This window comes from Astatotilapia calliptera, chromosome 3 (assembly GCF_900246225.1).
Source record: "Astatotilapia calliptera chromosome 3, fAstCal1.2, whole genome shotgun sequence".
NCBI lineage: Eukaryota > Metazoa > Chordata > Actinopteri > Cichliformes > Cichlidae > Astatotilapia > Astatotilapia calliptera.
Window position 1 is genome coordinate 36,835,256 of NC_039304.1, and position 143,055 is coordinate 36,978,310.

The 143,055-nt window shown below is 40.7% G+C and overlaps 7 protein-coding genes, 1 long non-coding RNA gene, 6 other non-coding genes and 1 pseudogene across 15 annotated transcripts; 11 read left to right on the plus strand and 4 right to left on the minus strand.

The window, feature by feature from the left end:
* The first annotated feature begins 7,685 nt into the window (after positions 1-7,685).
* LOC113019431 (uncharacterized) lies at positions 7,686-12,897 on the plus strand. Its single transcript, XM_026163155.1, has 6 exons — positions 7,686-7,756; positions 8,446-8,614; positions 9,549-10,043; positions 10,616-10,683; positions 11,501-11,544; positions 12,462-12,897. Exons 2-6 carry the CDS (start codon positions 8,581-8,583, stop codon positions 12,565-12,567), a joined length of 747 nt encoding a protein of 248 aa, XP_026018940.1. The 5' UTR covers positions 7,686-7,756; positions 8,446-8,580; the 3' UTR covers positions 12,568-12,897.
* Positions 12,898-16,556: 3,659 nt separating this feature from the next.
* LOC113014423 (uncharacterized) lies at positions 16,557-18,824 on the minus strand. Its single transcript, XM_026155949.1, has 9 exons — positions 18,695-18,824; positions 18,478-18,571; positions 18,027-18,371; positions 17,755-17,872; positions 17,579-17,670; positions 17,341-17,455; positions 16,992-17,258; positions 16,688-16,849; positions 16,557-16,570 (listed from the first exon to the last, which is right to left on the minus strand). Exons 1-9 carry the CDS (start codon positions 18,751-18,753, stop codon positions 16,557-16,559), a joined length of 1,266 nt encoding a protein of 421 aa, XP_026011734.1. The 5' UTR covers positions 18,754-18,824.
* Positions 18,825-23,649: 4,825 nt separating this feature from the next.
* Positions 23,650-47,030, minus strand: LOC113019422 (tripartite motif-containing protein 2-like). The gene is made up of 14 exons (XM_026163142.1): positions 46,856-47,030; positions 36,376-37,053; positions 34,158-34,306; positions 32,868-33,048; positions 32,465-32,724; positions 31,155-31,293; positions 30,874-31,059; positions 30,090-30,285; positions 29,162-29,265; positions 28,914-29,081; positions 28,622-28,790; positions 27,660-27,730; positions 27,382-27,522; positions 23,650-27,269 (listed from the first exon to the last, which is right to left on the minus strand). The coding sequence occupies exons 2-14, from the start codon at positions 36,472-36,474 to the stop codon at positions 27,117-27,119; spliced, it is 2,016 nt and encodes a 671-aa protein (XP_026018927.1). The 5' UTR covers positions 36,475-37,053; positions 46,856-47,030; the 3' UTR covers positions 23,650-27,116.
* Positions 47,031-48,134: 1,104 nt separating this feature from the next.
* On the plus strand, positions 48,135-52,092 carry LOC113019432 (uncharacterized). The gene is made up of 8 exons (XR_003272012.1): positions 48,135-48,196; positions 49,333-49,408; positions 49,618-49,728; positions 50,326-50,449; positions 50,703-50,764; positions 50,972-51,049; positions 51,538-51,596; positions 51,809-52,092. It is a non-coding gene; the product is annotated as an uncharacterized LOC113019432 (long non-coding RNA).
* Positions 49,456-49,548, plus strand: LOC113019800 (small nucleolar RNA SNORD14). Its single transcript, XR_003272108.1, has one exon. It is a non-coding gene; the product is annotated as a small nucleolar RNA SNORD14 (small nucleolar RNA).
* LOC113019798 (small nucleolar RNA SNORD14) lies at positions 50,040-50,132 on the plus strand. The gene has a single exon (XR_003272105.1). It is a non-coding gene; the product is annotated as a small nucleolar RNA SNORD14 (small nucleolar RNA).
* LOC113019802 (small nucleolar RNA SNORD14) lies at positions 50,505-50,596 on the plus strand. The gene has a single exon (XR_003272109.1). It is a non-coding gene; the product is annotated as a small nucleolar RNA SNORD14 (small nucleolar RNA).
* On the plus strand, positions 50,809-50,901 carry LOC113019796 (small nucleolar RNA SNORD14). Its single transcript, XR_003272103.1, has one exon. It is a non-coding gene; the product is annotated as a small nucleolar RNA SNORD14 (small nucleolar RNA).
* On the plus strand, positions 51,376-51,467 carry LOC113019799 (small nucleolar RNA SNORD14). The gene has a single exon (XR_003272106.1). It is a non-coding gene; the product is annotated as a small nucleolar RNA SNORD14 (small nucleolar RNA).
* On the plus strand, positions 51,642-51,734 carry LOC113019797 (small nucleolar RNA SNORD14). The gene has a single exon (XR_003272104.1). It is a non-coding gene; the product is annotated as a small nucleolar RNA SNORD14 (small nucleolar RNA).
* An 888-nt stretch (positions 52,093-52,980) lies between the features above and the next one.
* On the plus strand, positions 52,981-71,380 carry LOC113019429 (RING finger protein 175-like). 2 transcript variants are annotated; one of them, XM_026163150.1, is made up of 9 exons: positions 52,981-53,147; positions 53,483-53,520; positions 53,705-53,846; positions 66,930-67,084; positions 67,589-67,696; positions 69,228-69,348; positions 69,653-69,786; positions 70,455-70,556; positions 70,894-71,380. In XM_026163150.1, exons 1-9 carry the CDS (start codon positions 53,127-53,129, stop codon positions 71,012-71,014), a joined length of 942 nt encoding a protein of 313 aa, XP_026018935.1. In that variant the 5' UTR covers positions 52,981-53,126; the 3' UTR covers positions 71,015-71,380. The 2 variants fall into 2 exon arrangements, with proteins under 2 accessions (XP_026018935.1, XP_026018936.1); XM_026163151.1 differs by lacking the exon at positions 70,455-70,556.
* Positions 62,825-65,139, minus strand: LOC113019427 (zinc finger BED domain-containing protein 1-like). The gene is made up of 2 exons (XM_026163149.1): positions 63,776-65,139; positions 62,825-63,542 (listed from the first exon to the last, which is right to left on the minus strand). Exons 1-2 carry the CDS (start codon positions 64,846-64,848, stop codon positions 62,993-62,995), a joined length of 1,623 nt encoding a protein of 540 aa, XP_026018934.1. The 5' UTR covers positions 64,849-65,139; the 3' UTR covers positions 62,825-62,992.
* A 12,213-nt stretch (positions 71,381-83,593) lies between the features above and the next one.
* Positions 83,594-92,711, plus strand: LOC113019424 (protein FAM111A-like). Its single transcript, XM_026163144.1, has 6 exons — positions 83,594-83,650; positions 84,178-84,234; positions 90,008-90,073; positions 90,187-90,249; positions 90,442-90,495; positions 90,589-92,711. Exons 3-6 carry the CDS (start codon positions 90,014-90,016, stop codon positions 92,335-92,337), a joined length of 1,926 nt encoding a protein of 641 aa, XP_026018929.1. The 5' UTR covers positions 83,594-83,650; positions 84,178-84,234; positions 90,008-90,013; the 3' UTR covers positions 92,338-92,711.
* A 9,332-nt stretch (positions 92,712-102,043) lies between these two features.
* LOC113014428 (uncharacterized) lies at positions 102,044-103,223 on the minus strand. Its single transcript, XM_026155963.1, has 3 exons — positions 102,822-103,223; positions 102,598-102,698; positions 102,044-102,197 (listed from the first exon to the last, which is right to left on the minus strand). Exons 1-3 carry the CDS (start codon positions 103,197-103,199, stop codon positions 102,044-102,046), a joined length of 633 nt encoding a protein of 210 aa, XP_026011748.1. The 5' UTR covers positions 103,200-103,223.
* A 31,397-nt stretch (positions 103,224-134,620) lies between these two features.
* LOC113014435 (protein FAM111A-like) lies at positions 134,621-140,374 on the plus strand (annotated as a pseudogene).
* The last annotated feature ends 2,681 nt before the right edge of the window (positions 140,375-143,055 follow it).

Sequence of the window (143,055 nt, forward strand, 5' to 3'; positions counted from 1 at the left end):
CACATCACATCACAAAATAAAATGTATAAAATAACAAATAAAATAACATATGATAAAATAACGTGTTAAATGGGTGGAAATCCCTCGATCAATGTTTAAATTAACACTCACGCATTGACTCTGTCGGCTATGTTTTGCCATGCATGCTTTTGCAGCTGTGGCTGTGTTACTTTTTTCCGCGGAATTTGCATGTTATCTGCATATGCTGCCATCAGAATTTCGGCCTCAAGTGCTGTGAAATACATTGACCGCGCCTTCTTTCCCTCCGTCTCCATGGTGACTCGCTTAATCTGTGCTCCGCTTATCAGGGCTTTATGTATCCTCGTCCGCGCGCTTCACTTGGGGTTAAAGCAACTCCGCGTTGACTGAACTAATTGTTATCAGCCTTTCTGAAACCGAATATTCCGAGTTGGACAGTTCGGGGTTACTCAACCGTGAGTGTCGTTTTTCACTCTGAGTTTTCCAAACCGGCTTCCTGAAACAGGGCCCAGGACAGCAGACACAACCATAATAACAATAACCACAATAATGATAATAATAATAATAATAATAATAATAATAATAATAATAATAATAATAATAATAATAATAATAATAACTACAATAGTAGTCCACACTGCTCACGGACCCCGAATCCCTGGAACTGGGTCCGTGACAGGAAGTGTGCAGCGTGGCTGTTGTAGTTAGTGTGGATTTGGGTATAAGGTGTGTTTGGTTGGTGGTTTGGTGTGTGAGTGAGGTAAGTAGGAGAGTCAGCCGAAGGCCTGTACAGGTCCGGTAATGGTCTCCTGCAGACTTCTTCTCATAGACCAGGGTTGGCACCGATGGGGGGCGGAAGGAGTGAGTGGAATAGTATGGATGGTAGTGAAGAGGAAGAGATTGGTGGTCAGGGTGACGAGAATGAGTGGGAAAAGGTTGAAAAGGGGGGAAAGAGGCACAGAGCTATTGAAAGGAAGAGGAAAAAGAGAAGTGAGGGTAGTACGGAAGGGACTGATTGTGAAGGTAATGAAGAGGGAACGAGTCCAAGTATGAATGTAATTGTCAGGTTTGAGGAAGAGGGTGTAAAGAAAATAGATCCACTTAAGCTAACAAGAGCACTTGATGCAAAAGTTGGGGAAATCAAGCACGCTAAGATACTCAGTGATGGAAATTTACTGGTGGGTTGTAACACAGAAGTGCAGGTGGAAAAAGCAAGGAAACTTGTGGGGGTGTGCAGAGTCAAAGTGAAGAATACTGCAAGAGTAGGGGAAAGGAGCACTAGTGGAAATAAAGAAGTTACTGTGGGTGTACCATTGAATGTAAATATGAAAGAAATGGTGGAGAATTTAAAACTAAGAACTGGAGAAGTTAAAGGAGTAAGGAGAATGATGAGAGGTCCAGGGAAAGTAGAAACAGAAACTGTGGTGGTGGAATTTGACACGAAAGAGGTACCAAAAGAGGTCTTATTTGGATTAATAAGATTCAGTGTTGCGTGGTTGCAGAGCTACCGGGATTTAAAAATAGTTACGCAAAACAGAGCGTGCCCGCTCCGACCGGCTCTAAAGGGTTAATGGTTTTCCTTCATTTCTGATCTACTGCAGAATATTTGTATAAAATCCCAGGCCAGGAAAATCACCTTCATGTTTTTCTGTGTTTTTTCCTCAGTTACTTTGACACAGAGGAATCTGTTGTGATGCTTATGTTACATTGCTGAAATAATGGGCCAACTCATCTCCCGTGCAACATATTTATTTTTTACAAAAAACTGTAAAGACAGAAAAGTGTCTGATTGATAAGTTCTTTCAGCGCTCGGGCCGTACGCTGCCTCTTCACCACTGACACTACTTCTTCTAGTGTAGCCAACATTACTTTATACAAGTAACTTATACAGTTTCATTATCATATGCACCAATTTGATAAACTGCTTAAATCACAAAAATACATTTTACTATACACATGAATAACATAGTGAACTCTCATTAGTTTTATCTTGTTTTTACTACTGTTTTAATCTATTTATGAACCTGTCTTAACTGTATTTAATAAAGGACATGATATCCCTCTGCGCCATAGTGCATCCTAGACAGGTAAGTGTGGGCCAGCTAACAAGGCCAATGCAGTTATGGTTTTAAGATCTAGGCCCAAACGTCTTCTGCCACAAGCCTGGCCATGTGGTTGCTAATTGTGTGAAACTGGCACTTAAGCAGAAAGCACATCCAAAGAGAAGAAGGCCTGATTTGAAAACAGTCAGTCGTGGTTCTCAAACTGACAAGGTTGTCAGGCCCAGCAAAAGACCACACTTGGGCATAGTTGCTTAAGGGGCTCCTGTGGTCAGTGTAAGGGGTCAACTAGCTCTGAACTCTGGTTGTTTGACAATTTCCCAGGTCCTCAAAATGGCCTGCAGGGGGACTGGTCATGTATAACACGACCACTCAGACCTGCACCCCTGGCTAACAACCATGCCTGTACTCGTGACCTGAGGAATCGTCTGCAAAGTGTTTCAGTAAAGCCCACTAGCTGCCTGCTGGGTTCTCCACATGTGATGGTTCAAAGCCCTGGCTATCACATGTGACACTGTTTCGAAGGTCTGGGGCCACTCTCTGTCAATGCTGTTGTAGTGGCGGCACTCGGTCTCTATTTCACTCTTCTGTACCACCTTTAGGAGTCAGTCCGGCAACATGCATTTGAAACGCGAGCAAGTCCAGGTACTTTTCTTGCAAAAAAGATGTTTATTGAAACTTTTAATTTACATGGCAAGACTTGGTCAAAAAACTGTGTTGCTTCCAGCTTATCCGACTCCCCAACTACGCAATTTCAGTGTGCCGGAAGCCCAAAATACTAAAAAGCGCATTAGAATGTCACACTTCTATATTCTATACCTTTAACAAAACAGTATTTTGAAATTAACTAGAAATTATATTCTTAACATCAAACATGTATATTTCTCCTCTAATCGTTTTACCAGTACCAATACAATTAACCTTTAATTGGCTCTTACAGTTGTGAACCCACTGAGATGGGGTTGGCAGCTTCCGCAGGAAATGCCCAACCGTTGCTATGGGGTTTTGTAGGTGGAGAGCCTACAATTTGGTGATGCAACGGTTACGGATTTGATTGTTTTGGTTATCATAATCATTTGACAAACCACAGGTTTGTATTTATGGGAGGGGGTGTTACGGCCCTAGCAGGGCCTCCTCCTGAAGGTGCCTGTGTGGGCGTGTCCTACAATCTCTTCTGCCTGAGGTGCCACCTTTCTCTTTTACACAGCTGATTTACATCAGTAATCAAAGGGATTTAAGCCCAGAGAAAGGTGAGCTCTGGGCTAGAGTGCCATGTGAATGGTTGCAGCTAGTGAGCTGTGTGTGTTCTGCTCCTACTTGGTGGAGAGGAGTGTGTTTGGCAATTTATCCTTCTCTGGCTTACTTCTCAGTTTAATTGACCAATGTTTGAGTTTTGTTCTGTTTCTTTAAATGGTGATAGTGGCTTGTCCGTCTCTTTTAGTTAATATTAATAGAAACTTTAATAACAATCTTTAATTTAATCATTTTGCCTCTTTCTCCTTTTTCTGACCCGGACCCATTTTGTTGCTTCCCCCTCATCGCCGAGACCCCTTTTAGGGGAACATAACATACTTCAAAAAATGCTCCAACACACCGAGGCTCTGAGGAAGGATACAAAAACAATTTCTCTGAGATGTTAAATCTGTCTTTTCATAATGCTTTTTTTCTCTAATGCCTCCAGGGGATTTTCAACCAATTGTTTTCTTCACTGTTATCAATTTTACTTTTTGGTTTTTTCCTCTAACTCCATTAGCAGTCTCAGATGGAAATTTCCACCCTGTGGGAACACAAATTTGTTACTCAAACATCTTGTAATTTGATCAACCTATCACGCCTCTTAAAAGAGTGTGTCCATAGGTTACTATTTCAGCCCAGAGCTCTGCGAGCTATGGGAATTAGTCACAGCCACTCTTATTTTCTTATTTTATGTTCAGATACACAGTGTACTAAGAAACTTGGTTATGTACAGTCAAAATTCCAATTCAAACTACTTTAATGGAAAATGGACTGTTTTTTATATGGCACGTTTTTATTATACCTTTGAGTACTCTCCTGAAGCACTCGAGGCACTTTATACAACTTGTTCCAGTCACACCTGCTTATGTAAGCACTTTTTTCTATGTGCTTACATAAGGGTACATAATGGGGGGTTTTTTTTGTTTGTTCTTTTACACATACTCCCTGGTTTTGTCTGTTTAATTAGTGTCAGCTGTGTTTTGCTTCTGGTTCTCATGTGATTCACAGTGGACATAGATGGAAAGAGGAGTAAAAAAAAGCCATCTGTCACAGTCTGACTGAAGCAGACTGTATGTGTTTGCAAAAGAGGACTCAAACGCAGACCAAATACTGAACATGACGTGGATTTAACAAAAAACAAGCCGTTTATTAAGGCTAGGAAACAAGGTACAAACAAAGGGCATGGGTGAAACTAAACAATAACCTAAACTGGGTGAACTGACATGGATACCTGAAGTTGTGACATGGATGAGCAGGCCACCTGACGAGGAATGACTGAAAACACATGGACTAAATACACACAGGAGGATAATGAGGAAAATGGAAACACATGGGGAAACAGCTGACACACATGAACATAACGACGTCACAAGGGGAGAGTAAAACTAAAAACATTGAACATAGGAACACAGGACCCCATTAAAATAAAACAGGAACAAAACCACAAAAACAAAATGTCCATCAAATGCACAGGAGTGCAGGGAACAGTTCATAACTTCTCAGGGGGCCGACCCGGAGGGTGACGGTCCAGAAATCCACAGTTCATGAGATCAGGGGGCTGGCCCGGAGGCCAACGGCACAGGAGTTCAGGATCAAACAGTTCAGGGGGCCGGCCACGTGGAAAGTGGTGGCAGTGACTGAGCGGGTCTGGGGGCCGACCATGCGGACGGCAGCGACGGCATGGCAACAGGTCCAGGGGCCACCCACAACGGCCATGACGCCTAGTCAGTGGCCTGGAAAGCGGCCGGTGATGTTGAGGAGATGACGTGGAAAAGACAGCCGTGCTAGGCGTGGACGAGGTGGTGCCGTGGCAACCGCAGGACCAGGCGAGGCAGGACCAGGCGACGGCGTGGGAGCTGCAGGTGGTGAAGCAGGTGGTGGAGCTGCAGGTGGTGGCTGAACGAACTCACCAGAGCCGTTAGCGGAGATGGAGAGATGCTGGGTGGGTGCTCCAGAACCCCCAGCTGACGTGGCATGAGGCTGGACGGGCTCCTCGGGCCCTCCAGCTGACGTAGTATGAGGCTGGATGGGCTCTCCAGGCCCCCCAGCTGACATGGCATGAGGCTGGATGAGCTCCTCGGGCCCCCCAGCTGACGTGGCATGAGGCTGGATGGACAGTTGTAAAAAAGGAACTCTTCTTGGAAGAGACCTGACGAAAGAGCTGAACGTCAGCATTGCAGCCAACACTGTTTTACCTCCATGTAATGCTCCTTACTGCTTCTGTGATGTCTACAAACCAATAACCTGCTTCTTGCTTCCCCACTGCTCCAGATACTGGCTTTGTGCATGCCTTTGTCATAAAGTGAAAACTGACCCTAGAGTCAAACCTGCCCGTCAGAAGTTGTGACGTCTCCCATTTGCTATGAGGGCTTCAGTTTTGACAGAACTGAATCATTTACTCAAAGCTGGTGTCACTGAACAAATTGATGCATCACAATGGGCATCCCCAATCGTTGTGACTGGACAGAAAGCTGGTGTAATAAAGATATGTACAGACCTCCGTGACCAACACGTTCTCACTCCCAACTCGTCAAACGTGTGACGCATGGTCAGGCCCCCTCTGCTGCACATATGGACGCGCAGGGTACCCCTCTGGCGTCGGGAATTGACGTGAAGGGTCCTCCGATTGAAGAGATTTTGTCGGTATATTTAGACATTTTCCAAATCACATTGTAACGACCTATACTGAACACAATAAATTATATAATGCAGGCAACTATCTGAGAGAAAAGTACTGCAGATAAAACTAATTACAGGCTGTTATTTGTGTATCGGTTCTTGCATTGACGGAGTGAGCGATGTATGCTGGGTAATGGCACAGCTAGCGATTGGGTGAATTTATTGCACCGGTTTTATAAACTGTTCTACAATCCTTTTGATATTTGGAAATCTGTCGATCATTCTGCTACAGCTGTAAGATATCTTCTCCAACTCCTCTGAATACATGCAGTCATTTTACCGTCTGCTTTGGCTAATCACGCTCTTACGTATTAAATTAAATTAAATGCCTAATAAAAAAGCTGTTCTTTTTTATTAGGCAAAAACATTTTCGGCAAAAAAGCATTATGCAAAAACATTTTCGGCAAAAAAACATTATGCAAAAACATTTTCGGTGCTGTTAAGGAATTCACAGCGACTCACTTGTTTATTTTTGAGAAAGTTTATTTTTTTATCATATCAGATGAGCGGCAGTGACGTCAACGTACTCGATCGTTGTTCTTTTTTATTAGGCAAAAACATTTTCGGCAAAAAAGCAGTATGCAAAAACATTTTCGGTGCTGTTAAGGAATTCACAGCGACTCACTTGTTTATTTTTGAGAAAGTTTATTTTTTTTATCATATCAGATGAGCGGCAGTGACGTCAACGTACTCGATCGTACCACAGGTAAGTGCGAATCTGAATCTGTAGATTTTTTAAAATTATTTTTCTTATTTAAAACCAAAAAGAAAACCCCGAAACAGTGAGCTCACAAAGCTGCTTTTAGCAGTTCCATGGGTTAAGATTAGCAATTTCGTGGAACAGCGAATGACTTAACATTTAATAGCATATATGTTACCACACCACATGTGCTGTAAGTTAGCTAAATTCATTTCTGTTAGCCAATCAAGTTAAGCTTATCATATATCATCATCCAGGGTACAGTGATAGAGAAGTGTGTGCTGACGTTTGCTGTTGTTGCCACTTTGTAAAGTTTGAGGGTTCTAATAAGGGTCAGTGTTGCCAGATTGGGTTGATGCTGAAATTGAAGATAGACGTTATCTATCAATCTAGCTCTCTCTTTATGGCTCTCTCTCTCTCTCTCTCTCTCTCTCTCTCTCTCTCTCTCTCTCTCTCGATTTTAAACTTAATAACAGCATTACATAATCATTAAATAGCAGACCGATCATCTATGCTGCAAATGAAATACAAATGGACACTAAACAGGGTTTATCTAAATCGTTACAATAGGGTTTAATGTATATATTTATTTATAAGGTGCTTCTGAATTCTGAATACTTTTTTTTTTCTAAACAGGTTCTTCATCAATCAGCCTATTATTGATTGATTCCTTCCTACATCTGCTTTTTGAAAAACTGCTAAAGGCACTTTTAAGAGCCACGTCAGTCTGTTTGTATCTGTTCTTACTGCTGTCCTTATTGGTCTGTCTCTCTGTTTCTATCCGCATTTCTGTCTCTTTAACTCTTCAGCTTTTTTCTTGTTGTCAGTGTGCTGGTTAACCTATAATTTGCCTTTTGTCTGTCTGCTGCCTTTTCTGTCTGTAATTATTCTTTGTTTCAACATGACACGCCCCAAATTCAGGCCCTGTACATTTTGCCAGACTCCCAATCAGGCAAGCAGAAGAACCTGTTATGTCTGCTTCGGAAGTCTGTCCAGCAAAAAGAAGCTAAAAGAAAAAGTAGAATCATTGGATAGCCAGTGGGCAGAAGTTGTCTTGAAAAACAGAAATGTTTGCCGGATAATTGATTCTGCCCGTATTGCAGTAAGTAAAAAATTTTTTGTTTCATATATTATCATTAAGTTGTTATAAGATGTTGCTGGCACATTAACACAGTTCATCATATGTGCTTTTGAGAACATGCAACAATATTTTATCTACATTTTGCTAAAGACAAACAATTACTTTAACTGTAATACATCAGTGGTGGCTGTATGTATTCATATCAGTATGAATGTGTAAATGGCCTGTATTTGTATAGCGCTTTACTTAGTCCCTAAGGAACCCAAAGCACTTTACACTACATTCAGTCATCCACTCATTCACACACTGGTGATGGCAGCTACATTGTAGCCACAGCCACCCTGGGGCGCACTGACAGAGGCGAGGCTGCCAGACACTGGCGCCACCGGGCCCTCTGACCACCACCAGTAGGCAACGGGTGAAGTGTCTTGCCCAAGGACACAACGACCGAGACTGTCCAAGCCGGGGCTCGAACCGGCAACCTTCCGATTACAAAACGAACTGCCAACTCTTGAGCCACAATCGCTGTGTGTGAATGCTTAAATGGAAACTTCTAAGAAGCTGGTGTGAATATGGGTTAATATTGCATGTTGTATAAAGCACTTTTAGTGCTCCACGAGAAAACGCTATATAAGAGTCATTTCGTTTACCATTTAACAACAGGCTGTGTTTGACTAATTTGTGCCAACTATTTTTTTTATTAATTTCAGGTGCAGAAACTTGAGTCTATAGGCTACAAGCCCATTTTATTCATTGGTAAAAAAGACAAGAATTCACATAAGTGGGTAGCAGATGTTATTACCCATTTGGACCCCACTTCTACTACAAGAAATTTCCTGGAGAAGATGCAGAGGGCTTATGAATTTATACTGTCTAAGGGTAAGAGTGAAGTGTGTTGCATACTTTCAGTCCAGTTAATTAATGCTAATTTATATAGCAACTTTTCACAACAAGTTGTCTCAACTTGCTTTCACAATCAGAATACTTCATTAATCTTTAAGCAAATTGTGTAAGTATATTTTAAGGTCATTAAATAACCATTGAAGGATATGTTATCAAAGGCTTCGTTCACACTGCAGGTCTTAATGCTCAATTCAGATTTTTTTGTCTGCTCGTTCACACTACAAATAAAATGTGACAGCAAACGCGCTCTAGTGTGAACGCCCAAAGCGGCCGCATGCGCAAAAGAAGACGTCACACACATTGCGCTCTGTTTAGACCCAGACCAAACAGTATTTTTTGACTGATGGCCCTTATTATAAAGACTTGTTTGAGACTTTATGTTTCCCAATTTTGCTTTAAGTTATTTTGTTATTTACATATGGCCTAATAATGATCCTTATTGCTGTTTTAGAGAGGAGCGGTGCTTCAAAGGGTAGTTTCAGACTTCTGTCAGAATCTGCAAATAAAATGTTCATGTTTCTCCAACGTTGTCTTCCCAACAGTTTAGCTGGATGGCCAGGAAGCGTTCATGATGTCTTCTGTGGTGCTTCTCTGGCGCTGATAATTGGCGTCTGTCTTGTGTCAGTGACGTGGAAGATCGATTTAATGTGACAGGACCGTTCAAACAGCAGTCGCTTTCTAAAATATCAGCTATGTATCGGATTCAGTAACACATACGAACGTGACCCAAATTGGATTTGAAAATATCGGATTTGTGCCGTTCACACTGTCAGACCATGATCGGATATGGGTCGCAGAGGGTCAAAAAAATCGGATTTGCTGCGCTTTCGCCTGCAGTGTGAATGTAGCCAAAGTGTAGTTCCTGGCCTTTTTTGAAAAATATTTTTATGAAAGTAAATATGTTTTATAGGAACCTCCACACCAGTGCACCCCAATACCCCCACAGAACAGCAGCTTGTGCAGTCCAAGAATGCCACCAAGGAGCATTGTGCCGACAAACAGACCCACATCAAAGAACACACAGAGATCCCCAGTGAAGAACAGGCAGAGACCCTGATCAACAAGCAAGCAGAGAGCCTCGCCAAGGAGCAGCCTGAGATGACCACCCAGGAACATCAATCTTCTAGGCTCCTCGAGGAGCACCCAAAGAGCCTGTCAGACGAGCAGACAGAGACTGTTTTTGTTCTCAATCTTGTTCCTTTATCTCCTTCTTCTGTTCCATGCTCCCAGTCTTTCCAAAAAAAGAAGAGAGACAGAAGCACCTCACAAACAACCTCTCCCACCTCTCCACCACCTTTTAAACCCGCAGACCAGCCATCTCTGCAGTCTCTTCATCCACCTGCTAGCCACGCGATCTCCCAGTCCTTAAGTGAGGGTGGCCAACATGAAAATAAGAAGAGAAAGAGTAAGTATTGCTTTGCATGTTATGTCTTGAGATTTTTAAGTTTCTTACCCAAAAATGATACATATGTTGTCCTAGAGAACTAACAAACCATTGCAAAGTATTATTCACTAGTTATTTAGCTGCATTTTGGTGTACACTATAAAAAGACTATAATTAAATATGGTCAATCCCTTACTTTAGTTAAGAGGACTTTGTAATTCAACTTGATTGGATTGAGAAAACTAAAACGCACTTTGAGAGAACATTTTAGTTTCTCTCAACAAATAGTGTATGCATTTATATAAACAAGGTCTGGTGGCACTCAATTGCAAAATGAAGGGTGAATTTTTTTGTTAATTTGTTGGTCCTAAGTGAAACTAAGTTTTTACACAGAATTGATTCACAATTTATGGTATGTACTTTAAAAAAAAAACTCAACTGAGGTGGGTTCACTTTTTGACCCCAGAGGACAAATGGAGTATGGCAATCAGGAGGATATTACAGATTTTCACTTGTTGAGTGAAAACTCATATTTGATTTCTTGTGTATACAGAGTCTTATGTTTTTTTTAAATGTAATTTTTCATTTCTTAGGCTGTCGAAGATGTAGTAGGCAGAAGGTGTTCCAGTTTGAAGAAGTCACTGAGAGCAGGATAAATGAGGTAATACTTAAAATGTTTTAATTTGCTTTTCAGTAGACTTTTTACAGTAAGCCTATCTCAAGTTGTTTTCATCCATGCACTACAGCCATGAACTGTGCTACATGGGTAAATTCAAATGTACTTTTGAGATTAGTGAAGGGAAATGATTAATGGAATTACATTAAAAGATTGTATTGTATTTCATGTGTTTGTTCTTAAACAATTCTGCAAAATTAATCACAGACATTGAATACTGCTACATCTTGCTACAAAAACCTACATGGCTAACATAGAAATGACTGTATATGAGGAAGGATCATATTTTTTTCTGTGTAAGCCTATATCTTCAGTTGGTCTTGTTGAATCAGGATCATAGAATGCACAATTTATAGATCCTGATATATGCTGACCAGCCCTGTCTCACTATAAATAGTAGATAATCATGTGTAGTTTGAAGTGTTTAAATGGACACAATTCAAACAATTCATAATGGGATGATATTGATTATGTCAGTGTATGATGTATCAAGTATGTCAAACTTTCCGAAGAAAAGAACATAGCCAGAGTCAAAAACAGATAGACGCAGTTAACTAAACCTGTGATCAAAATAATTTTTTGTGAATGCCACAATTGGATACATGCTTTTCAAAATCCTATTATTATTTTTTTTATAAACAGAAATGCCTTACATACACATACCTACACATCTATCAAAGTGTGTTTACATGGGTCTGTGTGTGTCTCAGGTGTGCACACTGGATTACACACAAGCTTTATGAAGACACCTATCCATTAACCATGTTATTTAACGATTGCCTCTCTGATTCCTTCTGTCTAGGGGAACACAGAAGTAAAAGTGCGTTGGTTGCCTTGCTCTGTTTGGTAAGAAGCTCTTGATATTTCATTCTCTGAGAATGTTCTGTTTCCATCTATTACCTTTTTGGAGCACAAATGAAAATGGAAAACCAGGTGTTTTGTCACGTCTTACTTCTCGCTTTTTTTCTTATCCTATCTCAATTATTTAATCAATTAAGGATTATTGCAAAGTTTTTTGCCATCTTTGTCGAATCATAAAATAACAAATTTAATAAGAAATATATTTGAAACTGTTCAGAAAACACACGTAGTGTCTCACTTAGATGCAAAAGTACTGGGAATAATTCCAGCTGGACTGTGCTGGGGCCATAAGAGCACCCACATTAATTGTAAGAAATATATAAAAGCTATCAGGATTTTGACAAAGTGGAGAGAATTTGTCCATGTCTTACACAGATTTATGTGTGCCAAAGGATAAATCGCCTAAGCAGTGGAGGGAGTATTCAGATTCTGAACTTTCCAAAGAAGTACAAATATCACACTGTGAAAGCTTTCAGTTGTTTTGCATACTGTATTTCTAGCATTACAATTGTGTGACAGCAATGAATCTCTACAAATTAAAGAGTAAACAACAGCCTTTATAATAATCCAAAAGAAACTAATTATCACATTTGAACAATTTTTATTTTCACTTCACAGAAAGGATATTATGAACTGTTCAACTGAAAAACAATAACTAAGTCTTTCATATGTGTCGAGTGTAACTGTACAGTAGTGTTTTGTTTGTAATCCATCTAAATTACAAATAGTGTAGCAGAAGTTGAAAATATCCATAAAAATGACAATTTGCATTTTGGTACAGTACTTAAGGAAATGTCTTTATCATGTTCCACCTCTGGTGTTAAACATAAAAAGCACGAAGTAATCCCCAACATGATATTAATGTTTTTGGTGTTGTTTCTTTCAATACTTATATTTTCCAGTGGGAAAATCTGGGATGACACGTGGGAGCCAGCCAGTGAATTTCAACACCACTTTGCCATGCCAGATGTGCCACCTCCTTCAGCCACTGAGGAAGTCTTTTTATGATGTTGTGATGTTTGTTTTTCCATGTTACAAACAAGTAAGATATAATGTCTGAAAACTGAAGTTGTGTACTGTCTACAAGGAACACTTTCAGAAATATGTGGAACCAAAGGTCCATACATCCAGATGTCACATTGATCTTCTCTGTTCACAGACTGGATATGTTCATTTTCAGCAGTTTGATTGTTTAGAAATGTTAGACAAATATTTATACTTGTTAAAATGCATTGTGTTACGTAAAAAAAGACTTTATATTATGTTGTTAACTACAATAGTAGTTCTGTGTTCTTAACTTGAATGTTTTTGTACAGCATTTATATTTGCTACATTCTTTTAAAAGTGAGTGTAGGCTGTTATAATTGTTACGGTGAATATGACCCACAGCTAGCAACTCAATCCATAAAACCCATCAGTCTCTTTCCCTTTGTTTCTCATATGAAGTTGTTATTGTAAACAGGTGTTATGTTTAGTTTAAAGTATGAAGGCTGGTGAAATTGTACTGAGTACTGTCAATGAAAAGTAAAATAAAAAATCAAAGGTCTATTGAGATATGAGAACTTGTAGTACTGTTTGATGTTGAGACTGAAAGTTTCCATTACTAGTAGTATCAACTTTCATAATTTTCTTAGATGCTCAACATTGACTTGGCCTTGATCCACCTACACTGTTATATAACTTCATTCTCTATGCAAATATTATTTTTTCTGCTTTGCACATATAATGTATACATAGAACACAGAAAATGTCAAATTGCACTACCAGTAATCATTTCAAGTGTGATGTCCCCACAAATAATAAGCATGTTAGATTATGTACACATATTTTCAAATTAAAATCAACATTGAATGTGGCTTTGTCCCATTACCACTGACAACATTCTTTTGAGTATTTTAACTACATTGATTATTAGAGGTTTAAGTCAACCCTCTGAGCTCTAACAGCACTTAACCCTGTATATTGGGACTATGTCGTTTTTGTCTTTAGAATATTACTAACAAATATTGGCCGTCATAGGAGAAAGAGAATTAAGCTGTTTCTGTAGAGAGATACGACCTGAACTACTATTTAGGGTTAGGGGCCAGTACAATAGCAAAACTGCTTAAAGAGATTGGAGCCAGAGGACAGGTGCTGCTGCAGGTTATAAGAAAATTAGCTAACACTGCTGAGTGGGCCAATCACTGGCTGTGGTTAAAGAGGGCTGAGATCACTTGGGCAGTCAGCTATCCGCAACACACATGCCCAGAATTGATCAAACTGTGGTGGAGCTACCTAAGCAGGGGGCATCAAAAGGGTAGAAAACATAACACTATAATTTGTACTGTGATAGACCTGAAGCCTTGTTGACTGATACAGCTGTTTCAGGGCTCCTGGGGCTGTGCAGTTAACCTCATGGTAGTGAAACATAAGGCAGGAATGAAAAAACGTTTTGCTTCTACCCTCAGCTCTTTTTCCTGTTTGTGGGAGGCAGTGGAGATGTAGAGGGTACAGCCCGATCTGGGCGTGGAGGTATGGGATGCCAGATCACATGCCCCAGTTCCGGCTCTCCTCTCTCCTATGTTATCTCTTTTCTCTTTCACCTTTTCTATCTCTTTAAGAAGTGAGGCTCTTTAAGCACTAAAGACCTAAATAGTACTTATCGTTTTGCAGTAAAGTGATAGAAGAAAATAAATTGTAGAAAACTAAATAGGAAAAAGTAGAAGAGAAATAGCAATTTCACATCAACCAGTGACACACCCCGGGGCCTGATCAACCCTGGCAGGGCCTCCATTTATGAGGGTGTCTACTGGTAAGGGCCAAAACACCCAATGAATCCAAGGCCCACTACTGATGATGTGTCACAATATTTTTATATTATAATCTGGATTTGGTCTTTAATCCCTAAACCTAACCAAGAACTTTAAAAGAAACTAAAAAATGGCAAATATCTTTTGATAAAAGACCAAAAGACACTGTGAAGTTGATGCACACAACGATTTGTCCTCCTGATGAAGTTTCAGGACTGCCTTTCTCCATAGTGGCCATCCATCTATTCCTTTTGTGGAATAAATGTATGTGCTGTATGTGGGCTATAGTATTGAAAGGGTTGCAAATAATAAATTGTTTTTGTTTGTGAAATAGATTTCTACGTTCTTTTTCACAAATTACTTACATGATTGGCAGTCATTGATAGGTTTGTAGCTTGAACCCATCCGCTGGAACGTTGAAGACAATATAATTACACTGCAAAGCAAGACACAAGTAGGCAAAGTTCTTCATGTTACTCGTGCACGGGAGAGACCGGACAGAGTGCCGTTCCTTCACTTGACCCCAGTTGCTCTCGTCCGTTCTCCCGTACCACTGCCCTTTTATTGAGGTTACATGAATATGCATAGGTTCATTAACATATGACGTCTACATACACACAAAGAGTACCTTGCCTGTGTGTGTGTGTGTGTGTGTGTGTGTGGACTGCTGATCAAAATGTGTGTGGACTGCTGATCAAAGGGTCAAACATCCTTGGTCAGGAAGAGGGTAGCCTCCCCCTCACCCTAGATGGTTCATCCTAGATAACACAGTAAGGAAGTCCAGCAGTTCATTTATACACAAAAGCACTTGGACTAGAACAGACGTAGCTACGTTAATCCTACCATAAAACAATTAAGCAAGGTACGAACTTTCCCATGCTCCCAGGATGTAGGTGTGCATTCTAGTGTGGAATGCACACCAAGCCTCTGTAGCCTGTTAAAGATCACACAACCTATCACTACACAATTGATTATACACCTCTAAGCATCTATGGTTAAATATTTCTAAGCATAAATGACAATCAACAATACAAACTCTAACAGTCATTTTCAGTTTTTACATATCAAGTCTACAGTCATAACTATATTAAACAGAAATGTGTTTTATGTCTTTGTCATGGAAATATAAATGTTGCTAAATTTTAACTGTGGTAACAAAATGATCCATTGAAACTGCATGAAAACATCAAACTGACAGTTATTTTTCAACTTTATTTGATTGTGGTCATTGGTAATATAAAAACAAATAAACTACAGTGATACAGACAACTTAATGAAATTTGGTGGGGGTAAAATGACAATGATGTTGGTCCACCCTAAGACACTGTAGGCTTAGTAACCACTGGATCAATTAATACTCTAAATTTAAAAAAAATATATGGTTGAGCACATCGCTGTACAACTGGAACTAAACAAAAAAAGTTATATATCCAAAAGTTAATTTGTGGATCAGGGTTGTTGTGACAGAATCAGCTGAACTGCCTACTGTACTGTAGTATGATTATTTTAAAAATAAGCACAAGTACTAGTAATGCACTCAAACATTATTGATACTGTTGATATGAATGATACATACCATGAAAATATCCTTAACATGTACATCAAAATACTCAAGAATGAAAACTCTCACCTGTGACAAGCATACTTGAAATTTGCTTACAAAGTTCTATCAATCACATTTCAATATGTCTTGTAAATTCTGTGAGCCAAAAATATATTACAGTAACTTAACATGACAAAAATGTAAAAAGTACAAAATCTCCCTCTGATACATAACAGTGTACTATTATGTATTACCAAAATGCATGTTTAAAAACAGTGTAACAGAATAGTTTTTAGCTCTACGAATGACATTAAATAAAAATGTGCCAGCTGTCTTTGTAAAAAACTATATGCATTGATGTGATGAAGTCTTGGGAATGCACTGTCAATGACTGGTCTATGGCCAACTTGAAAAAATTGGGGCCCCCAGCATTAAACCTGCAAGGTAGCAAGTTGATATAACTTTGAGGACAAACTGATATATTACAGATATTTATTACCGACTTTAATCAGAATATTCAGAGTCACTGTAAAAGTCATCGTCGGAAGTATGATCAAGGTTAATGTTCTTTGCTCCTGACAAAACTTGCATGTAACACTGTCTTGCGTGCAGCTTGTTTTGTTTCACATTCTGTCGTTTTCTGAGGATGATGCTCTGTAGACCTCTCAAACCCTCCTCACTTAGGCCACAATGCGAAACTTAAAAATAGAACATATAATTTAGTCTGCTTTAATGCCTTAAGAAACAGTCAGTGTTTTGTATGCATTACTTAAATACATACTTTTAAATATCTCACTGGAAAACAGGCCGGACAGCTCTTTCAGGATATCATCATATTTTGAAAGAGATTTCCAGTTATGGTCCATCTCTGTAACAAGAATCTTCTTTTCCTCCTCAAGTCTTCTTATTGCCATGATGATATCGAATGCCCTTCTCTTTGTTGTAAGGCTGACAGAGTCTGAAATGCATTTATAACAAAGTTATAAATCAATTCACAAAGAACGTCTGAAGTCATAAATGATTTTAGGTCAACACCTGAAGCTTAGGGTTTCAATATATGTCAGATATGCTGAAAGTAGGCAACATATATGTACAACTACCGCTGTGTGCCCGCTGCCACGGCCAGCTTGTGTCACCAGACAGAATTTCTTCCAAGCACAGAGTTTCTTTGTCTGGAAACATTCTGTTGTATTTTTCCACAGCAGAAGTCAAGATTCCTTTCTCTTCTCTGATCTTGCGACGAATCTTGGCACAGGCTTTATTTCCATCGGTGTCTTTGTACAGACGCTGGGATCGTCTCTTTATGCTCGCTACGAGCACTTCGATTCTGCTCACCAAGGGATCAATATCACTTGTGCTTGTTGTTGCTGCTTAGAAGAAATAACACAGCTACACTTACATAAAGTCATTGTACAATTGCATCACATTTTTGAATCAGTTTTTGCTCACCTTCTGCCCAATCCTTTACATCACTGACCCATTCATCCAGTTGACTGTCAGTCACTGCTAATTGGACTTTTAAGGACTCCAGGTTCTGAAGCTGGGTTAGAAGAGCTTTTGTGGCCTACATTGTCAATTTGAGATTAAAAAACAAACAAACAAACAAAAAACTCTAAACACATGTTTACTCCAAATAATAAGAACACAGAGGAGTAATCATCTAAAAATAAAGTAACAATATCATTACCTTCTGATATCGATGGGTCAGAGAGGTGGCCAACCGGTCTAGCTTTTGTTGATTCCAGCGCATGGCCATAAGAGTTAGCATGTCACTCCGTCCTGCAAACACAGAAAATGTAGTGTTACCACTTTCATCATAATTACACACTTAAAATCTAACTAGTGCAGGATTTGCCTTCTCACCTGCTTTGGACATATGTTTTGTGGTAACTGCAATCCTTGACAAAAAGGCATTACATTGCTCTACCTCCTCCCCTAGAGTCAAACCAGCCCCATCTTGATATGCTCCACTCCATTTCACCTGAAAAAACACACACACACACACACACACACACACACACACACACACACACACACACACAGATGCACATACACACACACAGATAAAATACAAATTACACAAAATGTTGATGTGCAATTGTTCAGATAAAGTCATTAAAGTCAGAATTTCATACCTCACATTTGAAATCGTGGGCTTTAGCATGAAAGACTGAAAGAAATGGCTTCATGCTAAGAAGGTGCTGGAGCTCTGGACAGCTTTTTGTTACTCTTTCAAGATATGGCCAATACTTGCAGGTAACATCCATACAAAAAAAAGTGATATGTCTATTGGCCAGCTTTTGTTGCAGGTACAAGGGATAAGCAAAAATTTCACCCCTGTACATATTTAGAGCACGGAGCAGCACTCCATGCCTACACACTGCAAGCTCCAGTCCCTCCTCATCCACCTTGCTGCTGGATCTTTGGGAGGTCTCTCTGGCTGCTGACCACTCCCCTCCACAAACACCTCGTCCGGAGACCTAAAATGCATTAAATAGCTGGTGACAATGTCTTTTCACAATCTCTTCAACAGAGTGTTAAAGGTTAACATAATTATGTCTATGTAATTAGAGCGTTCAATCTTACATGTCTGGATGTGCTGTGTATGTAGTCCACAAATCTTCCCACATCTTCATCCTTTGCTATGAAGGCGTCTTCAAAGATGCCCAGTTCCTCAGATCTGAACAAAATAGCAATACAGTATACTTTATGGTGTCATACAAAGTAAGTCCAAAGTTAATTGGTGCACCTTATAGTCACATTGTCTGAAACAAACGTTGATATTACACATATTTTGCTGTACCTGGCTGCATTCTTGAAACGGTAATGCTTGCGGTTTCCATCCACTGAAATTGCAAGCATGTCTGGGGCACATGCATGACATGTGAAGGGATCCTCCTTTAAAATCTTGTCTAATTCATATCTCACGGCTTCCCACTCAAAGAAACTTTTCTTAAAGCCATCTGCAGAGATCTTTCCCGTCTGGTTTAAAATGAAAGACATAAACAGAAAACAACTACGCTACAAGTGACTTTTAAATCCTGAATAACACAGAAGAACCATACTGTAAAGGATGCATAAACTAAAATGCTCACACGGCCAAAGTGGAGAGTTCGTTGATCAAGCATTTTTAAAAATGCTTTGCAGGAGAGTCCGGGTGATGCCATCTTCATTTCTTCAAATGTGAAGAAGACATCTGTTGTGTACAAAGTAGAATAGTGAAGGGTAGCGGGCCAGTAATCACTTAGATTTAGGTCATCTACTCCAGCAGTCCAAGAAGCGTCACATGTCTCACACCTCAGCTCTGGCATGCTGAGATTGTAACGTCCTAGAAAAGTGAAAAACTCATGACTCCAGAGTAAAAGTTTATTATCTTTGGGTTAGGTCTTCTTTTTTGTCTCAGAATATACTGCAACAATGCTTGTGAGGGTTTAGTTTTAGGTGAATTATTTACAGATGGTTGTCAGTCAGGACAAAATGAAGTTCTTCTTACCATTCATTGTGACCACAGCAACAACCTTTCCTGGTCTGACCCTCAAACACTCTGGTGGACAGCCGCAGATTGTGACTGGGCTCTCCACAGGTACAAGTCGTGCTAAAGAAGTCAACATGTATGCGTAACATATGATTTAAATAAGTTTATTAACTATGAAGTAAAACGTTGAAATGTGACTAAGATATGGTAGGACCAACTGAGCCTTACTTGAAACAATAAAAAAAACCAACTTAACAGCTCAAAGCTAACAGTGTAGTTGAGAGCTGAGGAAGCATCAACTTTTTTAAAAAATGAGATAGAGAGAGAGAGCGTAAGGGAAATGTATAAACAGTAAACATAATAAGTTTAGTCACAGAACTTACCATCATGGCAAAGGGTCTTATTTACAATGTAAGTTGTTGGAGGCAATGGCTGGAAGAATCCGGCAGTCATGGCACGTCTATTGTGAAGGACATATCTGGTGTGCGTGATGACATCACATTTATCACAAAAAAGGGGGCGTGGTAGACAGTCACGACAACGAAGCACAGCTGGATTGCTCCCACATTGTTGGCATATATGTTCCGACACACTTTCTTGAGCTGCCATGGTATTCACCAGATGGGGTCTTTTGGCCCTCCAACTCTCTGAAAAAAAGAGTTTTTCTTGTGCTCCAGTTCAAGGAAGCCAAAAGAGGAGCTTTTGGTGGTGGTGCTTCATGGTGATCGTCTGAAGAATCATTCAGTGAGCTCTGGAGTTCTTGTAGAAAGTGCTCTGTTAAAAAAAACAAATACATTTTCTATTAAAATTGATTAAATTATAAAAGTGTAATGGACAGAGTAGCTATGAGAGTAAAGCTTGATGGCTATAAATATGCTAGCAATTGCTGCAAACACATGAACATACTGCTTTGATCTAGTGAAGACACAGTGGAGTACATACCAACAGTCTCTGGGGCAAATGCCACCTCACAGTGACTGTTATTAGTGGTAGAATTGGTCTTCTGACTGTGGGCAGCTGTATAAAACATCAACAGTATATCAAAAACACAAATCAAATCCACATTTATAACACAGAAACAATTTAGAATCACCAATTAGCCAAACTCCACATCTCAGGACTGTGGGAGTAAACCAGGTAACCTGCGAGCACAGAAACAAGGGAAGAACACGCAAACTCTACACCCAAAGACCCTGGTCTGATAGTGGAATTGAAATCAGGACATTTTTTGATGTGCCACTGTGCTGCCAAGTACCAATATCTTTTACCAAAATCCTTGTGAGGAGGTAACTGTCAGCCACATTTTGTTACTGGACTAACATAACGTAATGAATGCCATACTTGCTAGGGGGGGATCATTCAGTTTTAAGAGATAATTCTGTGGTTTATTTAATGTCCTTTTGTGTCAAAACAAACAAATTACTTTCCTGTTTGTCTTTACAAATATTTAAATTAATTAATACGTTAAATTTATGGTTTTGTGTCCATACAATCTATATCTTCTAATTATCTTGTATGAAAGAGTACTGACCCTTATGTAATTGACTCCGGATTGATCTTGGCCTCGCATAGAGTTGGTTTCCATCTTTGTCTCTTTTTTTCCATTTTACTGTTAGTTCAGGTGGCTTCACAGGTACAGGAGCTACCTCTTGCTTCAGCTCACCAAGCATGTCATCGAGGTGTTGGAGCTCATCAATTTGTTCCTGCTGATCAGTCAGATTATCTAGGATCCTTAAAGGATCTTGAATTTCGGAGTCACTCATGGCAGAAAGAAGAACAAACAAACAAACAAACACACAAACAAACAAACAAATAAACAAACAAACAAACAAACACGCACGCACGCACGCACGCACGCACGCACACACACAAACAGAATAATCAAACAAGACAGAGACCAACAGAGCGAGGCAGAAACAGAGAGACAGACCAATAAGGACAGCAGTAAGAACAGATACAAACAGACTGACGTGGCTCTTAAAAGTGCCTTTAGCAGTTTTTCAAAAAGCAGATGTAGGAAGGAATCAATCAATAATAGGCTGATTGATGAAGAACCTGTTTAGAAAAAAAAAAGTATTCAGAATTCAGAAGCACCTTATAAATAAATATATACATTAAACCCTATTGTAACGATTTAGATAAACCCTGTTTAGTGTCCATTTGTATTTCATTTGCAGCATAGATGATCGGTCTGCTATTTAATGATTATGTAATGCTGTTATTAAGTTTAAAATCGAGAGAGAGAGAGAGAGAGAGAGAGAGAGAGAGAGAGAGCCATAAAGAGAGAGCTAGATTGATAGATAACGTCTATCTTCAATTTCAGCATCAACCCAATCTGGCAACACTGACCCTTATTAGAACCCTCAAACTTTACAAAGTGGCAACAACAGCAAACGTCAGCACACACTTCTCTATCACTGTACCCTGGATGATGATATATGATAAGCTTAACTTGATAGGCTAACAGAAATGAATTTAGCTAACTTACAGCACATGTGGTGTGGTAACATATATGCTATTAAATGTTAAGTCATTCGCTGTTCCACGAAATTGCTAATCTTAACCCATGGAACTGCTAAAAGCAGCTTTGTGAGCTCACTGTTTCGGGGTTTTCTTTTTGGTTTTAAATAAGAAAAATAATTTTAAAAAATCTACAGATTCAGATTCGCACTTACCTGTGGTACGATCGAGTACGTTGACGTCACTGCCGCTCATCTGATATGATAAAAAAAATAAACTTTCTCAAAAATAAACAAGTGAGTCGCTGTGAATTCCTTAACAGCACCGAAAATGTTTTTGCATACTGCTTTTTTGCCGAAAATGTTTTTGCCTAATAAAAAAGAACAACGATCGAGTACGTTGACGTCACTGCCGCTCATCTGATATGATAAAAAAATAAACTTTCTCAAAAATAAACAAGTGAGTCGCTGTGAATTCCTTAACAGCACCGAAAATGTTTTTGCATAATGTTTTTTTGCCGAAAATGTTTTTGCATAATGCTTTTTTGCCGAAAATGTTTTTGCCTAATAAAAAAGAACAGCTTTTTTATTAGGCATTTAATTTAATTTAATACGTAAGAGCGTGATTAGCCAAAGCAGACGGTAAAATGACTGCATGTATTCAGAGGAGTTGGAGAAGATATCTTACAGCTGTAGCAGAATGATCGACAGATTTCCAAATATCAAAAGGATTGTAGAACAGTTTATAAAACCGGTGCAATAAATTCACCCAATCGCTAGCTGTGCCATTACCCAGCATACATCGCTCACTCCGTCAATGCAAGAACCGATACACAAATAACAGCCTGTAATTAGTTTTATCTGCAGTACTTTTCTCTCAGATAGTTGCCTGCATTATATAATTTATTGTGTTCAGTATAGGTCGTTACAATGTGATTTGGAAAATGTCTAAATATACCGACAAAATCTCTTCAATCGGAGGACCCTTCACGTCAATTCCCGACGCCAGAGGGGTACCCTGCGCGTCCATATGTGCAGCAGAGGGGGCCTGACCATGCGTCACACGTTTGACGAGTTGGGAGTGAGGACGTGTTGGCCCCTCCCAAATGGCCAAACTTCTCACCCTATCTCTAAGGGAGAGGCCAGCCACCCTTCGGAGGAAGCTCATTTCTGTCGCTTGTATCCGCGATCTCATTCTTTCGGTCACTACCCACAGCTCGTGGCCATATGTGAGGGTAGGGACGTAGATCGACCGGTAAATTGAGAGCTTCGCTTTTACACTCAGCTCCCTCTTCACCACGACGGACCGGTACAGCGTCCGCATCACTGCGGCCGCTGCACTAATCCGTCTGTCAATCTCCCGCTCCCTTCTCCCATCACTCATGAACAAGACCCCGAGATAGTTAAACTCCTCCACTTGTCGCAGGAACTCGTCCCTGACCCGGAGTGGGCACTCCACCCTTTTCCAGCTGAGGACCATGGCCTCAGATTTGGAGGTGCTGATCCTCATTCCCACCGCTTCACACTTGGCTGTGAACCGTTCCAAGCACAAAGTAGTCATATCTTTAAAAAATGACTAAGTGATGTTTGAAGAATGTTATATAAACATTTTGCAGTTGTTCAAAGAAATGAGAATACAAGACTGTCATTAGTGTAGAGATATTTAACACTGCTTTCTTAATATGACAGGCATTATACTTTCCCATGCCATCGTGTAAACCTTTGATATTTTCTAACATTTGTGACTAAGGCTCTCCAAGTATATAGATGGTAAATTAGTTGACATTGCTCACATTTTGGACAAAACCAAGCCATAGTAACAGCTGCTATTCAGGAATCAATGCTTTATTTTCAGTGTTGAGTGTATGTGAATATTAAGTCATAGCCCATAACAGTGATCAGACATGACAGCAGTTACAGAGCAAGAAAGACCTTGAAAGTGACACTGTATGAAAGCGATCAGTATTTTAAAAGCTGTCTTCTAAAACACCATAATAGGATTGCAGGGGGGGGGAAATCAAACCAGTGCAATACACAATGCTGTTGCATTTTCTGCTAAAAATCTTACACGTAAAACACACACATTTGTACATATGTGCAATGGCATTTTTTATTTTTTATTTTTCAGGTTTCCAAAAGAAAATTTGCAATGGCTGTGTTGGCTACAAATGAGCTGTTTGTGTCTGAAATTGTAATTAAATCTTCTTTACTGTATTTTTCCAAAACAATCATTACTTCAAAATTACTGAGAAGGCAATTCTACCAGATCAAACAACATTCATATGTAATACCAACAATAAGGCTCAATATTCAGTAAACAAAGCCCAGGTTACATTAGGAAACACAGTCGAATTTCTTTAAAACAATCAATAGTACCAACAAATCAAAAGATCTTATTTCAAGTTGATGAGCAAAATCTGACACTTAGCAGCATTACAGGATGCTTATGTTAGAAAATATAGTCTTAGCAAATCCATGAACAGACTAACAAATTACACAAACGAGGAGGCGCCAACCTTTTTTTTACTGGACTGAATAATGATTACTGTCATTGTATTGAAGATGAAGTTGTTTCATTGTTATTAAAAGTGATTTTGTTGTTTCTATGTGAAAAAATGATCAACATTCAACATCAAAACTGACGGCTACAAACAAGTCAAAATTAATAGGTTAGCTTGTAATCAGTTATGTAAGAAAAAAGCAGTATTAGCCATTTAAAGCTAATGTTTTCATAAGGTTGGTCATTGTACTGCACTGTTTTTACAGCTAACTTATTAGTTTTGAGTTAAACGTGTTGTTGATCCCAAAATAAGGTGCTAATGAGCTATTTTTGCTAACTGATGAGCTTGATTTTTTTTTAATTTAACAAAAGATTTTAAAAAAAAGGAAACTTGACAAAATATTAACAGCAGTTCTAATTCCAGTCCCATTTCAATACAGCCTAAAGACTGAAATGTCTAGTAAGATGAAATGTAACGGGCACTTATGAATTTAAATGCACATGGTGTAACACAATCAAATGGCAAGATGAAAATAAATAATTAGATAAATAAATAATAAGCAATAAATAGAAGTAGTAAAATATGTAACTTAGAGAATCTCTGACCAACTGTGAACATAATGATGAGTTTCTCAATTCCTGTTTCAGGAAAGACTAAATGTGTAAGTAATTGATGTGATGCCACTTAAACTACCACAATCAACAAAGAAGTTTGCAGTATATTAATAGTGCATGTTAAATCTCCCCAACTCGTCGCGGATGGAAATAACATAAATTCTTCTCTTACCTATTCAACAGTTTATGTAAATGCTTTGTAGTGTTGTTGTTACTGGCATATAGCACTTTTCCAAATGTAAATGGCTAATGCTTGAGACTTTAACATTACTTGAACTATACTTTACTGATGTTACTGTAAATTAACTATACTTTACTGATGTTACTGTAAATTGTCTTTTAGGTTAGACTTGTAAAATGGGAGCTCGCAGTAGATGTCTGATATGTTTGGTGTCAACAGTTACATAACAACAGAGGCATGCTTCTAGAACACTGAGGTATTCTCTTTTTTGACAGAATATGTGGAATTTTACAAGCGGGCAAGAGCAGTTTTTCAGAATTCTTAAAGCATTCTTGTATCCTTGTCAATAAGGAAGAATGAATAGAGACATTCTAGAATTCCTTCCCCCAAAATATCCTTCTGATATTTTGTTGCCATGGTGACAAGCATAGAGAAATATGTAAAAATAGGGCATTTCAACTGCAGGACATAGCAAGGAGTTCTGGGGAGCACATCAAATGTAAATGCAACAGCCATCCTGGTCCCCACCATTGTTGTCACTGTTGTTGTTGTTTTGATTTCATGGGACATCAGTTCTGTTAACTTATGCGTTGTGAATTGGTATCACAGACCTTGACATTGTAAAACTGGTTTGTTGACATCATAAAATCAACTGATCCTAAAATGCAATGGAAACGAAATGGCTCAAAGGGCTCATGAGGGCACTAGACCTGTAAATGTTCCTGCAAAAGACGGCTGCTGTTACTGAGTCCAAATATGTTGATTACAGCTTATGCAATATTATTAAACGTATCTTCACAAATATATACGATACATTTTTCACTTTTTCCTCATTGCAACAGGTTTATCAGGAAAAAAATATCTGAACACTCAAACCAAGCATAGACACACAATGCTTTTTGTCAAATCAAGTCAATCAGTCATTAATTCAGACAGTCAGAATTAGAGTCAAGCAATCATTTCTAATAATGAATCTATTACCTAAGATTTGTAAAGAATACTGTTATATGGGATCAAAATAACATTCCATGTTCAAACAATCCTAATGTACAAACAATGCACTTTGGACTAAAAGTGGTCTATGTCTTATAAATTTGGAATTTTTTTGTCATATTTAGAAATAAAATCTTGTATGCTTCAGCACAATTGCTGTCCTCTCCAGCTGCGCTACCTTTAAGTTAAGTGCTTTGCTCAAGGGATGTTAAAGTGTGGCACCAAATCCACAGTGGAAGTCTCTAATTATGTAATGAAATTGGAAGACATAGGTCTCTTTTAGCTCATAATCAATTATTTTGTGTATTACATACAGCACAAGAAGGCAGAACATTAGAAAACTTTTCAGTCTTTCATTTCATTCTCTCCACATTATTTCCATTATGTCCCTTTATGTCCATGTTAATGCCTTTGCTCCTTTTTATGTCTCATTGACCACATCATAAATTTAGTAAGCAGTTGTTTCTGAAGAAATCATTGTCATCTCTCTTGCAGCCTTTGTTTGGTTTTGGTTTTTTTCATTTTATTATCCAAAGCTTTCCTTGTTAGTCCATTTATAGACACTGAACCTCTCAAATTTGACATCTCTGAACCAGTATTGCATAACTTTTATCTACATCCCATTCTGCAATGTCTGTATGACAGCTGGAAATTATTGAGATTTTCACGTGAGCCAATCTTAAGCCCTCTTGAGACAAAACATCTGCTATCAATGTTTTGTTTTCATTTTATTTTTTTATGATCTTACCTAATAATAATCACCAAAAATATTCAAATTAGGTACTTCCGTCATGAGTTCTGGTTGGAACCCAGAATGGGAACTGAACACTTTTTCACTGACTTTTTCATCCCTTCTATCCCATTTTCAACATTCAGAGGGAGCAGTTAGAGGCTCATGCAGTAATTCATATTATTTGACAGTGCTCACTCTATCGCTTCATTTAAACCTCAACTTGTCTATCGCATCCACGTCACCATCCCCCATCGTCATCCAAGCCTCCATCATTGTAGGTAGCGGTAGACTTTAAAGCAATGATTGCCAGAGTCAGCCACTACAACGTGTCCGTCTGAAGTCAGAGCCAGACCTTGGGGTCCATAAAGAGGGTCTGCTGATGTGTTGATATAGGACAGGAAGGAGCCACTGCCATCAAACACCTGGAAATGTCGAAGATATGTATTATTTATATATAAAAACCTTACACAGCAGGGCTTTCATATATAAAAGGTTGACCGTATATAAAAGTTTTTTCATATGTTAACGTTTTACCTGTATTCTGCTATTGCCCCAGTCAGCTACAATGATGTTCCCATTAATATCCACTGCTACACCAGTGGGAGCATTGAACTGGCCGTTTCCTTCCCCATTTGAACCAAATTTCAGTACAAGCTCTCCTTCAAGCGTGAAAACCTAATCCGAGAAATAATGATAAAGATTTATTATTTTGAATCCTCTGAAACCATACTTGGACTTGATATGAAATATTAGCTTTTTTTTACCATAACATTACACTAAAACTATCCTTTAAGCTCAGTAAAATGCTGTACCTTAACAGAGTGATTATGGAAGTCTGTCACAATGATTTCATTGTTTTTGTTCACTGCTGCAAAGTGTGGACCTTTAGGAAAGAAAAACAGGAACAAAGAAATAGGTTGTACATTGTACAACGAACAATGTATTTTCAATTAGCTTTAGCCTCTTTTAACACTTTCAATTCGCAAGTATTTTAGAGAAAGGTAACACTGGTATTTGTATATCTGAATAGTTTTTGAAGTCTCTTAGAATGAAAAGAAAAAGGGGAAAAAAGAAAAGAAAAAACAAAATGTACAATATTTTACTGTTAAAGGTTGGGGTCATCAAGTGATTTAAAGGTCATAGGGTTAAACTTTAAACAGAATTTCAAGTGCACTCAGTTCTTAAATCAATTTTCAGACTTAGCAACTGCCAACCATCACCTAAATACTTTTATTAGCGCACGTAAACCTTCTGAGGTCATCAGTGATAACTACAACCCTAGCCTCAAAACCTGGGACAAAAGAGAAATGCAAGTTAAAATGTTGTTTGTTCCCTTATTGCCAAAAGTTGGGGGGTAAATGCTTTAACCCTCTCAGATCTAAGCCATCAGTGGTGATTGTCCCAATCCTTAACTTTTAGGACGTATCATTTTCATTGTTTTGGCAGTCAGGGGACAAAAGGGTACGTAATCTAATTGCTCTAACTGACTATTTATATTTCTTATACTTTGTGCTGGTCACCAAAAAATGGGGTCAGGGCAGCTAGCACTGCTTTCATTACCAGTGATGACTCAGACCTCATGGGGTTAAAAACATCAATGGTTTCTATATAGTACTAACTTTTTAAAGAGCCGTTAATCTCAAGACAATCCAGAATCAAACATTTTCTCTTCATATATTTGCCTTTTCTTCTTTATGTATATTTATTCTTTACAGCCCATAGTACATTTTTGGGAATTAAATTACGTGAAATAATATAATTTAGTCCACATTACCTGCAAACTGCTTGTCACCATTGCCCCTGCTTCCAAACTTGGTAATAAGCTTTCCAGTCAGCTGAAAGATGAAGACAGTACAAGCTTTGTTGTCAACCACAATAACATGTCCGTTTTGGTCCACAGACACACCCTTTGGTCCCATGAGTCTGCCAGAGCCAAGTTTTGCCTGGTGAACAACAAATACAAACAATAAGATTGCTGCATAAATCAACACTGAAAACATTAGAATGAGGGTTTGCTTGCAATAAAGTACAATACCCCTTCAACCCTGACATATCAGCACACATACCTTGAATTTGCCCTCACAGGAGAAAATGCTGACCCACTTATTGTCGTAGTCAGCAATAATGATGTCACCACTGGGGTGCACGGCTACACCAGTCGGACGCTGTAGCTGACCTGGCGATCGTCCCCGCACTCCAAAACGACTCTTAAATTCTCCCTCATTGCTGAAAATCTGGACATATATACATTGTTTAACTTTCGATATAAATTTGGGGTTTTTATATGAACCCTGCAGCTTTTCGAAGGCCATACCTGGACACACTGATTGTTGCTGTCAGCGATCAGTATCCTACCATTGGAAGAGGCAGCTACTCCTTGAAGATTGGTGAACTCTCCTTTATTCCTTCCCTTTGTTCCTGAATAGTTCAAAATATGATTTTAAATTCCATTATACATAGAAATGTTTTCATAAACAACCTTTTGCATGAAGCTTCAATTTGAGTTCAAGTTTCCTTGAACATACATTTGGACTAGACCTACCCCCTCAAGCACAAAATACCCATGGATTGTGTTTTCTATTTTAAAAAGAAGGAAAGTAAAAGGTGAAAATTCATGTTTTCTTTTTGTGTTACTGACTTTAAAGAAAGGCTTTCTATGGGAAGACCATTTCACATTTACCTAAGTTTTGAATGAATTGAAGCGAGGTCTAAAAGACATTTGAGTGGAATATTATTATCAAGACTAAAACTGGGCATTTCACCATTCCACACAAAATGTTCGTATGTGTGGTGCACCACACATACGAACATTTTTGTTCCAGGACAAATTTATGAAGTGTTTAAGGTAGGAGAAGATTAGCTATGATGTCAATACTAGAATTATTCTGACAGTCCCATCATACTTGTGTGCTAAAATAAAAAAAAATTAAAAACAACAACAACAATACTACAATACTGACAATTTGGTGAATCTGAGCTTTTAAAATTCACAATGTCATTACTTTAGTCCCTTCATAAACTGTAACATGAAACAGGTAACAGACACTGAAATCAGCCAGATGAAAATTCCACCATGTTGGAAAAAGTGATGCATATGATGGGGAGAAATAAGCCCAAATTAATTGAACCATTAAAAGGGCCTTTCAGTGTCACAAAAATGAGGATATATTAGCCTTAAAAAAGCAAGTGTACAATATCCTAGTCTGTCTATACGATTCGTTTCTTCCAGCTAAATGTCTCACCGATCCTAAAAATGAGGTCGTCCTCAATGGGGTTCTGAGTTTTGCGCCGTGGGGTACCAAGGGCACTGCTGGCCCTCTTTGAGCCTTTCTTCTTCTGACCAGGTGACTTTCCTCGTCTCTTTGCTCCTTCAGATGAGCCAGTCGATGGCGTAGCATTGGCTGCTGAGTTGGTTGCCGTTGTTGTAGAGGGAGAAACCTGGAGAGAGAGCAAAAAGGGAAACACAATACACAGTAACTATGAAGGTTATATGGTTTTTGTTTGGAAAGCTTCCTACATCCTTTGCCAACGTCAATGTATCGATGAATTTAGGGTAAGCTCAATCAAATAAATTTAGGTTTTATAATTGCTTAAGTCATGTTGCTTGAATCATTGTTGCTCAAGAACTCTGAACTTCAAGAGACAAGCATGACGTGGTCAACAATACGAGCTTTTCTGTGTTGTGTGAGGACATTAGCACAAAGTTTTGCAGTGAGATTGGACATACTTGGATGCAAGTTTCGTTTGATGGGAAGAGGATTAACAACCTCTTAGGTTTAGGCAAAACTACTTGACTAGGCCTTCATAACAATAATTATAAAGTGAGTGTCAGACAGTAATGTCATAAGCTGATGTTTCAGGTCCTGATGTCCAGTGTCCTTCAGCACAGATGCTAAAGGACACTGGACATGAATGAGCCGTACATAGGCTGTTGGTGTATATCACAGTTGCTATTAAAGGAATTTAGACATTATTTGCCAAATGGATAGTAGAAATGTACTAATATTGAAAGAAAGATCCACCTACGTCTAGTTCAGCCTCTAGAGTCTTGGTGACAGTCAGTTTGAAGGGACTTCCTTTGATGTGCTGGTCATACAAACGGAGAGCCAGTGAGAAGTCACCCTCCTTTGGCACCGTGTACACAAATTCATATGTCCCGTTCTTGTGGTCCACTATCTCACCATCTACTATGCTGCCGTCTGGTGTGAATACCTACATCAACACATCATAATATTTTGTCACTGTTTGCATTGAAGTGTGAACACAGAGTAGAACTTAATTTCATGGAGTTTAGGTGTAGAATGAACCTCAGCAGAGAGGATCGCATTTCCACTCTTGCAGGCTCCCCCTGACTTGTCTCTTGTTACAATGGTAACAGAGGCAGGATGCCCAACAATGCATTGCTCAAGACCTGCACCCATGGCTTCGCTCTGGCTTGCCACCGCACTGAGGATGAGAAGAAAGACGAGTGTTAATGAAATGGCATTAAATCCAAAACCACAGGGTTCAATATGTTTCATCATCATTGAAATGCCCCAAAACCCCACCCCCTTAGAGACGGTGTCAGCCATGGATATAATTCCTCAGCTGCATCTTCTTCAGTGCCTTATACCAACACAGTGCAGAGCAGTTACCTGAACGCTGCTTTTACAGAGTTTGTTATCTTGTTAATAGTTTTATATCGTCACTGCGTACGACTCTGGATACTGTAGCTCCTCTGACAAAGAAAGACTTAAATCAGAATTTATTGCCTTCCTGGTATAACTTTCAAAGATGCACCTTAAAGCAGATAGCTGATAAGCTGGGGTGCTTAATAATCTTTAATAATTTAGAAGCTGACAATGTAGCCTGGAAAAACAGTTTGTTGTTCTCTAAAAAAAATACAGCTAAAACATCTCGCTATTTATCGCTGATTGGAATACTTTGGTATACAGCGGATTTTATAGATTGCTCTTATTTTCTTCAGAGTCAGAGTCATGTTCCCAAGCACAGCAGCAAATGTACAACAGAATGGCTGTAAATGAAAAGGATCAAGGTGATGCAATGGCCCATTCCAGTCTTCAGCCTGACTGAAATGCTGTGGTGGGACCTTATAGGGAGCTGCGCATAAATGATACAAACAAGTCTCAATGAGCTTCTCTGATTTTAGGATTAGGCTTAAAACTTTTTAATCTTTACACTGCAGTAGGTCTAGGCCGCTGGGGTGTTCCCATGATGCACTGAGTGTTTCTGTTTTGTTTTTTTGTTTTTTCACCTTTTTTATTCACTATGTGTTTACACACCACTCTGCATGTAATTATTAGTTAGTATTAATCTCTGGCTCTCTTCCACAGTCTTTTGTCTTTCCCCTTTCACTTTAAACCAGTTGTGGCAGATGGCTGACCCTCCTTAAGCCTGCTTCTGCCAGAGGTTTCTTCCTGTTGAAAGGGAGTTTTTCTTTTCCATTTCCTTCCCCTATGCTTGCTCATACAGGGTTGTCTGACTTTTGGGTTTATTCTGTTTTTCTGTACTATTGTAGGATCTTTACTTTACAATATAAATTGCTTTGAGGCAGTTGTTGTTGTGAATTGGCATTAAATAAATAAAACTGAGTTGAACTTGATTTGAATTGTCTCACCTGGTTGTAACAATAGTCCCCAGGTTGTGTATGGACTTCCTCAGCCCATCTGTCTCCATCACCAGATCCAGCTGGTCGTTCTCTTCCGGCTGGCATGGCAAACCAAGACCAGCAAGCTCACCCAGCCTCTCCCACAGCTCTCGTTCCACCTGCAGGCTCGCCACACAGGGATCTCCAGCCAGAGCCTCCTCTGCCTGGGTACAGGTGGTTGTGATGTCCCCCTCTCCCCGTAGAAGGCTGTCTATCTGGGCTTGGAGAACCTGGAGACAGAAAAAGAAAAGTTTCATTAGACTGTTTCAGACTTTTTCATTTGATTTGTTTTATTTAAAGAAGTATACCAGTGACTGAGGAGGTTGTACTTTTACCAAAGAATCAAAGGAAAAATTGAACAAACTCTGTTCACCTTCTGTTTGAGTCCGTATGTAACTTCCAGCTCCATCAGCAGTACACTCTTTCGAACATCCAGCTGCTTGTGTAAGTCCTCGAAGCTCGACTGAATGTCCTCTTCAATGGAAGCCCTCTGATTGGTCAGCTGCTGGAGGATCTCTTTAACAAAGGACAGTACATCTGAAATCTGAGGGAGTCTAGAGAGGACACGCACAAAAGAGAAAGGCAGTTACATATCTAATTTGCAAAACAACAATAGCAAGCTTTCTTTATGCTACATTTATGTTGTTAAATGTTTACATATGCAACCTGTAACTTTAATTGAGAAAAATTAATAACATGTTATTGTTAATGTCAAGATTTTATAGCCTGGTAAATCATTTGTACTGTATTTTGCTCACTGTCCACTAGATGTCAGCATCTCTTCTTTCCTCCATCCACTGTCTGTCAATAGTTACTTGTGACTGAGTTATATTAAGTATGCCTACATTATACTTTAACTGAATATGTCAGTTGTTATGCAACTTGTTCTCCACAGCAAATACATCTGTACCTGTTTGATCTACAAGAATGAAATGCTATCAGCTGATTTGTATTTTATTTTTTTCCAATTTTGCAAACGAAAAGATGCGACTTTTAGTATTTTAAGTGCAATTTGAATGTGGGACCTACATTTACTGCTCCCTGTTTACTAATAATTCCCTACATGAATGGATGGGTATTTTCAATATAAATACTTAGTAACTTCTTTAACTTTCTACCCAAGCCCGTATGTCTTTTAAGAAATCTTTTGACTATCTCATTCCCAGAGTAGCATTTAAATTAAATTCCAGAGATTATTTGTCTTTCTTGAGAAAAGTCCTTGGCCCAGAACACTGTCACTCTTCTATTTTATTCTTCCATCTTTTTTTTCTTAACAAATGTGAGGCATTTAGGGAACATCTGTGTTTTGCTGCAAAAAACAATCAATGAGCATTGCCCAAGTGACTCTTAAATGAATCTTGCTTAATGAGAGAGCCCTCTCCTGGTCTCTGGGAATTACTAAAAAATATACAATATATAAAAATAATAAAATCCTAATAAACTCCAGCTGATATTTATCATTGGCTTACTTCTGCAGTTTATAATACATATTTTAAAAAAAGTAATTCAGCATTAAAATTTTTGGGGGGGTTTGTGTGTGTTTTTGTTGATAAATGGAAACTAGCACCACTGCACAACAGTTTAACATAAGGGTTTGTTGGGGGCACAGATTAATGGACTGAATAAAGTTTCTTAATGTTGTATCAAGTATTTCAACCTGTACCTGTCCTGAACAGTGCCCAGTCTTTCCTGCAGGTTGTTGCGGTGCTGCTCGAGGGCCTGGCTGAGGGCCACCTTAGGGTGTTCTGCATGGTTGGGAAGACAGTCCTCACACAGAGCGCACTTGCAGGCAGAGCAGTACAAGTCAGCAACCTGCAAATTGAACGGTTTACATGAAGGGAGGAAAGAGGAGAGAGAAGCTACACTATTAAGAATTGAATGCCCCATGATAGCCTAGATATTGTTTGTCTTTAGTTTAGTCTCATTGTTGTACAGTTGCTAATCAGTAACTGGATTAAACAGGAACAACATATAGATAACATGGATTAGGCTTTGGGCTTACACTTTGCAGTACATGATTCAGTCATTTCTATATGTATGAGTGAATCTGAATCTGAAAATACATGTTACAGAAATTCCCGGAGGAACCCACCCGAGGGATTAATAAAGTTTTATCTAATCTCTAATGTGAATTCAAAATTTACTGTTGAGAACCATAACTTGCTCATATCTGTCCTATAAACTTTGTTTTTGCATCATATTTCATCACAGGGCACAGTTTTATTTTCTGTTATAGTCACTTAAACTGTCCAAGAAATAGCAGCACACATACCTCCTATAAAACTGCAACTTTTTAAACCTTCTAGTTTGTAGACAACCTGCTCTACTTAATGAGCTACAGCCACCCAGTCTTTTAGAGTCCAGTCTTTACTTTAATTACAAGTATGTAATTGGTTCCATTTGTCTGTTTATCTGGCTGTGTTTTAGCAGGCTAGTTGCCACAGTTTTCAAGATATCATGTTCAAATTTAGTCTGATGGTAGATACCAATTAAGGTTCAAGCTGATTTTATTTTTGCTGAAAATCAGTTCAAGGTCACACCAAAAGTGAAAATCAGTAAAAACTTTATATTATCCCAATTTCTTTATGGCTCATCTTTAAACTTTACAAGAATATAATAGGCCTTGGGTGACATGAGTACCTAGGATGAATAAGCATTTGACTTTGACCTTCACTGTTAGTGTCAAACGTCAAAGTTGACATAGAAGAAAATATTTAAAGAAACCATATTGAGTGTGATATATACACTATGAAAGGGCATAGAGTGTGCTGTACCATGCATTTTTTTGGCAATACTATTCCATACGATATTACAATGAAACCGTAGAGTTTTGTAGAATCACGAACTGCGTGAAAATATATGTTAAAATCTCAAGTTTTTACATGATAAGAACCAATGATTTTTGCAGATTCTGCTCCCACCATGTGGGCAAAGGTAGTAAAATACACTGTTTTAGTATGCAATGCTTCAAGGCCAATAATATGTGAAATGTGAATTCAGAATTTACTGTTGAGAACCATAACCGTATTTTGCAATACTATTCCATACGATATGACAATGAAACCATAGAGTTTTGTAGAATCACGAACTGCGTAAAAATATATGTTAAATACACCGTTTTAGTATGAAATGCTTGAAGGCCATAGGTCAAAGGTCTGGGTCACACAAATCAAGAAAAACCTTGGGGGAGCTAGAAACTTTCTTTGTTTGAGCTCTTTAAAAAAAATACAGTATTGCTTGAATTCACAATGACACAAAAGATTAATACGCTTTACTAAATTTCCATATGAATAATGCTAACATCAGCATAAATGATCTATAAAAACTCCTGATGTCATCAGCACACATAATCTGTGAAAACATCCGATATTCAAGTTAAATGGCGTTTGAATTATTCTCATTTTGTTCATATAGGCATATACTACCAAACCCAAGTCCGAAAAAATCAAAGAGTTATCGTTTGTTTGTGTAAAACTCGAGACGCTTGTCATGTGTTGTAGGTAGATGTCCTATCTTTGGCTTCAGTTTCAGTTTAGCTGGCAGGGACAGTCTATATTGGAGGTAATATAAAATAAATAAATAAATAAATATGGATTGAATATAAAAATAAATAAAGATGATAATATGGAGGTTAAGCATAAACATAAATGGATATGAACAGAATTACAGGCGAGGCATAACTTTGTATGGTATTGGAAGAATTCTGGTTTCCTTTTGTACCACTGATGTTTAACAGAAAGGTTTATTCTTAGCCAACTGAAATTTACCTCCAAGGTTTAAGCTGATTTTGGCTTTGTGCGATATGTGGACAAGTTTTTGCTGGCTTTCATGTCACTTTTCATATGTAGTTCAGGACATTTGCACACCTATTGAATACCTACCTTCCCTGCATGTTGTGGGCAGGCGTTTTTGCCAGGTGGAGCCTCCAGGACGGTGCACTCCTCACTGCTGCTATCTGGGGAGTGTTGGTGGGCCTCCATCTGCAAGTGGCAGCCTGGTGAGGGTAAACCTCCAAACACACCCCTTTTTCCACTCTGCAGCCAGGGGAAGGGGCTTTATGTTTGGATACAAGGTTCCAGATGTATTTTTGTACTGTTTGTTTTTGTAAGCTCCTTGTCTCACCCTTTTATTCCATTGTGTATTCAACATAAAAAGGATCAAATGTTCATATGAACTCCTTGTGATAACTCTTGGCGGATGCTAGATCTCTGGAAAAGCACATCAACATTTCACACACAAAGAAGAATGCCAGAAATCCAGATGCAGGTTTGGTTTTTCTGTAATTTCAGGGCACAGTAATCCAGGCTTGTGAGCTTGTAGTCAATGAAACTTGGCATAGGTTATTCCACTATGGGGGGAAAGAGTGTCCAGGTGTCCACATTTAGGTACATATCCCATTTAAAACATCTTTCTGCTTCCATGTGTTGTTTCTTCAAGCACATAAACCGAGTGAATGAAAGTAGTCAATCCTCTTTAGGTCTTATTGGGTGAAAAGCAATGAACTATGGTGTTAATTTGATTCACATAGGGTTCAAGCTGTGGGCAGATCACACTGTGTCCTGCAGAAACGAGACAGAGAGAGGGATGAGGATTAGTTGGAAAAGCAGATAAACACAGAGAGACAAGAGAGATTATTTACTTAAGCTTCGAACTCTTGACTGTGTTCCTTTATACTTTTTCATTTTGCTTTTGTCTCAGTCTTAAGATTGAATCAGGTAGATTAAATTTGATTAATAAATGTGGGTTATAATGGCAGCACAGTAGCACAGCGGTTAGCACTGTTGCCTCACAGCAAGAAGGTCCTGAGTTCAATGAGTTCTGTGTGGAGTTTGCATGTTCTCCCCGTGCTTGCGTGGGTTCTCCCTGGGTACTCTGACGCCCTCCCACAGTCCAAAGATATGCAGTTAATGTGGATAGGTTAATTGATCGATCTAAATTGCCCATAAGTGTGAATGTGAGTGCGAATGGTTGTCTGTCTCTGTGTGTTAGCCCTGCGACAAACTGGCAACCTGTCCAAGGTGTACCCTGCCTCTCGCCCTATGACTGCTGGGATAGGCTCCAGTGTCACCCTGAAAAGGATAAATGGAAGCGAATGGATGGATGGGTTAAAGTACCTCAAACTGTTGTTCTTCTCGCTGCCACTAAATGAAAAACCTTTATGGCATTGGGAAAACTGTATTTCCATGGGTAATGAGTGTGCAATGCCTTTTATCTTTTCAGGCATTCACGGAATCACAAAATCCTGCAGTTACTTGACCAAGTGTCATGTATGAGTTTCCCTCTGAATGAACCAGCCAGTGATCTGCTTTTACTGGCCATAAAGTGGAGCTGAGTTGTCTTGGTTACAGTCTGCAAACATGCTATAGGACAAAGCAAATTCGGTCAGAATGAAAGTAATTTAAAAAAAAAAAAGTTATTTCTCATGCTCCCAAAGTTTCTTTTCTATATTTTCATTTCAGATATTTTATCTAATCACAAGCAATAGTATAGAGTGCTTTTCTTTTAAAGAGCACCAAGCAGCAATGTCACCAGTTAAAAAATGAAACATAAGAAGTTCCAAAAACTGCAGTTCCTCCAGTGGCCACTGGAGCCTGTCTCAATGATGTGAGCTAAATTACCATTTTATTCCATTAAAACGTCTGGTAGAAATACATCATTGGTCTCTGTAGCTAATTCCCCCTTTATGACAACTAAAAGATAAAATGTATATGTAACTCAGCAGTTTAGCCTGTTGATGGTATAAAGTAAGGGCCAACTTACTTATAAAGTAAGTATCAGCCAGAGCAGATAGTTCTCTGCTCAGTTTCACCTGCTCTGAGCTGAGTCACTGAATTTGATTTCTCAACCATGTTTGAGCCATTGGTCCCTTTCAGAGCATTTTTAATGCTATTATCTGACAAATAATACTTGTTGTGAGGAACCACGTTTCCAATCAGTTTTGGCTAGCTGACTGACAATTATCCAGGCTAGTGAGTTTGTAGTCAATGAAACTTGGCATATGTTATTCCATTATATTCACTGAACTAGACTTTGTAACTGTGTTTGTAACTTATAAAATTCATTATTCGTTGGATCTGATAACATTTCTTTTTTCTTTGTTTTACTTAATTTCTTAGATTTGTGTTACAGATAGATTGTATAATGTTTTTTAGGAAAAAAAAATATTGGCAAACTGTAAAATTATTTCTACATGTAAATCCAATTTGACATACAGTGGGGCAAAAAAGTATTTAGTCAGCCACCGATTGTGCAAGTTCCCCCACTTAAAATGATGACAGAGGTCAGTAATTTGCACCAGAGGTACACTTCAACTGTGAGAGACAGAATGTGAAAAAAAATCCATGAATCCACATGGTAGGATTTGTAAAGAATTTATTCGTAAATTAGGGTGGAAAATAAGTATTTGGTCACCTCAAACAAGGAAAATCTCTGGCTCTCACAGACCTGTAACGTCTTCTGTAAGAAGCTTTTCTGTCCCCCACTCGTTACCTGTATGAATGGCACCTGTTTGAACTCATCATCTGTATAAAAGACACCTGTCCACAGCCTCAAACAGTCAGACTCCAAACTCCGCCATGGCCAAGACCAAAGAGCTTTCGAAGGACACCAGGAAAAGTATTGTAGACCTGCACCAGACTGGGAAGAGTGAATCTACAATAGGCAAGCAGCTTGGTGTGAAAAAATCAACTGTGGGAGCAATCATCAGAAAATGGAAGACGTACAAGACCACTGATAATCTCCCTCGATCTGGGGCTCCACGCAAGATCTCATCCCGTGGGGTCAAAATGATCATGAGAACGGTGAGCAAAGATCCCAGAACCACACGGGGGGACCTGGTGAATGACCTGCAGAGAGCTGGGACCAAAGTAACAAAGGTCCCCATCAGTAACACACTACAACGGCAGGGAATCAAATCCCGCAGTGCCAGACGTGTTCCGCTGCTGAAGCCAGTGCATGTCCAGGCCCGTCTGAAGTTTGCCAGAGAGCACATGGATGATACAGCAGAGGATTGGGAGAATGTCATGTGGTCAGATGAAACCAAAGTAGAACTTTTTGGTATAAACTCAACTCGTCGTGTTTGGTGGAGGAAGAATACTGAGTTGCATCCCAAGAACACCATACCTACTGTGAAGCATGGGGGTGGAAACATCATGCTATGGGGCTGTTGTTCTGCCAAGGGGACAGGACGACTGATCCGTGTTAAGGACAGAATGAATGGGGCCATGTATCGTGAGATTTTGAGCCAAAACCTCCTTCCATCAGTGAGAACTTTGAAGATGAAACGCGGCTGGGTCTTCCAACATGACAATGATCCAAAACACACCGCCCGGGCAACAAAGGAGTGGCTCCGTAAGAAGCATTTGAAAGTCCTGGAGTGGCCTAGCCAGTCTCCAGACCTCAACCCCATAGAAAAGCTGTGGCGGGAGTTGAAAGTGCGTGTTGCTCGGCGACAGCCCCAAAACATCACTGCTCTCGAGAAGATCTGCATGGAGGAATGGGCCAAAATACCAGCTACTGTGTGTGCACACCTGGTAAAGACCTATAGTAAACGTCTGACCTCTGTTATTGCCAACAAAGGTTATGTTACAAAGTATTGAGTTGTATTTTTGTTATTGACCAAATACTTATTTTCCACCCTGATTTACGAATGAATTCTTTACAAATCCTACCATGTGGATTCATGGATTTTTTTTCACATTCTGTCTCTCACAGTTGAAGTGTACCTCTGGTGCAAATTACTGACCTCTGTCATCATTTTAGGTGGGGGAACTTGCACAATCGGTGGCTGACTAAATACTTTTTTGCCCCACTGTATTTGATTTAAATGTAGATAAAAGTGGTTTAAATTGTCTTGTCTAGCCAGCCTGGTCCTCTTTCTGGCCTTTCTTAATGTTAGCTAATGAGTCAAGCTTTAGTACTGTCGGCTTTGTTTGGCATAGTCTCACTTTAATATTTTGATATGACGCTGTTTGATTTATGTTAATATTTCCTGGCTTTAAGTTGCTATTAAATTGGATTGGATTCCATATTTCAAATGCATTTAATTAATGCTGCGTTTGAGAGGTTTTATGAGAGGTAACATACATGTCCACTGGTTTATTGTTAAAAGGCTACTATTTGCCTCTAAAAACTCTTCCAACTTTCCCGGGAACTGCTAATTAATATCGACAAAGTTTTTCCAGTTGCCAATATAAACGTGTGTTTATAGTACTATGTGTACTAGCTGGAAAAAATACACAAATGCTGATATATTCACATGAAAAAGAGAGGGTTTTTTTCACAGGACTCTATGTTGTCTGGTGAAAAACTCTTAAAACGACACTGCATGATTCAGCACATTAAAGAACCATGACTTTATCAGTCTCTCACATTGTTGTGGAGGGATTATGGCCACTCTTCGTTACACGTTTTATGTCTTTACAACATTGCCTCAGCTGTTTGAGGTTTGCTAGAGTTCATCTATGCACAGCTCCCTTAATGTCCCACCACTGCATTTCAGTCAGGGTGACATCTGGACGTGAGTGGGCCGTTGCAGCATCTTGGTTCTTTTCTTTTTCAGCCATTCTGTTAAACATTCACTTGTGTGCTTGGGATAATTTTCCTTTTGCATGACCCAATTTGGACCAAGTTTATGCTGTTGCACAGATGGCTTCACATTTGACGACTATCAAAATTTCAGTTTTATAGAGGTGTTGATAAGCAGTTAACCACATGCATTTAATTGGCTGTACCTGGTTGGTACTCACCCTCTATCATGTAAACATAATGCATTAAAGGTGGGTTTAATATTTCACCTGACTGGATAGCCTCCCAAGTGGTACGATACATCAAGCTTAACCTGTATAGGAAGCCCATGGACAGATGCCACAAACAGGGGGATGACTGCATGTTGTTGCTTGTTGGACCACCAGGAACAGCAAATGTGGAGTAAAATACTATGAAGAGCTTCTGGAAGCAGTAATGTAGGTCAACAAAATGTCTTCAAAGTGATGGAGAACAGAGAGGGAGCCGGGTGGGGAGGGAGGTTCTGGTTTCCATAGTAACAGACTGCATAGGACTGGGGTGAGGGGGTTCACCAGCTAGAAGGAAATACACCAAAAAGTGAAGCAATCATGTCCTCTATAATCCCAGAAATTTAGTCTAAATTTAGCTGGCAGGGTGCTGAGAGCTGCAATGATTATGGCTCGGTTCACAAAGTGTTCCAGGTCTGTTTTTTTTGGTTAATTTTTTTTTTTGCTTTTTCTTTTTACTATCATGTTAAAGTCACAGAGATGGTGGTAATAATGCTGAATCAGTGTGAACGCCTAAACTAAAAATAGACTTTTAGCTATGGTCCCACAGCACATGATAGAAAAAAGCTCAATTTGTTCCACTGAAAATGGAGAAAAAAACATTAATCTGTCAGTTCTTTAAAAACAACAACACTTTAACTAAATGCACACTACCAGTGTACAGTGCACTGTACACATAAAGCAGGAAACCCCATAACAGATGCAGGATCACTGCCTGTGGGTTAAGGGGGGACATGCATCTAATGAAACATGTTACGTGTTTCATATGCAAGGATTAAAATAACCTTACATTTACGAACATTTAATACTAACTACTATGTGTACACTCTACACCACTGCAAATAAATCAAAATACAATAAAAAATAAAATGAATGTCATATTTTATTACACATGTGACGAATGACTAACTGTGTGCTTTTGTGAACAGTAAATGTTGTTTTTGCATGAATAATTGTGTTCTTAATTATGGTTTGCAAATGTTTTTGATTTTTCTTTTTTTCTCTTTCTTGTAAATTTAACATTTTTATTTAATTGCTAGAAGAATTAAAGAAAATAAACTCACTTGACTTTTTAATAAAAGTAAGTTAAATTACCATATTACTATGAATTAACATGTATGTAAATAAAAACTGGCAAGTGTAAAAGCCATAAATAATATCATTTTTATAAGAGAAAATGTTGTTTTCATGTTTTCAGTTTTAAGTAATTGGCTGCTTTTCTTTTGCTGTAAATCCATGTAAATTTTAACTAGTTGACAAAACAAGGTTATGAGCAGTGCTGCTTTTGGAAGCCTGACTGTTTTCCTTCTCTCTTTGTGTCTGGTGTCTAGGTTTATTTTTCATTGTCACTTTGCTCAGCCAAAGCATATACACTCCCATATCTGTGGGTAAAATATAAAAAGGAATATTTTCATGAATAATTCATAAAGAGGAGGGATTATGGTTACGAGTTCTCTGTGATCTTGTATATAATCCTGTTTTAACACCTCCTCCCCCAGAAAACACGACCTCGACTGACGTGAAAGCAACCTTACACAGACAAGCTCACACTTTATGTCTGTCTGAAACACACACACACAAACGTGGCACATTGAAGGAAATTATTTTTCTGACATTTCCCTTCTTTCCACTCTTCTTTCTTCTCAGTCCTTCTTTGCTCTACAATGCTTTTGCTGTGTTTGTGTGCACTTGTGTGTGGTGGCTGCCTGTAACTGCCACAGTGCAAAGAGACAATCGAACCCTTTCTCTCTGTTTTGTTTTCTTTCCTCACAGATTCATAAAGAAGAGTCAGTGATTCATCAATGCTTTGAATGTATCTGTATGTTCTCCCATACACGGGTTCACACTGATGTCTGTGTTTAATCTTCTCACACTATTTTGAGGAATAGCTACACTATATTGCTCAGATCTATATCAGCTACAAGTCAAACCCATCCACAATTCCAGCTGGTAAATTTCACACAGGACGCTATATAAGTTGCTTTAACCTGCCCACAGTTGCTGTTGGTGCACATCTGCAAGCTGCTTTCAACCCACCTCCATTTCAGCTCCTAGTGTTCATGTTTTGTCATGCTGCTCATCTCCCTGCTTCTGCTTTTCCCTGTATCTTAATGAATGGGCCGGGAACTCCCAGCAAATGTAAATTACTGCAGAAGAAAATGATCGTCATCTTTTGATCACAGTGGTCTTGAACTGAGATATTTTCTCGTCGTTCCCCACTTTAGTAGAGGTACAGCACTGACTAAAAACCCAAAATATATCTATCATGGACAGTTTCATTGTAAAAGTAATTCTGTAGGAGTCACTTTGCTCTCTTCAAAAAGATTATAAACAGTAACATCAACAATGTAGTAGTTCATCGATCTCACAGTTCATCACTATTCACAGGTTATTACCTTAACTTTGACCTTGGCTTTGGGTGAAGACCTATTAGGTGATCATTGTGTGCAAGTTTCACCAAAATCTGACAAATACTGTAGGAGGAAGAATGATTCTTGTGAACTGTGGAAGGACGGATGCCTCACCTCAATGGTTCTTTGGCCAGATGAGCTCAAACTGCTGTTAACTCATCTGCATTCACAGTCTTACCATTTAAAGATAAATTGTGATCAACTTGGGCCGCTCACTGTCTATAAACTAAATATGCTCATAAAGCATCTACAGTGTCTGGGGTTAAAAGGTCATGCTCAAGTCCAAAAAACTGCAGTTCCTCTATGGACCACTAGAGGCTCCAAACATGAGTAGATCTCCATACACAGCTCTGTTAAAATCCCATGTGTACATCAGAAATATTTACAGCCTGCTACAAAGAATGCTTTTGGTATGTGTGTTTCTCTAGTTTCTCTCTTTATGGAAGCTGTACAAAATTTGTACAGCTTCCATAAACCTTTGTTTGCAAGTTTGTTTGTTTTTAATAGCTTATTTGTTTGGATTTTGTTGAGGCTTAAAGTTAGAAGTAAGGCAACTCTAAGTTACTGCTTGGCATTCAAGAAATATGGAGGACATAGAAGGATGGAAGTGAATGATTCAGTGCAGTAACTCCAAAGGAAGAAACTGAAACTCTTAACTAATTACATATATATGAACATTTTATAAGCTAACAGCACGCGCTGAATGGAAAGTCATCATTTAAATCAGAAATAGTAAGTAATCAAAGTTGTTGTATTCATTAAAAGATAGACATCACGGGCACCTGACATAGTAATATATTAATTTCACTTGATTTTGAATGCCGGTTAAACAAAAGGCTGGTTATTACAAACGAAATACTTTGATTTAATTAGAGAGAGACTTACATCATGTTGGCTCAGCAGAGCAGCGTCCATTAGAGGATTGTGAGATTTCTTTAGAAGTCAAAAGAAAAAAAAACAAAACATCCTGCCTGCAGCCTGAGAAACGTACCAGTGGAACCAGTTTCTGAAGAGCTTGCCAGTAAATATACAGTGTGGCATCACACACATACACACAGAGTCAGGTAATCTGATCTGTCTCCCTTTGTATTCCCGTGGGAATGTTTCTGTTTTTCTCTTTGTTTTAATCACTCCTCTGTCTCTCTTCTATAGCTTGTAATTACCTTTTTCTTTCTCCATGGTTTCTATTGAAAATGTTTCATCACTTCATCTATTTATTTGTCTTTGTAGGCTTTTTAATTTTATGCCCAGTTTACAGATTTCATCAAAGCACCTCTTTTTCACTATCTTTATGCTTGTTTGCAATTTGCACTTCTTCGTGCATATTTTTTTTCTTTTTATAGTCAAATTTCTGTTTTTGTTTCTTAGTTTTCTGGCTCCTTCTCTCATCTTGTTTTTCTTTAAAGTCTTTTCTGTGACCCAGCTTGTCACTCTGCACTCACCTAGGATAGACTATATTGGATGAGCTGTTAAGTAAATGGATGATTAGTAATCTTTTTGATGTGTTTTCTAGTAGCTTTGCTCCTTCTTGAGTAATTTGTAGTTCATCCAGTTCATCCTGCAGACATATATTTTCATGCTTGTCACTACTGACCATGTGGTCATAACATACTTGAACTCAAACACTTAAGCTCAGTTATCAGGGTTAGATTGTCCTGGATACGACCATTTACAAAACCTCTAACTATTTAGTTACAAACTTAAATGTAACACAATAACTGTGATGATAATGAAGTCCTGGTCCATCCTTAATGTTTTGTGACTCTTATTTATTTTGTTCGCCTTCGCAGTGATTTTGCATCTTTTAATACTCGTCTTTGTAGCATTTTGCCTCTGTTCTGGTTGCTGGTGTGTCTGTGTAGTGATTTACAGTTTTTGTTTCCTATTCAGGGTTTTTTTCTGTGTGGAGATGATTTTTGTGTGTGTGAAATCTGTTGTGGTCGTTTTGTGTGTCATTGTAGCTGTTTTGCATCTTTTCATGCTAATTTTGTGTCTCTTTATTGTAATTTTACAATGTTTCTTTTATTTTCATTTTATAAATCTTTGTGTTTTTTATGATGTTGGATTTTTATCTTGGTGTTGGATAAGCAGAAGAGAATAGTCAGATGTGTCTTGTCTTTTTAATTTAGTATCTCTTTACATTTGTTATTTGTTTGTTGAATGTTTGCATCTGTTAAAAGTTATTTATCATCTCTTTAGTGATTTTTTTCAGTTGTTTTTCTTCTTTCGGAGTACTTTTTTTTATGGCTTTGCATATGTTTTTTTTGCATTTTTGATTGCTTTGCTTCGCTTTGTGGTGACTCGATGCGTCTTTGGGGAGATTTTGCACATTTTTAACTGTTGCATTTCTTTTGCAGTCGGTTTGATTTTCTTTGTAGTTTTGTGTCTTTGTGTTTTTTTCTCTGTTATTTTTTTATGCTTTTAACTTTCAGTTTTGGGTCTCTTTGCAGCGATTTTGTGCCTTTTTCATATCTTCTTTAGTCATTTTTGCTTGTTCTTGTAGATGTTTTTCATGTCTTATGGCTTTTTTTCTGTATCATTATTGCTTATTTGGCATCTTTTCAGTAATTTCAACATCTTCTCTTCATCTCTGTGGTCAGTTTATTTTTTGTAGTCACTCGACTGACTTTAAATGAAGAAGCATTAACTTCAAACATCAAACAAGCTCTGACCTGCTGCTCCCTGCCCCTACTGTCTGTTTGCTAATCCATCCATATCTGTATGTGTTTGTCTGTTTATATGTGGCTGTAGAAATTAAAGCAGATCAGCCCAGTTTTGGTTCACAGGAGTGACGTACCTACTGTTACTGTTAGCACTCAGGATGCTAACCTGCATTTACAGGCCTGGCAGCACACACACACACACACACACACACACAAACACATACACACTCACACACACAGGCTTGTATGTGCTTTAAAGCTGATCAGTTTCTTCCTGCATTCATTCATTCATTCAGTCCTCCACCTTCATCCATCTGCAGTCTGTCCATCCTCCCCTCTTCCCTCTCTCTCTCCCTATCAAGAAAACACAGCATGCTACAGCTGCTGCTGCTGTCATCCTCACACATTCCTCCACCCATCAATCATCCAGCCATCCATCTGTCCACGCAGTCGTCCGTCTGTCCTTTCATCTTGGAAATTAAAGAGAGCACTCACCATGTTTTCCTCAGACGCAGCCGATCACTGCTGTCTGTTCTCCAGCCTGAAGCCATCGCGTCACGAGAGCGTCTTGTTTGCTGCCTGTCCTCTTAGTGTGTGTGTGTGTGTGTGGGAGGGGGAGGATATCATCGTCACGGCAACACCAGCAGCTTGCAGCAGCAGCACCACCACACAGAGGAGGGAGGGGATGAAGAGGAGGGGAAGAGGAGGAACGCACCAAACAGTCATCTTTGCAGCATCCACCAATCAGGAGCGAGATGGAGAGTACAGGGCAGAGGTGATTGGCTGTTCTGTTAGTCAGTTATTCAGTGACAGTGAGGGAGGCTCTCTCTCTCTTTATCTCTGTGTCTCTCTCCCTCTGATCAACCTTTAATCCACTCAAAATTGTTTTAGAAAAATACGTTTAACAGAATTGTGTTTTTAATCAAATATTAAATTAAAGAGAAGTCAAGTTTTGCTGGTTTTATTTATTCATCATATATTCTAATTATTATGTTTCTTATGTGTTTATTTCTGTCTGGTTCATGATATAAGTTTCTGCCTTAATGCAAATATCTAATGAGTCAATCACACAGCAGCAACGCAATGATTTAGCTACGAAGACATAGTCAAGATGTCCTGCTGAAGTTCAATCCAAACATCAAAATGAGGAAAAAATGTGATTAAAGTGACTTTGAGCATGGTTGTTGTTGCCAGACAGACTGGTCTGAGTATTTCAGAAATGGCTGATCTGGGATTTTCCTCAACACTCATCGATAGGGTTTGAAAAAGAGAAAAATATCCAGGTCAGAGGAGAGTGGTCAGACTGCTTCAATCTGATAGGAAGGCTACAGCAGCAGAAGGCCACACTCGGTGGAAACTGAGGCTAAATTCACATGAGAAAAGTGAGAGTTTTCTCTCTCACTTTTCTCAAGTATGGTGTTAATACAACCTGAACATCATTTAAACACCACAGGCCTGTGCTGACCCTGTCCATCCCTTTATGACTACAGTGTACCCATTTTCTGATGGCTGTTTCCAGCAGGATAACGCACCATGTCACCATTTAACCAGAGTTAAATATTTTTGAAACCATGTGCCATGCATTATATCAATAAATAGAAATATAATATGAAATTATTATTTATATGAAATGCCTTAGTTATTTATTTACGTCAAATGAATACATAACATTTTAAAAAGAAGGCACTAACTGTGTCAGTTCAGCCTCCGGTCCAGCAGGCGGCGGTAAAACTGAATTACACCATTTAGTCGCCGCCTGTAGATAAAAGGGTGAGGAACTCTGTGTTCCGTCATTTGAGCCTGCAGTCGAGGTGGAGAGTGTTGGTCTCCGTCTGGGTAAATATGCGTTTAATCTTTATATTAGTTAATAAATGTAACGTTGTATTTATTAATTACTTTGTGTTGAGATGCAACGTGCCGATATTTACCAGCGATGAGGCGTTTATTTCACGGATGGCGGCAGATTGTGTGTGAGTCGTTGTAAACTTGTCACGTGGTTTTCTCGTAACATCACGTCTGTAGAGTTTATTCAGAGTTTATTACACTTCAGTTAGAGTTACACCGCTGCGTCAGTCATACATACAAGTGATATATAAATTAAAACCATATGGTGGCATGAAGAGGGTCTAAAATGTGACTGAAGATGTAATAATTTTAAGTTTTATCAATAGGCATGTCAATAGTAGCTCAATTGTTTTATAATTTTTTACAATTTTATTACTATTTTTTTTTAAACGCGCCCTTTATTTAAAACGATAAGCAAGGAGTATCCAGAAATTTCCATCAGCTGAACACGTGGTGGGGGTGTTGCACAAATTATAATCAGGGAAATAGACCTTTGGTATCAGATATGGTGAAACAGCATTAAGCTCAGTTATTTTAGGTATACGATTAATGAATGGGTTACTTACTAAAAATGCATGAAAAATAAAATGATTTTTAAAAATCCTCCTAACTACAAAAAGTGCAAAAGTACGAATTTAGAGCCAACCTGTATTAAAGGAATAATTTACATGATATAATTTTAAAAAAAAATATCTGCCGCAATCAGATTTGAAATCAGTTGCTTATTTAAGACTAATAAGAATGAAATGTAGTTTTCATAGCAAAGTTACAAATTGCCAGTGTCAGTAAAATACCCACTTGAATAAAATCAAATAAGAACTCTTTACTTTAAAAGAAAATACATGGTATGCACACACCTACTAAATTGTCATAGGAACTACTAAATCATAGAAAACATTTTATGCCTAATCTGTATTTATAAATTAAGTAAAACAAGATTGCAAAGGCTAAAGATGTCAAGATCTTGGCCCTTTTGTAGATGCACAGATCTGTAGACTTTGGATGAAACGGCAGACTAGTGTAAAAGCTAATGTGTAGTAATTGTGCTGATTTAACTCTCTTGAGATCCAGTTACTCTGGTCACTGTGGCCTTGAACTATTAACTGAATGGTGTTTTCTTCTTTCAGCTTGATGTTGACGCTTCAACAGCGTTCTTTTTGATGAGGATGACACACACAACAGTTTGTCTCCAGCACAGTCAAGGTAAGTTTTCCTTTGTGCTTTTTGTTATGCATATGAAGCGTCTTCCTGCGCTGTGATGATGTTTTTTCCTGCCATTCGTAGTTTCCACCAGAGGTTTAAACACCAAAGACGGTTCAAATCTTCCTTGGATGTCTGAGCGTTACTAGCTGTTCCTAATTAGCAGCTACTGCTAACATGCTGGCTTTCTAATGCAGCAAGTGTCTCCACAGGTTCCCATCAGTCACAGAGAATGAGCTTAACAGGGACAGCACTGTGCGGAAGGTGCTCTGCTGCATCAGGATGCAAGATGGGGTGAATTCCTCAAGAACTAAAATCTGCAGGTGAGTTTATCAGTTAAGTTACCCACTGATGCATTAACTAAAACTTGTATAGTGTAAGAAAATACTTGCTGACCAGTTAAATCTGTGCCTGGTCTCTAGCCCACTCATCATGGGCATAGTGATTTTCAGTTTTTAAGGATTTCTTTGAACTGCTTTTTCCAGGGTAGACTGTACAGTGTACGTCTTTAATTTCTAGACATACAAATTGAGAACGCAAATTTTAATTACTTTATATTTTCTCTGAAATACCGAGAGAATCTAAATCTTTTTTTCCCTGGAAAAGTGTCTTAAATCTGTAAACCCCCAGTCAGTCGCTATGATGATGATTTTTCCTGCCATTCGTAGTTTCCACCAGAGGTTTAAACACCAAAGATGGTTCAAGTCTTCCTTGGATGTCTGAGCGACTGAAGGGATTTTTTTTTTTTTTTATATATATATATATATATATATATATATATATATATATATATATATATATATATATATATATATATATATATATATATATATATATATATATATATATATATATATATATTGTTTTAAATCAGATTGTCACTTCTTGCTCCTAACATTCATATTTTCTGTTTCTGCCAGTCGTTGCAGAGAATGGCCTTCAGTAAAAGTCATGAAGCTGTTCAGCTGTGTTAGCATGCTGGGTTCAGGGAGTTCTGGACAGAGAGGAGCAGATGTGGATCAGCATCACTGCACCTGATTCTGGGTAAGCTATTAAAGGTCATTTGATCGCGGTACAGCTGCTCTGAGGAGTTTACAGTTCGCTGTGATGATGCTTTTCCTGCCATTCGTAGTTTCCACCAGAGGTTTAAACACCAAAGATGGTTCAAGTCTTCCTTGGATGTCTGAGCGAACACTTTGAAGTTTAACTCTTGTTGATGACTGAGAACCTTCACAGACAACTCTTGTTATTGACACGTCTTCTTTCAGAGCTGACTCTGCCTCGATCTCTGTTTCAGGATGAACGTCTTCAGTTATGCCCACCAGCTGTAAACCTGTTGTGTCACCAGAGCTGCTCCCGGTATGTATTTGTTAATATTTTGGACTTTACCTTTTGAAATTGTTTCGCTGTGATGATGATTTTTCCTGCCATTCGTAGTTTCCACCAGAGGTCTACAGACTAAAGATGGTTCAAATCTTCCTTGGATGTCTGAGCGAACATTTAATTCCTGTTGTATCTTGTGTCTTTCTGCCTTGTGTACTGACCTAAACCCGATCTCACTTTCAGGCTGACTGGATGTTTCTGTAAAGGATCAACCTGCAGACTCTCCAGCACAAGTGTTGGTGGTCAGAGTTCCTGAAGCTGGTACGTATTCCAAGCTGTTCGTGGCTATGATGGAGATGTATGACACTGTAGTTACAAAAACGGATATTGGATCCTCTTTTCTAATTATCACCATTTGAACATTTGGGTCACATTACTTGTATATGTGTAAGTTTGTACTCTGCTTTAAAGTCCTGGGGTGTTGTAGATGTGTCCCCTTTAACTTTGACTGTAGCCATTTAACTCTTGAGTTTCTCCCCCTAAAAAAGTACATGTGATAGCAATCACGTATAGATTTTTTTTTTTTTTTTTTTCCCCTTAAATGCCCGTGAAGCCACAGTCTTTATTAAAACGTGGAAGGGGAATGTTCGCTGTGATGATGTTTTTCCTGCCATTCGTAGTTTCCACCAGAGGTTTAAACACCGAAGATGGTTCAAATCTTCCTTGGATGTCTGAGCGAACATTAGAGGATCGTAGTTCTACTTTTGAATGTCTTTGTTCTAAGAACTAAATTGTATTCTCCCTTTCAGGGAGATAATTGCCACGGATACCAAGGCTAATCTGTGGATTCTCCAGGCTGTTAAAGCTGGTATGTACGGTTACTTGTTGAAGTCTTACGTCTTTGAAGAGTTTATCGCTGTGATGATGATTTTTCCTGCCATTCGTAGTTTCCACCAGAGGTTTAAACACCAAAGATGGTTCAAATCTTCCTTGGATGTCTGAGCGAACATTAGATTGCAGCTTTGCTTGTGAACTCTTCTCTTCCAGATCTAACTTTATCTCAATTTATCTCACTTTCAGGCTGGACGTCAACATTGATGGACCTGCAATCAAACATGAGTCAGCTGTGTAGGGTTTTTTTTTTTTTTTTGTTTTTTTGTAGGTTGAAGTTTGAAAGATGGCTGTCATCTAATCTTAAAAATAAAATGAATCTTAAACAGAAAACAAGCTAGCAGTTTTGTGACTATAAATGAGATGTTCTTAGTTTTGAAGTAACTGTTTTTTATTTTCCATGCATGCTGGCAAAGTTAGTTAGTTTTTTGTATTTTTACTTGTACATAATTTTTAAAGTAATAAAGATCCAATAGGTGTCGAAAGATTTTGTTTTTAATCTGTCTTCTCTTGCTGAAATTCATTCATTCAAATAAGGGGTTTTAGACTGTACACTGTTGCTTCTCGTTGGGCTGCATTGCTTGGGCAAATGCTTAAATATTTGATAGATTGTAACTGATGAAAACTATTCAACATCTAACTCAGTGACGTGAAGAAGAATCCCAGAGAACATAAATTGCATCATGTAAATTTTAACACTACAGAATAACATTTGTGAAATGTTTTCAGACATTGAACAACTATATTAGTTCACTATACTGTGAAAACCCAGTGTGTCGAGGACTATTTTGGGAATAAATCAGGCTATACATGAAGTGTTGAGTTGGTGTTGGCTGAGAAGTTAGTCAGATTAAGTAGGTAAATGGGTGTACCTGATTTTCTACTTGGTAAAACAGTTACATATTTCTAAGCAACTGACTTTTACACTGTTATGCAGTACCACGTTTTCATATAATACTAATGGGTTACTATTAATTAATACTATTAAAAGCTTTTATTTATTTTTTTTAATGACAGTTTTGCTTTACTGTATTTTTCGTGGGTTTCGTATTTGTGGGTCCTCCTTATGCCACCCCAATTAAGGACTTGTTATGGATACAAAATTGAACACAACTCTGGGTACTTCAAGCATAAACCAACCGTGTTGAGCCTTGTCTCACTCAGAGAGATGTTACCTTGGGAAAAACAAACAATTTTAACAAAATGTCCTGATACATACAGGCAAATAATTGAAATTAGGATTGACAGAAAAATAATTCTCACAATTTAGTAACTTCACCCTCTCTGGAAACTAACTCACGCTAAACTGAATTGGAAGAGTGTCAAATAATATCTGATTTAAAAATGAAACTATGATATCTTTGTTCATAGCTGACAAGGAGGGGTCGCTCTGATACGCGTTTAATTTTGGCACCCTTGGCCTTCCTTACTCGGTCAGTAGGGACCGGGCTAAGCTAGCTGCTGGTTGCCGGATAGCTTGCACCAGAAGCGCACAGAAAGCAAGACGATGGCGGGTGTACATCCCCAGGTGAGTGAACTAAACTCTTCAGTCTAGCTGTTTATAAACTTTAAAGACCGTTACTGTCCGTGGCAAGTGAAGAAAACAGCGGCTAACTGAGGCTAATTAGCTCCGTAGTTCAGGTGAGCTGTGAATACTGTGGCTTCGACGTGGCACATCAGAGGCATGTTTAAGGAAACGCCTTTCTTATTACAGAAACATTAGGTCTTATGTTGTTATGGTAGAGGCGGGAAACACAGTTCATCAAATAGCTTGTCTCTCAGTTTAGGAAGTTGTGTTAACCTACATTAGTGTCCAGTGAGACCCACAAAGCTCCCAGCTGCTATTTCTGTCCCTCATTCCAGGACGACCTGCTGAAAATGACACACAGAGAAAACTGGAAGTGAGTACACCCTCTTCTGTATTTTCTTTACACGTTACATCCAAAAACATCTGCTTTTTAGTTTTTTTTTTTAACAAATATGAAAATAAATGCAGCTTTTGCCCCCCACAAATTCATGTTTAGTCCTGACTCTCCGGCACATGCTTCACTCCTTTCTTAATCCTCCTCTTCCTCATCTTTACAGGGTGCAACATGAGCGCCTGCACATGAAGCACAGAGGACACGAGGCCATGCACGCAGAGATGGTGCTGATCCTCATCGCCACGCTGGTGGTGGCTCAGATAGTCCTGGTGCAGTGGAAGCAGAGGCACCACCGCTCCTACAATGTGAGTGCTGCCAGCAGGGAGGCTAAAGGCACTGATTTGTCCCTTTTTTTTATGGTAAAAACCACAAACATGTTTAACAAATTATGTTTAATATAAAAAGTAAATTTTAAAAACCTATGTAGAATTTTTCAAACAACTCTTCACCACAAGACACAGGGGCACACCACAGGCTTGACACTTTCAGGGTGTGTCACTCCACCTGTTGTCCTCCTGGAGACGGCGCTTACATTTGAGTCTGCCTTTAGTGGCTTTTTGGTCAGCGTCTGTGTCAGTGACAGTTTGAACAGGAATGTGTTCAGCTCTCCTGCTGTGGGGAACACCTGTCTTGTCCATCCCACAAAGCTGACAAACACTATGGAATCTTTGTGCGCTATGGGCTGAACCTGGTTGGCACTGCATATCTCATGATGCGAGGTGAATGCATTTGTTGTCGCAATGTCCACAAAATGCACCTTCATGGTCCTGTACGAGCAGGCAGTTTTTCTGTGAGTGAAATAATACTGAATGAGCTGGTCAGACAGGTCAACCCCACCCCTATTTTTATTATATGCCATGATTGGTGTGGGGCAGGGGATTTCTCCGATAGCTAAGTGTCCATCCTTCACCTTTCTCTTCACCGTCTCCTCTGAAAATGCAGGGATGGATGGTGGAGCACATGGACACCTCCCGTGTGTCCATCCACTTCACAAAAACAAGTGGGCCCTCTGATCCATCTCAGATCCTCTGACATTTTCTGTTCAGAGCATTTGTCCTGTCTTTGGGACATCCTTTTCTGTTTTCCTTGTAGGTACCACATGCACCAAACCTCATGCTGGTCAGGTCCAGAAACAGTCTGGGACTGGTATAAAAATTGTCTATGTAAACATTAGGGGTGCAACGATATTCGTATCGATATTGAACCGTTCGATACAGTGCTTTCGGTTCGGTACGCATATGTATCGAACAATACAAAATTTGTAATTTATTTTATCAACTTTTCTTCTGACGATGGTGTCTGTGTGGAGCGCTCAGTGAATCTGCGTTCGACTACTCCGCCTAGGCTGCACTGTCGAGCGCAGATCCACTGAGCGCTCAACACAGACAGCATCGTCAGAAGGAAGAGCGCAGGGCAAGCTAGCGAGACAGAAGTTAAGCTCTCCTTGCAACATGGCAAATTGAACCTCCCCCACCCTCATTCAGATCTGGCGTTTGGAATTATTTTGGTTTTCATGTGACGTATGGCCCTGAAGTAGAGCTGGGCGATATAACGATATGTATCGCGATATAACTTTTACTCGATAGAGTAAAGCTATCGCGATAGACCTGCCGCTCTTGTCCTCTTTAAATAAAAAAATAAAAAAAGGTCAACCAATCCAAATTAAGTAGCGCAGAGCCGAACCAATCACAGCCGCAGCGTCACGTCGCGTGACTTGTTACATACAGCACAAGTGCCAAGCCGCACGTGTGTTTGTTTGGGAAGCAGCCAGCGGGTAATGGTGCCAGCGCGTAATGGAGGAAATGAGTGTGCCAACTAGAAAAATCAACCGAGCGTGACCGAAGAGAAAACAGATGATGGTTCCAATGCCGGAGAGATTGTCGAACGGAAGAGCCATAGAAGTTCCGTAGTGTGAAGGTATTTCGGCTATTTCAAGTCTGACAAAAAACAGAGTAGCGTGCACTGTAAGTTGTGCCGAAAGCAAGTCTGGAAATACAATAAACGGGTGCATGCGTCACACTGTGCGCCACGTTATTGTTTCGGTGAAACGAATTTCTACAATACTGTTACTGTTAATTCTACTCTCTGCAGTGTTTAAATGCTTACATATACACACAGTTACTGTCCGTCCACACATACGACAGCTTTGTTTACTTTTTCCCACCGAGGCTTCTAGACTTCTGATTGGCCAACATTTCTGCACGGTTAGGAATCTAGCTCCACCTGCTGCTTTGGCATGTTCATAGCAGCGTTTTCCTTCATTTCTGCCTTTATGTGTGGACGGGATTATTTTTTAAAACGAAAAATCTCCGTTTTCAAAAACACCCGTGTACGTGTGGACGTAGCCTCAGTCTCTGACTGGAAGCGCTAATTCGTCATTCGGTTTTTGTCAGACTAAAGTAACTGTTAAAACTGTTTGAAAAGCTCAGCTATACAACAAGGAGAGATTGAGAATTTCCTTTTAGTTCTCAGTTTACTTGATATTGACAAAAGTTAGTCAGTTTTGTCTGTTCTTCTGTAAAACAAACTAAGATTTATTTTTAGAATTAATATTTTGTTTCTAAGTGGAATTGACAATTTAGTCTGTTTCGTTTGTTCTATTTTGAAACTTAAACGCTTTAGCGGCTGCCTTTTGTGTAGTTTGCAATATTTGCCTTTATTTATCTGAAAAAGTCTCATGTTCCTTAAGTACATCTACCCTGTTGAACTTATTATGGGAAATAAATATTTAAATAAAAACAAGCTGCTGATTATTTCACATTTTACTTGTGAGCAACGGCACATTTAAATCTTACAAATATAGTTATTTGGCTTATATCGTGATAGATATCGTTATCGCCTGAAATGAAAAAAAACATATCGTGATATGAAAAAATCTCATATCGCCCAGCTCTACCCTGAAGGTAAGCGCGTCATGAACCAAAGTAACACAGTATGTTGGATGTGCCATGCAATGCTCAATTACATGGGTGGGAGCTAGTGTGTTAGCGCAGTTAGCTCGTTAACGTGTTGGCTGTCTAGCCCCATGCACGGGGCTATCAGGGGTAGCTCGTTAACGGAGATTTGCTGTGTTGTGGTGTTAAGGTCATTTTAACGAGGTTAACCTGAAAGCACTAGTGGGAACACAACGAATATGACTGCACATTTACGCCGACATCATCCTAGTGCAAAGACAAAAACAACAAGCAAGCATGCTACAAACTTTACCCGAGTCATTTAGACAGCCGTTAGCACATGATTCTCCTTATGGGGACCTGATATGTTTAATATGCTGCTGAGAATATAGCCCAGAAGAAGCGTATAGTATAGCTTTTATTTTGGAAAGAGACATTTCTCTGTAATAAACTCTCTTTTCCAAAGATGAGTGATTCCTCAATCAGATACAGGGCTTGCAAAATCGCTAGCCCGACGTCCTGGGGCTAGAGATTTTTCCAGTCGGGCTACCAAAATCTATCTCTGCCCTGCCCGTCGGGCTATTGTAGGAAGGAAAAATATATGTCAATGCTTTTGCATTCTTTCGGAAATGTAGCTGGGTAATTATGTCATTGGCATCGGTGAGCCACTGTCAATATGTGACATATTGAAATCGCGTTTGAATTTGCGCTTGTTTTTTGCTTTCACTTTGCAATCGCGCGAACTGTGTATAGAGAGCGACAGTACTGATTGGTGAGTGATGATAATTTGTGCAGTGACAGCCAAAGAAAAGCTTACCGCAAAACGGAAAAGTTATGACAAATCAGACTATAAGGCAAAAAGAAAGTGCAGCTTTATGGTTTCATGGACAAAATAATTTCTGTGGCTGCAACATGATGAGCTAAATAACCAGGGGTGCACATAAGTGGTCCGCAGGTGCGCATTCGCTGTCAAAATAAAAAACACGCACAAGGGTTAGGGTTAAATTTAAAAACTGTACTTTTGAGTTAAAATATATATTTATAATTTTAATAAATGACAAATTAAAAATGCTTGAACATTTTATTTTGTATCGAAAAAATATCGAACCGTGACACCAAAGTATCGAACCGAACCGAACCGTGAATTTTGTGTATCGTTGCACCCCTAGTAAACATGGTATCCAGTGCCAAGACAAAAAAGCTGAATGAGGTTCATCACCACATCATAGGCCAGCCCATGCTCACTTGAAGTTTGATTCTTGCCAGTGTATATGGTAAAGCTGATGGTGTAGCCACTTCTTGATTCAGCCAATATAAACATTTTCACCTCCCATTTAGTGGATTTGTCTTTCATATATTGTGTCATCCCAGTTTTTGCTTTGGTTGCCACCATCCACCATCTACTGACAACTCCCTCCTTTTTGGTAATGAGCCTGGCAGGCACTGAGGATCTCATCATTTAGAGGCCTGACTCTAAAATGCTTGTCATGGCCTGGTCAATGGTCAATGGTCAATGGTAACTTTATTGTCCCGAACGGGAAATTGATTTGCAGTATGTCCGTACAAACAAACAAACAGACAACCAACACATCACATACACTCACCAAGATAATATAATATAAGCCTGATAAAACAACCTAGATTTTTCATCAAAAAAGTGCAATGTGCAATGGCAACAACACTCATGGTTTAGTGTTGTTAACTATGATAATAGCACTGGGTACAAAAGACAGTCTATGTCTCTTTGTCTTCACTGCAGTCACTTTGTAACGACGACCTGATGGAAGCAGTTGAAAATCATTAAAGAGAGGATGATCTGAACACAACAGGACAGAGGTGGCCTTCCTCAGCACCTGCCTGTTATAAAAGTCCACAAGCTGGACCTGAGACCTCCCTGAAATCTTGCCAGCCACTTTAACCAGGTTGTTAAGTCTGGTCTTATTATTCAGGGACATATTGCCGTACCAAGCAATGATACAGAAGGTTAAAACAGATTCAATAAAACTTTTGTAAAAAAGAGTCATCATTTCAGATGAAACATTAAAACCTCTCAACCTCCTTAAAAAGTACAGTCTTTGTTGAGCCTTTTTCACTGTAGCAGCAAGATGTGACTCAAAGGACAGAGTCTTATCAAGAACAACCCCCAAATACTTATAACTGGTGTTCCCTTCTTTGCGTCAATTTTTTAAAATCCACCTCAGGATCACTGAGGTGGATGTTCCAAAATATGGTGAAGAATCTGTCTCTCATCATCACTATGGATGGAAGGGGCACAGACAAGATATGATTCTGTCTCCAGTAATCTGAGACTTGGAAGTGACACAAGTGACATGTAAATCAGGAGACCAAAAAACTGATAGAGATGTTCTGTCTCAGTGCATTTGTATTTTTTGCCTAAATTATGATTTTTGTTTTTTTATTTTTTTATTTGCAGCATTTTTGTTCGTGTTTGCACAAATTTGTATTGACTGTGTGAGTAGAAAAAAACGATAAGAAAAAATCTGTTGGACTATGAGGGCAAAATGTCTCTATCTGGACTCCTGGTGTTCTCCTGCTAAATTCTGGGGCAATGTCAGCCTCCTTCTCTGACTTCCAGGACTCAGAGCTGAGGTGTGGCTCTGCTGCCTGGGCCAGTGGAGATCTGGACCTGGTGGGTGTGTCACGCCTTCCCTCTCTCTGCAGACCTCCTAGTGCACTCTGTGTGGATGTGAGAGGCTCTTCTTCCTCCCCTCCTCTTCCCCTCTTTACCTCTTGTAGTCTTCCACTTCATCGTCATACTCGTCACTCTCCAGCTCAGAGTCCGGCTCCGAAACTACTTCCAGCCTAAAAAAGGTTTCAATGCCTGATCCACATTAAGTAGCCGTCTCATTGTTGTGACACTTAAAACAACAACAAATTTTCAAAACTCACTATCAATATTGCTGTCCATCACTTGCCACCATAGCGCTCAAAATTTTCCCCTCAGCCTCAGCAACCAAATGTTGTAGGTTGCCTTTTCTTTTTTTTCTTTTTTTTTTGAGTGATTGATTGATTGATGTGGTTAATTTTTCACCAGTAAGAACGGGGATGCCATGTTGTGGAGTGGGGTTTCGCTTGCAATGCGAGCGCTGTCTTTAGAAAGTTTGGTGTTTATCGTCTCTTCTTGCAGTAAGCGGGGAGTATGTGAATATTATTAATCATAACTTTTTCTTGGCCTATCAACACAATTTAAAAACTGGTACGTAGTTTGAAGTTTGCACTTTCAACACAAATTCAAACGGAATTTCAGGCTCTCTTGCTGTCATCTTAAATCGTGCCGCTGCGTCTGTCAACCCCAGAGGGTTAAATAATACATTTAAATTTTGGGGATGGGGTTAAAATTTTTTGAGAGAGCAGTCTGTGCACTACATTACTTTCAGACAGTGAGGTACAAGCTCATGTGAATCCCACCTGAACAAACAGCACTGATCTCTATCTGGGAAGGAACCATCTACAATGTACAACAGCCAAAAAATTTAATAAAAAACGCCCCTCCCTGAGTCTGGTTCTGTCTGAGGTTACTTCCTGTTTAAAGGAAGAATTTCCTTCCCGCTGACGCCAAAGTGCTTGCTTATAGGAGGTTCTCTGATTGTTGGGGATTTCCCTGTGTTATTGTGGGGTCTTTACAATACAGTAGGGATGCACGATACCGATACTGGTATCGGGGCCGATACTGTAAAATGTGTGTGTACTCATACTTGTAAAAGTTAACCGATACCATGAACCGATACTAACTTATTTCATTAATCAGAGGGTGGCTTGTCATTTTTGTTGTAGTTTTTTAGATTGGCCACTAGGGGGACATCCCGTGCTAAACAGGCACAGGGTTAGAGGAGTCAGACTGGCAGCTCCAGATAAAAAAAAGAGAAACTGGAGGCTGCTGTAGCTAGGCTAAACAAAATGTCAGCAGTGTGGACCGGAACAGCCAACTTTAACTCAGGTTTTGGAAAAGCAATGAAAAATGTCAAGAGAAAATCCACAGGCAGTTAAAATAACAGAGGCTCCGACTCATTTTATCGCTCTGGATGACCAGCCAATGCCAGTCGTGGAAAACATAGGATTCTTCTCAGCATACCGTATTTTCGCAACTATAAGGCGCACATAAAAGCCTTAGATTTTCTTTAAAAAGTGTGGCGCGCCCTATAGTGCAGTGCGTCCTGTGTGTTGTAAGGAGGACGTAGTAGAGAACACCATGAGAACGCTAAAGGGTGAAGTGTGGGCGTTGATCGTATATACCGGGACAATCGCACATACCTGTATAAAAGGACAGGTATGTGCATTATGCAGAACATCATTGTTTTAACAACCCTGAAAATGGCAAAGAGACACGCTTATGAAGCACAGTTTAAACTGAAGGCCATCAGCTACGCGGAGGAACACGGAAATCGAGCAGCCGCAAGAGAATTTAAGATTAATGAATCGATGGTTCGCAAGTGGAGGAAGCTAGAAAACAAGCTCCGACAGGTCAAGAAGACGCAGCTGAGTTTCCGCGGACATAAGGCGAGGTGGCCCGAGTTGGAGGAAAGACTCGAGCGGTGGATCATCGAGCAAAGAACGAGTGGGAGAAGCGTTTCGACGGTCACCATTCGGCTAAAAGCGGTTTCGCTAGCAGAAGAAATGAAAATTGAACATTTCGGAGGAGGTCCGTCTTGGTGCTTTCGTTTCATGAAACGGTGCCATTTTTCCATCCGGACCAGGACTACGGTAGCGCAGCAACTTCCAGCGGATTATAAGGAAAAGCTGGCCATCTTCCGCTCCTACTGCAGCAAACACATCGCCGACAAACACATCCAGCCCAGCCACATCACAAACATGGACGAGGTGCCGCTCACTTTCGACATCCTGGTGAGTCACACTGTGGAGAAGAAGGGGACCAGCACGGTAGCGATACGCACAACAGGGCACGAAAAGTCTTCTTTTACTGTTGTGCTTGGCTGCCATGCTAATGGACAGAAACTGCCGCCTATGGTGATTTTTAAGAGAAAGACTTTGCCTAAAGAGAAGTTTCCAGCAGGAATCATCATTAAGGCAAATGAAAAAGGCTGGATGGATGAGGAAATGATGAAAGACTGGCTGAGGGAGGTGTATGTAAGGAGACCAGGTGGTTTTTTCGACGCATCACCATCGCTCTTAATCTGTGACTCTATGCGTGCCCATCTCACAGCCGATGTGAAAAAACTAGTGAAACAAATGAACTGTGAGCTTGCTGTCATTCCGGGAGGCCTGACAAAGGAACTCCAACCGCTGGACATCGGTGTGAACCGCCCGTTCAAAGTAAGGCTGCGAGCGGCCTGGGAGCGATTGATGACCGATGGAGACCACAGTTTCACTAAGACTGGAAGGCAGCGCCGGGCGAGTTACGCCACAATTTGCGAATGCATTGTAGATGCTTGGGCTAACATGTCTGCTGGCACTGTTGTTCGAGCTTTCGCAAAAGCCGGCATCATTTCCGAGGAGCCGCACGGCACGGAAAGTGACTCTGACGGTGAAGAAAGTGAACCTGGCATGTTTGATGGAGATTTAGCGCAGCTGTTCAATTCAGACACAGAGAATGAGGACTTCCATGGGTTTGATTGATGACAATTACCGGTAATAAAAATGTGAGTACCAAACTCAGTTTTGCTCCCGCTTTATTTTTAAACACGCATACTTGTATGCGCCCTATAATCAGGTGCGCCTTATGTGTGTTAAATACAGTAATGGCACACATAACTGAGACTGCGCCTTTTAGTACGGTGTGTCTTATGGTCGTGAAAATACGGTACTCGAGCTGCGATATGAAATTCCCAGCCGCCCACACATCAGGGAGATAATGGTGCCAAAACTTTCTAAAGAGGTAAAGACAAGCAGTGTGTGCACGATGTCAGTCCTTGGTTTAATGGCACAGTGGACTGATGATCCACGGGCAGATGGGGAGTTCGTTCGTCAATGCCAAATACTTTCGTTATTTTGTTTGTTTGTTTACAATATGGACTGCAAATCTGCAACAATTTAAAATTTATTTTATTCTCAAACCTAATTTGTATTTATTTTATTCCAAACAGAAGTGTTTATTTTAGGGCTGTCAAATGATTAAAATTTTTAATCAGATTAATCACAGCCTAAAAATTAATTAATCATGATTAATCACAACTCGAAATATGACCAAAATGTGTGCAAACATACGGACAGATAGCGGATTTTTACACACTTGTTAGTGTTATTTAATGCTAAGACCACGCTGAGTGGCCTGCGTTCACTCAGCGTGGTCTGACGTAGGCTGGGTGTTGTGCTGGAAGCGAATTAATCACAGCCTAAAAATTTATTAATCGCAACTCGAAATATATGTGTATATGTGTGTATATATGTGTAAAAATCAGGACAGATAGTGGTTTTTAACACACTTGTTTGTTTTATTTATTATTAATTGTGAGTACAAGCAGTACAAGCAGAACAGGGCTTCAAATAATTGTGAGGGATTTTTACTGAATGTTTTCCACCCGTTTAAATCTAGCACATTGTTTTATCCATATACATCTTCAAGTTCACAGAACATAGGCCTAATTCAACAGGCAAAATGTGGAGGCAGGAGTGGCCAGGTATCTGCGAGCAAGGCGGGCCAGCTGGCTGTGGGCTCCTGCATGAGCTGCCCACCACTGTAAGGGACAGTCCTCTAAGGCAGTGCAGGGCTCTGCTCTGTAGCGCTGTATGGCTCTGTCCTGCTGTACCTCCTCCTCTGACTCAGAGTCAGAGTCCATCTGCAGCAGGCTCAGCCTCTTCTTGGCTGGACCTTCTTCTGCAGTGTGTGATCTTCTAGGAGAGTCTTCATGCAGCATGCCTGCCAGTGTGGTCCACACTGCTTCTCTGTCAGTCTTGGGCACACTGCGTAGGTCTTTAAAACGTGGGTCCAGTGCAGTTGCGATCTGGAGCCATGCATAGTTGGTATGTTCCTGGCGGGAAGCAAGGTCTTCCTTAAACTTCTCTTTAAACCTCACCACATATGCAGGGTCCTCATCAGTTACTTCCATGACACGGCGCAGGTGGCAGAAGGCTGGTAGAACTACAGAGCAGGAGACGTAGGCCTCTCCTCCCAGCAGTTCAGTCACATATCTGCAGTGGAATACACACACACACACACACACACACACACACACACACACACACACACACAGAGATAAGACAGCAAATTAAAAAAAGCTTTTTAATACTAGGTAATATTAATAAAATATTTGATTTCATTTATTTTTTAAATAAGACATTTTCATAATAACAAAACTGATTTAAGATGTATGTTTGATACATTTAATCTAAACCTACAATTATGGTCACAATGACAGGCTCACCTGCAGGGCTCTAGAAGTGTCTCCAGTCTCTGAAGTTTGTCCCACTCTGGAGGCGTCAGGAGGACAAGTTTATGCTTTTGTTTATCCAGAGTCGCGGTTACTGCAGTTTGGTTGCGGATCAAGCGCTTCACCATCTCCAGCGTGGAGTTCCAGCGCGTAGGCACGTCCTGGGCCAACGGCTCCTGCTTGCGCCCCAGTGACACCTGCTCTGCGTTCAGCTCTGCTGTGTTTGCTGGGCTGTGCTTAAAATGGCCAACAATTTTGCGGCATTTGGCCAGCGCAGTGACAAAGCCACTGTCTGCGAGACTCACTGTGATGCATCTCTGTAGAATGTGCGCGGTACACGGCATGTGATTGAATGGCATGATGCGAGCCGCGGCGATCATATTGCGCGCACTGTCCGTGCCTACTGTTGTCACCTTCTCCTCAATTCTCCACCTGCGAGCAACAGTCTGGAACTGCTCTGCACAAGCCTCCGCAAAGTGCCGCTCTTCCGTTTTCATTATAGTCAGCGCAAAGGATGTCAGACCCCAGGCTTCAGTGATTAAATGCGCAGTAACTCCCAGGTAATTGTCATTACTCAATGATGTCCAGTGGTCTCCTGTCAGAGCCACGCATTCTGTGTGAACTAAAGCCTCTTCTTTTTTCTTTTTCTCCGTTTCATACAGTTCGTGGATTCGAATTGTTATTGTGCTTCTCGCTGGGGGCTTGTAGGACGCGTCCTGAGATGCAACCTTTAAAACATCCGCAAAGCCCTTGTCCTCCACAATGCTTAGCGGTCTGCAGTCCTTTGCTATCCATTTGGCTATATTGTCGGTCAGTTTGTCCAAAGAAGACTTACCGAGTGGCCTGCGTTCACTAAGAGTGGTCTGACGCAGGCCGGGTGAAGCTGCTGCCCCGACAAACGCGTGTTTGGCATTAAGGTGGTATTTTAAGGTCGAATTTGAACGGTGAAATTGAAACTCTTTACTACAGTGAGTGCAAATTACAACGCGTTTGTTTATTGTCCCATCTATGTTCTTCTTGTATTTAAATTCCCCATCCAGAAGGCCATCCGCTTCCTGCTTCTCCATTTTCAGTGGCGCGGTAAACAAATCAAGTGGAATTATGGGAGCGACTTATCTGCGTGTTGCGCTAAATAGTTAAATATTCTAACGTAATTAATTCCAAAATTTAATTATCGCAATTAACGCGTTAATTTCGACAGCTATAGTTTATTTATTATTCCGAAAGCTCGAGACAGTGCCAATAGTTCAGTGATATTTTGTTAAATTACAATGTGGAGACTCTGCAATAATTTAACAGAAGTGCTTATTTTTCACTTGAAATTTTTTTGTGGTCATTTTTATTAAGATATTATTTATTATCGGCAGAGAATAAAATAAAACCTGTCTTCCAATTCATTGTGTGTGTGTGTGTGTGTGTGTGTGTGTGTGTGTGTGTGTGTGTGTGTGTGTGTGTGTGTGTGTGTGTGTGTGTGTTTGTGTGTGTGTGTGGTAGAAGTATCGGTTTTTGTACTCTGTATCGGCAAGTACTCAGATCCAAGTATCGGTATCGTATCGGTTTGAAAAAATTGGTATCGTTGCATCCCTACAATACAGTATAAGGTGCTCTGAGCCGACTGTTGTTGCGATGGTGCTGTATAAATAAAATAAAATTGAAAATAATTGAGTGTTTATGAACAAAACATGTTAAATAGTCAAGGCCACAATTTTTAGACTGTATGGCCACTTCAGAGGTAGTGAATTGCTGCTGTTTTTGTTTTTTTTTGTTTTTTAATTTGAATTGGTCTCATATTGATTTCTGCGTAATCATTTGAGCAGTTAAAGTGTGGAGTGTTAACAGCTTTAACCATGTGCATCATGACCATACTAACAAAAGTTTAAGCATGCAGTGGAAGTTGTAAGGTTGAGTATGGCCCAATAATTCTGGTAAGCACAAGCCACATGGTGAGGTTTCTGTAAAGCCAAATGTCAGATTTTTAGTTGTAGAAACGATCAAAAGTTTCTTGTCCTCTGATGATGGAAAGAAGCTAGAGGAGGCGGTTTGAGAATAAATTTGGCCACGTCCTGAACGTTTCTGCTGTACCTTTTCCTGTGTGAAACCTTTTATAAAGTTGGCATCAGCTGTGGTTAGAAGCTGCAAAGTTTTATGCACAGGATGTTTGTCTTTATTTGCCTGGTGCCATTGTTATTCATGTAGATACAAAGTAATGCTGAATAGGTTTAAAATAAAACTATTTTTTTATATTTTAATATTGAGAATTACGTTTTCTCAGGCTCCTTTTTGCCTGTTTTATAGCCTTAACTACATTACTGATGTTATTTTCTCACAAAGGAAATCCTTTAGAGGAAACAAGTCACCTTACACTTGTTTACAAGCATTTATTGTGTCATTGTCAGTGTCGTTCTGCACATGTAAGCTTAACTGCAGCTGTTAGCATATACTCACTCCTGCTAGCAGTGATGTACAACAATGGTGTTTCCCAATCTGCAGGTGAAAATCCTGAAGGATAATGTCCAGTTAAGCTTAGCTCAATTATGCAGCAGAACAAATCCACGAGTGAGTGATTCAAAAACACCAAATTGAAGGTTTTGGGGTTTTGGGCTCAGTGAAAGTCTGGACATGATCCAGTCATGATGCTTTGGCCTCACCTTAAACAGGTCATGCTCAAAACTCCACCATTATGGCTGATTTAAAACAATTCTGCAAAGAAGAGTGGGCCAAAATTCCTCCACAGTGCTCATTGTTAGTTAGTTGTTTGCATTTTTTTTTTTTTTTTTTTTTTTTTTTCCCCCCCACAAGGGTCACACAACCAGTTATGTGGATTAGGGGCAATTAGTTTTTCCACATATGGCCAGGTAGGTTTGGATAACTTTTGGAAATAATTTAAATAATTCATGTTGTATTTACTCTGCTTCAGGCAATTATCCTTGGGAAAGATGGTGACTCCAAATTGCTGTTAATGTGTGTGAATGTTAGTGAAAAAGTAGCTAAAGTTTAGTTTGTGTGACTGGGTAAATGGAGGATGTTGTATAAAGGACTTGGTCCTCTGGGAGAGAAGAAACGTGCTATTTTCGTTTACCATTCACGCCACTGTATGCAGCTGGCTTAGTCTGATACTGAATACGGACTTTGTCTCTGTCCTCAACAGCTGGTGACTCTGGTCCAGATGTGGGTGGTTCCTCTTTACTTCACCATCAAACTGTACTGGTGGCGTTTTCTGTCCATGTGGGGGATGTTCTCCATCATCACTAGCTACGTCATCTTCAGAGCCACCCGCAAACCGCTGTCCTGCAGGACGCCGAGGTAAGGGGAACAGTGGAGACAAACTAAAGAGTTTATTTTACTGAAATAAAGGAAAGACCAAAGATTTCAGAACGGATTATCTGAGTTATGGCAACCTACATACAATTACACCCTGTTTTATCCTTTGGCTAATTAATATATAGTTTAGAAATAGAGACCCATTACAGTTGTAGACATCTGGGTCATTATGTTTATAAATAATGTAGAATTTAAGCTTTAAAATTAAGTATTTTCTGTTTATACACTTGGGAGCCCTTTTTGGCTTTTTGGCCTAATACTTTATAATAAGATGAAAAACATAAAACCAGCAGAAAACTGCAAAACAAAGGCAAATAAAAAGATATACATACATAAAATTTAACAAAGCAAAACCAATTAGAACTTTAGCTCCTAATTTCAAAACCCTTTAATTCAAAGCAGATGTGTCCAGTGACACATGACAGTGTGTCATGGTGAATGATAACTAACAAGACAACTATTGTCTTTGTCTCTTTGAATTTCCAGGATGGTCTACAAGTGGTTTCTGCTCATCTACAAGCTGAGTTATGCAGTCGGGGTTCTGGGCTACATGGCCATCATGTTCACCATGTTCGGCTTCAACGTCTTCTTCAGGTGAGTCAGTGCTGACAGCTCAGCTCTTAATGAGCTTGTTTAATCACACAGAGGTGATTCAAAGCTAATTTGGGCTGTTCCCTTATTCACAAGCAGTTACCACAGCAGGTAGATCTGCATATTTCTATTGGCAGATTTTTTTCACCTTATATTATGGAGTTTTTCCTTCCGACTGTCGCCAACGCTTGCTAATAGGGGGCCATATAATTGCAGGGCTTTTTTCCCGGTTTTTGTATTCTTGTAGGATCTTTACTTTACTATATTAAGTGCCTTGAGGCAACTGTTGTGTGTAACTTGGGACTATATAAATAAAATAGAATTGAGAGCCTTTCCTGACAAAACCATGTTACACAATGGAGCCACTGTTCATACAATAGTGGCTGTTAAACACTGAAAGTATTCAAACGAAAAGTATTCAGAAATCAAAATGTAGAGCAGTTAGAGCAACGACACACAGTCTGCTTTAGTCACTGTCAGAAACCCAGGTTATTGGAGTTGTGTACTTTGTAATGAATACATTTTATTTTTCTGCTTTCTGTTTTCACTGAGTTTCACTTCATTAAGTTTCACTTCATTAAGTTTCACTTCATTAAGTTTCACTTGCGCTGAGTTTCATTTCCAGAACGGACTAAACATGCAGAAAGTTACCAGTGCCACTCAAGTGTAGCAGTGAACTGTAGATGGTGCTAACGTGTTGACTTCTGGTTGAGTTTACGGCCATCACTGAGTTCTGTTTTATTTGAGGTTTCAATTGCCTGGAAGAGTTTAAGATAGTGAGACAAAACACAAATAAACCTCTTTCAGTGGAAGTATTGAAAAGTTTTCGTTAAGAGTCACTCCATGAAAAATCAGTTCTGAGCCAGTATATGAGGACGATACAGTGGACATGAATGTCCCTTCATGTCCCCATACATTTATCACAAGTTGAACAGGCAGGTAAACTACAAGACATGAAGAGAGCATCCACTGATCCTGATACAAACTAGATTTTGCAGTTGGAGAGGTTATAAAATTGATGTGCTTGTGGTTTTTAACAGACCTTAAACATATTTTCAGTCCAGATGTGGTTTTCTCCTTGCTTAGGATATACACCAGGCTTAAGGATACAGGAAACATAATTAAGAGCAACAAAATGCTAATCCACCTCATCTAGGTTAACTGGCTTAGAAAATATTCATGCTGTGAAGGTAAATGTTTGCATGTTTTAAACAGATTAAAGTTTAATAAATCAGGTGACTCTGAGGGGTCAAGAGTTGAAGATATGGTTAATTTGATTAAACTGTGGTCTTAACATCTTAAATATGATTTTGGCTGAGTGAGCTGTCAAACAGTAGTCCTTTCACCTTTTACATGTCCAGGACAGACTACCTTCAGATACAGTGTAACGGCTCTTTAGTGGCTTTTTGGATACTAAGTGGTAGTTACATAACTCCATTTAAACACCTCTCAGTTCCATTGAGCACAGTTAAATTAGCTGTACTGACATGAGTACAGCTACATAACAGAGTTATTCCTTTTTCTCTTTGTACAGGATCAAAGCAGAGGACTCGATGGATGTTGGTGTGATTATGCTGTTTTATGGACTTTACTACGGCGTCATGGGCAGAGACTTTGCTGAAATCTGTTCGGACTGCATGGCTTCTACAATCGGGGTAAAACACGTTTTTTGCCCTCCCAGGTCAACATAACAGCCTTCAGCTAGTTTGTGAATAAATAAAGCTAACAGTGTTTTGAACTACAATTACATTTAAGCTTAAGTGCTTGCAAACAGTACAAATAGTCTTAGAGTCTGTCATCATTTTTGAAGTTTAACACAAACACGATCAAAAACAGTTTTGAAAGAAAATGGCTACAGAAACTTGACTGTTGTTTGTGTATATAAATCAATAAAAGTAAAACACAAAACAATAACAACATTTGTGTATGCCTGCTGATGTAGCACTTTTGTGTTTCCAGTACTACAACAAGGGTGGCATGCCCAGCAGGAACCTAACCAATGATATCTGTGCGGTCTGTGGTCAGAGGATCCTGGTGAACTTGGAGGAGGAAGGATTTATAGAAGACACCTACCAGCTCTCCTGTGGACACTTGTATCCTAAAGTCCTGTTGTTTCCTACAGGTCCAAAGGCTTTTTATAATTTCAAAAGATCTTGACGTATATCTGCATAGATCCCCAGGTCCAGGAATCTTAAGTGCTTAAATCGAGGGCAGCTCAACTTCTTTTAAGGTTCTTGAAGACATTTAACCTCTCGTCTGAAAGCCTTCTTCAGTTCCAACAGCTGACTGGGAGTCCCAGTTATTTAATCATCTGTGGAGGTGTTCCTGAGAGACCCTAACTTGCCCCATTCACATGTGAATTGTTAGGTCACATGGGGCAAAGGTAGGACTGAGTCCTCCATCATCGTCTCCATCATCTTTTTGAACTGAAGAATATTAGAGGTGGAGTGTTACGCTAACTTTCATGCTTGCTAGCTTCAAGGACAAATTTATTGGATGGCCTCTTAACCGCACAGCAAGTGATATTATTTGATATACGATTACATTAAAATGCTCCAAAAGTGAAAAAACATGCTCGAGGTCTGGTTCAGTGACTTTAGTTAGCCAAGCTTAGCAGGAAAGTAACAGCTACAGCCACCTATGTCAGGGAGCCACCTGTAAATCAAAATGGCTTTAGTTACACAGATGGAGTTTATATGATGATGATTTATTTCAGTAAACAGGTTGCTCTTTCTGCCTTAACTCAATCCTGAACCAACAGATTCCACGAGTTCTGCATCCGTGGCTGGTGCATTGTTGGCAAGAAGCAGACATGTCCATACTGCAATGAGAAGGTTGACTTGAAGAGGATGATGAACAACCCGTATCCTTTTGCTGTCCATTAAGGGCTGAAAATTGAAGTTTTGGTGGGGTTTTGTTTGTTATATGTTGTTGTTGTTTTTTTTCTTTAAAAAAAGAAGATAACATGGAATTAATGAATAAATAAGTAGAAACTTCTTCAGATCTTCATAGAAAGTGATTTCTATGAAGCAAGTCATCTCCAAATAACTGAAAAAAAGCGTAGACTATTAACATTGTCCTTGTAACAGTCAACATTATGTTCTTTTACTTATTTGATTTCACTGCTCTTTATTAATACAGTGCACCCCCAAAGTTTGTCTAAAAAACATGATGTTTGTCCTTAATGCCTCAATTTCCAGCTGGGAGAAGACGCATGTCCTTTATGGGCAGCTTCTCGACTGGCTCAGATACCTGGTTGCTTGGCAACCCATCATCATTGGTATAGTTCACGGCATTAATTTCTCCCTGGGCCTCGAGTAAAGCCCAGAGGAACACCGCCGTAAGTACGGCTGGAGTTGAGTTACACTCAGGACAGGTGTGGTAGCAAACTGTCACAGTAGGCGCTACAAGGAACCGATTGCAGCTGCTTTCAAAGCATTTCGTTTCGTGTTCTCGGACTGAACTCTTGCACGGTTTACTGCAGAGTAAATGGAAAACGTCAGAGTCTCAACACGACCCCAAAACTGCTGCCAACCCAAATAAAACGATTGGAGTGCAGAGCCAGTATTTTGGAAGATGAATCTAGTTTGGTCCTTCTGGAAGTGAGGCTGTCATTCATGCTATTTCTGTTTACCTGAAAGGTGCTTTACTTTTTTCCATCTTACAGATTTTAGTGATTAATTTGCACACTCCCCTTTTTTTTGTTTCTTTTTTTTTTAATAAAACATTTCTCTTTCTCATTAGACTTTATCTGTATTGGATTGTTGTAGCTCTTTGCACATTGCTTATAATAAGGACAGCTCTGGGTAACATTTGGACACATTGATTAATTGTAACATGACAGTATTTGAGTGTGCCAATGCAAAGTACTGAAGCATGCTGTGTATTATGTGTAATCTTGATTCTGTTTGTTATGCTGAACTGTGGTAGAAATGAAAGAATACGTCTCTCACAGCATTGATAAAACGCAAAGGTCCGGTGTGACTCTCGGCAGCAATTTGTTGTACAGTTTTCATAGAATTCAAAAGGTGTTGTAATTTATTCTGCCATGTTAATGAAAGTGAAAATAAATCTGCTCTTATGCACTAGCTCTCTGGCATATTTAATCATGTGAATGCCATTCCAAGTTTAAACAGGTCTCATCAGGTGTCAGACTTGTAATAACTGAATCATGTTTATCATAGTCGCAGTTCAGGTTTGATGAAAAATAGTTTTCCCTTGACTGTGCAGCCACAGTTGGATGACATCAATCACTCTGAATTCTCAGCCTGGATTTATGACATGGTCTTCTGGTTGTTTCATGCCTCTATAGTCACAAAGTGCACACTTAAATGTTGAGATTTCTATCATGCTTTCACCTAATGTTACTCTTGTTGTGAGAGGATGTAAGGTTGTGATAAAAATCACCTCAGAGCTTATTGTGTCCTCCAGGTTCTCTTCTAGTGAGGCCCACGGTTTCCAAATTTCAGCTGAAAATCTGAAGAATAGGATCCCTTTCCTGCAGCCATGTCCATATAAATATCTCCAGGACCAGGAAGAATTAGTGTGTGGTCCAGTTATATAATACGAATTGCACTGGCACATTCAAAATATCCAAAATTTTTTTTCTAGATAAACTTTGCCACACACAAACTACTTTTATATTATATATTTGTTTACTTGGAGGGGTGATACTGTTTCCATCAACCACCAGTTCACCTGTAAAACCAACTTAAAAGTTGTTTTCTTGGATTCAGGATTTTTATATTAAAGAAAGATTTTGGTTACTGAAAGAAAACTTTTTTTTTTCTGTTGTCATGGAAAGGAGTAAGTAAATGCTGGTGGTAGGGCTTGGAGGTTTGAGTGTTTCACTTGCATTTAATAGTCTTTGGTTTGGCCTGTAAACTGAGTTTAGGAGTACATGTGAATAAAAACTATTACTAGATTCAGCACATGGCACCTCGACAGCCCTCAGTTGGATAATGTTCACAGATTGGGTTTCAAATCAGTTTTTAATAAGTAAACATTATCATAAACATTAAAGTAAATTTCCCTACTATTTACTGTAAAGTGTTACCCAGTCCAGTCTAAATTGTTGTTGTGTACACATTGCACTGTTTACATTTAATGTACTCTTTTGTTTTTGAAAATAATTTGAGTGTCTGTTGTTGTAATTTATATGAAGCTGAAGTTGGTAAGTGGTTAATTTAATGTAGCAGTAGGTGTCAACTTGTTACATGTGTGTTTATGAATGAATAGACTTATGAAGCAAAACCTCCATGGACGAGCAGAACAGGGTCATTTAAATGCCCAGTTCCAGTCTGACACATAACCACAGTCACTCCATTCGTTTGGAGGTTAATTCAGAACATTAATGCTTACTAAACAGGAACACGGTTACAAATTTGAGTTATTTAAGAATGACCAGTAGATTCCACATGTAATCACAACGTAGAAACAAAGATATTACCATTGGTTTATATTTGCATAAAGACACAGATTCTGCTGTTATTCAGCACAAATGTATATAAATACATGTGCTTTGCCAGTGAATATAAAGCCTGATGAGATGTAAGGTGCATTAAACTCCAGAACTAAAATGAATCAAGTGACCAAGTGCCAAAGACTGTAGTTTAATGGCTCCACAAACGAGTCAGTCCTCATAGTCTGCCTGCCCACAGATGCTAATCTACAGTGGCCCTGAGTCAAACACACTGCAATTTCAGTTAAATTGCAGTGTGTTTTATTCAACTGAAGTGTTTTTGAGGAGATTATAACGTGATGGAACAGCTGCGGAAGGGACCGGCTAGCAGTAAATAGCTAATGGTGAATATTTATCTACAGTATTATATGAATATGATTAAAAAGCACATTACAAGCATAATTTCCTCCCTCACAACACTGATGAACCCTTTGCTTCTTACATCTCTTTGTGCAGTTCTTTGCATACTTTGGTGTCTGGCACTCCCACAGCTGTTTTGTCACCTTAATGTCTCCCCAAAAAACACTCCTATTTTGTGTTGCCTGTTGATTTGTTTTTTTTTTTTTTTTTTGGTTATTAGTTTTTTTTTTACTTCTATTGTGTTTTGTGTGCTTCCGGAGTATTTTTCTGTTTGCGGGTGCTTTCTTAAGTTGCATTGTGTTTGACCTCTCAGGCTCACCATACTTATCAGATAAAGCCAGTCTATGAGAATGTGTAAGGAACCCGTAGGGACTGAGTCCCACTCTTATGTTTAAAATGGAATTTGTTTCAGTAACAGTGATGACCTGTAAACATTTAACAGTTTGTATATGCGTCAGAAACAAAGCTTTTCTTTGCAAAGTCAAACTGCTCTCTTATCACGACTACTGCTGATGACTTTGTATTAAATAAGTAATAAAAACAACAAAAGGTGGTTAAAATGATGGAAATTTATTTTTTTATTGGACATGTGGTTTCATAAAGAAAATTCTGTTGCATGTTTTGAAATATTAATTATGTCTAAAGGGTCATTCCTGTTGGCATAATTAAGATTTATATAGTTCATTTACTAAATAAATGTGTGTTGGGCAGCTTTTTCATTGTAGTAAATGCTGTTTATTGGTAATGTGCTTAGAAAAATCAGATCTCACAGTTTCACCTAAGAGCTTTTGAGATTATTTCCATGTTAAGGACTTGGATAAGTGTTTATGAACTTGCACTCGTGAGGGCCATTGTCATCAGTGAGCAAGACTAGCTAACGTTAGCTTGGAAATAGAGAAAGTTAAAAAGAGCAGTTAATAATTTGCTTTCTTACCTGTTTACCTTTGCTCACTTATGAGAATTTTCATGATTGCGTTTAAATGAAAATGGAAAACCCTCCTGATTACTCACCTGTGGTGATGCATTTAATATCTTAAAAAACAACCCTTTATTCACATTCTAAAAGTACACATTTTAAAGCTTATAGTAAATGCTTCTCACTTTTAATAACTCCTCTGAGTCATTGCCCATGCCAGATAGCGAACCCCTGGTCGTGTGAAGTCCATATTTCAGTGCCTCATAAATGTCCTTTTTCAAGATAAAGTGGTCTTTTATTGTTGCTATAAAAAGCAAACCTTTGCAATAAACTTGCCCTTTGATCAGTATCTTGATGAATAAGTCTTTTGTATTTTTGTTGAATACATGTGACTAGAGACTGTGATGAAACCCACCAATGTGCTTCCTTCTGCTATTAATACATTTTTTTCTTTTTTTAGTGTAAAGTTTCATCAGGCTTACTCATCTTGGCACTCTCTAAATTTTAATTACTATACTTTTGTTCATTTTAGTTAATGGGTTAGGGTTAGGGTTTAATTTGTATCATATTTGCTAAATCTAGCATTTACAATAACATTTGCTTCAAAATGTATTGTAATTTAAAGTCACGAAAAACATGTATCAAATTTAATACAACCAAAGGTCAGCAACCTTTAACACCCAAAGAGCAATTTGGACCCAGTTTCCACGCAAAATGAAAACACTGGGAGCCACAAATACTTTTTGACATCTAAAATGAAGATAATAGTGTATATATATATTCGCTTGAGGACTCACACGCAGGACTCAGAGGCACAGTTGGTATTTATTACAGTTCCACCAGGTGTATATACAAATAGTGCAGGGGATAGTGCTATATACAAAGTGTCATGGCCTGAGTCTGAGGACTCAGTGTTTTGTGTTTCCTTATGCTTTTGTTCATTCCGAGTGTGTATTCTGTTGTGATTTTGCCATTTGTTAGGTTTCTGTTCTTTGCCTGCCTGCTCCCACTTCTGTGTTCCCTCTGTCTGTCCATGGTGTTATTGTGTCTGCTCATGAGTCTGCCTGTCAAGTTCAGTGTCCTGTCTGGTTCTCTGTCTGTTAATTTCCTGTTTTATTCTGAAGGTTCAGGTCTGATGTGAGTGTGTTCAGTTTACATTTCCCCTGTCCCGTCAGCTCTAATTTCTCCCAGCTGTGTTGCCCTCCTGTCTCTCATCCCCTGATTACTGGTGTGTGTATTTAAGCCCTGTGTGTTCTCCTGCCTGTTGCCGGTTCGTCTGTATTACTCCATGTAAGTCCGCGCTTTTCTGCATTCATCTGTGTCTCTCTGCGTTTTTTTTGTATCCTCCGTCAGTCTGCGTCTCTCTGCCTTTCACCCCGTGTCCTGTGGATTTCTAGTTGCTCTTTAGTTTTCCCAGTTTAGGTTTCCGTTAGTTTGTCTCATTATTCGTTTTCTGTTCCTGCCACTGACACCTTGTAAATAAACTCCACTAATCTTTTCATACACTGCTCGCTCTTGGGTCCTTTTTCCAACTCCACACGGCTCGCCTCGGCAGCCGTGACACAAAGCGGTGACAGGGAAAAGGCTCCGGGGAAATCCAGGTAGGGAAAAGACACTTGCTCCTCTTCTGACTCTCTCCTATCGTGACCAGTCTCTCTCCAAACACTCACATAAAAAACAGGAATCCACTCGGGGAATGCAGGGTCGGGTCCAGGACAGGACAGTACAGAAGGAAACACACGTTAGAGGTTTTGCGCAGGGAAACGAAAGAGAACTTGCTCAGAGCTGGGCTGCACTAACGCGAGTCACACACAACGATCCAGCGATGAGTAGAAGCCACTCCCTGGCTTAAATGCTGGCTGCACTGATGATGCCCAGGTGTTTCCTCTTCAGAGGGGCATGGGCCGAGGGCGTGAACCCACCATAAGTTCCACCCTGGCGAGAGAGAGAGCGAGAGAGAGAGAACGCTAGGCAGCGGCCTGCTGATCCCCTGGCTGTGACAGTATATTGGTTTTTACTTTTATGCTTTGTGTGAACAACTAAGGTGTGTTGCTTATGAAATCCATGAAGTGCTACAGAGAAAATTACATTTTATTTATGTAATTAACACATTTTGAACTCTTAAAGACATATAACAAAAGGAACGACACCCAGCTGAACTAAAATGATCCAGCAAACAAAAACTGTTGTCAGCCACCACCCTTATATCGCCTTTGGGATTTTGGAGCCTTGACCTGACTTTTAAAAAATAATTGGAAAAAAAGCACAATGCTGCTAAAAAATAGATATTTGCAAAATTCTGCCTAAATATTTTACCTGGTTAATGTGTGTGGCGGGGCGTGATCTGCAACGCCGCTGCAGGTGAGAAGGACGCACCTTAGTGGCACCCGCAATCACGCTGCCTTAACGTCTGTGCTCTCTATGCTGTTGTGTTGGTGTGTGTCGGGCTGTGAGCTGGAAAGCTACAGCCGGCTGTATGCGTACAGCAACCGTGTGTGAAAAGTAGTCAATAAAGAGATGCTGAAAAGCATGTTCATGCAAACATCGTCGGGTCTGCCGTGATATGTTTACAATGGGACTTCTGCTCCTGAACCTCTGCGCACAGCGTCTGCAGACCGCTGCTGTACGAAGTCACTTTCATCTTTATGCAGGACTGTAAGCTGTCATCTGTGAGGTGTGAGCGCCGTGTTTGTTTTTAACATAGTTCACGGTGGAGAACAGCTGCTGACATAATGTGGATCCAAAGATCCATAATAATAATGGTTGAAAGTCTCGATAAATGCACGGCGTTTCGGCGGGTACACCGACTTCCACGAGTGTGACGCTTATTTTGAGCGATGAAAAAAATAATAAAATATAATTTTATTTTTATATTTCAATATCACAATAATCTTCCAATTTAGAACCACAAGTTAAAAAAGAACTAAAATTGATTGGTCACGTGATGGTGTCAGACTGAGCGGAGGTCTTTCTGAGCTCCCACCGCCACTGAGCATATCCTGCTTTATTATCGATACGTTCTGTACAACCTTGAGGGATAAAAACTTTAAACAAGAGTCTGTTAAAATGCCTCCTACAAGAGCTGCAAAATCTGCATCTAACAAATCTCCTGAAGAATCAGAAGCGAAAGAGGGTATGTCGACGAGCATAGCTACCACTCCAAGTACACCTGTGGACACCGACGCGCTCGCTGCGGAAATATCAAAGACAGTCGTGGACAAAATATCTACTATGATGGAGAATAAATTCGACGAGCTCTCATTATCACTAAAAAGTATATCGGCACAACTGGAATTAAATTCTCAAGGGATCTCTGACACGGAGAATCGCATTTCAACTGCAGAAGACTCGCTGTCAGGTATGGAAACTAGACTGGCTGATATGGAGACTAAAGTGAATACTCTTATGGAAAAATGTCTAGACTTGGAGGGCCGGAGCCGAAGAGACAACATTGTAATTCTGAACTTAAAGGAAGGCACTGAAGGTCGTGAACCGGTGAAATTCCTCGAAGGCTGGTTACCGACTTTGTTGAGTATTCAAACTAAACAGGGGAAAATCAAAATCGACAGAGCCCATCGGTCCATTGGATTATCAAGACCTAATCACCCTCGTGCAATGATTATTAAGGTGCATAATCCGGTAGACAAGATTAGGATCCTCACTGCAGCTAAAGATAATGACCCCCTGACTTATGATGGACAGATCATTCATATTCGACAAGATTTGGCAACAGGAGTAAAAGAGATGTGACGTGCGTTTAACGGAGTGTGCCAAAAACGTATCCAGAAAAACATGCGCTTTTATATGCGCTATCCTGCTACACTTAACTTTTCTCACGGAGGAAACAATTACTCCTTCCGTAAATCTGAAGATGCTCTTGCTTTTTTGAACAGTTTGAGTTAATTTGAACACTGACAGTAATTGATTGAATATGATTAACTCTATTACGGCACTTAAATATTACTCTTAATTTAAGGATAGCCAGTCCATGTTAAGGTATATTGGAACTGGAAGTTGCACACTTATTAAGGAATGCTTTAACTGTCCCGTCCCTTGTTATTTGTTTTTTCTTACAAACTTTATAAAGTAAAACATGTTTAACTCAGATATATAAATGAGGTTCTCTCGGTGGCATGCGGGAGTTTGGAGAGGAAGTTTTGTTTCTTTTTCTTTTTTTTCTTCTTTTTTTTCCTTGCCTCTCTGTCAGTGACTTTTGCTCGGTTTCATGAGACCAAGTTTTCTTTTTTGATGGATCGTAGGATCGTTTTTTTTTTTGGGGGGGGGGGGGGGGGGGGATTTTAGGGGTTGTTTTTTTCCCTTTTTTTAAAATTTTATTTTATTTTTATCATTAATATGTGTGGTTATTGTTTCTGTTGTTTATTTATTTATTTATTTATTTTTTCATGTTTGTGTCTATATAATGTATCTAAAATTACCCGCATCCCCTTCTATGGAAACATCTGTTTCCTTAATTGCAGTAGCGCACTCCAAATGGTTTCCCACACATCATGTTATAATAGAGGGGGAAAAAGAAACTATAACAAAAGAGATTGAGCTGATATGACTGACCTCAAAATAATTGCTTTAAATGTTAAAGGGCTGAATAATGTTGTTAAAAGACAAAAACTTCTTTCATTTTTGAAAAAGGAAATAACACAAATTGCCTTACTTTCAGAAACTCATTTAAATGATTTGGAACACTCAAAACTAAAAAGAAATTGGGTTGGCCAAGTTTTTTACTCATCATATAACACAAAAAGCAGAGGAGTAGCCATCCTTATCCATAGCAAGTTGCCTCTAATCATAGAAAAAGTCATAAAAGATAAGGAAGGACGCTACATTCTTATATCTGGTTCCTTATTTAGAGAATCTGTTTCTATAGAATGTGTTTATGGTCCAAATTCAGAAGATGTCTCTTTTTTTCCCAATCTCTTAACCCATGTTTCAGCCATAGCTTCCCCATATTTGGTGTTGGGAGGTGATTTTAATTGTGTTCTTGATCCTAGGGTTGATAAATCTCCACCAGGGAGTGAATTGTCGCCAAGAAGCATTAGATTGAAAGAGTTCTGTTCTGATCTAGAAATTTTTGATTCCTGGCGAGTAGCTCACCCCACAGATAGGGACTTCACTTTTTTTTCTTGCCCCCACCAGAGTTTTTCAAGAATAGATTTGTTCCTGTCATCCAGGACGGTGTTGGATAGGATGGAAGAGTGCTCAATAAGGTCTTGTCCATTATCTGATCATTCAGTAGTAAGTATAAATATTCACCCACCTTATTTTGAGCCAAATTCCCGCCGATGGAGGATGAATCCTCATTTATTGAGTAACTATTTATTGAGTATATCACTAAAGAGTGGAATGTTTTTATGACCACTAATAAAACGGAAGATGTAAGCCCATCTTTATTGTGGGAAACTGCTAAAGCCTATCTCAGGGGTAGCATTATCTCATACACTATAGCGCAGAAAAAGGCGTCAATGAAAGAACAACTCGATTTAGAGCACATAATACAAAAACTAGAAGTGCAGTTTAAAATCTCCAGGTCCAAAACTATACTTAAGAAGTTAGAAGCAGCCCGCTCAGCTTTAAATCAATTACTGACTAAAAGAGCAAAGGCAGCAATTTTCTTTGCTAAGCATAAATTATATGAATCTGGGAATAAACCTGGCCGTCTCTTAGCAAAAATAGCAAAAGGCAGGACAGATTCAAACGTTATACAATCACTGTTTGATAATAAACATGTTAAGCATTATAAAACAATGGATATTAATCAAATTATGAAGCAGTTTTATATACACTTATACTCATCAGAGTGTAGTAATACAGATGGGAAGATGCGGGAATTTCTAGAGAAGGTGCCTGTTGTATCGTTATCAGAAAGTCACAGGAAAGAGTTAAATAACCCTGTGACAGAGGAGGAAGTGCGACTTGCTATTAACTCCCTTAAAGGAGGAAAAGCACCAGGGCCTGATGGTTTCTGCCCAGAGTTTTATAAAAAACTAAGTCACCTTCTTGCAGGACCATTGACTGATATGTTTTCAGACTCTTTTAAGAATGAACAGTTGCCCCCAACACTCAGACTGGCTAATATTTTGTTAATTCTAAAGAAAAATAAATCTCCAGATAGGTGTGAATCATACAGACCGATCAGTCTCATTAATGTCGATGCTAAATTACTCTCCAAGTTATTAGTAAGGAGGCTTGAGGGCATTCTCCCACTGCTCATAAACCCTGATCAAACAGGCTTTATCCAAAATCGTTTCTCATCTACAAATATTAGACGACTATTAAATATTATACAATACTCGAATCAGACAAATCATAAAGCCTATGTTATATCTTTAGATGCCGAAAAGGCATTTGACAGAATCGAGTGGACATATCTATTTAGTGTATTAGAGAGATTTGGCTTAGGCGAGGGTTTTATTGCATGGATTAAAACTATCTACAAACTTCCAGAAGCTTGTGTCATAACTAATGGTATACAATCATCAGCGTTTCCATTGCAAAGAGGTACGAGGCAAGGCTGTCCCCTGTCCCCTCTCCTCTTTGCATTAGCACTTGAACCTCTAGCTGAGGCTATTCGCCAGCACCAAGATGTGCATGGTATAACAGTAGGTGGAACAAATCATAAGATAGCATTGTACGCTGACGATATTCTGCTGTTCTTATCAAAACCAGAACAATCAATACCAGCTATTATGTCTACCATACATGAGTTCAGCTCATTCTCTGGTTACAGAATTAATTTTGGGAAATCAGAAGTTATGCCACTGGGTGATCAGATTAACTCTTTGCCAGATTTCTCTAATCCCTTTCAATGGTCCCCCAGCGGCTTTACATACCTTGGGCTAAACATTCCACCAGTTCTTAAAGATTTATGGAAACTGAACTTATCACCAAAAATCAAAAAAGATTTAGATGGAAAAAACTGCCGCTTTCTCTTATGGGGCGTGTGAACTTAATCAAAATGAGTATTCTCCCGCGTTTATTATATCCCCTACAAATGCTACCTTTATTGATCACTCAGAAAGTTTCTTGTGATATAGAAAAAGCCTTTTCAAAATTTATCTGGCGTGGCAAGAAACCTACATTAAGGATTGGAACTCTACAACTGCCTATGGATAGGGGAGGCTTAGGCCTACCAAATTTAATTTTTTATAATTGGGCATGTCATAGCTGTGTCTTATGGGAGTGGCTACATGCTTATCTAAATTCTCACTCTCACCTAGACTCTTGGTCCACTTTACCTTATTCCCTTTGGAGCTTAGCTGTCTGTGACAAAAAACAATATTAAAAATGGGGATTAAGAATAACCCAATCATTTATAATACAATAAGGGTCTGGGGGGAAATGCGTAAAAGGTTGGGTAGAGAAGATTGCACTTCGTTCTTGACTCCTTTAGTGAGAAACAACGATTTTGTTCCAGGAATGTCTTGTAGCATGTTTGATAAGTGGCACAAAAAGGGATTAAGGGTAATTGGCGATTTGTATCAAAACAACACACTGATGAACTTTGAGCAATTGCAGTCAAATTTTAATATCCCTAGAGACCATTTTTTTGGCTTTCTCCAGGTTCGTAACTTCGTTCATTCTAGAATTCCACAGTCTTCAGAAATAGTTAAATATGATGTTATTGAGACATTTCTTATTAAGCGAAAAGACAGAACTCATTTTATCTCAGCTTTTTACTCTCTCCTATATACTCTTAGTAGCAACACACTGAGCGCTATTTATAAATGGGAGAGAGATCTTAATAATCAATACACCGAAGAGGAGTGGAAAGGAGCCATTAACATGAGTAGTTCCACTTTTACTTGTAACCGCTTGCGAGAAACCCAATACAAAATCATACATCGCCTTTATATAGCTCCTAATGTCTTGCATAAGATTGCACCTCATATTTCCCATCTTTGTAGTAAATGTCAAAAAGAAACTGGCACTTTTTTTCATTACTTTTGGGAATGTAAATTAATCTAAAGATTTTGGAGCTTCATATCTCAAGAACTAAGTAATATTTTTAACAACCTGATTCAAAGGGACCCCGGGTATTTTCTTCTTGGCCTACCCTCAAAAGAAGTAACATTGAATCACTTGCAGCGCAAATTATGTGACAAACTATTGCTGGTAGCTAGGAAATGTATTCTGATTAATTGGGTTAAGGATAAACCTCCCTCTGTGACTTTGTGGTACAGAGAATTATTTAAAGTTATTCCTCACGAAAGAACTGCTGCTATTTTAGGAGGAAATGAGGGTCTCTTTCTCAAAGTTTGGTCCCCTTTGCTTTCTTATTTGCCAAATGATTTGTCCCAACTGTTGAGGGGGGGTGGTTGCGATTAAGATGTTCTCAGTTAAATAGGAAGTAAGTGTAAAGGACAATTCATTCTTGGAGTTTATCTTTTTCTCTTTCTATATCTGTGGGTAATTGAGTGAAAATATGTTTTTGTGTGTGTGTGTGTGTGTGTGTGTGTGTGTGTGTGTGGATGTGTAAATTTTTTTTTTATTCTCTTTCTTTCTTTCTTTTCTTTTCTGTTTGGTTGTTATTTTTTATGCTATTCTTGATAACGAATAAAAATTGTATATCCAAAAAAAAAAAAAAAAAAAAAAAGAACTAAAATAAATAAAATACACTTCAGCTACATACTTATAATTTATTTTCCCAAACCACGCTGAGCCGCACTATAAGGACTAAATAAGGACTATGCGGCTCCGGAGCCGCAGGTTGCGGACCCCTGCACTAGGCTTTAAAGGGTTAAAGCACATCCAAGAGAAAGATGTAATCCACAGAGTGCCAGGTTCTCTCTCAGGACACTGCAGCCAATCAAACAGCATGTAAATGAAGGAAAACACCATACTGATTCATTTATTCGTCTTACAGAGGGTTATACATTATAAAATCATATAATATCTCCCTCTCTTTCTTCACCCCTGTCCGCACACACAACTCTAGACCAGTGTTTCTAAGAGCCACAGACATGTGCAAAGCTTAAATTACTTTTTTGATTCATTTAGCTCAACTGTGGGTTTATTCCCACACCCATCCAGCTTTTAACACACAAAGTAAAAACGCCCCCAAAAGACCTCTTCACATGTGATTGGTTAATAGGTTACCATGAGATCAAGTCTCTCTTGGTCACAGGTTCCTCCCGCTCAGTATCATTCAGTTGCTTCCTGCTTCCTTCCAGAAGTCAGCGGATCTCTCCAGCGCAGCAGTAGTTTGGTGAGTAAAAAAACGATCGTCTGTGGATGTGTAGCTGCCGTTGTGCCTTTCTACCAGACACAAACTCACTCAGAGAGTTAGTGTTACTATTTTGGTCATCTAATTTCCTCTGTTATAAAGTCAGATAAATTACATCTGATATAACCAGTTATTATAGGTTTTTTTTGTTGTTGTTTTTTAAGGATTATTACCTCTAAGAAAAAACTGTCAAGTTTACAAGTTTCAGATGAAGTCCAAGTGAACTTGGATCTGAGTTGCTTTTATGTGTAAGCCACACCCGAGCTCTTCAAACAGTCCTTTAGGTTTGAGAGGAGGGACTATAGCAGTCTGTTTGCTCACTGTGTGCCTTTGGAGTGTGAACCAGGAAGTCAATAAAATGTCTGTGAAATGAAACTCCAACTTAACACATGCATTACATACATAAAGAAAAATGTAACATCTTGGTTAATAATTCTGCTGGTTTATACTTCTTAATTTATGATCTTAACATTCTGGTTGAGTTCATTTTTATGTGTATCTTTTTATAGTACATTCCTGGAAGCAGCAGAGTGTGCACGCAGCCACGAGGAGATACTAACTCTCAGGTGAACCCTTATGAATCTTTAGGTTTTTAATGTTTTTGATATCTGAGGTCTGGTATAACAACACCGCCTACTATGACCTCAGTAATACCTTAGCGCTTAGCAAATCTCTTTTAAGCAAATATCTATTCTAGTTTTGTCATTATAAGCACATACAGATGGCTGTTAAACCCCTGGCATCCAAAACTCTGGGAAGTTTCACATTTTCCAGGAGCCGCACAAAAAAACTGTACCAAATAATTCCATATGTAATTATTATTTTTAGGATTCATTATTATTAATAATAATTAATCATTAGTTAATTGATACAGTTACAAAATATAACAAAAGAGCTCTAATAAATACAAATAAATCTAATTATAAATATTCCAGTATATTTCACAAAATTAAATGTATATAGTCGACACTGAGGGAGCCCTTTCCAATTAAGCAGATGAAATAAAAAATACTTTGAGAAGTTGGTTCTTTTCTTCACAAGTTGTTGCTGAAAAGAACGCCTCCACAGGCTGTTTGAGTAAATTATACACCACCAGCTCCCCCGAGTGTCCATTTCATCACACAACAAGCAACATATAGGAGAAAGATCGTACATGAATTTTGAACTTGTCTTTGGGTTTGAAAATTACATTTTATTTAGAATTTTTTACAAATAACAATTTGACTGTGGTGCTTGTAGAATTTTAATCTTCTGGCAGTTTTGAGTTTAAAATGATCAGATTTTCATACACACTGCCTCAGTGTCTTAAACAATGTTTTAATACACTCAACAAAAATATAAACGCAACACCTTTGTTACTGCTCCCATTCCCCATGGGATGGACGTAGAGACCTAAAATTCATTCCAGATACACAATATAACCATCCCTCCCAAACAGTGGTCACAAATCAGTCCAAATGTGTGGTAGTGGGCACATCTGCCATATTGAGATAATCCATCCCACCTCACAGGTGTGCCACATCAGGATGCTGATCTGACATCATGAGTAGTGCACAGGTGTACCTCAGACTGCCCACAACAAAAGGCCACCCTGGAATGTGCAGTTTTTTGCGCTATTGGGGGTCTGGGGACCCAGAACCGGTCAGTATCTGGTGTGACCACCATTTGCCTCATGCAGTGCAACACATCGTCGCATGGAGTCTATCAGATTGTCAATTGTGGCCTGTGGAATGTTGGTCCACTCCACTTCAATGGCTGTGCGAGGTTGTTGGATATTCGTGGGAACTGGTACACGCTGTCGTATACGCCGGTCAAGCACATCCCGAACATGCTCAATGGGTGACATGTCCGGTGAGTATGCTGGCCATGCAAGAACTGGGACATTCTCAGCTGCCATCTGCCCTGAACAATGTGAACCATGATTCATCCGTGAAGCGCACACCTCTCCAACGTGCCAGACGCCATCGAATGTGAGCATTTGCCCACACAAGTCTGTTACGGCGACGAGCTGGAGTCAGGTCAAGACCCCGATGAGGATGACGGGCATGCAGTTGAGCGTCCCTGAGACGGTTTCTGACAGTTTGTGCAGAAATTGTTTGGTTGTGCAAACCAATTCTTCCAGCAGCTGTCTGGGTGGCTGGTCTCAGACGATCTTGGAGGTGAACCTGCTGGATGTGGAGGTCCTGGGCTGGTGTGGTTACACGAGGTCTGCGGTTGTGAGGCCGGTTGGATGTGCTGCCATATTCTCTGAAACGCCTGTGGAGACGGCTTATGGTTGAGAAATGAACATTCAATGCACGGGCGACAGATCTGGTTGACATTCCTGCTGTCAGCATGCCAATTGCACGCTCCCTCATTGCTTGTGGCATCTGTGGCATTTTGCTGTGAGACAAAACTGCACATTCCAGGGTGGCCTTTTGTTGTGGGCAGTCTGAGGTACACCTGTGCACTACTCATGATGTCAGATCAGCATCCTGATGTGGTACACCTGTGAGGTGGGATGGATTATCTCAATATAGCAGATGTGCCCACTACCACACATTTGGACTGATTTGTGACCACTGTTTGGGAGGGATGGTTATATTGTGTATCTGGAATGAATTTTAGGTCTCTACGTCCATCCCATGGGGAATGGGAGCAGTAACAAAGGTGTTGCGTTTATATTTTTGTTGAGTGTACATACTGTTGTGGAAAGACAATGGGATTTTTTCCTCTCTTTCATAAAAACGGAAAATTTTATAATTTCTTAAAGCATATTTGGATATGTGTGATTTTTTTTTTTTGTTTTGTTTGATATTCATCGCTTTTATTATGTTTTTGCTGTAGTTTTTTTGACACTTCACAAATAAACAGGACCCTATTCTAGGAGATATGTTAAACAATCTCTGCATATTAAAAAAAGAAGAAAAGACAAAAAAACCCCATAATGTTAAAGCCAGAAATCACACACACAGACAAAAAACCCGTCATAATTATTGTGTTTATTATTGTCTTTTATTTTTTCTCTTTATTTCCAGAATACGCAGTTCTTCCATCCTGAGTGACTAATGCACATTTATTATTCAAGTTTTAGCATTTATTCAGTGTAAGTTATGACTTGCTGAACATGCTGACCGTTATAGATCACTACAATATTCGGCATAACAAGTTGGTCCTAATATCAAATTGTATCTCATTGTTACACTGCTGGGGAAGCGAAATTTGGAAATGTGGGAGGAACAACTCTGTTGAAACCATTCACCACAATAACTTAGTTATATTTTTTTAAGAAAACTTAAAGAAAAGTTACTTAAATATTTTTTTCTTTTTGTTTTTGTTAATGATTAATAGAAAGTTGAAGAATTTGCATGTCTTTAAAAAATAGTGTCTGGAAGGCAAAATGAGTTAGCAGAATTTACATGCTTGATTTTTAGAATCACTGGCACCTGAGTTGGCTAGATACGTCACCAGGGACCCAGTGGGTAGTAAACGGTTAATAAAACTATTTTTACTATCAGCAGACAACTCTTGGCCTGCATTTGTAAGAATTAATTGTTTTCCATCTTATGCATATTAATGCACTGATGCTGGATTTAGTGATGAGATTACAAACAAGTCAGACAGTTGGTGTTGGTGTAAAGGAAGACATTTATGTCCACTGTGAGCTACCATCTTTGAACCGAGGCGGTGGTTTACAACACCAACTCTCTGCCATCTATAATCCAGTTTTGAGATCCCTTCCCAGACGCCTTAACGCCCACTCACATCCTGGGCCATCTGACCTCAGGAAATCACATGAGAGGGTGGGGCCAGGTTTCACAATGAACTCACCCGAAACCCTGGCTGATTGTGATCTACACCCATTTTCACACCTTGGCTCATGTGATTAGGTAGAGGATCATTAGGGGGTCCATTGTCCCTCTCGGTGGGATACTCCCACAGGGCTTAAATCTGGGACTCTCCATCATTTGACCCTCAGAACTGAAGAAGCTTGAGATGAGAGGTGAAACGTCTTCAAGCAACTTAAAGAAGTCCAGACGCTTTTCTTTCCAAGCTCCTTAGATGAGTCAAACTTAAAATAAAGCCCCACCTGAAACATTGTTAAACAATAGAACCCCCCCCCCCCCCCCCCCCCCTTATCATGTGGAAGCGAGCAGTGATTCATTGTTCATTACCCGCTGAAATTTCATATTCAAACAATCACAGATCACACATGTGTAAGCCATTAATAGTTGATAACTGCGGACACACCAATTCCTCAAGCTTTGTCAGATTTTACAGATCCACCCGTTGTCTGCTTCAGTGTAAGCTGAAAGTTGTCTGTTTGATGCCAAGAGGAGTAAAGGAAGACAATTTTGTTATAAAAATCTACTTGGCCTTTGCCAGTAAACCTAAGCTATCTGCATGACTATTCACGATAATAACAGACTGGGGCATTCTTTTTTTTTTAAACCAAACCATTGAGACGTTAAAGAACAAAGAGCTTACTTCAGCCTTTGTTTTACTTGCATCAAACACACTCACCAGGGACATCTGTATACATAAAGTTATTAGACAAGTCTTGTCTTAACATGCTAAAACATGCTAATCACAGGAAAAACCAATGAGCCAGCTAGTCCAGGTTTTTTCTGCTTGTAATTTTGAAATTATACCTGTTGGAGTATAAAATACCCATATACAGACAGGCTACATCTAATTTGTTAAAAAATAAAATCCAACACTTGCAAAAAATGAGTATGAAGATGCCGTATTTTGGTTCCTGTTGGTTCCTGAAATGTTCCTGTTAGGCCTTTTTGGGAGAAACAAAAAGGTATCCCTTTTTTAGTGTAAGTCCTTCTAAGCAACCATATTAAGCTGCTGGGCAGGGCTCTATATTGATTAGTTTAGAGGCATAGCTCAAGAGTAGGGGTGGGCGATAGAAATGATATACGATAGAAACGATATAAATTTGGCCAACGATAGAGATTTTGACTATATCGCTCTATCACATTATCATCTGCAAATTATGGCGGGCGACAATCATAGCAAAGAGATGAAGCACTTTTGAAATATGGGGAAAGCCAAAAACTGCGCTTCCTGCACTTCCGTAACATTGATTCATTAATGTTGAATTCTCTTGCAGCTGTTCTATTCCCATGTTGTTGCAGTATATTAATAACTAACCTTGTATTGTGTATTTTCCTGACTGAAGTTTGGCCCGTGTATAGCATCCTGCTATGCGATTGCGTTTGTCCCTAACCACCAGAATCCCTCGCGTTAACCTTTATCGAGTGGAAAAAAAGTTGGCGTTCATCCTCCAGCTTCTCTGTGCTAATACGTAGCACAACATTATATACCAGGTAGTCCAACTTCAGTAACCCTGCAAACGCCACTGCTGTTTAGTTTTCTGTCTTCATTTATGTTGGAAGTGGTAAAGGAGCTGTACGTTTTAATTAGTTTCAAAAATCTCTCAGTCAGAACATGGTATGAAATGTTTAGGCGTAAACTAGCGAGCTAACTTCCTGTTAACTTCTGACTCCGTTAAATTTAATAAATTCTGTTTTCATGGATGTAAAACTTAATAGTTACATCCAATAAAGCAGCAACACTGATGATTAAATTAAAGATGAAAGAATTTAGACCGTTTGTAACTCTCAGTGTTTGTTTGACTTTGGGACTGAAGCGGACGGAGTTTTGGACCCAGATTACTCCGCGAAGCTCCTCACCACGGCAGCCATAATGCTCTGACAATCCATCAAGCTGTGCGGCTTACCAAAGTTGTACTAAAACATTTTTTAACAGATTTCTGCACGCCAAAATCGGTTCGAGGTCAGTAAGCACAACCAGAATTCACACATAAGGCACACTCTCGATTTTTGAGAAAATTAAAGGATTTTAAGTGTGCCTTATAGTGTGGAAAATACGTTATACAGAAGAAAAGAATATATCATGACATATATCGTTACCGCACATGCTTCAAATTATATCGCGATATGAATTTTAGGCCATATCGCCCAGCCCTACTCAAGAGTAACTAGAAGTGTGACATAGCTTTGACTTTTGGCGGGCAATTTGGTGCTACTTGTGTAGTGTATTTTCCAAAAGCAGCCAAGCTTGAGCTTGGAGAAAGTTGGAAAAACCCCAAGACATCCAAGGTCAATTGCTTCAACTGAGTTTGATTGTATTGTGACATTTTTTAAGAATTTGCTCATGACATGTGTCAACAGGCATTTTCATCATTTTTCATTTCTGGATATTTTTAGATATTAATTATTTTTCTGAACTCATCACTCCTTGAAGAATAGAGTAGAAAACAGAGACTTACTTCCCCCATTAAGAACAAGCACTTGACATACTCTGCTTTTATGGTCATAATTTCAGGAGAAAATGCCTCCCAAACGACCAAAGAACACAGGTGATATTAGGGACTTTTTTGCTAAGCAAAGGGTAAGTAAAAGCTAACAATGCTGCAGTGTTATCGCTTCCCCATTTCTACTCTGTATCTATCAGCCAAATAATTTTATCTGTGCTTTTCTTTTTTTGTTTTTGTTTTTCATCAGGACAGTCCCAGTGGCAGCAGCAGCAGAGCAAGCATGCAGCCAGAGGGACCTAAATCCCCTCAGGTGAGGTCTTATGTTGATGTGAAAATATCTAATTGAGTAATAAATACACTTCTAAGTTTTTGAAATGTCCGTGTAGCTTATCAGTCATCCAGGTCATCATAGTCTAAGGAGCTTTGGAAAGAAAAGCATCTGGACTTCTTTGAGACATTTCACCTCATTTATATTTCACCTTAATATCTGTCATTTGTGCAGGGATTTACACCAGTTCCACGATGTGTGAAGAAGGAAAATGACAGTGATTCCATTGTAAGTATATCCTGTTACATTACATGAGTATTTTGCTCTGCCTTGCTTTTTAAGCACCACTCTGTTTCTAACCATCTCTTTAATTTCCTCTAGGTCCAACACTCACATGAATTCACAGTGAAATTTGGTCAAGATAGTTATGAATATACTGTTCAGTGTGATCAGCTTTGCACAGTTCTAGAAGCCATAAAATCAAATGAGGAATGCAATGAGAAGATTAAGTGTGACGATGAGAATATTATCATTCAGTTAGGTAAAGAGGATAAGAAGTCAATTGTTGCAACACATTTCCCCTGTTCTTGTATTGATGATGGTGAGTGTCTGATCATATCACATAGAGCAGAAAAAGTTGAAGGTGAAGTCCAACATTCCAAAATAGTGTATCCAAAAGAGCACTATTCTGTCTTCTATATAGACACAGTTGGTGGGCTACACACTAAAAAAAAGAAACTTTTTAAAAATAATGATGTAAAACAGTTCAAGAACCTCTGTGTTTATGGAGAAAAGGGAATAACTGTGGCTGAGGCTCTGAAGAGAGACGGTCGCTTCATTGATGACCTTGGTAACTTTGAGCTGTCCAACAATCAAGATCCCAAACGCCTCACTGTATGCACACAAAAGGTGGAAAAACTACACGAGATACAATTTAAGATACGCCTTCCAAAAGATAAAAAAAAAATTAAAAATGAAAAGCTGCAAGAAAGCCCATCAAAAAATTCTCAAAGGAAATGTGAAAGAAAATCAGAGTCAGAGATTATCGATTTAACACGACAGGAGGGAATCCGTGTAAAAACAGTGATAGAAACCAGCAGTGATGTTGATAGAGACAAGATTTATGAACTACTGCGTGAGCAGTTTCCAGATCTGAAACGGTGGATGGAGCGTAGATTCCCTGGTGATTCTTTCCAGGAAGCACTGAACCTCACAAAGGAGAACTTTGGAAAGATCCAACAGTCCTTCAGTCAAGTTCACAGAGTCAGGAAGCTGCTAGAACTGGGAAAGTCAGTTTGTAAAATCAATTTTAACAATTCGTCTGTGGGAACAGGCTTTGTGCTGTTTGATACTTTCGTCCTGACTAACGCACATTTGTTTAAAGGTTGCGTTGAAGGAAGGAAGCTGCAGCAGGATGCAGAAGTGTTTGCTTTTTTTGACTATGAGGAGCCTGAGCCAGAAACAAAGTTCTACTACTTTAGAGCAGAGAATACATTCATTGACTTTGATGCTGAGCTAGATTATGCAGTTCTGGAGCTCAACCCTGAAGGCTCAAAACCAAACCAGCGAACAAGAGCACAGAACATAAAGGTACCACCAGGGCTGCTCAGCAAGGTTGGACCACTGCCTGCCAATGGTGAAGCCTGCATCATTGGACACCCAGAAGGGCGAGTAAAAGAAATGGATCCTACATGTATCATTGAGACAGAGAAGAGAGCGCAGGCTGCTGATGATTATTTAAGTCAGTACAAAAACCCATTAATCATAAAATCACTCAGCGATCATGTCAGAAAGCAAGGCATTGAAAACATATTGGAGGGTGGATATAAAGCAGGAAAAGTAGCGACCTACCACACTTTCATGTATCACGGTTCCTCTGGTTCTCCAGTGTTTGATGGTCTTGGCAGAGTTTTTGGTTTACACACTGGAGGATTTACCTATGGTTTTACAAAAAAAGATGAGAGTGTCATTGAGTATGCCCATCCTCTAATTATGATATTTGAAAAGTTTGTGAGTAATCTGAAGGAGAGTGGAAATAACGAGCTGTTGAGAAGAGTTGAAAAGGCAACAAAAGAAAACTCACACCTCATAGAGAAACTCAACCCTCAGGAGCCAATGGACACCAGTTAAATATTAAGATTAGAGTCTCTGTCGGCATGTGGCAAACCACTTCTGGCTGCATGGACCATCCATTAATAATTATAGGACTGATCACATAGGACTTCATCTGAACCTGTGCCTTTTGGGACCTGTACTGTAAGACACATGAGGATTCAGGGCTAAGTGAGGCAACTTTATCCCAGGGTTTTAGCATCAAAATGTCAGTTCTTATTGAGATACACCACCATCAAAGCTTTTACTGCAGACATAACTTCCTGCAGAATAAAATAATATCTGAGATAATAGATACAGGACCACAGAGTACTGGATAAGGGAGACTGCTGCTGTTGATATTTGCTTAAAAACAAAAGCAAAAACAGGATAATAATAGCACCAAATCACAACAACCGTGAACTTTAAAAATAAATAAATAAAACTAACATAAAAACGGTATTGTGAAATAAATAAGTATTTTTACCAGAATGAATAAAATCCCACATTTTTTGTTATTTTTTATCTGACATTTTTTATACTGTATATATTTTTAAACCCATATGGCAAAAGGTTTTCTGTCAAACATATTTTTCTAAAGTTTGGTATAAAAGTTGTTGTGGCAAATATTCCCAAAGAAAATGTCCAAGTGAGCAACACTGTTTTGTTTGTTTGTTTGTTCTTTTTACCTGTTATTTGAGTGATGACTCCATTAAAAAGCAACTGCTAAAACCACCTTATGTATGTGTGTTTGTAGCTCGTAATCCATGTTGTAGCAATAAATGTGTAAGTTCAATTCTTATATATTAACTAAAACTAACATCAACATTTCTGATCATGTTAGGGTGGTTTAATTGTATTTCTTGAAACTTCACACATCCAGAGTGGAAATATATTTGTATTTATTGCACTTTAACATTAAAGTGCAAATTGCACCCAGGACAGAAGGATTTTTCGTTTGGATATTATTTGTTAAAAAACAGAACCGAAATAAATGATTAAGTCTTTAGCACATCTACTTGTAGTTTAAATATAGTAATCATACAGTATATTCACTATCTTTCTTTTAATTCCAATAAATGTTTTTGTTTAAATAACATGTCTTAATGAGATAAATGTATTATATCAGGTTCTTTGCATAATTTACTTTTGCTTACTTTTTAAAATACTTCTTTAGTTGACCAAATTAGGAATTAGCCAGTTGCACTTTGAAAGCTAGCTGAACATCCTTGCTTTTGTTTGCATAGTGCTGCTCGGTCATGTGACATCAAAACACGAGAGGGGAGAGGAGGAGCAAACAGTGGCTGTGTCTCAATTAAGAGACCGCACGCTTGAAGTACGCGCACTATGCGTACTACGTACGGTGCGTACTATAAGTACGAGAAGTGCGGAAGTGAGAGGCTTGTGAAATGGGACGGTCTAGCCTTTGTCGCGCTGTTCAGGTTGCCTAGCAACCATGATACTAACCGTGAGAAACGTTACATACAGCTTTGTGTGACAGAAATGAAGGAGAAAAAATGTTTTGTTGGTCATTCATTTTTGTCATGACATCGCTTTGATTAGTTGAGTATCTGAGGCTGAGACCACGGGACTGTAAAACATGATTGTTGGGCTTCATTTCTGTACTGAACAGTCATTTCAAGATCAGTTAGTAAATAACAATTAGCTAATGTTGTTCATGAGACTAAAATCACCTCACTGTGGTAATGTAAATATAATATGGCCAATATTATATTTATTGTCAGATTATTATGATATATTACAGCAGTGAGCTTGAACTCTGGGTCAAATATTCAAGTTGCAGTTATTTATATTTCCTATCACCTTAAATCTTCACTCAAAGAACAGTATCTTTGACAGTGTATATATGGATTAATTATACATAAGAGACAAATATTGTTAGTTTAATATGTTGGCATTACTAAATTTGGCTCAATGCTTAAATACAAGTGTAAAAAGGAAAATGTACGAGCTGTGATAACTGTTTCTGATAGAATGAAGAGTAGACTGATATATTAAATATTCCTTTATTGGGTGAGAAAATCAGACCATGTCATAACTGCTTTAAGTCATACAGAATAGATATCAGAGCCTTAAACATGCTGACTTCTGCTAAATGGGTCAAACTGGGCAGAAAGTATCCAAACACATAACATCCTTATAGAATATGATGTAACACTATAGATCAACTTACCTCAGAATATATAAAGCATATCAACAATTACAGCAATATGATGCAACAAACACAGCAGTGCTACTAATCCAAAATACTCAAAGCTTCATAGAACTGAAACAAACATTTATTTTTAGGTCCATTCTGCTGCTGATACATACTTTAGGTTTCTGAATATTAAACTTGTTGCTGCCTTTCATAGTGTGTAACTTGAAGGCCCTGAGTACTTTCTCCCACACTGAAAACACTGGAATGATCAAATTATTTGAACATTACCTAATAAGACTGATTCAGGACAGAAAATTAGTTATTTTAAACTTTCCTAGCAGTCCTTCACAAACAGGGAACAGTCTGTCTATTCTCTCCATCTGTCAGCTGCTGCTGGCTCTTCCTCTTCCTCACACACTGCTGAGTAGGGATGGGTATCGTTTAGGTTTTATCCGATACCGGTGCCAAACCGGTACTTTTGAAACGGTGCCGGTGCTTAAACGGTGCTCAAATCGGTGCTTAAAGAATGGAGAACACAAACTTTGTCCAAAAACCTCTCATGTTCAGCTGTTTTTTTGTAAAAAGATAACAATGTTAGCCTTTTCTGCAGCTATGGGGCATATATGGTATCACTCTTGGCTGGAAGCAGTGCTTAAACAATGGAAAAAACACAAACTTTGTCCAAAAACCTCTCATGTTTAACTGTTTTCCACTTCTTCTTTGGTCATTTTAGCCTTTTTGGCCAGGGTGAAGGGAGTATTGTCGCGGTTCGAAGTTTGAGGAAGAGACATACGACTGAAAGTCCATAGTGGGTCAACACAAATTATTTTATTAAAACACACAGATAGTACAGTGTGGGAAGTCGGTCTTCGTCTCTCTGCCCGTTACAGAAAGCTTTATAGCCTTTTATGATGTCAGTACAATTCCCAGAACTCATCTTCCCAGAACAACAACCCTTTCCCAGACTTGAAACCAGATGTTTCCACTCATCGGTATTTGGGAACATAAACAATTGTGTATCCGAGTGTGCAGTTGTTGTGAGATTGTGGGATTGTGGGTCCAGGCCAACTAAAGTTCGAGTGTCCTCATTTGACTTTATCATGCCTGGACCTTATGCTGGTGCTTACACATGATAGAGCATTGTATCTAGAATTATATTGTAGCAGCTTTACTAAATGATAAATGATACATGATAATATTGATGATAAACTGATGCAGACTAATGAAGTAATAATGAAATAATGACAGTGCATGTAAATGATAAAACAGTGACATTAAAATAACATTCCTTGTCCTAACAGTATCTGCCATCAAACAAGAAGACAGCCGCATGTAGCTATGATGATGTTTGCTAGTTCACCTTACATGCATTAATGTAATAATGTGGTTAGCCTACTCAACGTAAATTACACACGAACAACATTAAGCTACTCACGCTGAGAAGAACGGCTTCTGCTGCCATCATCATCCATCATCATTTCTGCTACACTGGGAGGGCTAGGGGCCAGGACTCTCCTCTTCGGGTTTTTGGGGGATGTTGCTCCGGGTCCGATAACTGGCAACCCACCCGCAATAGATGTGCCCGGTGTGAGGTCTCGCAGGAAGCTATCAAATACGGCGCATTTCTCGGCTTTTAAAAAAAATGCTATGCGTCGCCAGGTGTTTCATCGGATTTGAGGTGTTACCTCCTTTGACAATATCACAGTATCAGCTTAAAGCACTTGTTGCTGCTGAGTTTGCATCTTTTGCTGTGAAGTACAGCCAGACTTTTGACCGCTTCGCCTTGGGCATTTTTAATCTGTAGCTCTGCTCTAAAAGAACGTATGTACCTGGACCCGCCTACTATCCTCGGAAACGTAAAATGATTGGCTAGAATCTAAAGTGTATCACAGCTCAGGAAAAAAAAGCACCGAAATAAAGCACCGAAATGTGTGCTGCTTTTCGGTCTGGTCACTACCGTTTATGTCAGAACCGGTGCCATCATGGCACCGGACACCGGTACCCATCCCTACTGCTGAATTTGTCCTGGTGGATCATCAGGGGAGCAAAGCCTCACAGATGATGTGCAGCAGTGGGTCCCTCAGTCTGTCCTCACTCTGGACACTTGCAGTTGTCACACATGGAAATCAAATGTGTGATAAGCTGCAGGATTCAAACACAAGTGTAACTTATAAATACATGTTCATACTTTTATTCCACAATCAGAGAGAAAGAAAAAGAGAGAGAGTGCAGGACAGACAGACAGGTGACAGTCTCAGGTGTATACACTGCTACAAAACAGCACAAGAGAAGGAGGATTTAGTGTTTGTGTTATTAAGAGTGCTAAACAAGAAGAGTTCCCAGATGGTACAGTGGACACATGTGTGACTCCTGTGATTAAAGCATCTTTCTTTCAGCTTAACGAGTGAACCGCCAGCTCGTTCAAACACACGTTAAAGTCCGTTTGGCTCGACACCACCGAACAGAGGCAGCAATATAACATAGCTAACATTAACAGTGCAGTGAATCCTGCTTGTGCCGTGATATTCAGGACTGCAAACCGAGCAGCATCACTGACTTTCAGCTTGTTGTGTTTGTGGATATATGACTGACTTTAATTATGTCTTTAATCACCAGTGTGTGAATGTGTGTGTGAATGGGTGGATGACTGGATATATAAAGCGCTTTGGGGTCCTTAGGGACTAATAAAGCGCTATATAAATACAGGCCATTCACCATTTAATTATCCACAAAATCATCACATTCTCTGTAAGATTAAGGCCAACTATATATATTTAGAAGTAAAGGATTTAAAACCAAGTTAACGCTGAAAATACAAACATTGCTATGTGACATAACTTTGCCGACATGTGGCCAACAGTAATGTTTTAATGTTCTTCGTTATTTAACATTCACAAATAAATAAGTGACATCATATTCAGTACTTACTTTTGACAATTCACTCTTCGGACGCACCCTTCTGCCGTCTGCCGTATTTTGGAGAAGGGTCTGGCTGCAGCCACTGGGGAGCGCCATTCTTGTGGGGTATTTTGCGGCAAAATTATCCACACCCACCGGCGCGCTATGAATTGCAGGATATACGGGACCATGAAGCGTGCACCGGACCACGCTTGGAGGTGACGTAATCGCACTCAAAATGCGTATTTCTTTTTTTTTTTTTTTTTTTTTTTTTCTAAATGACATCAGAAACAGCAGTATGCGACATTACGTGATGGCAGAGCTTCAGTTCATCCTTTGTCATTTTTTTTTTTTTTTTTTTTTTTTTTTTTTTAATAAATAGGACAGGGGGAATGAATGAGAGAGAGAGGGGGAGAGAAAGAAAGAAAACCAAAGGGGAGAAGAGACGGTGAGAAGGGGGGGGAAGAGAGACAAAAAAAAAAAAAAACTCCTGGGTCACCTGTATGGAGAAAAAAAACAAAAACCAAACAAACAAACAAAAACAAACAGAGGAGACAGCAAACAACAAAGAGCAACATAATAATAGAGAAAACAAAGCACCATCACAATAAACTAGCTAGTCATAGATATCAGTATTTACTAAGTAATAAACGATATTGTGCAGCACGCAAGATAGACAGCGCACAGTGTGCTTTGAGGCAGCAGCCAAGAAAGCTTTAGTCCGCGTCTGTGAATACCCATGTGTGCATACCTGTGTGGATCAGCATGCTTGCATTCCAAAGGTTTCTCCATGTAATGATCTGCTAGGGAGTGTGGGGGGGCCACAGCCCCGTCCTCCAGGGTGTGAAGCGGGTATGGAGGAGATCAAAACTCCAGACATCCAGAGGCCCCCAGAACACAAGAGACCATGGAAGACCAACAGAGGGGCAGCCGCGCCACTGTCCCAGTAAGAGCTGAGGAGAGTCCCAGATGAGGGCTCGCCCAGCAGCCGCGGAGCAGAAGTCAGGGGGAGTTGCAGTGACGCGCCCGTGAGCTCCGCCGGCCCCCAGCTGCGCCTGAGTGACCGAGCCCTAGGCCGAGAGGCCGGGGGCACCCCACCTCCAAAGGGGCCCGAGCGAGCCCCAGGCCCCAGGCCCCGACAAGCGGCCGCCAAGGAGTGAGCCGGTGTGTACCCGGACGCCCACCCCCAGACACAAAGAACCACCAACACACCGACACCTGAGGGAGTCCGCCACCGGCAGGGGAAGTGGTGGTGGGTGGAGATAGGCCTCCAAACCTTGGAGGGCCTGAGGTGTCCCCAGAGAGGTGGCGTCTGATCAAAATGCGTATTTCAAGCGTGCGGTCTCTTAATTGGGACACAGCCTCTGGCTCCAAAAATGCAAGATGGCAGCCTCCACAAGCGGGGTATTTTGGCTTCATTTTTCCACAATGGGAGGAGGTGCTGTCGCATCGTCCATGTTTTCTACAGTCATTGGCTGTAACACTCAGCCCCTTTTCCATTAGTACCTACTCAGATCGATTCAGCACAGTTCGCCATGGTTTTTAGCGTTTTCTAGTAGGGGTTCCAAGCATCTCATCACATTCTAGCTGTGTCCCAATTCCGGGTCTGCATCCTTCAGAGACCGCATTTGAAGGCTAATTACGTCACAGCGACGCAATGAAGGCTGTCCCAATCTGAAGGCTGCTCCAAATGCGGCCGACAAATATGTCCTTCATTTCCCCGAATTTGATGGATGGGTCAGGTGTATCCTTTGTGGTCCAACATATCCCAGGATTTTTTCAAAAGAGCAAACAAAAAAAAAAAACTGATCCGTGTTAAGGACAGAATGAATGGGGCCATGTATCGTGAGATTTTGAGCCAAAATCTCCTTCCATCAGTGAGAACTTTGAAGATGAAACGAGGCTGGGTCTTCCAACATGACAATGATCCAAAACACACCGCCCGGGCAACAAAGGAGTGGCTCCGTAAGAAGCATTTGAAAGTCCTGGAGTGGCCTAGCCAGTCGCCAGACCTCAACCCCATAGAAAATCTGTGGCGGGAGTTGAAAGTCCGTGTTGCTCGGCGACAGCCCCAAAACATCACTGCTCTCGAGAAGATCTGCATGGAGGAATGGGCCAAAATACCAGCTACTGTGTGTGCAAACCTGGTAAAGACCTATAATAAACGTTTGACCTCTGTTATTGCCAACAAAGGTTATGTTACAAAGTATTGAGTTGTATTTTTGTTATTGACCAAATACTTATTATCCACCCTGATTTACGAATAAATTCTTTACAAATCCTACCATGTGGATTCATGGATTTTTTTTCCACATTCTGTCTCTCACAGTTGACGTGTACCTCTGGTGCAAATTACGCCTTCCAACAACTGCTCACACTGCACAGCAAATACACCGGACAATTACATCCACGCTCTTTGGTTCTGTCCACCAGTTCAGAAATTTTGGCGTGAGATATGTGAAGACTTATCAAAGTGTCTGAAATGTAACATTCCAGCCTCCCCTTTAGTATGCTTGCTGGGCAACTTGGATGAGGTCACTGCAGAAATAAACACCGCCCATGTTGTTTTACGGCCCTATGCATTGCCAAGAAAATGGTCCTCATTAACTGGAAAAATAAAAATAATCTTAATTCTAACCAATATAGAAACCATCTAATAGATCACATTAGTCTTGATACAACATCTGCCATCACATTTGATCAATCCCTTTGGGCTCCTTTGATCGGCTTCATCACCTAGTGGGGGTGGGGGGTCATGGTTTGGTCCTGCCTTCGCTATTGTGGTTGATATGGGGGTAGGGACGGCCTTAGGGCGTCTGGGGAGTCCCTAGGGACGTTTCCCTAGAGGGACTGACCTGGGGGATGTGGCCATCATAGGAGCTCTGGGTCTCTTGGATGGTGTTTTCCTTGTGGCTGCGTACAGCGGAGATGGGGGAGGGTCTGTGCTGGCGGACGTTGGTTACTGGCCTGGTAGCCTGGCTGCCCCTGGGAGGGTCCGGGATGGGCGTGGAGGCTTGGGGGTCTGGGGGTGCTCCGCCCCCCGGTCTGGGGTGCTGGCCGGGCCTTGGGGGCTTGGGTCCTGGCTGTTGTGTCGCCGGAGCAGTGGGCGGGTGGGTGCAGGGGGGCTCAGCCCCAGTGCAGGGGACCTCTGGTGCATCGGCCCTACTAGGGGGCTCTCTAACTGGTGGGGAGGTTGTTACAACTTGCAGGTGGTCTCCTCACTACAGGAGCTCACTCTGCAGGTGGGGGGAGAGATATAGGAGAGGTGGAGAATGAACTCAACCTGGGTGTCTATTGTCTTGTGTAGTTTGGGAGATGATTGGATGATGGGGTGGGTGCAGTTTTCTCTGAGGTGGAGTCGGGTGGGCTGCCCCGGACTCTGTGGGGCTGGGCAGTGCTGCTGCTCCGGGCCCCGGTCCAGATGGGCCTGGGCCCCCTTGCCCTGGTGGGTTCCAGAGTGTGGGGGTGCCTACTGGGGTCAGCGGGGGAGCTGGCCCCAGGGAGGGGCCGCTTACGCCTCCCTTTCTTCCCTCCCCATCCTCAGCTGCCTCCCTATTCCCGCTCTACCACACCCACCCACACACGCAGGGCTTGGGGTGCAGGTATGTCACCAGGGTGCAGGGGAGGCACTCCCCCTCTGTCCCCTTCTGGCTGCCTGTGCCTCAATTTTATTCTGCAACCTAGACATCCACATTACTCACACTCTCACATAACACATACATATAGGGCCTTGGGGGTGGGCACGTTTTACAGCATCCAGAGGATGGTCGGTGTACTCCAACCCACCTCTGGCGCTGGTGCCCTACCCTCAATTTTAAATGCATTTAGACACTAAGGGTTTTCAGGAAGAGCCGTGCTGCTCTCTGAGAGGAAGCTAGTACCATGCTCTCCTGAGTTTTAAATGCACTTTAGAACAGCACACAGCAACACTACTGTTACGTGTCTGCAGGCTGCATGTTTTCTTTCCCTCCCCTTTTGTTTGCCATTCCCTTAGGTCGCAGACTGCAGGCTGATGTCAATCTGGGGACGTCCAACTAATTAGAGGAGGGAGGCCCTGATTGGACAAACCAGGAGTGAAACCCTTGATAAGGAGACTCACCTGTGGCTGGGCGCGGCTCTCTTCCCTCCTTGAATAGCTAGGTTTCATTTGACGTAGACGTGACGTCGACGTAAAGCGCGAAATTTGACTGGCGGTCGGAAGTGAAAAAGATAAGCGCAAAATCACAGACAGACAGTACGCAAAATGCCTATGTCCTGTTGTGTTTACGGATGCTCCAGTAGGTCGACCCGAGAAACTGATAAACGGTATTTTAGGGTACCAAAAATAGCCCAACGAAGAGGAGAAAAATGGAAAATTCTAACCGAAAAACGTAGGAAAAAATGGATTTTAAATTTACGTTTACAGTCGGGAGGAGCAGAGTCTGCCAATGCCCGTGTCTGCAGCGACCACTTCGTCAGAGGTAATGTTATGTTTGCAAACGAACTTATTAGCATTAGGTTGTCGTTAAATTCTCGTTTACTTAGTGCTTTTAAGTTAGTAGTCTAATATTGACTTGATTGGGACTATAGGCTGCCCAAGTGCTTTGGATGACGAAGAGTCGGAGGACTGGGCTCCGACGGTCAATCGCGGCTACGAACGAAAACCCAGATCGGAATCAGTTCTCAAACGAGAGAAAAGAATGAAGCTTAAGGCAGAACAGCATCGATGTGCAGAGGCGATTTTGGATATGCAACAGACGGCTGAGAGCCCGGATTTGAGCCTAGTGACAGTGGAGAACCCCGAACCCCAGCTTCAACTGCAAAAAGAACAGCTCCAACGTGCGAGCATGATTCTGATAGTCTGGAAATAGAGCACATAATCTTTTTAACATGAAATGCAATATTTACAGTACATTTTGATGATGCATAGCTTACTAATACTAATGTGCAATGGCACTTTATTTGAAGTAACATGTTTATTCATTAACTCTTTCTCAACAGCCTATAGAGAAATCATTATCTAGGTGATGACATGACTGAATAGTTCTACCCTCTATCTGAAAAATGCATCTGAGTGTCATGAGGGATCTAAGGCAATCACACAAATTCTTAGCTGATGAATTCTTAGCTAAAAGAAAACACTCTCTCCCCACTACTACTGAAGTACACCTGCAAAATGCTAGCAGTGCCCTATGCGCGTGTGTGTGTGTGTGTGTGTGTGTTCTCATTGCAATAACATCCTACTTAATTAGGCTACTAACCCTGCCATACAATTGCAATGAGCTGCAATCACTTCTCCATCCTCCTTTGCAATTACCCAAGTCTTCAGAGGTGTCTCGTTAGACCTCTGAGAATGGTTTACCTTGAAACAAACAACTGTCACTCTAACGAAGTCCTAAGGATGTGGCATGTTTGTTGACGTTAAAGCCGCTACCGCTAACTGTTAGCGTGTTTAAGATAAAGCAATATAAGAACAAACACTCACCCTTGCAAACACCAAACTGTATCCATCACGGAGACGTTTTGTTCCAAGGTTGTGGACCCACCCGCTGACAAAAAAATTGTACGCCTCCAGACTCTTGAAAGCTTTCATTTGCTGCCTAGTGTAGTAAGAAGTCTGGAGGACCAAGTAGTTGGTGATATCCACAGCCTCGATAGTAGGCAAATCCTTTACTTCTGTGGTGTATTCGGACATTTTCAAAGAATATGGATCACGTCCGATATATTTTTTAACTATCTGTTTATATCTCTCCCGAGAAACGGGGTCTAAAGTTGCACAATAGCTGCTCTCCTGACTCTCCACAGTGTCCTCCATGTTTACTTCCGCCCTCCACTCAAAAATCGCGCTGCCTCCGCACGTCATCAGAACCACGTGACCGCAACCCAACTATTGTTTGACACATGTGTGACGTTTTCCTGCTGTCTTTCTTTTGTTTGATGATTGTGGTGGGAGTAAAGTGGACTAGGTAAGTTTGGGGACCCCATACACTTACTCACGTAGAGTCTTTGTGTTAGAAACACTAGGTAAGTAGGTTGGTGCCACCCATGTAATTTTGAGCTTGTTTTAAGTTGAGGTTTAGGGTCTTTCTTTCCTGTTTGTTGTTTTTCTAGGATAATAGCTCAGCTCAGCTAAGTTTTGGTTTTGTCTTTTTGGTGTTTTTTTTTGGCACAACCTAACTGTCCCTTTTCCCCCCACATTTGTTGTTTGTGTCTGAGTTATTTATTTTCTGAGAGCGCCGCCATTAAACCTTTTTTTCGTAAACACCTGTACTGAGTTTCCGGAGTTGTTGTGTTATCCCCTCCTGCCCTCGGGGAGACGTAACACAAGTGGGGGCTCGTCCGGGATTTATTTCCCAGAACTATGGACAACGCTGGTGCTTGGTACAGTGTTACTGCCTTGTAATTAAGTATGGATTTCGACTTAGAATATTTTATTCGTGCTCCGAGTCCTGAGAAGTTTGAGTTATGTCGCAAAGACGACTTATTGAGTATTGCGGCACACTTTGATATTCCGGTAAAGAAATATTGTGCGAAGAAGGAAATTAAGGGCGTTATCTTACAACGTCTGGTTGAGTTGAAGATCTTGACCGGTTCTGATGTGTGTGTGATAGTAATGTTCGCTCTGTTGAGCAAGGTGTTGCCCCCCTGAAGGCGGAGGATGGTGCTATGGCTACTCCCCCCAAAGTCCAGGTCCAGCCTACGGTTCCTCCCACTCTGCCTCGCTTTGATCCTCTGTCCCCAGACTTCAGTGGGTCAAATGGACATGCTAGATTTAAGGTGCGTCTAGCTCGCCTTCGGCTGGAGGCGCAGGAAAGGGAGCAAACACGTAAGGCCGAGCTTGACCTCAAACTTCGGATACGTCAGCTGGAAATTGAAGCTGAGAAGGAGGTCAAGTTGAAACAGCTAGAGGTGGAAGCTATGAGACTTACACAAAGCCTGTCTTCTCCCAGCTCACCAGTTACTTCAGAACCCTTGCCTTCATCTGGCAGCACCTATAGGTTTGATGTGCGCAAAAATATTGCTTTGGTGCCAACATTTAGAGAGACTGAAGTCGATTCCTACTTTAATGCTTTTGAAAGGATTGCAACAGCATTAGATTGGCCAAAAGAAATGTGGGCTGTGCTTCTGCAATGCAAGCTAATGGGCAAGGCCCAAGAGGTTGTGTCAACTCTCTCTATTGAAAACAGCATGAAATACGATGTACTGAAAGAGTCCATCCTTCGTGCTTATGAGCTCGTACCTGAGGCCTACCGGCAAAAGTTTAGGAATCACAAGAAGTCTAATGGTCACACATATGTAGAGTTCGCGCGTGAGAAGGCAGTTCTTTTTGACAAGTGGTGCACGGCAAGTGAGGTGAAGAAAGAGTTTGAAGCGCTTCATCAGTTAGTCCTGTTGGAAGATTTTAAAAATCTATTACCAGAGAAGCTTGTAATGTTTTTAAATGAGCAAAAGGTTGCCTCACTGTCAAAAGCCGCCGTTCTGGCTGATGAGTTCACTTTGACCCACAGAAATGTGTTTGCATTAACCCCTCGTTCAGATAAAGTGTTGATCACACGCTCACCGAAGCCTGATCGTGGTCAGCCTGAAGCCAGAGCTAAGCAATCATTCCTTTCTCGTGAGGTACGTGAATGCTTCTATTGCCACAAAAAAGGTCATGTCATAGCTGATTGCCTTGCACTAAAAAATAAGACTACACCACCACAACCCAAGGGAGTGGGTTTGATTAAAAACATGTCGCCTCCCAGAAACCAAACATCCCAGAGTGAAATAGACCCTTGTTTCACGCCTTTTATCACACAGGGTTGTGTTTCTTTGACGGGTGGTGCTGGTGATGACCAGTCTGTAACAATGCTGCGAGACACGGGTGGTTCACAGTCCATCATTCGAGAGGGTATTTTGCCTTTGTCTGTTGAGTCATCCTGTCGGTCAAGTGTTGTGGTCCAGGGTATTGGAATGACTTTTGTGTCTGCGCCTTTGCACAATGTTCATGTCACTTCCTCTGTGTTCAGTGGAGTCGGTAAGGTCGCCGTCCTCCCCTCGCTGCCAATAAAAGGGGTTGATTTCATCCTAGGGAATGATTTAGCAGGTGGAAAAGTGATGCCTGTCCCTGAGATGCTGGATAAGCCTGAACCAGGCTTGGAAGTTAGCCAGCAAGAAAACACTAACATTTTTCCTGCTTGTGTGGTGACTAGATCTCAGTCCAGGAGGAATGACCTTGATTTGTCTGACTCTTTCCTCGTTGTGACAGAAGGACCTGATAGTGGTAGACCAGAAGCTACGCTAAAAGATGAGTCTAGAAGGATGTTTTCTCTTACTGACGCAGACATAAAACTGCCTGCTTCTAGAGAGGAATTTATCGTTGCACAGCATGAAGATAACTCTCTTCTGAAATGCCGTACTTCTGTACTTACCCAGGAGGAAGCCAAAGCAAAGAAGGTAGCGTACATTGTTGATGAGGGTCTCCTTCTGCGTCGCTGGGCTGGTGAAAACTTAGATGACTGGCATACAGTTTATCAAGTTGTTGTGCCACGGGTTTTCCGCCTGCAAGTCCTAGCGTTAGCACATGATCACCCACTTTCTGGACACCTTAGCATAAATAAAATGTATCATAAGGTCCTCAAACATTTTTTTTGGCCAGGACTCAAGTCTGATGTTGTACGCTATTGTCATACTTGCCATGTTTGCCAAGTTGTGGGCAAGCCAAATCAAGTTATCCCACCTGCACCACTGTCACCAATTCCAGTGATGGGTGAACCATTTAGCAGGGTTATTGTTGACTGTGTAGGACCTTTACCAAAATCAAAGTCAGGGCACCAATACATTCTAACAATGATGTGTGCTTCTACTAGGTTTCCTGAAGCAGTGCCCTTGCGAAGAATCACCGCTCCTGTTATCAATAAAGCGCTGGTCGGGTTCTTCTCTGTGTTCGGTCTTCCAAAGGTAGTCCAGACTGATCAGGGAACCAATTTTAAGTCTAGGACCTTTGCTCAGGCCTTGAAGGCATTAGGAGTGGAACACATTACATCAAGTCCCTACCATCCTGAAAGTCAGGGAGCACTTGAAAGATTTCACCAGACATTGAAATCCATGCTCCGCAAATATTGTCTGGAGACTGGAAAGAAGTGGGATGAGGGTATCCCATTCTTATTGTTCGCTGCTCGTGAAGCAGTGCAGGAATCCCTAGGCTTTAGTCCTGCACAGCTTGTATTTGGACATGAAGTTAGAGGACCATTGCACATCCTTAAAGAACAGCTAGTTGTTCCAACTAAAACATTGAAGAGCATCCCTGAGTACGTGGCTAAAATTAGAGAGCGCCTTAAATCGGCTTGCGCTATGGCCAGGGACACCTTAACTGCTAGGCAGGTAAGGATGAAAAAACATTACGACCGGGGAGCGGTTGCTCGTCAGTTTAAACCTGGTGATCAGGTCCTAGTTTTGCTCCCCATCCTGGGCTCTTCTCTGAGAACAAAGTTTTTGGGACCATATGGTGTGGAAAAGAAACTTAGTGAGACCAATTATGTTGTTCGAACACCTGACCGTCGTCGCAAGACCAGAGTCTGCCATGTTAACATGATGAAACATTATCTTAAGAGAGAGAGCGAAGATGATCCCCTCACGCCACCCAAAGTTACATCTAGCTCTCCTGTAGCATGCGTAACTTCAGAGATGGCCAATGAAAGCAGTGAGGAGGACGCGGTCCGGCGCAAAGATGCGTCACAAGGTACAAGACTAAGTAACGGTGAGATTCTGTCGGATTTGCCCCATTATTTGTCTCACCTGTCAGTTGATCAGGCTAAAGACATCCAGAACCTGATTGTGTCGTTCCGGCGTATGTTTGGGGATGTTCCTACCCAGACGAGTTTGATATCCCATGACATTATTCTTACAAATCCTGCACCCGTTAAACAGCATGCATATAGGGTCAATCCCATCAAAAGGGAGGCCATGAAAAAGGAAGTAGAGTATCTGATTAGGAATGGACTTGCCATACCCAGTTGCAGCCCCCGGAGTTCCCCTTGTTTGTTGGACATTAAAGCTGATGGGAGTCCACGGTTCTGTACGGACTTCCGCAGAGTGAATGCGGTGACAGTTCCTGACGCATACCCCTTGCCCCTCATCGATGATTGCATTGATGACATCGGACCTGCCACATTCATTACTAAACTAGATATGTTGAAAGGTTACTGGCAGATTCCTTTAACCAAAAGGGCGTCAGAGATATCTGCTTTTGTTACTCCAGACAGTTTCCTCCAGTACACAGTCATGCCATTTGGGTTATGTAATGCGCCAGCTACATTTCAGAGGCTTGTGAACAAAGTACTGGGTGATGTTCCAAACTGCCGGGTGTACCTAGACGACATAGTTGTGTATTCCTGTAAATGGGCAGAGCATCTTGCTACTTTGTCAGCTGTGTTTGAACGCCTCTCAGCTGCCTCGCTGACTTTGAACCTGGCCAAGTGTGAGTTTGGTAAAGGTACCATCCTCTATCTAGGCCAACAAGTTGGCGGAGGAAAGGTATGCCCAGTGGATGCCAAGATCCATGCCATTTCAACCTTTCCAGTTCCATCTACAAGAAGGGAGCTACGTCGTTTTCTTGGGATGGCTGGATATTACCGCCGGTTCTGTAAGAACTTCTCAACAGTAGCTGCCCCATTGACTGCCTTGACCAGTCCATCAGTTCCATTTATCTGGTCTGATGAATGCCAACATGCCTTTGAGAACCTTAAAGGATTGCTTTCATGTACACCTGTTCTCTCCGCCCCAGACTTCGGCCGACCATTCAAGTTGGAGGTCGATGCTAGTGCCGTCGGGGTAGGTGCTGTCCTTCTACAGGAAGATCAGGATGGACTCGACCACCCTGTGTGCTACTTCTCAAAGAAGTTCACTCTTCCCCAGAGAAGGTATTCAACCATCGAATAAGAAACTCTTGCCGTTCTGCTGGCTCTGCAACATTTTGAGGTTTATCTCGGATTAAGCAGGGAGCCCATAAAAGTCTTTACAGACCACAATACGCTTGTTTTCCTTTCAAGGATGTACAATAACAATCGTCGACTTATGAGGTGGTCTTTAATCATTCAAGAGTACAACCTTCAAATCTGCCATAAAAAAGGGACAGAAAATGTCCTGGCAGATGCACTATCCCGTGCCCTGTAGTCTGTTTAGGGTTTTTGTTTGTGTTTGAAGGATCCAAACTGTTTGTTTGGACTTGTAAGGGTGGGGGTGTTACGTGTCTGCAGGCTGCATGTGTTCTTTCCCTCCCCTTTTGTTTGCCATTCCCTTAGGTCGCAGACTGCAGGCTGATGTCAATCTGGGGACGTCCAACTAATTAGAGGAGGGAGGCCCTGATTGGACAAACCAGGAGTGAAACCCTTGATAAGGAGACTCACCTGTGGCTGGGCGCGGCTCTCTTCCCTCCTTGAATTGTTTGACACATGTGTGACGTTTTCCTGCTGTCTTTCTTTTGTTTGATGATTGTGGTGGGAGTAAAGTGGACTAGGTAAGTTTGGGGACCCCATACACTTACTCACGTAGAGTCTTTGTGTTAGAAACACTAGGTAAGTAGGTTGGTGCCACCCATGTAATTTTGAGCTTGTTTTAAGTTGAGGTTTAGGGTCTTTCTCTCCTGTTTGTTGTTTTTCTAGGATAATAGCTCAGCTCAGCTAAGTTTTGGTTTTGTCTTTTTGGTGGTTTTTTTGGCACAACCTAACTGTCCCTTTTCCCCCCACATTTGTTGTTTGTGTCTGGGTTATTTATTTTCTGAGAGCGCCGCCATTAAACCTTTTTTTCGTAAACACCTGTACTGAGTTTCCGGAGTTGTTGTGTTATCCCCTCCTGCCCTCGGGGAGACGTAACACTACATATGAGTGGGCGTAGTGAGGTTTGAGGTCTTCACTCACCCCGGTTCTCCCAGCCCCCCAGCCCTCAGGGCTGGGGTGCTGGCCGTCAGACTGGGGTCTGGGATGCGGGGCCTCCCTGCTACTGCAGATAAGGAGGTGGTCCGCTTGCCTCCACCCCAGAGAGAAGGGTTACATCTCCTGGGTCTAGGTGCGGCTTGCCTCTCTGAGGGCGGGGATACCTGGACCTGGGATATAGAGTATGTTTGGGGAGTGCGACTGTCCTTGCAGTGTCTATTTGTGTCTGTCTACACGTTGGGTGAGTGCCGAGTATTTGGTTGTGCATATGGGGTGGGAATGCACGTCTGTGTCCGCGTGTGCCTGTTCGTCTGTGTCTATATGTCAGGTTGGGTCTTAGACTCAACCTCTCTGGGTACATCTCAGGCCCTCTAAAGTACGGAGGCCTCTCTCCCCTCACCACACTCCCTGCCAGTGGCTGATGCCCTCAGACGTTGGTGTGTTGGTGGTCCTTGTCGTCTGGGGCTGGGCGCTCATGTATGTACCGGCTCACTCCTGGTGACCGATTGGCGGGGCCGGGCGCCTGTGGCCCGGCTGGGCTTCTTCCGGGGGGTGGGATGCCCTCAGGCCTCTGGCCTCTGGGCCTGAAGCTCGGTCCTCTCTGGCACAGCTGGCTGCCGGCAGAGCCCGCGGGCACGCCACTGCAACCCCCTCTGGCCTCTGCTCCGTAGCTGCGGGGTGACCTCTCCTTTGGGGCTCTACTCAGCTCTTCCCAGGAGGGTGACACGGTTCCCCCCCTTTGGTGCTCCTCCTCGGGTCCTTGTACTCTGGGGCCTCTGGATATCTGGGGCCTGAATCTCCTCCATACCTGCTTCATACCCTGGTGGACGGGGCTATGGCTCCCCACACTCCCTAGCAGATCGTTACATGGAGAAACCTTTGGAATACAAGCATGCTGATCCACACAGGTGTGCACACGGGTGTTCACAAACGCGGACTACACCTTTCTTGGCTGCTGCCTCAAAGCACATTGTGCGCTGTCTATCTTGCGTGCTCCACAATATCATTTATTATTTAGTATCTACTGTTATCTACTGCTAGCTAGTTTATTGTGATGGTGCTGTTTTTTTGTTTTTTTTTATTATGTTGCTCTTTGTTGTTTGCTTTCTCTTCTGTTTTTTTTCTCCATACAGGTGATCCAGGTGTTTTGTTTGTTTAGAGTCGTTTTAGAAGTGGCCGTGAAATACTTCGTGACAAATTCGCGCGCAAATGTCTATCTGTGTGTATGTATATGTGTTTTGGAAGTAAGTTGATTTTACAGCACAATACGTTGCTGAACTACTTCCATTGTTTTTATTGTTTTCTTTGTGTATCCTGCAAAAGCCCAAGTACTGTGACAAACGGGAAAGGTTGAGTTCCGTCTTTTTTTTTTTTATTTTTTATTTTTTTTATTTTACCAAGTGGATCATCATGGCCTTGCCATATTGGTCCATTTGATTGACCTTTATTATAATTATGAATTTATTTTATTTTCAGTTGCAAACGGGACAGACATGACTGTGGGATAGGACAGGGGGAAAGAATGAAAGAAAGAGGGGGAGAGAAAGAAAGAAAACCAAAGGGGAGAAGAGACGGTGAGAAGGGGGGGAAGAGAGAAAAAAAAAAAAAAAAAAAAAAAAAAAAAAAAACCTCCTGGGTCACCTGTATGAAGAAAAAAAAAACAGAGGAGACAGCAAACAACAAAGAGCAACATAATACATAATAAGAGAAAAAAAAAAAGCACCATCACAATAAACTAGCTAGCCATAGATATCAATAGTTACTAAATAATAAACGATATTGTGCAGCACGCAAGATAGACAGCGCACAGTGTGCTTTGAGGCAGCAGCCAAGAAAGCTGTAGTTCGCGTCTGTGAACACCCATGTGTACACCTGTGTGCATACCTGTGTGGATCAGCATGCTTGCATTCCAAAGGTTTCTCCATGTAATGATCTGCTAGGGAGTGTGGGGAGCCACAGCCCTGTCCTTTATGGTATCAAGCAGGTATGGAGGAGATCAAAACTCCAGACATCCAGAGGCCCCCAGAACACAAGAGACCAAGGAAGACCCACAGAGGGGCAGCCGCGCCACTGTCCCAGTAAGAGCTAAGGAGAGTCCCAGATGAGGGCTCATTCAGCAGCCGCGGAGCAGAAGCCAGGGGGAGTTGTAGTGACGCGCCCGTGAGCTCCGCCGGCAGCCAGCTGTGCCTGAGTGACCGAGCCCCAGGCCGAGAGGCCCGAAATGGCCCGAGCGAGCCCCAATAAGCGGCCGCCAAGGAGTGAGCCAGTGTGTACCCGGACGCCCACCCCCAGATACAAAGAACCACCAACGCACCGACACCTGAGGGAGTCCGCCACCGGCAGGGGAAGTGGTGGTGGGTGGAGATAGGCCTCCAAACCTTGGAGGGCCCGAGATGTCCCCAGAGAGGTGGCGTCTGATACCCAACCTGACATATAGACACAAACATACAGGCACACACAGACACAAACATCCATTCCCACCCTCATGCTCTCATGTGCACTTCACACTCAACCGACGTGGAGACAGACATAAAGAGACGCTGTATACACGATCACACTCCCCAAGCGTACTCTACAAACCGGGTCTAGGGTTGAGTTCCGTCTTATAAAACTGACACCGCCCCATGAATAGCGCGGAGTAGAAGGGCGTGTCAGCCACCACCCCCGAGTCTAGTACCAGAGAAGGCTCTGCAGTTCTCTGATAATGGGGAATCAGCCCACAAAACTCACTGCTGACGAGCAGTTGCTAGGAAAAAAAAAATGTCCAGGCGCCGGACAAATCAGTGCTTGTAAATGGAGAAATTTAAGAAAACAAAATGTCCCATTTGGGAAGGAAAAGGCAGCCCCTCAGCATTAACACAACCAAAGGAAGCTCTTTTGAAAGAAATAGGAGAAACAAAAAACTTCAGAAAGAAAGGAAAACGCATGCAAGGATCACAATATTTCCAGGCCCGGAGAGAAGAAGCAGTTAGGCGAGATGAAAATAAAAAAAAATAAAAAAACAAGAGAAAGAGGATAAACAGTCAGAAAAACAGAACTTAACTGCCAGTTTAGTAAAACTAGAAGATGAAACACTGTGCAGTCCTCGCAATCCTTTTATTAATCCACCACCCGTTCCTGCAGCCGCATCTGCAGCACCACCCGTTATATACTCACCCATATCAGGAGGATCATAATAATCCCTCATTAAGTGAAAACTAGACATCAAAGTAGTTTAAAATAGTTTAAAAAGGTTGGACATAGACCCCACTGAATAGATATAAATACAAGAAGTACAAAATAAAATAAACAAAAGGCTAAATTACATTAGAGCTTATCTTTAACATATTCAAACTAATAATAGCAAGGATAACAACCTGTATACTGGTATTAACAATGAAACATAGTTGGAATGACGACCATGTACAGAATGTATAGAAAGAATAGTTGGGTTGCGGTCACGTGGTTCTGATGACGTGCGGAGGCAGCGCGATTTTTGAGTGGAGGGCGGAAGTAAACATGGAGGACACTGTGGAGAGTCAGGAGAGCAGCTATTGTGCAACTTTAGACCCCGTTTCTCGGGAGAGATATAAACAGATAGTTAAAAAATATATCGGACGTGATCCGTATTCTTTGAAAATGTCCGAATACACCACAGAAGTAAAGGATTTGCCTACTATCGAGGCTGTGGATATCACCAACTACTTGGTCCTCCAGACTTCTTACTACACTAGGCAGCAAATGAAAGCTTTCAAGAGTCTGGAGGCGTACAATTTTTTTGTCAGCGGGTGGGTCCACAACCTTGGAACAAAACGTCTCCGTGATGGATACAGTTTGGTGTTTGCAAGGGTGAGTGTTTGTTCTTATATTGCTTTATCTTAAACACGCTAACAGTTAGCGGTAGCGGCTTTAACGTCAACAAACATGCCACATACTTAGGACTTCGTTAGAGTGACAGTTGTTTGTTTCAAGGTAAACCATTCTCAGAGGTCTAACGAGACACCTCTGAAGACTTGGGTAATTGCAAAGGAGGATGGAGAAGTGATTGCAGCTCATTGCAATTGTATGGCAGGGTTAGTAGCCTAATTAAGTAGGATGTAGGGTTCTCCACTGTCACTAGGCTCAAATCCGGGCTCTCAGCCGTCTGTTGCATATCCAAAATCGCCTCTGCACATCGATGCTGTTCTGCCTTAAGCTTCATTCTTTTCTCTCGTTTGAGAACTGATTCCGATCTGGGTTTTCGTTCGTAGCCGAGATTGACCGTCGGAGCCCAGTCCTCCGACTCTTCGTCATCCAAAGCACTTGGGCAGCCTATAGTCCCAATCAAGTCAATATTAGACTACTAACTTAAAAGCACTAAGTAAACGAGAATTTAACGACAACCTAATGCTAATAAGTTCGTTTGCAAACATAACATTACCTCTGACGAAGTGGTCGCTGCAGACACGGGCATTGGCAGACTCTGCTCCTCCCGACTGTAAACGTAAATTTAAAATCCATTTTTTCCTACGTTTTTCGGTTAGAATTTTCCATTTTTCTCCTCTTCGTTGGGCTATTTTTGGTACCCTAAAATACCGTTTATCAGTTTCTCGGGTCGACCTACTGGAGCATCCGTAAACACAACAGGACATAGGCATTTTGCGTACTGTCTGTCTGTGATTTTGCGCTTATCTTTTTCACTTCCGACCGCCAGTCAAATTTCGCGCTTTACGTCGACGTCACGTCTACGTCAAATGAAACCTAGCTATGAAAGCAAATAATTCACACTACAACCTATTAAATAAAATAGAGAGATGCATAAGGTACATTAAGGCTGTGTCATTGTTCAGCCAAGGAAAGTGTGTGAAAAAGTAAATGTCTCCAGCTTAGGAAATGGTGAAACTGCAGATCACCTGAAGCCCTTGATGGATACAAAATAAAATATAAATAAAATATTATAATAAACTGCCTGGTTCGCCATGCAACAGAGAACAAATGTGACCGAAGGTTGGATCTGATATGAGGCAAACAGAAGACCGGTCTAAACAGGTAGGCACAAACCTGCAAATCTGTGCAGACTGGATGAATTCTAAATTATCTGTTTGCTGAGTAAGATGATCCTAACTATCAAATTGGCTCAGTAATAAAATATTGTAATATACTATTGCTGTTATACAGAAAAAAAGATAATAACATTAATAATGACATAATATAAATATGAAGAGGCACCTTAGTCAGTTATGATGTGAGGTGGATAATTGTTATGAAGCAGTCTGCATCAAGCTTAAGGTTGCTCAAACTCAGCAGAACGACATATGAGATGAAGATAACGATGAAAATAACTAAACTGATGAAGTGCATAGAGGCACTTGACCTGCTTGAAAACCTGTCATTCATCCTAGATGAGACTTTGCTGAGATATAGAGCACACCTATAATAACAACTAATAAGCCAAATCCTGTAGACAACAGCTAAAGCTACAGGATTGAGAAGCTGAATTAAATATGTGGACACTGCTAAGCTGATGAGCATGTTACACATTTTCTTTTATTTTTTATTTATTTGTTTTTTAGAGCAGAAGCTGCATGCTATTAAAAGCCAACACATGCAGCTGTCTATGAGCTCAGTTTTTTTCCTCACACTTCTGCTCTGTTTCAGTGGCAGCATTTTTTTTTCTTTTTGTGTCCTGACTCATGTTTTTTTTTTGTTTTTGTTTGATTATTTTGTTTGTTTGGAAACGAATTTGTGACCATACTTGTGGATCACAGTGACACATAATGATTAGGCATATGATTTACTAATACAGTTTTAGAGATGTAAGCAATGCAAAGTTTTTTCCTAACTTAAAAGTTTGAAATATGTAAGATGTATGAGAGGTGTGAATTCTTTGAAAAAAGTAGAAATTATCTCAAATGCCTTAAGTGAAAATGTAATGTTGCATCTATAGAGAAGAAAAAAGAAGAAGCAGCATTCAGTAACTTAAAAATAGGCATTACAGACGAACACTGTTTTAGCACTGCCTGACTATGGCAAGCCTTTCTGCTTACATGTAGACGGAGGAGCAGGTTATATGAAAGCAGTGTTAACACAGGCATTTGGAGAAAAACAACGCCCGCTTGCATTTTACTCGTGTAAATTAGACTCTGTGGCTACAGGCCTGCCTACATGTGTACAGGCCTGTGCAGCCGCAGCAGAGGCAGTAAAAAAGTCAGCTGACATTGTCTTAGGGCATACTCTGATCATAAGAGTAACCCATGCAGTGACTTCAATTTTAATCTAAGCCAATTTGTCTTACCTGACGCATGCAAGACAACTATCATGTGTTGGAATCTTACTGTCGCAATCACACATTACCGTCCAGAAGTGTGGTTAGCCGAACCCAAGCACACTTTTGGCCTCACCTGAAGGTGGTCATCCACACTGCTGTATGCAAGAATTAGATGAGGAGACAAAGCCAAGTGCTGACATTTACAGCACACCACAGCCGGTTTCAGTAATGTTTTTGTAGACGGCTCAGCGTCTAAGAATAGCCTAGGAGTGATAGAAGCAAAACCGCTAACATCCTCACACTCCGCTCAGAGTGCAGAACTGAAAGCAGTCATACGTGCATGTGAATTGCACGCAGACCAAGATATAAATATATACACTGACAGCCAGTATGTTTTTTCAGCAGTTCACCACTTTGCAAATATTTGGCAGAACAGACGAATGATTACATCTACTGGAAACCCAGTACAACATGGAAATCTTCTGAAGACACTATTAGAAGTAATAACATTGCCAAAACAGTTAGCATTATGCAAATGTACTGCACATCAGAAAGATAAATCAGACATAACTAGAGGCAATAACTTTGCAGATCAAGCAGCTAAGTTAGCCGCACAAAAGACTGTAGACATATTATTGTCGGCATCTATTAAGCAAATACCACTTGACGTACTTAAGGATGAACAAAAAGCAGCACCAACCGCAGAACAGAAGAAATGATTAAAGTGTGGAGCACAACTAAAAGATGATCTGATGATTTGTGAGGGTAAACCGATACTTCCCAAATCCCTACACAGAACAGCAGCATTAGTGACCCATGGGGTTACCCATGTGTCATCTGCAGGGATGATACAGATCATTAATACACACTTTTATACTCTAAATTTCGAAACTTCAGTAAAAGAATTTGTGAGAACATGCATGATTTGCCAGAAACACAACTCACAGGGAAATCTAAGGCCAAAACCAGGACATTTCCCCACACCACCTCATCCATTTCACACCATTCATATGGACTTTATTGAATTAAGTGAAAGTCAAGGCTCAAAATATGCTCTAGTGATCATAGATGTATTCTCAAAGTGGCCAGAGGTCTATCCAGTAAAGAAAGCAGATGCAATATCTGTAGCAAAGTGTCTCTGTAATCACTTCATACCAACATATGGCATCCTTTCTCTGATAAGATCAGACAATGGGACACACTTTGTCAATGATGTGATCAGCAAAGTCTCTGAAGCACTAGGATTCAGCATAAGAAACCATTGTGCTTATCACCCACAAAGTGCAGGGTTAGTGGAGAGAACTAACGGCACCATAAAACAGAGACTCAGAAAATGCATGGAAGAAACAGGAAGACTGTCATGACCCTGTGCCTTCTCGGCTGACTCTGTATGGCTACAAGTGTTTTTGTTGTGCTGCGTCTCTCTCTCCCCTTCCGTGCACTGCGCTCTACCGGAGCGGAGTCATGACGGCTCCAGCCCCTGGCTCGGACACCTGCAAACAATCGTCTCATCTCATTCACTTCTTAAGGTGGCTGCTGAGAGTGCTTCTTCGCTGGATTATTGTGTAACACTCGTCAGTGTCATTGCAAATCTGAGCTTTTTCCCGAGTTTCTTTCGTGCGGCAACTTACCTGTTCTTCCTTCCTGTGCCAGATTTCTCGCCAGCCTGAGGACCGCCATTTGGTGAGCTAAAAGCCGGAGTCTGAGCTACCTGAGCTTCAGTGAAGGAGTGTGTACATAGCCCGTTCCCTTCCCGTGCCTGTGTTCCCCGGAGACCCTCTTCCTGTGCCCCCTCACCTGTATATATCCGCACCTGGTGTCTGTGTGTAAATAAATTGTGAACTTAAGTAACGGTCTGCCTCCGAGTCTCTCCTGAGCCTGACAAAGACCATGGCCTGAATGCATAGGCCTAGTAAAAATGTGGATGAGATTAACACAAGGCTCTCAAAAACTTACACCATTCGAGGTTGTTCATGGGAGACCTTTTCCACTACCAGTGACAAGTGAACCGCTAGACAAATCTGTCAGAGAAACAACTCTGGCAGAATGGATGGCAAAACTACTAGAGAATAAGGATATTGTTTTGAACAATAAACTGCCGTGCGATGCTTCTCTAGTCTCTTGCAGGTTTAAACCAGGTGATTGGGTCCTAATACGGGTGCTCCAGAGGAGAAATTGGAGCTTGCCTCGCTGGGAGGGTCCCTATCAAGTGTTATTGACCACACCCACAGCCTGTAAAATTGCAGAGAGACCCTCCTGGATACATCAGAGCCACTGCAAAAAGGTTGAGGTCCCGGGAAGCCCTGACACTACGAAGGAAGCACATTAGGGAAGTCTCACCCGTGTTTTGGTTGCTTCGGGGGTTTGAGGGGGGGAGTGAAGATTGGGCCCCCGTCAGGTAAGCCCGCACTCTCACCTTCCATCCGATCAACTTTAGGGCAGCCAGTTGTGGGTGTGATGGACCTATGTGCAACCATGGGATGGGGGAACCCTCCTGGTTACCTTAACTGCAAAGCTCACCCTTACAGGACCCCAGCTGATGCCAACAGCAGCTGATGCCAACAGCAGCTGAGCCACGAGGCAGACTGAGAAGATGAACTCACGACAACTTCCATCTAATGGACATGACACAAGACTACTTCTATCCGTGGATGAACAATGTAACAGGACCACAGAGAAAGACTGCTAAGTCTGCTCACACATGCCGAGCGCATCAACATACCCAACCATATATGGGAAACACGCTGAAACATGTGCTGATTGTAATCCCACAGATGATAAGTTTATCACTCTCAGCATATGCAGATGTACCCAAACCGATGAGGATCATGAAGACTTCTTTTCCTATTTGTAAGATGAAGATGAAGTGCAACCAATTATGTAGTTACTTACTGATGACTTGTATATTTAATTTTTCTGTTCAACAGGAGGGAATGTCAAGGGGAAATTGTTTATATAATGTGATCAGCTCCATGAAATGTGCTTTTTATTGATCACTAAGCAGTCTACATGTCTATGTGACTTTTCACCTAATAACTTTTGTGATGAACTTATTCAGCTACTAAACCACTTCCTGTTTTTAGAGAACAGATGTAGAAAAGGGAAATAACCCGTTGCTCTGAGTACACTCTGTGCAAAGTAGACAGGAAGCGTAGGCTTTTGCAGAGCGTGCTTGTGCTGATTCTGTTGATTCTGAGTGACGTTGTTATTTTTGCACACACACACACACACACACACACACACACACAGACATACAGACATGTATAAATAAAGTACGCAGGCAGTGATGAGACGCAGATCGCAGAGTGTGTGTCACTGCCCATGCGTGTAAAGATGACTGCAGTATTTGTGTTTTCTAACTCAGGTGTCTTAGCTGAAGAACTACAGGGTGATTTAAAGAAATCCCTTGTCAGGGCTGAAGATCTATTGCTTTATCACCTATTCAGGTTGTAAATCGTGTTTTTAAAAAGTAACTAAGTAATTAATTACTTTTCAAAATAAGTAATCAGTAAAGTAACTGGATTACTTTTTTGGGGAAGTAATCAGTCATTAGTTACTGATTACTTTTTTCAAGTAACTTGACCAACACTGATTGAGAGAGAGCTCTACAGGAAGTGTGATTTTTCTTTTTATCATGGTGGAAGCAAACAGCAAAAGTAAGAGTGTATTAATGACGATGTTTATCAAATTTGAAGCTAGTTTTGATCATCTTTTGCTCCTGGTTCAGTCAATTTTGGTTGGAAAGAGACAACCTGCAGCTTCAGAATCTAGTGCAAAAAAAGACGTAAACACAAACCCGCATCAGAATCTGTAAGGTGTCGGCTTTAAGCCCTGACGGCGTGTCTGTGTCGTCAGGTGAGAAAGCCAACATCTCACTGATTCTGATGCGTTGGGTGCGCACTCTGTTTTTACGTCTTTGTGTGGAATATGTTTACCTGCTCTCATTTAGTTTTAGCTGTTTGGTGGTTTTCAAAATAGCTTGTGAGGTTTAACCTGTGATTCTGGCGCTTCTGGCAAAATACATTTATATTTAAAAGTTTATTCAGGATTTAATGAATTGATATCAATTTATTCAAGCTACTCGCCTCTCTTTCTATCCGCCTGCACTTTCAAACGTACACATGACACGCGAAGGACTACAGGAGTATCTGGATCATGGTCTATCAGTCCTGCCCATGACTATCTCTGATTAGTTTACGCCATGTACTGGCATAATGTGTGTTTGTTGTTGACCACACAGAGACTTTTCAGAGTTGCAGAGACTTTTTTTTTGTACTGAACAGCTGGTCGCACCGGTGCTTCTAGTTGCACCATTGAGAAATTAAGTCATATATGCGACCAAATTGGTTGCACTCAAGAACTCTGCCACTAGCTCTCTGGCATATTTAATCATGTGAATGTCATTCCAGTTTAAACAGGTCACAACAGGTATTAGACTTATAATAACGGAATCATGATGAGTACATGTTTATCACAGTCACAGTTCAGGTTTGTTGAAAAACAGAGTTTTGCCTCAGCTGTGCAGCCACAGTCAGATGACATCAATCACTCTGAACTGTCAGCCTGGATTTATGACATGGTCTTCTGGTTGTTTCATCCCTCTAAATTCACAAAGTACAGACTTAAATGTTGGGACTTCTGTTCCAAGGCACTCCAATATCTCAAAGGGGCCCTTCCAATGTGGAGCAAGTTTCTGCTTTGCTGTAGTGGGGTCATTTAACCACACTAAGTCACCTGGAACATAAGGAGTGTGTTTGATGCCCCTATTGTACAGTTGTTTCTGCTGGTTGTGGGCACAATCCCTGTTCCATGCAGCAGTGCTGAAGGCAGACTGAAGTCTCTGAGTCAACTGGGTGACGTAGTCAGCAGGAGAAGCAGAAGTAGATGATGCTGGCATGTTGGTAGGCAACAGCACATTAGCAGGCATCCGTACCTAATGTCCATGTGTGAGAAAAAATGGCGTAAACCCTGTGGTAGAGTGAGGACTGGTGTTGTAAGCCAAAGCAACTTGATTGAGGCAGTCATCCCATTTGCCAGGCTGCTGAAGGAGTAGCTTAGCTAACTGGTCAATAAGTGTTCGGTTGAACCTCTCGACCATCCCATCGCATTGAGGGTGATATGGGCTGGTCCGTGTCTTCTGGATGCCTAGCAGCTGACACAGATGTTTCACCAGGTCAGATTCAAATTGACGTCCCTGGTCTGTGTGTAGCATTTCAGGGACACCGTGCTGACAGATGAAGTTGTCAAACAGGCATTTTGCAACTGTTGTGGCACGTTGGTCTGGGATAGCATAGAGATTGACATTGTTAGATTTGTGTTCTCATGAGTAAATATATTAATTTATCTTATGTTGTGAAAGACGTTTTCTGATTGTCATTTTTTTTTTTTTTTTTTTTTGCCTGTCCCGTTTGGCTCTTTTGCCATCAGAATTATTGTCTAAAGGCAAACAAAGATGCCCAACGGATTTACTTTACCAAATTGACCATCCCAGCCTTGCCATAATGGTCCATTTGATTCACCTTTTATTGTTTATTTTATTTTCACTTGCTGAATACGGAACAGATTGACTGGGGGAAAGAAGGGGAGAAAGAAAGAGGGAAAGAAAAACAGCTGAGAAGAGGGACAGGGGAGAAGGGCAAAAAACAAAAACCAACAGAATGAGCAGAGAAAAAAAAATGCATATATCGATCACCTGGATCACCTGTTGAGAAAGAAAAAAGAAAACAAGCAGAAGAAAACAAGAGTAATAGAATAAACAACATCACAATGATATATGGGAATATGATGGTAAATACTAAATATTAAACATTATTGTGCAGCACATAAGATCAACAGAACACAGTGTGCTTTGAGGTAGGAGCCAAAAAGGGTGTAGTTTGTGGGTGTGATCACCTGTGTGTACACCTGTGAGCATGGACGCGCTTGTTCTTTTAAAAGGTTCCTTCATGTAATGATCTGCTAGAGGGTGTGGGGAGCCACTGCCCCGTCCTCCAGGGCATGAAGCAGGTATGGAGGAGATCAAAACTCCAGACATCCAGAGGCCCCCAGAACACAAGAGACCAAGGAAGACCAACAGAGGGGCAGCCGCGCCACTGTCCCAGAAAGAGCTGCAGTGACGCGCCCGTGAGCTCCGCTGGCAGCCAGCTGTGCCTGAGTGACCGAGCCCCAGGCCGAGAGGCCGGGGGCACCCCACCTCCGAAGTGGCCCGAGCGAGCCCCAGGCTCCAGGCCCCGATAAGCGGCCGCCAAGGAATGAGCCGGTGTGTACCTGGACGCCCATCCCCAGACACAAAGAATCACCAATGCACCGATGTCTGAGGGAGTCCGCCACTGGCAGGGGAAGTGGTGGTGGGGGGAGATAGGCCTCCAAACCTTGGAGGGCCTGAGATGTCCCCAAAGAGGTGGCGTCTGATACCCAACCTGACATATAGACACAGACATACAGGCACACACAGATACAAACATCCATTCCCACCCTCATGCTCTCATATGCACTTACTCCACACTCAACTAACGTGGAGACAAACATAAAGATACGCTGTACACACGATCACACTCCCCAAGCGTACTCTACGAACCGGGTCTAGGTACCCTTGCCCCTGGAGGGGGGAACTGCACCCAGACCCAGGTGGTGTTACCCTTTTCCCTGCGGTGGGGAGAGGCAGACCGCCCCGACTCCGCAGCAGCAGGGAGGCCCCACACTCCAGACCGCAGTCGGACGGCCAACTCCTCCTAGCCCCCCCGCTCCAGCAGGCCGCAGAGAACGGGGGTGAGAGAAGACTCCAAACCTCCCTCCACCCGCTCATTGTAGTGTTGATGCATGTGTGTTCTAAGGTGCATTTAAAACCCAGGAGGGCATGGAGCTACCTGCCAGAGAGCAGCAGGTAAGCGCATAGTCCCTCCTGCTAGCCCTCAATGTCTACGTGTATTTAAAATTGAGAGGTGGGCAACGACACCAGGGGTGAGGTGTACACCCTGATGGTAATTTGGATTCCGTGTATCGTGCCCACCCCCAAGATCCTATATGTATGTGTAATGAGAGTGTGAGTAATGTGAATGTCTAAATTGTGGGATAAAATGGAGGCAGAGGCAGCCAGAAGGGGACAGAGGTAGCCTCCTCTGCACCCTGGTGACACACCCCTACTCCAAGGCCCTGCATGTGTGGGTGGTTGTGGTGGAGCGGGAAGAGGGAGGCAGCTGGAGATGGGGAGGGAAGGAAGGGAGGGGCAAGTGACCCCTCCCTGGGGCCAGCTCCCCCGCTGACCCCAGTAGGCACCCCCATACTCCGCGACCTGCCAGGGAAAGGGGGCCCAGGCCCATCCAGACCGGGGCCCAGTGCAGCAGCGCCCCCCGGCCCCACAGAGCTGGTGCAGGTCTACAATACTTTTCCTGGTGTCCTTCGAAAGCTCTTTGGTCTTGGCCATGGCAGAGTTTGGAGTCTGACTGTTTGAGGCTGTGGACAGGTGTCTTTTATACAGATGATGAGTTCAAACAGGTGCCATTCATACAGGTAACGAGTGGGGGACAGAAAAGCTTCTTACAGAAGACGTTACAGGTCTGTGAGAGCCAGAGATTTTCCTTGTTTGAGGTGACCAAATACTTATTATCCACCCTAATTTACGAATAAATTCTTTACAAATCCTACCATGTGAATTCATGGATTTTTTTTTCACATTCTGTCTCTCACAGTTGACGTGTACCTCTGGTGCAGATTACTGACCTCTGTCATCATTTTAGGTGGGGGAACTTGCACAATCGGTGGCTGACTAAATACTTATTTGCCCCACTGTAGGTGTACGTTTGCATGGGATTAATGAAGACTCCGTCAATTTTAGAAACTCCCACCATGCTGTCAGAGAAGAGCTGATGTTGATGCTTTTAAAGCATTCATGTCGTTGGATGTTTGAGCTGATAAATGGTAGATCTGAAATCTCTAGATTATTGCAAAGTGCTTGTTCTACATCTAGCCAAGGTTCATCTAAGAGGGTATGTTTTAGCCATCCTGAGATAAACTGAAGCCTGTTGGCTAAGAAGTAGTGCTGAAAGTTAGGTAGTTCTAATCCTCCTTTATCCTTGGTCTTTTGTAGTGTTTTTAAGCTTATACGTGGGGGTTTATTTTTCCAAAGGAATTTGGACATACATGAATCTAGAGATCGGAACCAATCTTGTGGCGGTTTAGTTGGGATCATTGAGAATAAATAATTTCTTTTTGGTAAGACCATCATTTTTATAGCGGCAACCCTTCCCATGAGTGATATGGGTAGACATTTCCACCTAGCCAGATCATCTTCTACCTTCTTTAAAAGTGGGATATGGTTTAATTTAGTTAGATCTGCAAGCTTGGGAGAAACATTAATACCTAAATATTTTATATTTCCCGATTGCAGTGGTGTAGAAGAGGAATTATGGAGGGAGCAATTAATCGGTAGGACTGTAGATTTTGACCAGTTAATTGAGTAATCTGATATTCTTGCAAAAGAGTTTATCAATTCAATCACCCAGGAGATATTGGTTTGTGAATTTTGGAGAAAGAGTAACATATCATCCGCATAAAGGCTGATTTTATGTTCCACGTTCTTGCATTTTATGCCCTTAATTACTGAATTCTGTCTAATTGCTGCTGCTAGTGGTTCAATAAAAATTGCAAACAGTGAAGGGGAGAGTGGGCATCCCTGCCTGGTGCCCCTCAAGAGACAGAAGCTGAAGGGTGTCTGGTCATTTGTTCTGACACAAGCTGTTGGGGAATTATATAATATTTTTAACCAGTTTATGAAAGAGGATCCAAAACCAAATTTGTGTAAAGTTGCAAATAGAAATTTCCAGTTAACTCTGTCAAACGCTTTTTCTGCGTCTAAAGAGAATATTGTAGTTTCTAGGTTTTTACTGTATGAGTAGTCTATCAAATTAAGTAATCTACGTGTATTTGTTGATGAGTGCCTACCTTTTATGAAACCAGTTTGGTCAGGATGAATTAAGAGGGGGGTTATTTTCTCCAGTCTCTTTGAGAGAGCTTTGCAGATTATTTTAAGGTCTACATTTATAAGGGATATTGGACGATAGCTTGAGGGATATACAGGGTCTTTGCCTGGTTTTAGCAGGAGATTAATGTTTGCAGAATTCATATTTGATGGAAGTCTGCCCTTTTCTTTGATTTCCAACAACGTTCTGTAGAAAACTGGTGCTAGAATCGACCAGAATTCTTTGTAGAATTCTGCAGGAAAGCCGTCTGGACCTGGAGCCTTATTATTGGGCATACTTATCAGGGCTTCCTGGAGTTCGCCTGGTGTCAGTGGTGAATCCAGTGCCATTGCTTGAGTGTCTAATAATTTTGGAAGAGTTATGTTGTCCAAAAACTGATCAATTTCTTTTTTAGATGGGTTTATTTGTGGTGAATACAACGTTTTATAGAAATCCCTGAAAATGTTGTTTATTTGTATCGGTTCATATATTGTATTCCCAGATGAATCTTGAACAGCACATATAGTTGTTTTTTCTTTATTTATTTTTAGCTGGTTTGCTAGAAATTGACCGGATTTATTACCATGTTCATAATTTTGTAAGCGTAGTCTTTGTACTAAGAATTTTTTTTTTTTTTTTATCAATTATCTCATTTAATTCTAGTTTTGTTTTGCGTATTTTGTTGAATGTTTCCTGATCTTGGTGGGACGCGTAGGCTTCTTCTAGTGATTTGATGTTTTTTTCTAATTCCTGAATATTTTTGTTTTCTTTTTTCTTTTTATGTGATGAGAAAGAAATTATTTTACCTCTCATCACAGCTTTCCCTGCTTCCCATAGAACAGAAGCTGATGTTTCGGGAGTGTCATTATATATGAAGTATATGAAGTCCACTCTTTTTTAAAATATTTAATAAAGTCTTCATCTTTAAGTAGTGATATATTAAATCTCCAGTTTTTTCTTGGCGTAGTATTATTCTTGTGCATTAGTGTTAAAGATACAGGAGCATGATCGCTGACAGCTATAGGGTGAATCTCAGTGTCTGAAATGTCGCTCAGCAGTGAGCTGCTGACCAAAAAATAATCTAGATGAGAGTAACGGTGTGTTCACACCGAACGCGATGGACGCGAATAGAGCGTCAGGTTTACATGTAAAGTCAATGGAAAGGCGCAATGACGCGCGATTGCGGGTCCCGCGAAAATTCGGAAGCACATTTGCGTCGCGAAAACGCCAAAACGCGTGAAACGCGCGTCAGTGTAGCGCGTCTGGCGTGTTTGACGCGCGAATAAAACCACGCGCGTGAGTTTTTGTGTTGCATTTTGTGCATACGCGCGTTTCGCGTCTACCGCTCGAGTTGGAAAAAGCTGAACTCCAGCGTCAAATCGTGCCGCGACAACCAATCAGGAGCCTGGTGACGTGGCTGTGACCTAGGTCAAAGGGGCAGATCCAGCCAAATCCCTTCATACTTCAATGGAGGGAAGGCTAATCAATGCGGTAGCAAACAACTCGGAGCTGTACGACACCAGCTGCTTTCTGTACCGAGACAGGAATAAAAAGGACCGAGCTTGGAGGAAGATATGTGAAGAGATCGGGCAACCTGGTAAGTTCATTCATTTCTCTTTTGAAAGTTTTCACTGACCCGGGGAAGCCGCACAAAAGCTGGCAAGCCACCGCTATTTTCCCACTGACGTACAAATACCGTTCTGCTTTTATGCATGTTGTCATATAGGAATATATATTTTTTATTAATAAACAGCACACAGTGGTCCCGCTCATCCGTCACTGCTTTGCTTTTTCGCTGATTTTTTTATTGCACCGTACAGCATTGCATTCTGCAGCCTGATTGACAAATCTGCTCCGTGTCGTGTCTCCTGCGCTTGCCAAATTTATCATGTTTGGTTTTGATAACCATCACGTTCAATAGAAAAAACAGCACAAAAACACCCATAACTGTGACCCTCATTTGGAAATAAACACCTGCACCCCGAGGGAAAAAGGTGCACGAAAGTGGCGGGCAGATGAAGACAAACCGCGGCATATTAATACTTTTACGTTTTGCAATCTACAAAGGTTTGCACTTTGAGAATCAATTGTGAGAACTGTGACCAATGTTCATGTGTGTGGGGAAAACAGTGTATAAAGTGCGTGACCAGGGGCTAGTTATTCTGAGAACCCCTGCTGCAATAAATGAGGGACCACTGTCTACTCTACGATTATTATATTCAACCTGTTAACATTTAATACTGTATTGATAGAACCAACTGATTCTGCAGCAGAGCATCCCCAGTCCCTGAGCTCCTGCTGCTGCACCCACAGATATGTACAGCAAGCACTGATACCTTTTTAGTCGGTGGGATTGCCTTGTGATCACGTTTACTAAATATCTAAAACCAATCTGATTATATCCTGTTTTTGGTTTTTTCAATGTTGAAATTAAAATCTAGTAGCAGCCTTCTCATTTCTTTGTGTTTTGTGCTGTTTTACAGGCCCACAGAGGAGGACGGCTCCGAGGCAGATGAGGGACGGGTCCCAGGACGGTCCATCGGCGGTGGAGCTGGCCATCCTGGTATCCCTGAAGAGTTCACACCAGTCTCCAATGGAGCATTTCCTCCTCAGCCTTGTTCCTGCTCTGGAGAGCAGCTGGTCCTTTTTATTCCTGTCTCTCTGTAAATTCTTATATTTTATATATTTATGTTTAATGTTTTTCTGTTTGAGAATTTTAATATTATTTCAAATAAATTTTTATAATGACTAATGTCTCAGTTCTACTACACAGCAAATGTTGGCACACGACTTGACACATGTAGAATTTATTTCATATTATACTAATGACAAAATATACTAATACAGTGGGATGCAAAGGTTTGGGCAACCTTGTTAATAGACATCATTTTCCTGTATAAATCGTTGGTTGTTACAATAAAAAATGTCAGTTAAATATCATACAGGAGACACACACAGTGATATTTGAGAAGTGAAAAGAAGTTTACTGGATTTACAGAAAGTGTGCAATAATTGTTTAAACAAAATCAAGCAGGTGCATAAATTTGGGCACCACAAAAAAGAAATGAAATAAATATTTAGTGTATATCAATGTGTGTGTCTCCTATATGATATATGGGGTGCCTTTGTCTGGACGTGCTTCCCATCCAGAGCTGCACAGCAGAGAGGAAAGTTCCAGCGCTCCTGGAATCCCTCTGTGATGGACCGCCAGTCTCCAGGTGAAGGCACAGCCATGAAATCGTCCACTAGACAGTCCCAGTTGGCCGTCGCTACCTGGGGGATGATCTGGCTCACCGTGGACACACCGACTCTGTAACTGAACGCTTGGTCGTGAAGGAGTCCCCGGTGACAAGGAACCTGGACAAAATTGTTCAAAATCAGTATTATGTGTACTGCAGTTACAAAATACATTATTCAAATTCCAAAATACTTTTGTGATGTCAGATTTAAATCACAAAACTTAAATCTTACATAAAACATTTTGTAATTATAAGGATAATTACAAAATGTATATTAGATAATATCTAAAACTGTTGTGTTTTGTTTTAACACCGACAGCATTCACTGTTAGCATAGCACATCCATGATAGCAGTGTATAAATGGATGGTTTAGCATATATTAGCACAGGTATCAATAAAGGACTACCGTATTAAACACTTTTACTAACCTCAGGCAGACGGACAGGCGCTCTGCAGGTGGGATTGAGCGCCTGTAGTTGGTGTCTAGGCGGGCGATGCTGGGACCGACGAGGGAAAGCAGGTCCTCAAACTGGCCGACGGTGATAGCGCTGGAATCGGCCGTCATCCAGGCGCAGCTCCTGGAGCAAATGGTGAAACTCACCAAACTGCTCACGCCTCTGGAGGACCTGATGGACTCAGGTACGGCGAGGACGTCTTTTACGCTGCTGCTCTGCTCTCCACAGTACATAGAGAAGGGAGAGTCTCTCTTCAAGCGCTAGCTCGACAGCTGCCATCTTGCAAAGATGTCTGGCACAACTTCTTCCCACATTCCTCCCACATTTCCGGTTCACGCGCGTCAAAATATGATATTTTGACGCGCGATGGATTTTTCTTGGACACGCGTTGAGACGCGAATGTGCACGCGTCAAATTAGGGGCGTTTGGGGCGTTTTATTCGCGTCCATCGCGTTCGGTGTGAACACACCGTAAGAGTGATGGACATGTGAGAAAAAAGTATATTCCTTACTGGTGGGGTGATGGGAGCGCTATGCATCGCAAAGACCAAAGTCGCTCATATACTGTTTGATTATATTTGTGGACTGCCAATTACGCTGACTTCCTGCTGTATTGAGCCTATCCATGTCTTCATTTAGTCCAAGGTTGAGGTCGCCTCCAAGAACAAGTGTGCCATCTAAGTGTTCAGAGAGTGCACTGAAAAAACCGTGAAAGAATGAGGGATCATCAACATTTGGACCATATACACTTGCAATACATAGCTTTTTATCACGTATAGATAGCTGATGTATGCTGTGTGCGTCGCTTAGACAGGTGGAGAGAATACGTCACTTGTTCATAAATAAAGAGAAGGAGAGAGAGAAAAAATGTGTGGCGAGATGCTCCCTGAGTCTGACTATGTGTGTCCATATTTACTAATATGAGTAGGCTTGGCTTAAGTGTGTGTATCCTAAACGACTGTGTGCGCTGTCTGACTGATGTAAATGTGCTGCCGTTGAGGGCATGGTGCGTATGTGTCGAAATAAAGGATGTTGTTTGTGGATGAGTGTCGAAGCAGGTGATCGAGGCAGTGAAAGAAATAAAGAAAGAAACCAATGACAAGGGTGAGCAGCATAAAAACAAGAGGGGGAAAAAAGAGAAAAAAAAAGAGAAGAAAAAAAAAATGTAAACATTCCAATTAAATCACTGACGGAGAGTGACGGTGTTAATTCTGCTATGAAATCACACTTTAAGATGCGATTTGATACCGGTAAGTTAAACAGATGTTAATGCAAGTTAGTGTGAGTGGATAGGGAAAGGGTGTAGCTGATTCTTATCTGGTGTGAGGTTAATACAGCCACGGAGTGATGTTGGGGTCGCGGTGGAGCTGTCCGTCCACGTACAGCCGGTCCACAGAGATGACAGCGGGGGAGCCCTTCTGGATGAAGCCGCGTCAGATTGGGAAGAGGACCCTGCGTCGTTCCAAGATCTCTTTGGGGAACTGGTCGTTCACGATGAAGTCCGTTCCTTTTAATTCCCTGCCGTGGCTTTTCACCTGTTGCATATGTTTCAAGTGGCCGAATTTGGCCACAATAGGACGTGGTCTCCCGGTCGCAGCCCGCATGGGGCCGAGGCGATGTACCCTATCAAAGACAATGTTCTTCACCGTGTCCTCTGGCAGCTTCAGGTGGGTTTTGATGAAGCTTTTTATCGTGGTCTCCACGTCCTCTCCAGCGGCTTCTGGAATACCAGAAAATACCAGATTATCACGCATGCTACGAGCTTGTAGATCAATAACTGTTTCTTTTATTTTTTTATTTTCTCTATTGAGCTGGGTAACATTTTCTGTGAGACATTTCACCGACTCCCTTAGCGTGGCATTTTCAGCAGCAAGCGTTTCCACCTGCTGCTGGCTGAACTCCAGGGATTCTCGCAAGCATTTAAATTCCCGGTGAAGAATCTCCACCAAGGACAGCCTTGCGTCGAAACTGGACAATCGCTTGTCGATTGACTCCAGTACGTCGGCAATATCTTTGCCGGCTGGCGATGTTGTGCCGGGGGAATCTGCCGGGCGTTGTCTTTTCGACGACGGCGTCTCAGGTTTGGCCGGGGAAGCTGCACACTGGGCCTTCTTCATCACGAGATCCTGAAAGCACTGATCAATATAATCTTGGAGAGTCTCTAAACTCTCCCCGTTGTTCTCCAGGGTGTTGGAGATTATTTAGACAAATATTGTTAGTTATAAGACAATTGATAAGTGTATTTGGTAATACTGAAGCTTAAATGAATTTGTTCAAACCTAAACTACCATTTGCTTTAATTTTCCGCCAAAATCTCCGGCGTCTGACGTCAGTTACAACATGAGTCGCTTACCTTGTCCGTCACTTCCGTCCTTCCGATTGTCATTTTATTTTGAAAAGGATTTTATTTTGGTGATTATAGTTTACTCCACTTCCTGTTCCGTGTGTTCCGTAGCGCAAACTGCAGAAGTAATGTATGGTTTTCCCTCCTGTGTTGCTAACAATAAAAGAAACAGGAAAAGTAATCAACCAACCAAGTGTGTGCATTATTAAGAGAACATGGCTGAAGAAGAAGAAAACTCTTCGAGCTCAACAGACATATTTCGAGAAATAGTCTTGAACAACGAGCACATACCTGTTGCCACGACTCGTAATGGGGAGTTCAAGTATGTCAGCTGCCACCTTTTGAAATGGCTCCGCAGCAACAATTGTTTTCATTGTGCTCTGTGATGAGGTGTGGGATTCCGTCTGGCATCACATGGAGTGCATTGTGTGCACCTTATTCTGATGTCACGTGATATGAATGGCCAGTAATATAGCTGCTGAGCACGTTTCAGGACCTTATCTGCTGATAGGTGACCGGACACTCGGTTGCCATGCAGCAGCTGCAGGACAGTGTCTTTTAAAGATTCACGAACAATCAACTGATGCAACACTGACTTTTGGGAGGGGTTGAAAGCTTTACGACAGAGTAAGCCATTGTGAAAGGTAAGTCTAGAGTACTCATGCCATAGCACTTTTTCTTGAGGTGGGCATTTTTTCATATGCCAGTAGGGTGGTTTCCGACCCTTAGCTTTCCAGCCAATGACTTCTGAAAGTACAGGATCTTTTTGTTGTTCACTTTTGAGATCATCTTCAGGCAGCTCAAGCACAAATGTGGATGACACAGATAGCGCTGCACACTGCAGTCGTGAATCAGGAAAGTCATTGCATGGAATGTGTTTTTGGTCAGTACTGCAGGGACTATGGTTGGGCGGGCCTGCAGGACCTACGCACCTCTCTTCAGGTTTCAAGGTAGCAGAAGCAGTGCAGACTGTGTCCTGCTCTACGGTTTCACCAGTGACAGGGCGACGTGACAGTGCGTCCTAGTGATGGGTCGGTCGCGAACGAAATGGCTCTTAGAGCCGGATCTTTGAAGTAAACGATGCGAGCCGTGTTTTTTTTTTTTCTTTCCTCTGCCCTCTCTTTCACTTTTTTTCGCTTCACCCTGCAAATCACCCTTGTACGGAGCCCCCCAGGGGACATGGGAGAAAAAAAAATTAGGGAGAAAAAAAAAAACTTAAGACGGACTTTTGCGAGATCTCGCAAAAGTATTGCGAGAGCTCGCAAAAGTATTGCGAGAGCTCGCAAAAGTATTGCGAGCGCTCGCAAAAGTATTGCGAGATCTCACAAAAGCATTGCGAGCGCTCGCAAAAGTATTGCGAGAGCTCGCAAAACTTTCTCGCGAAAGTTGAATTCCAACAATGGCGGCAGCTACTTAGTTGTAATATTACTCTTTCTGGGTCACAAAATACACTTTTAAGATATTTTGAGGCGTGAATGTAGTTGTGTAAACGTCAGATACCTGCTCGGTTTACAAGACATCACATATTTGCAAAAGTGCTCCGACGTTTTTGGAGATCTGACACCCACTAGCTCGAAGCTAACGGGAGGTCGAGACCTACTACAGCCGGGAGGAACACCGCTTTCCCGGCACATCGTGCCTCGACCTCCCGGTCGGCTTCGAGCTGGCGGCCACTAGCTCGAAGCTAACGGGAGGTCGAGACCTACTACAGCCGGGAGGAACACCGCTTTCCCGGCACATCGTGCCTCGACCTCCCGGTCGGCTTCGAGCTGGCGGCCTCCGAAGAATGCAGCTAAAACTTTTGCGAGCTCTCGCAATACTTTTGCGAGAGCTCGCAAAAGTCCGTCTTAATTTTTTTTTTTCTCCCTAATTTTTTTTTTTTCCTCCCTAATTTTTTTTTTCTCCCATGTCCCCTGCGGGGCTCCGTACCCTTGTGTTTGCGCTGAGCAGAGACAGCAAACAGAGCCTTGCGTTTGCGCCCCTCCCCCCTCTGCACAGCGCTGAGCTGAGGGGGCGGGGCGGTAGTTACACTCGCAACAGCAGTAGCACACAAAGAGAGCAGGAGGGAGAGGGAAAGAAATAGAGCCGGGAGCAACAACAAGAGACAACACCGTCACATTGGAAAGGTACAGTAAAGAAAATGAGTGACACCAAGAAAAGAAACAAAGGCTACGTCCACACATACCCGACTCGGTTATGCTTCTATGCCCCAGCTTTGTTTACTTTTTCCCACCGAGGCTTCTAGACTTCTGGCCAACATTTCTACACGGTTAGGAATATATCGCCACCTGTTGCTTTGGCATGTTCCTAGCAGCGTTTTCCTTCATTTCTGCCTTTACGTGTGGACGGGATTATTTTTTAAAATGAAAACGGAAAATCTCCGTTTTCAAAAATACCCGTGTGTACGTGTGGACGTAGCCAAAGTCTGGAACCATTTCAATCTTATTGACAAAACAAAGGCAGAGTGTAGAGTCTACAAGAAAAGGATATTATATAGAGCCGGCTCCACAAACAACATGTACAGGCACCTAAGAACTGTCCACCCATCAGTGCAATGGGAAAATAAAACGCAGTCAGTTGAGTGTGATATTAATATTTCTAAATGCCAACCTTTCCCTTAATTAAAGATCTGGGTGTTCTTTTTTTCCCCTTTTTTTTCCATATTTTAATTTATATTTAATTGTGTTGTGGTTTGCAGTGTTTTGTGTTGTTTCACTTTAAATTTGTTTAAAAGGAAAGAGCTGAAAATTTAAGTAGTTAAAAGTTGAAATGTATGAAATGTAAATAGTTGGTTTCTGTATTTTGTAATTTATTTATTACATTTTATGTAGAGTGAACAAATAAAAGTATATTTACAGTGGCCCCTAGAGACAAAGCACGTACACACTCCAAAACACGTACAAACTCCGGAGCACATACAAACTCCAAAACACAACGGAAGTGCTCCAGGATGCTAGGGGCCGTGTTGAGCTTTTGTTACCTAGTGGCTACACAAGCCAGGAAGTACCAACAATCGGATTGGGTGTGTGGTAGTAACAGGTAAATGAAGTTTTTTTTTAAAAAATTATTTGGAAAAAAAAAAAAAAAAAATATATATATATATATATATATATGTATATATATATATATATATATATGAGTGTTTGTGTATTAATACAAAAACAATAGACATATGAATTTGATTGTGTAATTTAAGTGATCTAGGTAGCTCTGTTTTGGAAGTTCAGTTAATGCTAGAAACGTGTTTTGGAATTTGTACGTGTTTCGTCTCTAGGGGCCCCCATAAATATTTATATATAAACATAAGTAAAGAAAACCAAATTTTTTTTACATTACTAATTCCTTTTGTGCATAATTTTATATTGTTGTTGATAATTAATTAATTAAAGCAACAAAACAACCTGAAGAGCCGGTTGGGAGCCGAAAGAGCCGGCTCTTTTTAGTGAGCCGAGCCAAAAGAGCCAGTTCTCTAAAAAGAGCCGGAAATCCCATCACTATGTGCCATTACCCAGCATACATCACTCCCTCCATAAATGCAATAAACGATACAAAAGTAATAGCTGTATTTATTGTATCTGCTGTTTCTCAGGTAGTTGTTTACATTATATAATTTATTGTGTTCAGTATACGTCACTACAATGTGATTTTGGAAATATATAAATATGCGGACAACAGGCTCTTCCGCGGCAATCTCTTGTCGTCAATAAGCAACGTTTAGGGAGCTCTATAGTATTCAATGAGAGGACCCTGCACGTCAATTGTCGACACGAGGGGGGTACCCTGCACGTCGATAAGTGAAGCAGAGGGAGCCTGACCATGCGTCACACATTTGAAGAGTTGGGAGTGAGAACGTGTTGGATTTAGCGATAAAATTACAAACAACAAAAACGGGATAAATCTACATTCTTATAAACAGTATGGAGATGAGAACTTTGCATCAACCTACAAAACAAAATCCATATATGTTTCTAAAAGGGCTAAAGTGTTCGTTAGGAGACAGCATACTGAGTGTGAGTAAAGAAAGGAGGAATTTTTAGCATCACTTAGAACTCCTCATTCATGTATTCAACATTGTGCATCGTACTGAAATGGTCCATATCTGTCCTTGTAACATGATTATTTATTTTCAGGATAAATCTGAATCTCTGAACATGGCTGAGAAAACCATGAAAGCTGAGGTAAGTGGCTACTGAATACTGTTAACCACAGCTAAACATGTTTTTGATCTGAGAGTACTTTCCAATGGTTTTTGTTCAATTTTTATGACGCCACAATTTCATTCATTTGTCATTGCAACTTGAAACAGTCTACATTTCAATCCATTACATTTCTTTTTTTAAATGAAACACTTTTAACACCTTATGTTTTTCTTTAAGTACAAAGACATTACATACGCCGCATAATAATCCTGTAATGCCACTTGTTTTTGCGTCTTTCTTTATCAGGACAGTCCTGGCAGTAGCAACCAAGTGAAAACGGAGCCAGAGGAAGCTAAAGTCTCTCAGGTGAGCTCCTGGACCATTCCATGTAAAAAAATAAACCACATCTGAAAAATAGCCCATTCACAGAAAAAAAAAAAGAACAAAAGTTTTTTGTTTGTTTGATTTTCTTACAGGACCCAGATAAACATGAATTTGCAGTGATGATCGATTCAGAGAAATACAACATTGACTGTGCTCAACCTTGCACAGTACTGAAGGCCATCAAATCGTTAAATATATATGAAAAATTGGTTAAGTGTCCAGATGTAAATGTTATCATTCTCAGGGGTACTGGAGATGACCAATCAGTTCTTCCAACACATTGTCCTTGTTCTTGTATTGGAGATGGTGAAGTTCTGAAAATATCAACAACAGAAAGACAGGTAGGGGAGGCTAAAGATGAACCTCCACAAGTATATTCAAAAGATCACTATTCTGTCTTTTATATTGTTGAAATCTCCCAATTCTTTTAATCTTTGGGCTGAAGGAAGGACAATACTCGGTGTATATATGCTCCATCAACAATCATTTATTTCCATACAATTCAACACTTAAGAGCATAAGAACCATCATGATGGGGAGACCTGCATGAAGAGGGTCACAGCAAGTCTCAAAATGGTGACGGGTTACTCAGCCTCTTATAGCCTCTAGTGGCCCCCACTTAGTCGTAAAAGCCTAAACATTCACATTCTTTCTCTCTTACGGCGCCTAAGTTATGACCTCGGCTCCTTGTTTCTCTGCCCTCTGTAAAGGTGGGGGTATGGATTGTGGTCTATCTCTTCTATCCTAGACACAGAGTCTCCTGCATACAACCTTTCCTTCTATGATTCAGCAGTAAAGCATGTCAAGAAAACAGTGTAAGACATTCACAGCAGATCAAGGATACAGAGTGATGCACACTTATCTAATGAACTACAAAATGATTATGTTCTTTTAACCCAAAAGTATAATAAGGACTAAACTACATACACAGCACACTTATCTAAACTAAAGGATATTATATGACCTACAGCAGTTAACATAATTCAACTACTTTAACTACAGATATAAGATAACATATGATAACAGAATAATCTCACAATATCGATGCAATAACAGGGACAAATACAAAAACAAAAAGTCCTCTCAAATTCATAAAACTAAAAGATTTCAAGTATCTCTGTGTTTATGGAAAGAAGACAATAACTGTGGCGCACGCTCTGGAAAGAGATATTCACTTCATTGATAACCTCATCTCTCTGTGCTGTTTGACATCAATGAAGAAGGTAGGACTGTGTGCACAAACAAAATTGATAATCTACACAATAAGAAATTCCAGATATTTCGTCCATGGGGAGATAATCCAGAAACAGAAGATGTAAATCAAGTAGCCATCCCTGGACAACAGAAGCTGAGGAAACCTCCACATGCATCAAATAATGCAGGTCCACAAGAGAAACAAGATCAGTCTTAGGTGTAGCACAGGAGAAGGGAATCAGTATAAAAACAGCAGCGAAAGAAACAGGCAGCAGCATTGACCCTAAGGAGGTTTATAAGCTACTGCAGAAGCAGTATGAATGTCAGAAAAAATGGATGGAGAGTAAATTCCCTGGCAATTATTTCCAGGAAGCACTGAAACCGAGGAAGGAGAACTTTGGAAAGATCGAACAGTCTTTTAGTGAAATTCACAAAGTCAAGGAGCTGCTAAAGCTCAGCAAGTCAGTTTGTCTCGTGGAGGTACTCATAACTGGTTCCTCCATAAAGCAGGGCACAGGCTTTGTGCTTTTTGACAACTATGTCTTGACGAATGCCCACTTATTCAAATACTGGGTTGACTGAAAATCACCTGATTGGCATAAAAATTTAAATGTTACTGCTTTCTTTAACTTTGAAAAAAAAAAGGCGGTAACAAGATAAATGCCAAGGTGTTTGTTGGCAATGATAAGTTAGATTATGCCATACTTGAACTCAAAACAGACAGTCAATCTCCCGAGGAGCCACCAGGGCTCCTCAAGAGATTTGGACCTGTACCTTCAGACGGTGAGGCCTGTATCGTTGGACACCCAGGAGGAGGAGTGAAAAAAATGGATCCTATATGTATCATTGAGAAAGACAGACGAGAGGAGGCTGTTAATGAAAATTTAGAGGACTACAAAGACTATTTTACAAAGACTGATAAGCATTTATTTTGTTTTTTTTTATGTTGTATTGCTAAATTACCCCCATACAGACAGGCTACCATATCTAATATGTTACAAAATAACAAATTAGATATGGTAGAACCAACACATGCAAAACTGATTATGATGGTGCCATGCTTTGGTTTTCTAGAGCAGGAAATGTTTCTGTTAGGCCTTTTTAGGGGAAAGAAAAAAAGTACTTCTTCTTGTTTAATGAGCAGTGATCCAGCGACGAGTTGCAGTCACTCCCTGGCTTTAATGCTAGCAGCATTAATGAGGCCCAGGTGTTTCCTCTTCAGAGGGGCCAAGGGCGTGAACCAGCAATGAGTTCCATCCCCGGCAGGAGAGAGAGAGACAGAAAGAGAGAGAGAGCGAAAAACAAATAAAACTGATCCTCTGGGCCGTGACACTACTTTTTAATACCAAATATTAAAAAAACATAACATAAAGGTATTTTTAAATAGTCTACATACACATTACAAACATGAAAAAACAAAGCAAAACAAAAAAACATCATTAGGTTAAGCTTAAAAAAATCTTCTATAACAAAATTACCAAACCATCAAAGCTTATTTTTCACATTTTCTCCCACCTTCCTCCACACACTCACAGTCTAACTTCACCCTCTCTGGAGTTAAGTTGGATTGTGAACAGTCTTATCATTGTCAAATGGTTTTGGCTGATTTCATCAGTAAATATTCTTTTTTTTTTTTAACAAGGTTCAAAAGTATTCTAAACGAAACTTTTTTTATTCCCGTCATTTTCTTTTTTACATGCTTTTTTTTCTTTTTTCTTAGCTGATAAGCCTGCTAATGCATGTAATTAGCCAATTGTTACCATTAACAATGTTCTATACACATACAAAATTAATTTGAAAGGTATCCTTCCTTGGGAGAATCAGTTTAGATAATGTTTGTACTCATATCCCATTCATTTGACACAAGCTACATCTAAATATTTTATGTAATAAGCTGTTAGTACGTAAGTACAGAAACTTTTTATAGTCTAAAAATAGTTTTAATAGTTTAAAAGAGGTAATTCCCTTCACTGCGTATTCATAAGCTTATCCACACTTTATCCAGAGGAATATAAATTAGCATCATCAACAGAAAAGCAAATATGAACTATTTAGAGACATTGCAGATATTATTATGTCCAATATAAACAGTTTAGGGCCCTGCACTGGAAAATGTGAAACCTCAAAAACAACAATCAGGAGGTCTGTAGCATAATTTGATATTTATTTATATATTTTAATATCTGTCATTTCTGCAGAGAGTTACACCAACTCAACTATGTGTGAAGGAGGAAAATGACAGTGATTTTACTGTAAGTATACTATGTTACATTACATGAACAAAATACTGCTCTGCTTCTTTAGCACCACTCTGTTTATAATCATCTCTCTAATTTCCTCTAGAGCCAACACTCACATGAATTCACAGTGAAATTCAGTCAAGGAAAGTATGAATACACGGCTCAGTGTAATCAGCTTTGCACAGAGCTGGAAGCCATAAAATCAAATGAGAAATGCAATGAGAAGACTATGTGTGCAGATGAGAACAACAACAACAGCAGGGGGACTGAAAGAAATGGATCCTACATTTATCATTGAGATAGAGAAGAGAGGGCAGGCTATTGTTGAACATTTGAGTCAGCACAAACACCCATTTATCATAAAATCGTTCAGTGATCATGTTAAAAAGCAAGGCATTGAAAACATATTGCAGGGTGGACAAAAAGCAGGAAAAGTAGGGACCTACCACACTTTCATGTATCACGGTGCCTCTGTGTCAGGTTTATATAGTGGATTTTCATTTATGCTTAGAAAAATCTACTCATATATGCTTAGAGGTTTATAATCAATGTCATGTTGGTAGAGGTTTGATCCTTAGTATTCTGTGGAGACTCTGTGTGCCTCCCAGAGCACTCTGGCATCCACACACAACTTAAGGTCAGGAGAGAGGTTATATCTGCTCTTACTGACATATGGTATAGCAAACACACGTATATCTGTTTTACTCTAAGTGCCTTTTGTTTAGATGAACTGCTGGACTTCCAGACCAGCAGGTTTAGGGAAGTCGTTTATCGGGTCACACTCTGACTCCACACACACACGCACATACTTACACAACGCACAGGCAAGGTACTGTTTGTTTGTATGTAGACGTCATATGTTAATGAACCTAGGTATATTCATGTAACCTCAATAAAAGAGCAGTGTTACGGGGGAACGGACGACAGCAACTGGGGTCAAGCGGAGGAACGGCGTTTGTCCAGTTCTCTCCCGTGCACGAGTAACATGAAGAACTTTGCCTACTTGTGTCTTGCTTTTGCAGTGTAGTAAATTGTCTTGAACATTCCAGCGAATAGGTTTATGCTACAAACCTATCACTCTGGCTTTCCAGTGTTTTATGGTCTTGGCAGAGTTTTTGGTTTGCACACTGCAGGATTTACCTATAAGCTTACAAAAGAAGTTGAGAGTGTAAATGAGTAAATGTAAATGAGTATGCCGATCCTCTGATTCTGATATTTGAAAAGTTTGTGAATAATCTGAAGGAAAGTGGAAATGAGGAGTGTCAGGTTTATATTATTGGATTGTCATTTATGCTTAGAAATATTTACTCATATATGCTTAGAGTTTTATAATCAATTGCATAATGATAGAGGTTTGATCCTTAGCAGTCTGTAAAGACTCTGTGTGCCTTCCAGAGTGTTCTGGCATACACACTCACATCCTGGAGTCATGAGAGAGGTCGTACCTTCTTTTATTGTTTTATGGTATAGCAAACACACGTATATCTGTTTTTGTCTAAGTGCCTTCTGTTTAGATGAACTGCTGGACTGCAGGTTGAGGGAAGTCGTTCAGACACACACACATACCTACACACACACACACACACACACACACACACACAGACGGTACTCTTTGTTAACGTGTTTATGTCTATGTAAGATATCCTATGTTAATGAACCTATGCATAGTCATGTAACCACAATAAAAGGAGCGCTACAGGGAGCCTGGCTGAGTGTCCGACGGAGGTCGAGTGGGCGGAACGACACATGGCTCCCACGTGCACGAGCAATACAAAGAACTTTGCGTACTTGCGTCTTGCTTTTTGCTGTTGTAGTAGAATTGTTTTGTTCCAGTGGCGGGTTTGTGCTAGAAAGACCCATCAAGAAGCTGTTGAAAAGAGTTGAGAAGGAGGCAAAAGGGAAACAATTTCCTAACAAAGGTGCTGAACACAGAGCAGGAGGATCCTGAGGAGCAAATGGAGATCAGTCATTCAGATTAGAAAATCATCCAGCATAAGGGAAAAATAAATGTTAGCTCTTAATTTATGGTTGATAAAATCATTATATTCTAGGTAGAATCTAAGTTTAATGAAAATAAAAGCATACTTGTTGTTTGTTTGTTTTTTTTAATTCTAAGCTTTGATTGAAGCTTCAATTTTCTACAGACCTAGAGCAGAAAGACTGGCTGCTGCTCCGCCTGCCCTGCAGCGGCGCTGCAGACCACGCCCCGCCACACATATTAACCAGGTAAAATACATATTTAGGCAGAATTTTGTAAATATTTATTTTTCTTTTTTTTTTTTTAGCAGCATAGTGCTTTTTTTTCCCAATTATTTTTTTAAAAGTCAGGTCAAGGCTCAAAAAGCCCAAAGGCGATATAAGGGTGGTAGCTCACAACAGTTTTTGTTTGCTGGATCATTTTAGTTAAGCTGGGTGTCTTTCCTTTTGTTATATTTCTTTAAGAGTTCAAAATGTGTTAGTTACATAAATAAAATGTAATTTTCTCTGTAGCACTTCATGGATTTCATAAGCAACACACCTTAGTTGTTCACACAAAGCATAAAGGTAAAAAAAACAATATATAAAGTGTTATCTTCATTTTAGATGTCAAAAAGTATTTGCAGCTCCCAGTGTTTTCTTTTGCGTGGAAACCGGGTCCAAATGGCTCTTTGGGTGTTAAAGGTTGCTGACCCCTGTGCTGCGTTCAATACTGTTGACCATAATATCCCATTAGAGTGATTAGAACATGCTGTAGGTATTACAGGTACTGTACTGCAGTGGTTTGTATCATATCTATCTAATAGACTCCAATTTGTACATGTAAATGGAGAGTCCTCTTCACCCACTAAGGTCAATTATGGAGTTCCACAGGGTTCAGTGCTAGGACCAATTCTGTTTACATTATGAGATGAGATAGCCTTTATTTGTCAGTTGCAGGTCTTTTGCCCACAACCGAGATAACAGACCTTGCCGACCGTACATACAATACAAACATCACATTGGGGAGACAGGTCAGGCCAGGTAGCGAGGAAAAAAACATTGAAATGTGCAACACAAAAGGATAATACAGGAATGCACAGGTATCAACGCACCATAACACAATAAACACAGACAAGCAACATGGGAAAGAGTTCCAGTGTGTACATCTGATCTGGGACTGCTGCAATCTTTCGACTGCGCCTCCAGCTGACCCGATGTCCACATCATGGGGGAGGTAAGCGTTGGAGGTGGCGTTGGATCCGGGGTAGGAAGGGTGATGCGTCAGTGAGTGCTTATCAGTATCAGTATATGTATGTGTGTGCGTGTCCATAGTTCAGCTGAGACAGTGTCCTTCGCCCTGCCAGGCTAAGTAAACAGTCTTCCAGCCAACCCAGGTGGCCTTGTAGGGAATGGGAAGGAACAGACTCAAAACAGTCGTTATCAGGGAGTTGTTGTTCAGCTCCAGCCTTGAGCTCCGGCCTTGAGCCCACAACTGGTGCCGAAGGGGTAGCCGCATTATGATTGTAATTGAGAATTTCAAGCTGTTTTTAACACTCCGACACTGGTCTCTCAATCTCCCATTAATAGCTGCGAGCTTCTCCGTGATGTTATTAGCTGTCGATTCTGTGGTCTTGTCACTCTTTTTTGCTCACATAGCAGATTCTGAGACCTCACGACCGCAGCCAACTGATCCGAGGTGTAATCCAGCTTCCGCCCAGAGATGTTGTTCTGAGTTGATTCTTTCCTGATGTAATCCAACATACATACGCTCAAAGGTGTTATTCTGAGCATTCACTGCAGTCGTAAGCGCCTCCAAGCTATACATGCTTCCCTTAGGCAGCATCATTAGAAAACATAGTATACATTTTCACTGCTATGCAGATGACACCCAGCTCTATCTGTCTATGAAGCCAGATAACACACACCAATTAGTTAAACTGCAAGAATGTCTTAAAGACATAAAGACCTGGATGGCCGCTAACTTTCTGCTTCTTAATTCAGATGAAACTGAGGTTATTGTACTCGGCCCTGCAAATCTTAGAAATGTGGTATCTAACCAGATTCTTACTCTGGATGGCATTACCTTGGCCTCCTGTAACACTGTGAGGAACCTTGGAGTTATTTTTGACACAACGCACATATTAAACAAATATGTAAGACTGCTTTCTTCCATTTGTGCAACATCTCTAAAATTAGAAAAATCCTTTCTCAGAGTGACGCTGAAAAACTTGTTCACGCATTTATTACTTCCAGGCTGTAATTCATTATTATCAGTATGTCCTAAAAACTCCCTGAAAAGCCTTCAGCTAATCCAAAATGCTGCAGCAAGAGTCCTGACAGGGACTAGAAAGAGAGAGCATATTTCTCCTGTTTTGGCTTCCCTTCATTGGCTTCCTGTTAAATCCAGAAGTGAATTCAAATCCTGCTCCTCACATACAAGGTCTTAAATAATCAGGCCCCATCTTATCTTAATGACCTTATAGTACCATATCACCCTATTAAAGCGCTTCGCTCTCGCTCTGCAGGCCTACTTGTTGTTCCTAGAGTATTTAAAAGTAGAATGGGAGGGAGAGCCTTCAGTTTTCAGGCCCCTCTTCTGTGGAACCAGCTTCCAGTTTGGATTCGGGAGACAGACACTATCTCTACTTTTAAGATTAGGCTTAAAACTTT

Coding starts and splice junctions, on each gene's coding strand:
- LOC113019431 (XM_026163155.1), top strand. CDS start 8,581: ATGCAGAGGGCTTATGAATTTATACTGTCTAAGG. Junction 8,615..9,548: donor TGAATTTATACTGTCTAAGG/GTAAGAGTGAAG, acceptor TATGTTTTATAG/GAACCTCCACACCAGTGCAC. Junction 11,545..12,461: donor TGGTTGCCTTGCTCTGTTTG/GTAAGAAGCTCT, acceptor TATATTTTCCAG/TGGGAAAATCTGGGATGACA.
- LOC113014423 (XM_026155949.1), bottom strand. CDS start 18,753: ATGCTTGCAATTTCAGTGGATGGAAACCGCAAGCATTACCGTTTCAAG. Junction 17,873..18,026: donor CCCACGATTTCAAATGTGAG/GTATGAAATTCT, acceptor GTGTTTTTTCAG/GTGAAATGGAGTGGAGCATA. Junction 17,456..17,578: donor TGACCCATCGATATCAGAAG/GTAATGATATTG, acceptor TTGACAATGTAG/GCCACAAAAGCTCTTCTAAC.
- LOC113019422 (XM_026163142.1), bottom strand. CDS start 36,474: ATGGAGGCCCACCAACACTCCCCAGATAGCAGCAGTGAGGAGTGCACC. Junction 29,082..29,161: donor GCAACAATCAGTGTGTCCAG/GTATGGCCTTCG, acceptor ATATATGTCCAG/ATTTTCAGCAATGAGGGAGA. Junction 27,523..27,659: donor TCCATAATCACTCTGTTAAG/GTACAGCATTTT, acceptor TTCTCGGATTAG/GTTTTCACGCTTGAAGGAGA.
- LOC113019429 (XM_026163150.1), top strand. CDS start 53,127: ATGGCGGGTGTACATCCCCAG. Junction 69,349..69,652: donor GCATGGCTTCTACAATCGGG/GTAAAACACGTT, acceptor TTGTGTTTCCAG/TACTACAACAAGGGTGGCAT. Junction 69,787..70,454: donor CAGCTCTCCTGTGGACACTT/GTATCCTAAAGT, acceptor CTGAACCAACAG/ATTCCACGAGTTCTGCATCC.
- LOC113019427 (XM_026163149.1), bottom strand. CDS start 64,848: ATGGAGAAGCAGGAAGCGGATGGCCTTCTGGATGGGGAATTTAAATAC. Junction 63,543..63,775: donor ACACTTCTAGAGCCCTGCAG/GTGAGCCTGTCA, acceptor ATTCCACTGCAG/ATATGTGACTGAACTGCTGG.
- LOC113019424 (XM_026163144.1), top strand. CDS start 90,014: ATGCCTCCCAAACGACCAAAGAACACAGGTGATATTAGGGACTTTTTT. Junction 90,074..90,186: donor ACTTTTTTGCTAAGCAAAGG/GTAAGTAAAAGC, acceptor GTTTTTCATCAG/GACAGTCCCAGTGGCAGCAG. Junction 90,496..90,588: donor AAAATGACAGTGATTCCATT/GTAAGTATATCC, acceptor AATTTCCTCTAG/GTCCAACACTCACATGAATT.
- LOC113014428 (XM_026155963.1), bottom strand. CDS start 103,199: ATGACGTGCGGAGGCAGCGCGATTTTTGAGTGGAGGGCGGAAGTAAAC. Junction 102,699..102,821: donor ACAGTTTGGTGTTTGCAAGG/GTGAGTGTTTGT, acceptor GTTTGTTTCAAG/GTAAACCATTCTCAGAGGTC. Junction 102,198..102,597: donor CATTGCAATTGTATGGCAGG/GTTAGTAGCCTA, acceptor CTCTATTTCCAG/ACTATCAGAATCATGCTCGC.